Genomic DNA, 112,866 nt, shown 5'->3' with positions numbered 1-112,866 from the left:
AATCAGTCCTAAATATTCACTGGAAGGACTGAAGCTGAAACGCCAATACTTTGGTCACCGGATGTGAAGAGCTGACTCCTTGGAAAAGACCCTGATTCTGGGAGAGATTGAAGGTGGGAGGAGAAGGGGGCAACAGAGGATGAGATGGTTAGATGGCATCACTGACTCCACGGACTTGAGTTTGAGCAAGCTCCTGGAATTGGTGATGGACAGGGAAGCCTGGCATGCTATAGTCCATGGGGTCTCAGAAGTTGGACACGACTGAGTGACTGTACTGAACTGAAGGCACTGCCCAGTTTGGCTGAATCTGTAGACCTGGAATCCCACACACAGATGGATGAAGGTGAGGTTATATACAAGGTTTTGATGACGGTGTTGTGGATGTCTCAGACCCTAAAGCATACATGAGCTAAAGGTTAACTACAGGGCTTCCCAGGTGGCACAGTGGTAAAGAATCCAGCTGCCATTGAGGAGACGTGGATTTGATCCCTGGGTCAGGAAGATCTCCTGGAGAGGGAAATGGAAACCCACTGCAGAATTTTGCCTGGGGAATCCCATAGACGAGGCGCCCGGCAGGCTACAGTGCATAGGGTCGCAAAGAGTCAGATACAACTGAGCACACACATATAATTCACACTTTAAAATATCTGAGGAGGCATATATATTGCACACTCTTGTTAATTTCATGTGACGACTCATCAGGCATAAATACTTTTTTCCTGTCACTTCTGATACCCTCAACTACAGGATTTCAAGGTAACATATGTCCATTTCTACCTTTGCACCTAGAAAATGGTAAAAGAGGCTGTCAGAGTTTAGCAAAGGGAATCAAGAAGTCCAGAGTGTTGTTATGTGCCAGGAACTTCCTGCTTATTAAGTACTTATACAACAGTGGAACATGGTGTGATGCTATTATAATGTATCACCTTGACTATGCCACAGATATTTAATTAAACATTATTCTGGGTGTTATATGAGGGTGTTGTTGGAAGAGATTAACATGGAAACAGGTAGACTTTAATATGAAGTTAGATTAACATTGTAACATTGTAAACAGATGACCTTTCATAGTGTTGGTGGGCATCATTTAACCAGTGAAGACAGGAATAGAACAGAGAGACTGATCCTCCCCAAGTAAGAGATAATTGTCCAGGTGATGGCCTTCAAACTGGACCATTAGTTATTCAGCTTTAGAACTAAAACTCAGCTTTCCCTGGGTCTCTACCACCAGCCCAGTATCCAGTTTTGGGACTTACCAGGGATGGGGGAGCCTGGTGGGCTGCCGTCTATGGGGTCGCACAGAGTCGGACACAACTGAAGTGACTTAGCAGCAGCAGCAGCAGCCTTAACAACTATGTGAACCTACCCCTTTAAAACATGTGTACATATTTGTTCTATGGGGGACAGTTCTAAGGGGGGCAAGGACCACAGGTGTTGAGGACAGACATGAGTCTGATTCCTTGGCTGACAGTGATGAAGTATGAGACCTGGGCAAGTCAGTTCCCCTCGGGTGTATAAACAATTAAAATAATACTTACCTTGCATGATCTTTGTGAGCATTAAAACACAGCAAAGAAAGAATGGGAAAATCTGTCCATTCTACCAGAGCCTGGGTCTGGCTGGCTGGCAGCCAACACCCTCAAGGCCACTTCCTGAGCTGGGGTAGGAGTGTTTTTGTCCCAGAGGCACCTGATCATGCAGGGCTGTGTCTTGGCTGCTGGCACAGAGATACACGGCTGAGTCTGTCAGCTCCAAGGAGCTCAAATTCAGCTCAGAGCGAAAGTCACTAAATTGTTTTGCTGAGAATCGATCTGGCATGTTTTTTCCTCCACTAACTTGTCCACGGTAATACTGAATGAGGAACTGGGGGCCCTGGCCCAGGGCTTGTTGGTACCAGTACACAGAGCGGTGTCCAGAGTCAGGGGAACATCTCAGAGTCGCTTGCTGCTTTCTTGATTTGATCAGGTATTTGGGGGTCTGGGTGACTTCAGAATCCACCAGGCCTGTTAGGGAGGAGACAAGGAAGCTGAGGGCAGAGCACAGGGGAAGCCTCCTGCTGCAGCCCTCATTGCCAGGCTTCTATCTCAGGGAGGCAAAGACATCTCAGAAGCTCCCACACTGTGTCCAGGACTCACCTGCTCCCAGGAGGCAGAGAGTCACACAGCAGAGGAGCCTGGAGCCCATGGCAGCATCAGGAACCCAAGACTGCTGCTGGCTGGGGGCGGGGCTCCTGGGGTGAGTGGTGTAAAGTGCTGACCCTCCTGCTTCCCTGATTGGAGTATTTGCCTATGACATCACTGCTGTCTGTCTCTGCAGGCTGCCCTTGTCCACTAGATCCCTTGGCAGGACCCAGGGCTGGCTCCTCTATGCCCTTCCCTGTCCTGCACAGCCCCTCAGCAAAGGGTGGGTGTAAAGTGTGCATTCTCCCCGTGTCTCCATATGTCCACAATATGACTTCTTCTCCTCTCTCTGCTCCTTCTTAACAATCGTCACCGAGCCCTCACCAGCCACCCGAACCCCTCACCCTCCACTTCCTTTGCAGGGTCCCCCTGAGTACATCCTGAGGTTTCAGGGACGTCCCCACTCCCCTGGGCAGTGAGAAGTCTGCACCGGTTCCTTGTGTCCTGGAAGCACTGCTGCTGCTGCTGCTGCTAAGTCACTTCAGTCGTGTCTGACTCTGGGCGACCCCATAGACAGCAGCCCACCAGGCTCCCCCGTCCCTGGGATTCACCAGGCAAGAACACTGGAGTGGGTTGCCATTTCCTTCTCCAGTGCATGAAACTGAAAAGTGAAAGTGAAGTCGCTCAGTCATGTCTGACTCTTCGTGACCCCATGGACTGCAGCCTACCAGGCTCCTTCATCCATGGGATTCTCCAGGCAAGAGTGCTGGAGTGGGGTGCCATTGCCTTCTCCGGCTGGAAGCACTAGGGGAACTCAAACCTGCTCCCTGATGCAGGCATGTAGTCAAGGTTCCCTTAAGCTCCGCTCTCTTGGGTGCCTCTTCAACCCCTCCCAGGCAGCCTGCTTACCATGGGCCCACAGTGGCTCCTAGTGGCCAGTGGTCCACAGTCTCCTAAAGATTTGTACTTTAGGTCTAAAGCAGGAATAGAAATTCCCAAGAGCCCTCAGGACAACCCCTCCACACACACACACGCGTGTGCATGTGCACACACACACACACACACACACACATACTCACACTCCTGTTCTTATGCCTCCCCAGCCTGGCTGAATTAGGGTTGATCTTGACATCCACTCAGCCTCTGGAGGTAAAAGATTGTATGAAGAGACACTTCGACTAAGAAAAAAAAAATTGCTCCACCATTGCTATCATGGTAGTTTGCTAAGATGAAATAGTACAGGCCATAAAATAAACACTCTGGTGGTCTCAAGTGAAACCATCCTGGAAATATGTATTCCATAGCTTCTTCTGATTAATCAGAAATTGTATATTTCCAGATTTTATGTTTAAATTAAGTATTGCCAAATTCTAAGTAGTGTACTTTATAAAGAGGTTATATATATATATGAACCTATTTATTTCTATACTTATGAAATCTTGAAATAACTATCCAGTCAGTAGAAGATCTAGGAGGACTTTTCTCCAAAGAAGACAGGCAGATGGCCAACAAGCACAAGAAAAGTTTGGCAACAACACTAATTATCAGAGGAATGCAAGTCAAAACTATAGTGAGGCATCACCTCACACTGGTCAGAATAAGCATCATTAAAAAGTCTACAAGTAATAAATGCTGGAGACAGTGTGGAGAAAAAGGAACCCTCCTACACTGTTGGTGGGAATGAAATCTGGCACAGCTATTAGAAGAGTTCAGTTCAGTTCAATCACTCAGTCGTGTCCGACTTCTTGCAACCCCATGAACTGCAGCACGCCAGGCCCCCTGTCTACCACCAACTCCCAGAGTCCACCCAAACCCATGTCCATTGAGTCGGTGATGCCATCCAACCATCTCATCCTCTGTCATCCCCTTCTCCTTCTGCCCTCAATCTCTCCCAGCATCAGGGTCTTTTCAAATGAGTCTTAGAAGAGTATGGAGGCTGTTTAAGAAACTAAAAATGGAGTGACTGTATGATCTTGCAATCCCACTTGTAGGCATAAAATTAGACAAAACTATAATTCTAAAAGATACATGGATCTCCATGTTCTTCATGGCACTATTTACAATACTCAAGGTATGGAAGCATCCTAAATATTCATCAACAGATGAATAGTAGAGATAGTATGTGTATACACACACACACACCCACACAGTGGAGTATTACTCAGCCACAAAAAGAATGAAATAATGTTATTTTCAATAAAATGTTTGAACCTGGAGATTATCATACTAATGGAATAAGGCAGAGAAAGACAAATATTATATGATACAGCTTACAAGTGCAATCTAAAAAAAAGTATGTAAAAACGAACTCATTTACAAAACAGAAATAGATGCACAGACATAGAAAAGAAACTCATGGTTACCAACGGGGAAAAGTGAAAGTGGAAATTGCTAGTCACTCAGTCGTGTCTGACTCATAGACTGTAGCCCACCAGGCTTCTCTGTCCATGCGATTTCCCAGGCAAGAACACTGGAGTCTGTCCCCATTTCCTTCTCTGGGGTATCTTCCCAACCCAGGGATGGAACCTGGGTCTCCTGCATTGCAGCAGACTCCTTACCGCCTGAGCCACAGGAGAAAGGTGCCACTGCTGCTGCTAAGTCACGGCAGTCGAGTCTGCCTCTGTGCAACCCCATAGATGGCAGCCCACCAGGCTCCCCCGTCCCTGGGATTCTCCAGGCAAGAACACTGGAGTGGGTTGCCATTGCCTTCTCCAATGCAGGAAAGTGAAAAGTGAAAGTGAAGTCGCTCCATCATGCCCGACTCTTAGTGACCCCATGGACTGCAGCCCACCAGGCTCATGGCAGTTTCCAGGCAAGAGTACTGGAGTGGGGTGCCATTTCCTTCTCCAATGCATGAAAGTGAAAAGTGAAAGTGAGTCGCTCAGTCGTGTCCAACTCTTAAGAGGGAAGGATCAGTTAGGAGTCTGGGATTAACATATATGCATTACAATATATAAAATAGATAATAGATAATCAACAAGGACCTACTACACAGCACAGGGAATTATACTTGGTATTTTCTAACAGCTTATAAGGAAAAAGATCCTGAAAACATATACATACACACATATGTATTTTTTTTTTTGCTTTTCAGTCACTAAATTGTGTCTTACTCTTTGCGACCCCATGGACTGTAGCATCCCAGGTTCCTCTGTCTTCCACTATCTCCCAGAGTTAGCTCAAACTCATGTTCATTTAATCAGTGATGCCATCCAACCATCTCATCCTCCGCCATCCCCTTCTCCTCCTGCCTTCAATCTTTCCCAGCATCCGGGATTTTTCCAGTGAGTCAGCTCTTCCCATCAGGTGGCCAAAGTATTGGAGCTTTAGCTGCAGCATCAGTCCTTCCAGTGAATGTTCAGGGTGATTTCCTTTAGGATGGACTGGTTTGATCTCCTTGCAGTCCAAGGAACTCTCAAGAGTCTTCTCCAACACCACAGTTTGAAAGCATCAGTTCTTCAGTGCTAAGCCTTCTTTATGGTTCAACTCTCACATCCATGCATGACTACTGAAGAAACCATAGCTTTGACTAGACAGACCTCTATTGGCAAAGTGATGTTTCTGCTTTTTAATATGTTGTCTAGGTTGGTCATTCAGAGAAGGAAATGGCACCCCACTCCAGTACTCTTGCCTGGAAACTGCCATGAGCCTGGTGGGCTGCAGTCCATGGGGTCGCTAAGAGTCGGGCACGATGGAGCGACTTCACTTTCACTTTTCACTTTCATGCATTGGAGAAGGAAATGGCAACCCACTCCAGTGTTCTTGCCTGGAGAATCCCAGGGACAGAGGAGCCTAGTGGGCTGCTGTCTATGGGATTGCACAGAGTCAGACATGACTGAAGCGACTTAGCAGCAGCAGGTTGGTCATTGCTTTTCTTCCAAGGAGCAAGTGTCTTTTAATTTTGTGATTGCAGTCACCATCTGCAGTGATTTTGGAGCCCAAGAATATGAAATCTGTTATTGCTTCCACGTTTTCCGCTTCTATATGTGTATGTGTATATGTGCATCACCAAATCACTGAGCTGTATACCTGAAACTAAGACAACAGTATAAACCAACTATACACATGATACAAAGAAGAAATAGAAAGAATCCCAACTCCAGCTTCTGAGATTGTCAGACTCAGGAGACTTAGAGAAACTGCAAGAGAGTGGCAACTTGGATTCACACCCACATTTAATTATAAGCCATAGTTTTTTAAAAAAACCATTCTATATTACTCTAATCACTTTAAAGCATACTCACCGGGAGCTGTACTAACGAGTATACTTTGATTAGAAGAGTGCTCAGTGTGGAATATTCTGGTAAGACTTAACACTGACATAGACATAGCCAGAAAAGAAAATGTTGAAATGTTCACAGAAACTGGAAGTCTGGACTTAAATCCAGTTGTTCACACACTAGGATAAATGTCTAAATTGTGCTGGGAAAAAAACAAAACAAACAAAACTCCATGCAGCTCTGTATACAATATATCCATGCATGCTCAGTCATGTCCAACTCTTTGCAACCCCATGGACTGTAGCCCACCAGGCCCCTCTATCTATGGAATTTTCCAGGTAAAAATACTGGACTGAGTTGCCATTTTCTACTCCTGGGGATCTTCCCCACCCAGGGATGGAACCCACGCCTTCCACACCTCTCCTGCATCTCCTGCTTTGAAAGCTGACCTTTTACCACTGAGCCACTCTATGTAAACGGGCATTAATTAACCCCTTTCACAAGTATCAGAGTATCAATTATATATTTACATACTTGGCTTTTTCTGTGAAAGTAAAAGTTGTAAGACAGTTTTTATAGAAGGACTTATGTCTCCCCTAAATTCAATTGTTGAAGTCCTAACCCCCGTGAGACTGTATCTGAACTTAGGACCTTGAGGGAGGTGGTTAAAGACGAATAACATTATGCAGGTGGGACTCTGACACAGCGTAACTAGCGTCCTCATGTGAGAGGAAGAGACACCAGAGCCCTTTCTCTGTGAAAACCCAGAGGAGAGGCCCTGTGAGGCCACAGGGAGAAGGCAGCTGCCTCCCAGCCAGGAGCAGAGTTCTCACCGGAAACCAACCCTAGCTCCTGCATCTTGGGTTTCAGGCCCCAGAACTGTGAGAAAATCAGCGTGTGTGGTCTAAGCCACACAGCCTGGTGTTTATTACGGCAGCCTGAGAAGATTCCCGGGAGGAGGGCATGGCCACCCACTCCAGTATCCTTGCCTGGAGAATCCCATGGACAGAGGAGCCTGTCAGGCTACAGTCCACGGAGTTGTAAGGGTCGGACACGACTGAGCAACTAAGCACAGCACAGCAGGAGCAAACTAGTCAATAGTATAGCCCCGCAGAAAGTCAGGATAAGAAGCAAACAGGAAGGCAGGTCTGAGCCTGAAAAATGAGCAGTACCTGGTCGTGTGTGGGGAGGAGAGAGGGCCTGTGGGGCCGTGGGAAGAGAGAGAGTGGATGCAGAGGATTTAAGATGCATCTGCGTTTCAGGGAATTTAGCAAAGTTTGGTCACAAAGTGCGTCACCTCCTGAGATGGCCCCAAAGCAGTGATCTGAAGCAAATAGAATCTGGGTGTTGAAAGGATTCCAGGGAAGCAGAATTGATCTGGAGAACCTCTGCCTGTTTATAACCAGGGGAGCCATGCCCTCTTCTCTGTGTGGGAGACACTGAACAGTGCCCAGAGGATGCAGGCAAGGGAGAGAGGCCTAGAAGGAATAAGTGAGGTCAACTCTGGGTTTCACACACCATCATCACATCATCTACGTGGTGAGGACCTCACCCGGACTAGCCCCAGAGGGTGCAGGTTGTTAGAAACACTGGTGACTCAAGACTGTGGGAGGAGGAGGAAAGAGATGTTTTGAATAACACAGTTGTTTTCTTCTACTTTTTTTACTCATTTTGCAGCTCTAGATCTATTCTCAACCACTTCATGCATAGTTTCTGCCCTGGACCTTCCCCATATGTCAATTTCTTCTCCCTAAATTATACAAATCAAACGCTTGTAATGTTATTAGAATCCCACACTTATCATGTCATTTTGTTCCCCAGGTGAACTCTCTCTTCCTCAAAAAAGAAAACCTCCAGTTAGTAAATGACAAACCCTTCCTCTCCCCTGTTAGCATCCAGTGTCAGACAGGAAGGTCATTTTGGAGCAAACCTGGTGATGTAACCACATTCTCTGAACACATCTTCTTGACCTCTCTTGTCCTTCCCTGCATGGCTTGAGAGCCCAGGACTGCTTTCCAGGGCACCCAGTCATTTTTCTCTCCCACTGAAGTCCCCAGGCTTTCATGGATCTGGCAGCTCTGAGGTTGCTCCACACTGGGGCAGAAAGTTTTGTACACACAAAGCAGGTGACTCAGCAGGGCTGTGCCAAGCTGCTGGCACCAAGGTACAGGGCCAAGTCAGTCAGCTCCAAGGAGCTCATGTTCAGCTCAGAGCGGGAGTCACTAAACCGTTTTGCTGAGAATTGATCTGGGAAGTTGCCCTTAGTTCTTTGCAGTTTCATAAAACTCAAAAAAGAATGGAGGGCCCCTGACTCAGGGCCTGTTGGTACCAAGATACCCTGGGTGGTGGGGGGTTGGCAAGAGACAGGGGAGCATCCCAGGGTTCCTCGCAGTCCTCTTGCTTTAATCAGGTATTTCAGGGTTTGGGTGACTCCAGAATCCACAAAGCCTGTGGGGTAGAAGATTGAGGCTGAGAAAGAACGTGGGAGACAGCCCAATGCTGTCTTGCATTCAGGCAAAGGCAGGTTTAGAGAAGCCTATCCTGTGCCAAGGACCCACCTGCTACCAGGAGACAAAGAGCCACACAGCAGACGGGGCTGCAGCCCATGGCAGGAGGGGCAGAGCTGGGCAGGCATCTCCTTGCTCAGAGCTCTGATTCTCTGAGAGCTGGGGTTTTGGGCCTCCTTCCTCTGATTGGAGGAGAGGCAGTGACGTCACTGCTCTGATGTCATTGCCTCTGCAGGTTCTCATGAGCCTGCCCCCCACCCCAACCTTTCCAGGTCAGTTGATCCAGGAACCCTGCTCTGTCCTGCAAAGTCTCTTAGATGACATGTGAGCTGAATGTGCTGGTTAAGGCGAGGCTGGATTTAGGCCACATGCCCTTCCCCATGGCTCCTTTGCTTTCCCTTTGAGGCAGGTGTTTCTCTACCTGTGCCTGCCCCCTCCCAACTCCATACCCTTCACTTTTCCTGCAACCTCAGAGGCTCCCTCAGCACTGCATAGTTGAAGCTCATGGCTCCCAGCTGGGACAGCAGGCCTGCAAATTAGTGTCTGTGCTATTAAGTCTTCTAGAGGAAAACAGCACCACATAATGCTGTTTTTTAACCCTCCTGGTCCCAGGCACTAGCTCTATCTGCTTGCTCTGCCCCAGAAACTTCTGGAGTTTGGCAATCCACAGTGCCCCCATGAGACCTATGGGTGACTTTGCCCTGAGATAATCATCATGGGATGTGTTTAAATGAGAAACTATTTCACTGTTTGCCTATTGCAGTATGGTCTTTGTTTGGGGGGGGGGTGCTTTTGCTTTGTTTCTCCTAAAGTCACACACACACACACATACAAATCATATACAAGCCAGCCCTAGATGATTTGTGATTTTGTGTTTTAAGCAAAAAAGAAATGTGGCGATGAAAGAACTGTTCTGACTTTAAGCAGTTTTTGATGAGGCGATGGTACAAACCTGGCTTAGGTCAGATTAGACACTAAACTTGGTTTTCTTTTCATGACTGCAGACAACTGACTCAAAGCACACCACATAGGCCTTTTTGCAATGTTCCCACTAATCAGCTTAGCCCAGAATAAGAAAATAATGCCCCTTGTTTCTGGAAAATCTCTTCTATCCTGTTTCTTTTAGAAATCCTCTTTTTGCCTCTGTTCGTTGATAATAATATTCATACAATGCCCATTTGCCCATATATGAGTAAATGTGTATAGATAAATGGTCATATTTCTCTAGACTTTTCTTTGATGCTAAAGTAGGAAATCAAATATCCTAACCTTCTGTAACTATTATGCCAGAAAGGATACTAATGGATTAATGCAGAATAACAAAATTAATAGAGGGGTTTGGGAAAATAGAATCTAAGAAGGACTCATTTCCAGAGCCAGTATCTCCCACTGGAGATAATTTACTTCCAATCCATGTTTCTTTATATGTTTACATTGAATTACCTGTTACTTGGTCTTACACTGGAGTGGGTTGCCATTTCCTTCTCCAAGGCATGAAAGTGAAAAGTGAAAGTGAAGTCGCTCAGTCTTGTCCGACTCTTAGCGACCCCATGGACTGCAACCTACCAGGCTCCTCCGCCCATGGGATTTTCCAGGCAAGAGTACTGGAGTGGGTTGCCATTGCCTTCTCCTAGATTGAATATAGATATTCTAATGGAATCTATTTCTTGACTTTCCAAGTCTGAAGGCAACAAGCCCTCCAAGAACCATTGAGAAGAGATCCCTGATTCAGCTGCATGTGACACTGTTGGGCAGTACATCAATGTCATCGATGACCAGCTGACGTGCCAGCAAGCTAAGAGTGACCAGACCTCTTACAAGATCCACCCAGTGGAGGGAAATTCCACCCTGAGTGAATCTTCATGGATATAAGTCAGAACAAATTAACTCAAGCCCAGATGGCAATGTCCTGTAACTGAATACTTTTTATCAATTTTGTGTACATGTAACTCATTAAAACCTTTCACAATAGCATCATATGTGTCTTATGGAGTTTCTGATAGTAGATAAGGAGAAGGTTCTACACGAAATCATAGAAATATGAGCAATCACTGTAAATTACACTAAGGAAGGTGTATTTCTCTGCTTTATGGAACACTTGGCATCTTTTGGCATCAATTAGAAAAAATTGCAAGATTGCCAGTCAAAACTTAAGTATTTGAAGGAAAAAACCTCAGAAGATTGTTTAAGAGATGCCTGAGGCCCCACAATAAACAGTCATTATATTTCAGACAAGAGAAGCCCGACTGATATTGTAACAATGGACAAAATGTGGAGCCACTGGCTTCTGGATCCTTCTAAAATTGCAACCTAGCATCACCTAGGTTGCATCACCTGGCTCCTTCATTAGGGGAACCTGATGAGGCAAGAGGTAAATGTGAGCACTAGAGATTCATCAAAAATCAAGAGAATATTCTGGAAAGACTGAAGCTCTTTGGGGCTGGAATATGAGTAAGATGGGGGGTGAGTCCAGGTCAGCAGTGAGAAAACAATTGGTGAAAATAACTTTCATTTTGCTCTTGCCTGACCCCTTCTTTACTTTGAGACAATCTTACCTGCATTTTTATCACAGAAATCAATAACTGGGTATGAGATACCACTAAAGGACAAGAAAAAAAAAATTAACTGTACAATATGAAGCCTCAGAAAGCGAGTTATTGAATTCAAAGAATTAACAATTTAAAACAAGCATAACAAATATACTACATGAAGATCTGCGATATAAATAAGAATATAGAAGATGTTACCACATAAGAAAATGTAAGGCCAATTAATAGGAATTCTTAACCTGCAGCCCACCTAGCGTATTTTATATCAGCATTTCAAAATGTTGTATTATGGAGAAGGAGGTTCAAGTTATCAAATTCTCTAAGAGAAGCCAATGTTTCATGTAAACACTAAGTTTTTGTTCCAGTAGGAACTAGTATATATCCATCTTTTCCTGAAATAATGATTCCTATCATCAAGGAACTTTTCCCCTTATTTTCCCCCAAAACAACATGTCAGCTAATAATCCAGATAAGATCTATGAAGCTCTCCTTTGAAAACTAAGTGAAATTTCCCAGAGCTTATAAATTCCAGAAACTATGAAAATTCAAAGCCCTTCCAGGGGTTTCTGACCATGCCCATGGGATCTGCATTCCCCTGCTCTTCTCTAACCCTATCACATTACCTGGCCAAAAATCTAAGACTGCCTTTGATTTCCTCAAGAAAATTAGGAAAACCCAATGAGTTTCATAGATTCTACTGGAGATGTGGGTGGTGCTGTATGGCAGGGGTCCCCCACCTCTGGGATCTAGTGCCTGATGATCTGATGTGGACCTGATGTAATAATAATAGGAATAAAGTGCACAATAAATGAAGTGCACTTGAATCATCCTGAAACCATCCCCTCACCCTCCATCTGTGAAAAATTGTCTTCCGTGAAACTGATTCTTGATGCCAGCAAGGTTGAGGACAGCTGCTTTAAAGGATCAACCGGTGACTCAGAAGTAAACAATCTGCCTGTAATGCAGGAGACGTGGATTTGATCCCCTGGGTTGGGAAGATCCCCTGGAGAAGGAAAGGGCAACCCACTCCAGTATTCTTGCCTGAGAAATCCCATGGACAGAGGAGCCTGGCAGGCTACAGTTTATGGGGTCGCAAGAGTCGGACATGACTTAGTGACTAAACCACCACCACGCTGCTAATTATGTCAAAATTATAGCCACTATAATAACCTTGCTTTTCAGTTTGCTTCCAACAGGTCTGTCTATTCACCTGAAGTGCCCTTGCACCCTGTTCAACCGAAGACCTCTTCCTCCTCCTAACCTGAAAAGAGCAAGGACCTGACCATCGGGTGGCTGTGAAGTGGACGGGACAGGGCCACGTGAGGTGTTGCTAAGCACACAGTTATCAGTGAACACAGCTGGGCTTAAGCCATGGATTTAGCACAACAACAATGTCAAATGACCGAGGAGAGCCTCCACAGTGCCTGCTCCTAGTAAACTGGAAGTGTTTACATTGTCATCTGGGGCAGGAAGCTTTCCAGTAATTTCCTGGATTTTTTTTTTTTTTCACCTCCATCTTCTCTGGAGCCCTCCAGGTTTCCTGTGTGGTACTTCCCAGCTGGTTGTAGTGCTGGTCACAACTCCTTTAAATCACCATATTTACTTCACTTCCCCACCATTCTACTTTTTTTTCCAGCACAAACTGAAGCAACTAGAACTCATCTTCCTGGTGAGAAGCTAAATGGTATCACCACTTGGGAAAATAGTGTACTCACTTTTATAAAGTGAAATAAGTACTTATCATACCACCCAGCATGCCCACTCCTAGGTATTTACCCAAGAAAAATGAAAGTGTATGTCCACACAAAAGCATTATAATCAGAACACTGCTTATTGCACCTTTATACACAACAGACAAATCTAGAACAATATAAGTGTTTTCAGCATGTAAATGAATATAGAAATTGTGGTGAAAGTGAAGTCACTCAGTCATGTCCTACTCTTTGCTATCCCACCAGATTCTTCCATCCATGGAATTTTCCAGGCAAGAGTACTGGAGTGGGTTGCCATTTCCTTCTCCAGAGGATCTTCCCGACCCGGGGATCAAACCTGGGTCTCCCACATTTCAGGCAGACGCTTTACCATCTAAGCCAAATATACACAATATTAAAGAATAAACTACCAGTAACAGAACAGTAAGGATGAATAACACAAGAACTATGTTACATGAGTGATGCTAGTCACAAAAAAGCGTGGTGGATGTCAGAACAGCAGTTACCAGTGCGGAGTGAGGGAAGTCGCTCAGTCCTGTCTGACTCTTTGCGACCCCATGGACTGTAGTCCACCAGGATCCTCCCTCCATGGGATTCTCCAGGCAAGAATACTGGGGTGGGTTGCCATTTCCTTCTCCAGGAGATCTTCCTGACCCAGGGATTGAACCTGGGTATCCCGCATTGTAGGCAGATGTTTTACCATCAGAGCCACCAGTGGGCAAGGGGGTATTAATTGGATGGAGACAAAACACACAAGAGGTGATAACACATCTGTATCTTGATTGAAGTGATGCTGCTCGAGTATATCTATTTCACAAAATGCATACAATTAGCATTTAATATTACTCATTTATCACTGCCTGTAATAAAAGTGTGTCCCACTACCCAGAGTCAACAACCATTAATATTTTTGTATTATCCTTTTGAACAGTGTTCTTTCTAAAGTTACTTATAGACACTTTGTCAGATATTCAGAGCTCCCTACACTGTAGCTACTGTTGACTTGAAATAAATAGACTGCTAGATATTTCTCCAGCAAAGACGGGCATGGCTGGCTAAAGAATATCACTGTCCATCTGCCTCTATATGGATTAAGTTTTGAGCCACCACAGCTGTTGACCTTCAACACACCCTGAAAGGAGTTCAAGGAAGAGATCAGAAGTGAGGCACTCTGTGCTCTGGGAAATCTGACAGACAGGCTTCAGATAGATAAATTCATAAGAAATGTTTAAGAACATGGGTCCTGTGTATTCCCATACTTTGAAAAGCACTGTGACCAGCAGCAGCCTTCTACAGAGATGCACATAATGGTTGCACATAACCCCTTTGCCCAAATCACAGATACGGTTACCTCCCCCCAGCCCCCACCACCCCCATACCTTTCAGAGCAGTTTCTCAGAGCTGTCTCAGATGCTGTCTCCCTGGCTATAGTCCTGAGTAAGACATTGAGTAAACTTGACTCACAGCTTTCTGTAGCTATGGTAAGTCATGTGCAAGTTCCTGCACCATGCTTTTGTAGAGAGGAAAAGGAAGGTGGGAGAGCTAGAAAGGAAGGTCTGGTTTTTCAGTGACTGAGTCCTTGACAAGAAAGAAGAGGAACCTTTCTTCCTCCTATTGGGATCTGCCACCATCACAGGGGACAAGAGCTCCCCCTTCTGGTCTCCCAGATCTATTTAATTGAGTGAAAAGTGAAAGTGCTCATTGCTCAGTCACGTCCGGCTCTTTGTAACTCCACAGACTGTTGTCCACCAGGCTCCTCTGTCCATGGAATTCTACAGGCAAGAATTCTTCAGTGGGTGGCCATTCCCTTCTCGAGGAGATCTTCCTGACTCAGGGATTGAACCCGAGTCTCCTGCGGCTCCTGCATTGCCAGCAGATTCTTTACCACCAAGCCACCAAGCTTGCTGCTGCTGCTGCTGAGTCGCTTCAGTCGTGTCCGACTCTTTGCGACCCCATGGACTATACAGTCCATGAAATTCTCCAGGCCAGAACACTGGAGTGGGTAGCCTTTCCCTTCTTTAGGGGATCTTCCCAACCTAGGGATCGAACCCAGGACTCTTGCATTGCAGACAGATTCTTTACCAGCTGAGCCACAAGGGAAGCCCTGGCAGATATATAACTCCTTGCTAAAAACTAGCAAGGGGGGCACTCTTTCTGCCCCCTTTTAATGTCTACGTCAGAAGCTTTCTCTATCCCTTTTATACTTTAATAAAACTTTATTACACAAAAGCCTTGAGTGATCAAGCTCGTCTCTGGCCCTGGATCAAAATCTTCTCCTCCAGAGGTCATGAATCCCAACGTAGCTCATGGGGCAGAGCCGCAAACTTTCAGTCTCTCCAGGCCATTGTTCAGGAACCCTCAGGTCTTAGCCTCTGAGATGTCAGTCCTGTCTTCACCCATCAGGTTCAGATCAAGCAGCTCTGGGCATAGGATACCCTGTGCATGTTTGCTCTTGCCGAGTCTGTCCTCTGTGGTGAAATTCTTGTTGGACCAGATCCCTGCAAGCCCAAGAGCATGAGGTCACATACACAGGGCCAAAGAAACTCCCTGTGCTGGCCAGCAGGGTCCCACGGTGCTTCTGCCTTATCTACCTTCTGTCCCAGAACATCCTTCTCCCACCAGTACTCAGCTCTCCTGTTGAGATCCTTTGTCTTCTGGAAAGTTCCCAGTTGGAGGTTCCTGGATATTCCCTTGCAATTCTCCCCTCTCCTCTCCAGTAAGCCAGTCTCCACTCAAAGACAGAAGGAAGGCATGTTTTGCAAAATAGGAAATAACACAAATAGAGAGCAGAAGAGAATACAGAGGTTACCCTGTAGGCTTTCCAGGTCATTCATTGGCCAGGTATGTCCCATTGCTGGGGCCATGGTCATATTCTGTGGTGCCTGGAAGCCTTTCCTGAATACCACAGCCCCAGATGTCCTGTGCAACATTTCTTCTTCTGCAAATTAAAGCTGATTTTGACCTGTACAAATGGAAAGCAGCTTCAGCCTCCCAAACCCCTAACCCCACCCACCACAGCCTTGAGCAGGGCATAGAGACACTGTGGAGTTTGTGAAAGGGCAGGAAGCATCTCTGCGAGGCTGTGGGCGAGCTGCTGGAACAGAGGAACACGGCCAAGTCCCCTAGCTTTGTGGGCTGCATCTTCAGAATGAGGTACGCACCATGGGGCATATCAGCTAAGAAGCAATCCTCCATAAAGTGTGCATTTTCTGAAGGCTCTTTGTTGTAGATGGACATCAGAAATGCCATGCCCTTTCCTGGGGTCTGTCGGTACCAGTAGAGGTACAAATGAGCAGGCATAGGGTCACACCCCATGCCACATCCCATCCCATCTCTGTGATGCAGTGGCTAGGGCTCTGGCTGAAACCAGGTACCAAGTGTCCTGTGGGAGGGCACAGAGGCCAGGAAGAGAATGAGGCAAAGGTGTGGAACTGCCTTTAGGTCAAGGGAATGGGATGGGAGTTTCTCACACACCTCCAGGATGCACTTACTCCCAGGAGACCAAGGATCACCCAGCAGAAGAGCCTGCTGTCCATGAGGGTGTCTGGCAGGGCTGAGGCCTCTCCCAGTCGGGCATCTGGTCCTTAGCAGCCCCAGGGAGGAGATCCTGTGATGACGTCACAGTCTTGGGCAGCACCCACAGACTCAGGAGTGCCCCCACAGGAGGGAACCTTAGTGCCCATGGACATGTGATGCTCTTAGGACTGGCCCTTGTGTGTCCTGAGGGGTGCAGACTCCCAGCCCCCAAGCTGCAGAGGGACCCTGGGAGAATACAGGCTTCAGGACACCTAGGCCTGGTGTGAAGATCCCAACAGACGGGTGAGACCCACTCCCCTCCCCAATGGCAAATTCAGAGCCACAATCTGGGGGCATGGACTCTGCGTGTCATAGTTCTGAGCCTAATGATGAAAACATGGGGGATGAAGAGACCAAAGGAAACAAAACAAAAAGAATAACCCTATAAGTGTCACTGTGGAGAGGAAATGCAGTGAGAAGTTGAGACCGGAAACCTGGAAGGACATCTCAGTGCGAGGGAGGGAGAGCAGGCGAGAAAGTAAGCACCCAGCCCAGCATGCCAGCCCTCAGCGAGGGGTGCAGGGGCCTGGTGGCTGCCTGAGGGCTTGAGAGCAAGGGCCTGTGCAGATGTGGGACTTTGATCAGGGTAGGGCTCAGGTTCTAGTCTTGGGTGGGAACAGGACAAATCAAAGAACAGGTGAGTTGGATTATAGGATAAGAGAACAGGTGAAGATAGAGGACACATTTCTCACACCTGCTTCCCAAAGCTGGGTCTCTCGCTGTCCTTTGTGGGGACTCTAGCCCTGGGACCCTTGCTTGGGAGTCCTTCTCTGATTCCTAAAGCTCCGTGCTGCTCGGCCATGGGCGACCACAACCTAGGCTGCTGGGGTTCCTGAAAAGGAGAGGCACAGAAGCCAGGCACCTGCTGAGCTCCCAGCAATACACACCCCCCACAGGGCAGTGCCATCCTTCTTATCCTCTGGGCCCGTGCAGGGCGTGATCCCTGGGGTGCTGGCATTTGTTTAGAGGATCCCGGGGGTGCTGGTGTTTGTTTGGAGGATCCCTGTGAAACCTTAAGCCAAAGCATCCACTTTACAGCGGGCTTGTTTCTTTCACAATAAGCAAGGCATTAAAATACTAGATCGGGATGTGTTTATCTTTTAACTATTTGCCTGGGCATTGTCACACTCAGCTTTAAAAAAATATATATCCCCACACTCCAAAGACATAGAATAGAGTCACCGTGTGGATTGACTTGGCCAGAGGTGTTATGGGGGCTCTATCAGGGGCCCCCATCCGTGGAGGGCCCTCTGAAGGAAAGAGAAGGGAGCCTTTGTGTAGATGGCAGACAGCTCACCCTCCAGAACACAGGGCTCTCTGCCAGCCCTCGGCTGTGGGTATGTGCAACCCTGAGGCTGGAAGATACGGGGTTCAGCAAAGACAACCCTGAACACAAAGTCCTGCTCTGAAACGTCAGGAGGCTGCTGCCTGTTATCACTGCCTGTTGTGAGCAATGATCCAGGGACATCGGACTCTATGGCTGATATGGCAGGGTGTGAAGACCTGAAGAGACAGAAGAAGAAAGGAATCAAGCCTGAAGGGTTAAGGCTGGAGTAGAAGAGAGGCCAGTGAGGAGCTGAGCCCTTGAACAAGCAGCCAGGAGGGTGAACTGGAGAACAGCGATCCCAACAGGATTGGGGGTCCATGGTCCTCGAGGGCAGGAACGGACAGAGACCCTGGAGAGAGAACGAGGTGCTTTGAAGAAGGTCTGAGCATATCTGGAGCTGGGATCTGGGCTGACATCCGGGGTCTAGCTTGGATGGAAGGCGAAGTCGGAGAAAAAGCACCTTTTAGAAGGAGGGTAGGTAGGACTGCTGTGGCCAGAGGGTCAAGGGTCTCACGAAAGGGTTCCCAGAGGATCAAAGTGATTGGGAAAGGCAGATGAAGAAACTGCTCAAACTTGAATGGCTTGGCACAGTCTTTCTCAGGACGAGCCCGGCATACACTGCTGATGTCTGGGAAGAAACTCTCCACTGCCATGCCAGGTGACCCCACAGGCAGGGCTATGGTCTGATGGGAAATGCCGAACCAAGACTCAGATGGCCCCCACGGCTTCCTGTCTGGACCCTGGAGGTTTGTGCACGGGAAGGAATTGCCTCTGCAGGGCTGTGTCTCTACTGCTGGCGCAGAGATAGACGGCGGAGTCCTGTGGTTTCAGGGCGTTCAGGTCCAGGCGGCACTGAGAGCTGTCTGGGCATTCAGACCAGAAGCGGCTTGGAACACTCTCATTTCCAGCGAGTTCCTGGTAGTTGTGGATGAACATGAGCTCTGGCGGCTTCTGGGCGCTCTGTTTATACCAGTACATAGCATCATGTCCCAGATGTTGTTCACATGTCAAAGATTTCTTGTCCGTCATTCCCATGACTAGGTATTTTGGTATCTGAGTGATCCCAGGGTCCGCGCAGACGGCTGGGAGAAAAGGACAGAATTCAGACAAAGGCCAGAGGGGAAGGTGTTGCTGCAGCCACAGGGAAATGGTATGGGGTCCAGGGACAGCCTGAGTGAACTCCAGACTCACCTATGCCCAGGAGACAGAGGACCACACAGCAGAGCTGCCTGAAGCCCATGGCGGATCAGGGTCAAGGTGGGTGCCCTGGGTGCGTGTGTGGGGTGGGGGTGGAGGGTGGGTGGGCTCTGGCCTCCTCGGCCTTGGTTGGCGGTTTTGTCTGTGACGTCAGTATCCTGTCAGTCTCCCCAGTGCCGAGGGACGTTTCTTCTTCCCCTTTTCATGCCTTATGTAGATTCTGATAGAAGGTAGATTTGAATCCATTGGGCTGGGATAGTCCTCTGACAGTCAGCTCTTTGGCTAGTAGCTGCTCTCCTCATTATATAGATTCTCCCCCTGTCCCGCTCCCTTCCATGAGCTGCTCTCAGACAAACTATATCCCCTTCAAGACATCTCCTTCTTCCCTGCTCAGTCAGGCAGGACAACATTCAAAACACCATTTCTCTCAGTGTCTAAGCTCCAATACTTTGGCCACCTGATGCGAAGAGCTGGCTCATTGGAAAAGACCCTGATGCTGGGAGAGATTGAAGGTGGGAGGAGAAGGGGACAACAGAGGATGAGATGCAAGGATGGCATCACCGACTCGGAACATGAGTTGGAACTCCGAGAGATAGTGAAGGACAGGGAAGTCTGGCGTGCTGCAGTCCATGGGTTGCAAAGAGTCCCATACGACTGAGCGACTGAACAACAACTAACTCCCTGGAGCGCCTTTGCCCAGCTGTGTGGAGGGAGGAGAACCGAAAGGCCATAGTCCTGTTCTGGACCCGTGTCCATCATTAAAAGGCAGGATACCATGATGCCAGCCAGAAGCCAGACCCTGGGAAGAGTGCTGAGAGGGCCATACAAGAGAGAAGCCAGTCTTTGTTCCTGTTAAGGGGCTGAGCTGATGAAGAATCTGCCTGCAATGCGGGAGACCTGGGTTCAATCCCTGGCTGGGAAGATCCCCTGGAGAAGGGAAAGGCTCCCCACTCCAGTATTCTGGCCTGGAGAATTCCACGGACTGTATAGTCCATGGGGTCGCAAGGAGTCGGACACGACTGAGCGACCTTCACTTCACTTGTGCCTGTATTCAGGGTACAGGGCTTGGCTGGGCTTAAAGCAAACAGGTTGCCACAGGACAACAGCACAAGGCAAACGGATCTCAGTTTGAAAATGACTTCGATGTCTTTGAGAAGTCTACAAATGAGGCACCCTACTGATAACAAGGATGGAAGGCAAACTCCCTGCTCCCTTCCTCACCCCCTCCTCACCACCCCCTCGGCCCCTCCCCCACCAGCCTGGGCGTTTCAGCGGAGCCAGAGCGCCTCCCTGTGGCCAAAGCAGCACATTCTCCAGATCGCAGGCCTCTGACCCCCACAGCGCCTGCAGCCCAGATCTATCATCTGTTTCACAGACCAGGAGCTTCCGTGATAGAACAAGGCTCCAGGGAATCACGAAGAAGAAAGAAGCACCTGAAACAACCAAACAGTCGGCAACAGTTCCATCCATCCACGTAACTAGGGCATTCTAGTTTTTACCCAACAGAGATCGGTTATGTCTGGATCCCTAGGTGTGAACAAAACGCAGACCTGCAGCTACTACCCAGGTCCCTGTAGAGCTTACAGGCCATCTTGATTTGTCAATGAATACTCACTGAGCAACCGCTAGGAGCAAGCACAGAACATCAACACGTTCACCCCTGGAATTCTATTGTGATGGGGTAATTACGCCGGTGGCTCAGACGGTAAAGAATCTGCCTTCAATGCAGGAGACCCGGGCTCGATCTCTGCATCGGGAAGATCCCCCGGAGAAGAGCATGGTAACCACTCCAGTATTCTGGCCTGGAGAATTCGTGGACAGAGGAGCCTGGTGGGCTTTAGTCTGTGCGGTCACAAAGAGTGGGACAGGACTGAGTGACTATCGCACACGCACACTTCCGCTTAGTCACGGACAACCACTAGGGACTCAAATGTATCTCATATGAAGTTTGAGAAATGCGCCAGTGTTTCAGTATTTAATCACTTCATGCATGTGACAGCATATTTACAGTTGCTACAGCTGCTACAACACAGGAACTGAGCCAAAATGATCTCCAAAGCCCTGTGCGTGGCTAGCATGTTAGACACCAAACCAGGCCCATACGCTGTCCAGACAGCTTTCCAAGCCGGGACTAGCTTAGATGACCCAAGGTGAGTCACTCTATGTTGTTGCTGTTTGAAGACACTCGGCTGGAAGACAGTGGCCTGTCCCAGTTAGAAAGAGAGAGAGAGACATTGGTGAACAAGCTGTGAGTCCCACAAAGACCCCAGGACAAAGCACTGGTAATAATGAGCCCGCACGCTAGGGCTCCCTAAGAGGATTGTGTGTGTGTGCTAAGTCACTTCAGTCGTGTTTGACTCTCTGCCACTGTAGCCCACCAGGCTCCTCCTCCATGGCATTCTCCAGGCAAGAATACTGGAGTGAGTTGCCGTGCCCTCCTCCAGGAGATCTTCCTGATCCAGCGATCGAACCCACGACTCTGATGTCTCCTGCATTGGCAGGTGGATTCTTTACCACTAACACCACCTGGGAAGCCCCTAAGAGTATTTGCTCCTAGCAAATGCCACAGTCAGATCTGCCAGGATAAAACCAGAGCCTCTCCTCTACATCACCCACAAGATCCCTCAGCATCCCCTTCATAATCTTTAAAGCAGAATATTTTAGTAGTCTTCTAATGGTACATCCCACCCGGACTCTATCTCCCTTCTGATGCATACTGCTACCAGCGTTCCTATACCAAAATATGTTGATCGTGTTATCTCGCTTAAGGTAGGACCACTGTCTAGCTCCTGCCAAGAGATTAGTGGTGAAAGTCCTTTCCACATCCTTAATACCCTGCATCATCTGGGTACTGCCTGATCTCCAGGAAGCTTCAAATATGACACTCAATCAGAATTGGGATGAATGGCCCTGTGTTCCTTCTTGGAAGAAGGAAGTCTGCAGTGGACAAGTCTGCCTCGGCCGGTGCTTCTGGCTCACCCTTTCTAGGTCACCTGTTGTTGGGCTGCACCCTGCAAGCCTGCAAGCCCTGTGGTTGTCCAGGACAGTAAAGAATGAGTCCAGAGACAGTGACAGAGACGTCAGTGGTTTACTGGACAGGAGATCATACACAAAGGGCGCTGGAGCAACACCCCATCGTGCACAGGCAGGACGTGGCAGCAGTCTTAGCTACTCAGGGAGGATGCTACCGTTTATAGGGGAATTGATGTCAGGTGGGCGCATCAGTTGCAGGGACTAAGCACTATAATTAGGAGGATTGGAGAGTCATGTGAGTGGAGCATGGCCTGGACAAGCAGAGGCTGTTCAGAGAACAAGAGAACAGCCATCTTAAGTGGCCTGACCATACACCTGTCACCGTGGACGTTCCTGCTTCTCCAAATCTTTTTTCCATTAAACAGTGAACTCATTGATAATCTGAATTTCCTTTTGGTCTTAGAAACTTTTATCTTCACCTCCTCCTCCTTTTGACTTTTGCTCATCAAGCATTCTTTGTGAATAGTGTGTTTTCAGTCAGAACAATGTGCTCTGCAGTATGTACAGCAGAGGAGGGCAAGGAATGGCTTCTCCCTTCAGTTAAGATCTTCAGGGCATGGGACAGGGTCCTTTCTTGTTTGTGGAGTCCTGAGTGTTCTCGAGAATTTTAATTCCGCTTCTCTGCTCCGGCTGAGAAGTACAATTCTGTAAGGCTTTTGTGGGTCTAACTGTAGAACAACAACATGCGGTGTGCTCCAGGCTGCCCTGCAGATGGAAACTCTTGGGGAGCCTTGAGCTGGGTGAACGCATAATCCCACAGGTTTCCTGCCTAGGCCAGGGGCTTTGTGCACGAGCAGGCAGTGACTCTGCAGGGCTGTGTCTTAGCTGCTGGCACAGAAATACATGGCAGAGTCGCCTGGCTCCAAGGAGTCGATGTGAAGGTTTAAATGAGCTTTGTCAGGAGACTCCGGTGAGAAACGACTTGGCACCGTTTCATTTCCAATGAGTAGCTTATTATTGTAGCTAAACATAGCCTTCAGCAATTTCTTGGAGTCCTGCTTATACCAATACATACTATCATGGTTCAGCTTTTGCTCACATTCTAGGGATGTCTTAGTTCCCATCTGTGTGAGGAGATATTTTGGAGTCTGGAAAACCCCTGTGCCCCAGGTACCTGAGAAGGAAAGAAACAGAACTCAGATAAGTCCCAGGAAATAGCCAGGCTTTGGAGGCTTGATGGGTGGACTTAGAGACTCAAAGAGGGATCCAGCCGCCTGGACCCGGGACTCACCTACTCCTAGGAGCCCGAGGGCCACACAGCAGAGGAGCCTGGAGTCCATGGGGGAGCCCTGGCCCAGGACGCTGGTCCTCAGTGGTAAGAAGACCAGGCTGCCATGCTCACTGCCCTCCCAGGGGCTGGGCCTGTGACATCACAGCCCAGAATGACTTCCTCATCCTCAGGCCTCCTCTAACCTGCTCCCCTCCTTCTCCGTGGTTACACTCGCTGTGTGCAAAGCGAGGTTCATTTCTATTCCTTTCAAAGGAGTTTGGGATTCCTAGGGATACTATGAGTACGGCGAGCAAGTGGCCTCAAGGATGCTTCTCTGATGGTCATTCTGTGCCAGCAGCTGCCTCCTTCCTCTCTCCCTGCCCCAGGACCTGGCCACCTCCTTCTTGGTACCCCATGCCATGTCCCTCCCTGAGTCAGGCTGGTTTCCTTCCTCTGGATCTTCTGCTTCTCCATCACAATAATGCAGGGCAACCCCACTCACATCTTGGCTCCCTTGAATGTGTGGTTTATGCTAATTATTTCGGTTATCATCAAGAGACTGACTCTGAGGTCTCCCCGAGAACCAGCTGCAGACCACACACAATCATGCATTGCTCTTAGTTAGGAGCACACTCTGCTGATGAGCCTTTGAGAGGAATAAACCGAAGCCCTATTCCCAGTGATGTTCTCTGTTAGAGAGGTGGAGCCACGAATGGAATAGAGGGAAATAAGAATTCGGCAGGTGACCAGAACTTGAGATTAGAGAGGAGAATAATAACACGAAGTTGGGAAAATCTAAACAGGATGATATTACTGCCCTTGCTTTGTCTATAGGTCACGTTCCCTTTCGGTACAAAGTTTACAGCTCAATAGGGATTCCCAGGTGGCTCAGAGGTAAAGAATCTGCCTGCCAGTGCAGGAGTTGCCAGAGACACAGTTTCGATCCCTGGGTTGGAAAGATCCCCACCTCCCCCAGGGGGCAATGGCAACCCACTCCAATGTTCTTGCCTGGGAAATCCCATGGATGGAGGAGCCTGGTGGGGTAGAGTCCCTGGAATTGCAACACGACTGGGCACACAAAGCATGCATTAAAGCTCAAAACCCAGCCTGGTGGTTCTCAGCCTCCATGCTACTGAAACACTGCAAGGATAATGTTTGGTTGCGGGGCTGTAGGGTGTTTAGCAGCACCGCTGGTCTCTCTGCCTTGCCTGCCTGTAGCACTCCCCACCCCTGTTGTGACAGCGAAAACTGTTCCCAGACTGTGGCATCACCCCCATTGAGAACCTGTACTGTGTGCTCAGCCGTGTCTGATTCTTTGCCACTCCAAGGACTGTAGCCCGCCAGGCTCTTCTGTTCATGGAATTTTCCAGGCAAGAATACAGAAGCAGGTTGCCACTTCCTGCTCCAATAAGAACCTCCCTCCCTTTTTTCTTTCTCAGGGTCCTTGCCCTCCTCCAACAGCCTCTGGGTTTCCATGGGGCTGCAGCGCCTCCTAGCGGTCAGAAATGTGCAGTTCTCAGATCTCGGTGGTCCTGGGACTCCCTCTCCCACAGCCCTGAGTAGTATCTGTCAGCAAGGACCCTGAGTAAAACCAGGGCACCAAGCGCCATGGACGTTTCACACACACAGACACACAAGTGCACAACGTATAGCAACACTGTCAGCTAGTAGTGAAAGACCTCCAGAGACAGACCCAGTGGTTCATTTGATTTTCACTGAGCGCAGAACAAGCACTAGAGTCGTAACAGTGAACAAAACAGAAATTACCTCTGTCCCGGAAAGCAAGCTTTCTGTGCTGGCATCGTTGAATTGTTGCTTAGTGCAAAGCCGGAGTAAGACAATATTCTCCTCTCATGATGTTTATCTTCTGATGACAAAAAGAAATTTACAGATTACCCTAGACCAGAAACATAAAATATATTTTATAGTTGTTAGAAATGTAATCAGTATTAATACAGTTAAATACTGTCCTGAACATGGTTTCCCATTTTTTCATCTATGAAACAATGAGCTGTAATAAATAATGTCTAAGTCTCTGTCTGGTTTTAAAATTGTATGATCCTAACCAGGGTCAATGGCACCCCACTCCAGTACTCTTGCCTGGAAAATCCCATGGACGGAGGAGCCTGGTAGGCCACAGTCCATGGGGTCGCTAGGAGTCGGACACGACTGAGCGACTTCACTTTCACTTTTCACTTTCATGCATTGGAGAAGGAAATGGCAACCCACTCCAGTGTTCTTGCTTGGAGAATCCCAGGGACAGGGGAGCCTGGTGGGCTGCAGTCTCTGGAGTCGCACAGAGTCGGACACAACTGAAGCGACTTAGCAGCCGCAGCAGCAACCAGGGGCAGCCCTAGAGGTTTGTTGCTGATGGCTCTTATACATCCGCTTCCCTGGGGTGGTTCAGATGGTAAAGAATCTACCTGCAATGTGGGAGACCTAGGTTCAGTCTCTGGGTTGGGAAAATCCCCTGGAGAAAGGAACTGCTGCCCACTCCCGTATTCTTGGCTTGAGAATTCCGTGGACAGAGGAGCCTGGTGGGTCACGGTCCACGGGGTCACGAAGAGTTGGACAGGGCTGAGCGACTAACACACTACCAACCAGGGTCAGCTCGAGATGTTTATTGGCTGGTGGTTCTCACGCATCCGATATCCCGGGTACCTACCTGATTATATCACACGACTCACATGTGAAGCTACTCAAAGAAAAGAGGGAAGGGAAGAAGGCAGGGAGAAGAAAGGATAGATGGAAAGAAGAGTCAAAAATGAAACTGACAGGAAGCTACATATGTTAGTGATTCTGACCATAGAAGTGACGGTCATTTAAAAAATGATGAATGAAAGTCGCTCAGTCGTGTCCGATTCTTTGCGACCCCATGGACTATACAGTCCATGGAATTCTCCAGGCCAGAATACTGGAGTGGGGAGCCTCTCCCTTCCCCAGGGGATCTTCCCAATCCAGGGATTGAACCCAGATCTCCCGCTCTGCAGGCAGATTCTTTACCAGCTGAACCACAAGGGAAGCCCTCTTCTTAAAAAGTAGATTTCAAATGAATTACTTACATTGCATTTCATGCACATACTCTTGAAAAATCAGGTGCAAATCATCCAAAGAGATACCAGAAGAAAACTTATGGAAAGAAACATGCCTCGCATGAGCTATGTCAGTTCTGTTTATTGTTTTCTGTTTTTTACGGGAGAGTTTGAAAGCACTGTTTTTCCCATTGCCTTTCAATAATTGCCCAAAGGAATGAGGGGAACAAAGAAATAGCTTCTTTGTGCTTCTTTTCTGATAGGTTCAGTTAAATCAGAGGAGAAGCCTCTGCAGGGAGAATGGGGGGCTAATGCTGGGATGTCTGGGAAGTACAGGGTTTAATTACAGCGAGAATGTAAACAGGAGAAGAAAATACAGTGATTTTAGCTTGGAGATCATTTTATCCACAAAAAGGTGAAGAGTCATAGGACTCTAGTGCTGAGGCAGAAGACTGGAGAAAAGTAGAGCAAAAAAGAAACAGGCTGAAACAATATCAGGATGTGTGTTTTGGACATTGGCCGTATTTTTGGCTGTCTGATATTTGAACTCCTTCTCATATTTGGACAGTTTTGTTAGTGGGAAGAGGCATGTATTAGCATGTTTTGAAAGTTCAACCCTCCTCCCATTCTAGAACCAAAACTTCCACCCCAGCCTCCGCTTTCTATGACTTTCACAGTAGCAGGGTTTCTCCTGACAGAGCTGTCCCTTTTCACCACTTCTCTAAAAAGGTGGCGGGGTAGGTGGGACTGAGCTGTGTGCTATGGCAGAGTGGGATGGAAGGAAAAATCTCGTGATCCCAATTCTGTTGAATTTAGTTACCTGAGCACAGAGTCCCATGAAGATTTCAGTGTCATCAAATTTCATCTCTTTCTTTACTGGTGCTCAAAATTAGCTTCTTAGGTTTGTGAGGTTGACAAAGACTGGTTTACCTTCCATTCTACTCACCTGGCTGCTAGTTGTTGGTGGCTCTGACCTTGAAAAGAAATCTCCTTTCTTATTGACAAAAATACAAAAGTCAATGTACATGTTAATTCCTGGAGGTGGACCAAAGGCCATTGTTTTTCTAAATGAAAATCCAGATTACAACCAGATGGGACAGTCTGTACCTTTCACCTAATAAGCTAATGCCACTTACCTATTTAGCCTTTGAAATCTCATCTAACTTAAAATGTTTACATTTACTATTTCTATTATTATATGGATCACAAATGTTTAAGTATTAGGTCTTTGAAAGTAATACAGACAACAAATGACAAATGTTTAACACAATACCATGATGTGAAGGTGTTACTTATTACATTTCAAAAATGAGTAGATGTCACCTTATTTTTGCTTTAAAGGAAGACGGTGTAGATGTTTTGCTGGGGTGGGAGTGAGGAAGGTCCAGAGGACCCTGAGTTCTCAACCCCTAAGTCAAAGGTAGTCACTCTGAATATTCAATATTGAGCTTAGAGGTATGTGCTCTTGTATTTTCTAATGTTTATAACTTTCAACAGATTTTAAAAGTAGCTCATAATAAGTTAAAAAATTAGATTTGAGCATGGACAAATTAGTTGGCTCAAATCTAAATTCCTTAACTTATTATGAAACAGAAGCCTTCAGTTAAAACAAAGTGAAAAGTCATATTTAGATCTATCTCTTGGATGTCTGTCTCTTCTATCTCTAGGCTTTTGGCATCAACTGTTTTCATGTGTGGGCAGTTCTAGGTTCCAGGCATCACTGTTGACAGAGATGGAAGTCCAGAAGAAAGGTTGTTGCTGATATTTTAATGAAACCATTTTATCAGACCCTGAAGTGTGATTTCCTGTCATTGCTCCCAGCTCTCTTATTCCAGGAAGGAGGAGGAACACCCAATAGAGGGGTATGAATAAAGCCCTTTTAACTGTAACCCCCTGATACTCTGGAGTGTCAGATGGGGCTCCAGGTCCCCTTCTGCCTCATCAGTAGGGCTAGAACAAATAATTTTAAAATTTGCATGGAAATGTGAATTCTGACAGAGATATGATTTATTTATGTTGGCACTTCAACAAAACTCTATTATGTGAATCAAAGATCATGTCAACCTCTGCATCTCACCAAATTTTTTCTGTGGCTATTAATTTTACCCATGAGGATATTAAAGTTCAGGGACCAAAAAAAAAAAAAAAAGCAAAAAGCTACTGACTGAATGAAGGCTAGAACTCTGGTCCCGGATCTAAACATTCCTTTCCAATATGTTGTCACTGCTCCTTCTTTGGTAAAACGATCTATTTCTGTCAGAATTTCCTTTTTCCTGCCCTGTTCTCTGTCATTCCAACATTCTGGCTCTAAATCCTCAACCCCTCTCTTCTTTTCTACCTAAAATATTGCTTGAAGAAAAGGCAACAAATTAGATGGTACTATTTCAAGTCATACTTGATCACTGAAAATGAACACCATTTAATTTCAAGTCTGAATGTTTGTTGCTGTTCAGTCACTCAGTTGTGTCAGACTCTGCGAGCCCATGGACTGCAGCATGCCAGGCTTCCCTGTATTTCACTGTCTCCCAGAGTTTGCACAAACTCATGTCAATAGTGTGTGTTTAACCCCTCATCTTTCAGCACTGACTCACAGCCTCTGCAAACCACCGTCTCCTGTGTGGTGAACAAACCCAGACTCTCTCTTAACCCTCTCCCATCCAGGGATTTCTCTCAACCTTCTTTCTTCTCCCTGAATTTCAGGATGGTCTCCCTTGTGACCAAAGGGAAAACTCAGTTCTTCTCTCCCGGACCAAAACCGGAAGGCAGTAAGAGGTCCTAGGTGCCTGCAATCAGAAGATTCAGATTAACCCCAGGCCCTTCCATCTCAGACTGACTTCTCAATATAGATGAGGCTTATGGTTAGAAAAACAGGCGCTCTGGTGATTCTGCAGCATTTTGTAGGTACCGATATATAGAGTCATGTCTCAGACGTTGTTCAAACTTTAGATTCCTTTACTCCCCGTCACTGTCACCAGGCGTTTAGGGATCTGGGCCATTCCATTGTCCAAAGGGCCTGTGAGAGTGATAAACCACGTTCAGAGACTCTCCTAAGGCGACTTCATGAACAAAGCCAGAAGTCCAAAGACAAAAACGTCCCACCTGTTCCCAGGCCTCACCTGCTCCAGGAGACAAAGGACCACACAGCAGAGGAGCCCAGAGACCTCATCAGCTCAGACAGGATGGGACCTGGTGTCTCCCTGCCAGGGTTCCTGTCCTCTGAGTGCGTTTCTCTGGTCCTAGGAGGATTTTCTTGGGGAGACACTGGCCTTGATAGTTTCTACAGCTCATGTTTCCTCTTTCCCTCTCAGGCTTTGTGCCTCAAGAGGTGGGTCGGGACTACTTTGGCAGGACTGAGTATACCCAGGCAAGGTCAGAGGAATAGATTCATCTCCCAAACCCCCAAGAAGAGGAGTGCCAGCCTCAGAGGGGTGAGAAGAAGGCAGTAAGTTGGGCTCGGGGGTGAAAATTTGGCTTCAGAATGGGAAAACTGAACACTTTCCTAAGGAGTTAGGATACTAAGTGGGTAATGACACAAAAACAAGAGAAACCCATTTACTGGAGATGATGTATCAAATGAGGACTTGGTCACAAGGAAACGGTGACAGCCAAGGTCCTCAAGCAGAGAGGAAATAAGAGCCCAGGGGGGTGACAGGCCAATGTTACTTGATGCTCTGTCATTAGCTTTGATCTCCTTGAAGTCCGTTTGTCTAGGAATAATAGTATTATATCAAACTGTGGGTCAAAGTCGAGTCTGGTAGTGGCACTTAAGAGAGTAAAATGATTGGAGAACTACTTGGATAAACTAGGGAGATTTTTACATTGGATGTGACATCTTTGGTACCTTGACTTGGTCATCTGTGCTGTTGATTCTTCTCAGCTCTGGTTCATTAGCAAATCAGCTACTTAGCTTTCAGGATGTCAAATCAGAGCTCAGCAACTTCGTGAACATTTTGTATGGGCACTGAGACAACTCTTTGTAGAAAAGCTGTTAATCAGCTGGAAATATACCTTGGAGTACAGCAGCAAGAGTGTGTATCAACTTGTAAAAAGTACCATGGAAAGTGCAAAAATACCATAGAAATACTGTCAAGTACTTTGCTGAAAACAAGACATGCAAGGTTCCAATTTTTCTCTAAAGTCCTCAACCTAGTGAGCTCACCCAAAGAAAATGGGGTTAGCTTGAGATGACTTGTCCTGTGTGAGCCTGTCTTCTCTTCTCAGATTGCTAAATGGTTTGCCTGATGACTGCCACTCCCCAAGGATGAAGTAGGAAAGTGACAGCTGACTGAGAGTCCTGAAAGTTACAACACTCGTGAATGATTGCTCACTCTCACGTCCGAGGACCTATGTCTTCCTCCTGGAGTGGACTTCAAGGTGCCCACTACTTTCCTTTTCCTAATCCCCCAAAGTGTAGTTTCTAAAACCAGAGTCAAAAAATATTTCTGAATTAAGTAGTGGATCTCCTTGGGTATCAATTTACTTTTATAGTAACTACATCCCATAAAGCAAGGTATGTATATTAAAGGGATTTGGGATGATGGAGATTAAGACAAATCACCAAAACACAAGTTTTCCTGACTTCCTACCTATGGGCTCAGCATTCTTGAGGATATGAACATATTTGGCAGAAAACTGCCTTAATCAAAAAACTGACTTGGGTTGGGGACTGTGTTTTCCTTGTTTCTCATCATTTCCTATTTTTATTGCTCTATTTTGACCTTCAGCTTCACTTTTACCTCCATCCATCTCTGTTTCTCTTCCTGATCTCCTTTCCTTCTAATCCAATAGGATGTTCTCTCTCCATAAATGCCTCCCCAAATCATAATTCTCACAAGCGGTAAGTTTGCAAATCATTTCATAATGGCACTTGCACATGCTCTACTGATGCTGTGGGTCTCAGGTTACATACCTGAACATTTCTGTGATAGATGGAATTGGCCTTTTATTAGGTCTGCTTTACCAGCTAATCTTGTAGGGTGGAGGGTAGATGCGGCTGCAAATGGAAGACAGAGTAACAAAAATACAATGATCCAAAACCTATGGTATGTAGCAAAAGCAGTTCTAAAAAAGATGTTTCTAGCTGTAAAAGCTTACCTCAGGAACAAGAAAAACCTCAACCTAACTTTACACCCAAAAGAATGAGGGAAAGAAGAACAAAACCCAAAGTTAGTAGAAGGAAAGAAATCATATAGAGCAGAAATAAATGAAATACAGACTAAAAAGGAAACAGCAGAAGAGATCAGATCAATGAAAGTAAAAGCTGTTCTTTGGAAAGGTAAAAAAATTGATAAGCATTTACCCAGAAAAAGAAGGGAGAGGGCCCGAATCAATAAAATCAGAAATGAAAACAAGTTACAGCAACATCGCAGAAACACAAAGGACCTTCAGAGAGTACTGTGAACAACTACGGGGAACCTAGAAGAAATCAACAAATTCTTAGAAAGAGACAATCTCCAGGAAGAAATAGGAAATAAGAACAGACCATTCCAGTAAAAAAAAAATTGAATCAGTAATTATAACACTCCCAAAAAGAAAAGGCCAGGACCAGGTGGCTTCACAGGTGAATTCTACCAAAGGTTTAGAGAAGAGTTAACACCTTTCCTTCTCAAACTATTCCCAAAAATTGCAGAGGAAGGAACACTTCTGAATGCATTCTGTGAGGCTCAAACTAGACAAAGTTATCATAAAAAAAGAAAATTACAGGCCTGATACCAAAACCAGACAAATCTATAACAAAAAAGAAAATTATAGGTAAAAATATCACTTATGAACATAGATGCAAAAACATGCCAACTAACAATCCAACAATACATTAAAAGGATAATACACCATGATCAAGTGGCACTTATCCCAGGGACTAAGGATTTGCAGTATCCTCAAATCAAATAAATTAATGTGATACACCACATTAACAAATTGAATATAAGCCACGTGATCTTCTTTTTTTTTTTACCTCCACGTAATAAATAATTTAATAAATAGAGCAGATCCATGGAATAGACCTTAAAATCACAGACACTTCTAGGTCCAAACAGGTAGGGGAGAAGCTGCTGCTGCTGCTAGAAGGGATGAGGCCCACATGCACTTGAGGACTGAGTCTACCACCCCACCGCCTCTAGGCTAGACGGTGGAGCCCAGGACAGCAGGCGGTGCGGGACACGCACGCACCCACACCTGGCCCTGCAACTGCGCGCTGCAGAATGGCTGGAAATTGTGCTACTTTGAGACAAGCTAGAGGAAGGTTTCCTATGATACTGCGACTCCCATCATTACCCATCAGTCGGAGAACGTTAGCTACCAAAGAGCATCCACTGACAAATAAGGGCAGGGGACAGCAAAGAGGAAGCTATACAGGCCATCTCATTTCTTCCAATGTCGGGAGTGTCCACGTCACGCACCTCCTGCTGGCTTAGTCCAAAAGCTTCCTGTTGGCATTCACACCAAACAAGGCTCCCTGCGCTTTGGGCATCATCTGCTGGGCTATGAGGTCCAGCTGACTTTCTAGTGTGTTGGACACTAGATCTTGCGGTCCCCGTTATAGATCTCAACACCACCGGCTATTTCCTCGGGCAGGTAGGCCTCCTGATCAATCTGGACATTGATACCACCAGAAAACGACTAGAGCTCATCAATGAAGTTGCAAGATACAAAATTTATATGCAGAGATCTGTCGCATCTCTTTGCACTAACAATGAACTATCATAAAGAGAAATTAAAGGAACAATCCTATTTACCATCACATCAAAAAAAAAAAAAAAACCCTAGGAATAAACTTATCTGAAGGGGTAAAAGACCTATATTCAGAAAACTATGACACTAATGAAAGAAAGATGATATAAACAGATGGAAAGATATTCCATGTTCTTGGACTGGGAGCATCAGTAGTGTTAAAATGATCAAATTACCTAAGGCAATCTACAGGTTCAGTGTAATCTATCAAAATATCAGTGACATTTTTTTCACAGAGCTAGAACAAATAATTTTAAAATTTGCATGGAAATGTGAATTCTGACAGAGATATGATTTATTTATGTTGGCACTTCAACAAAACTCTATTATGTGAATCAAAGATCATGTCAACCTCTGCATCTCACCAAATTTTTTCTGTGGCTATTAATTTTACCCATGAGGATATTAAAGTTCAGGGACCAAAAAAAAAAAAAAAAAAAGGCAAAAAGCTACTGACTGAATGAAGGCTAGAACTCTGGTCCCGGATCTAAACATTCCTTTCCAATATGTTGTCACTGCTCCTTCTTTGGTAAAACGATCTATTTCTGTCAGAATTTCCTTTTTCCTGCCCTGTTCTCTGTCATTCCAACATTCTGGCTCTAAATCCTCAACCCCTCTCTTCTTTTCTACCTAAAATATTGCTTGAAGAAAAGGCAACAAATTAGATGGTACTATTTCAAGTCATACTTGATCACTGAAAATGAACACCATTTAATTTCAAGTCTGAATGTTTGTTGCTGTTCAGTCACTCAGTTGTGTCAGACTCTGCGAGCCCATGGACTGCAGCATGCCAGGCTTCCCTGTATTTCACTGTCTCCCAGAGTTTGCACAAACTCATGTCCACTGAGTCAGTGATGCTATCCAACCATCTCATCCTCTGTTGTCCCCTTCTCCTCCTGCCCTCCAGCTATCCCAGCATCAAGGTCCTTTCTAATGAGTTGGCTCTTCGCATCAGGAGGCCAAAGTATTGGAGCTTCAGCTTCAGCATCCATCCTTCCCATGAATATTCAGCATTGATTTCCTTTAGGAATGACTGCATTGATCTCTTGCAGTCCAAGGAGTCTTCCCCAGCACCACAGTTTGAAAGCATCAATTCTTCAGCACTAAGCCTTCAAGTGTGGATGTGGGGCATTTAATGGTTTCATCCCTATCTTCTGAAGCAGGGTTGACAGACTGTGACCCAGAAATAAGTTGGCCTGTAGCCTGTTTTAGTAAATAAGCTTGTCCTACAACACAGCGGTGCTCACTCCTTTACATACTGTTTAGAGTGGCTTATGGTCAAGGGCAGAGTAGCTGTGACAGACAGCATACTACCTGCAAATCCTAAAGCATGTACGAGCTATCCTTTTACAGAAAAAAGTTGCCGATGCTACAACCAAAATGTGGGGGCAAACACACGAAGCTAGAATAGAAATGTCCCTAAACGAATGCCACCCTTGAGCAGGACTCTCAAGGAAAACCCAGCCGGTTTCCAGGGTTCCTTTCACATCCTGTTTACTAACCGTGATTTCCTTTATGGCAGCGTTAGAAATTCGGCTTAGTGCAGACTCTCAGGTCAGCACCGAGGGTGTTACAGACGCATATGCTATGAAACTTGATCCTTTTGTATTTTGCTGCCTTATTGTTTGCTTCCGTTTTTAGTACACTACTTAGTACATCTTTTCTCAAGAAGAGGAATCCTTAATAAAATTTCCCTTCACATTGTAGTGGTAAAGAGTCAGCCCAGTTTAGCCTTGATGACTGGTGATGTATTAACCAGGAAAATGGCAGAAGAAGCCAAGGAAAAGGAAAAACAGACTCATTGAGGGAAAGGGCATAAATTACCTTTAGAGACCAGTGACTGTTGTTCCTGCCAATACAAATTTTAACATGTTTGCTGGAGGATTATTTAAACTAGTGCCTCCAAGGTCACTAAGACACATGCATGGGAAAGAGAGGTGAGAAAAATACAGATTAGTTAATATGGACACATGCCTCTGGGCCATCGTATGTGTGAGGTTAGGAAAAGTAGTATAGACACCAACCCACATTTGGGGGTAAAAAAAATATGTATATTCCCCATACATAGCTTATGGTTCTTTTATGGGAAGAGTTTGAAGAAGGAGATCACCACACATTATGGCATGTTCTGTGTTGATCCTAAATGAGAAATCATTGAAGTTATTGAGATAAGGAGGTTTGCACACAGAAGGAGCAGACAAGAATATTTATTGAGTTTGGGAATTTTATTCCTATCTCCAGGATCGAACCTCATAGAAAGTTTTCAGCATCTCAGAAGTATGAGACCTTGAGGTTCAAAAAAGCTCCCTCACAATCATGCAAGGATGTCTTTCTCAGACTTGCTCACCAACTTTGCATAAATGACAAATATGCATACGTGGATAGAGACACCTGCCTTGGATCCAGTATTCCACTAGCCTGTTCCACAGAGAGATTTCTCTAGTGACTTTCATTAGAATACAAAGCTCTTTCAGGTCTACTCTGCCCCCTTCTCCTCCCACTCACAGGCACCACCACCATCAGTTGTCCTTGGCTTTTCCCACATTAATGCTGTCCAATACTTTGGCCACCTGATGCGAAGAACTGACTCATCTAAAAAGACCCTGATGCTGGGAAAGATTGAAGGCGGGAGGAGAACGGGACAACAGAGGATGAGATGGTTGGATGGCATCACTGACTCAATGGATATGAGTTTGAGTAAACCCTGGGAATTGGTGATGCACAGGGAAGCCTGGCGTGCTGTAGTCCATGGGGGTCACAAAGAGTCGGACACGACAGAGTGACTGAAATGAACTGAACTGATCTGGGGGAAGAACTAGCGCTACTTGTAACTACAGGCCAAGGATGATGATAAACATCCTACAGTGTGCATGCCAACATCCCATAACAATTCTCAGGCGCATATTATCAATAGTGCCAGAATCGAGAAACTCTGCCTTCTACTAAGTCATCTTCATATCAGAAAAATTTCAGCTATGAAAGACACAGAAACTACTCCAGGAGTGACAACTTGCTAAAGAAGAACTGACATACTAGTATGGCATTCAGATGTGTTATTTGGTGTAGAATGGCTGTATCTAGGTAGAAGTTAGTTCTCATGTAGATTCACTTATTCTGGAAACATCTGCCATATCCCAGCAATTTTGATAATTCCTCCTCCAGGAACCCATTTCTTGCATTTTCTAGAATTTCTAGAATTCCATTGTCACTCTGCTTATTTAACTTATATGCAGAGTACATCATGTCAAATGCTGGGCTAGATGAAGCACAAGCTGGAATCAAGATTGCCGGGAGAAATATCAATAACCTCAGATATGCAGATAACACCACCCTTAGAGCAGAAAACAAAGAGGAACTAAAGATACTCTTGATGAAGGTGAAAGAGAAGAGCAAAAAGGCTGGCTTAAAATTCAATATTCAAAAAACTAAGATATGACATCCAGTCCCATCACTTCATGGCAAATAGAGGATGAGATGGCTGGATGGCATCACCAACTCGATGGATGTGAGTTTGAGTGAACTCTGGGAGTTGGTGATGGACAGGGAGGCTGGTGTGCTGCAATTCATGGGGTCGCAAAGAGTCGGACACAACTGAGCAACTGAACTGAACTGTTAGAAAAGACTCTTGAGAGTCCCTTGGACAGCAAGGAGATCAAACCAGTCAGTCCTAAAGAAAATCAATCCTGAATATTCATTGGAAAGACTGATGCTGAAGCTGAAGCTCCAATACTTTGGCCACCTGATGCGAAGAGCCAACTCATTAGAAAAGACCCTGATGCTGGGAAACATTGAAGGCAGGAGGAGAAGGGGACAACAGAGGATGAGATGGTTGGATGGCATCACTGACTCAAAGGATATGAGTTTGAGCAAGCTCTGGGAGATGGAAAAGGACAGGGAAGCCTGGTGTGCTATAGTCCATGAGGTCACAAACAGTGAGACACAACTGATTGACTGAAAACCACTACCAAGAATTCCATATACCCCTTTGAGTCATGCCTTATTTTGATAGAGTTCAGATTGTTCTCCTTGATTATGTGTATGGCATCACAGTGGAAGCCATGGACCCTGAAGTGAAAGGGCTGTGTTTGTGTCAAAACCCTGTATTGACTACTTTATACTATTGAAAATTTGAGAAAAACACCTTATCTAAACTTCAACCATCCCATCTAGAAAATGGCAAAAATTACAGCACAACACTTAAAAATGTGTTTTTAGGGACAGAATGATTTGCTCTGTGGAAAATCCCAACTGTAGTGTCTGATACACAGTAAGCACTCAATAAGTCCATTGTCTTTTCACTGGCCAAGAATTCTGTATTTTTGTGATCTCTAGATATGGGTGAACTGACTAGGGAAGTGTTACCCAGTTGTTAAGAGCACAAATGCTGACACCAGATTTCCTGGGATGGAATCCTGACCTTACCGTGTTCTTGCTTTGTGATTTTGGCAAAGTCCTTTATACTTGTGTGTACGTGTTTTCCCATTGATTAAGAAGGAATAATAATGGGTATCTTAAAGTGTTGTCATGAGGATTACTAAATAACATAGGTTAAGTATTTAAAATATGCCTATTAAATAGCAATTCCAGATAAATATAAATTGTGCTCATTCTTTCTCCTAGCTGGCTTTCTGGGTGGCTCAGACACTAAAGCGTCTGCCTGCAATGTGGGAGACTCGGGTTCAATCCCTGGGTTGGGAAGATCCCCTGGAGAAGGAAATGGCAACCCACTCCAGTACACTTGCCTGGAAAATTCCATGGATGGAGGAGCTTAGTAGGCTACACAGAGAGTCGGACATGACTGAACGACTTCACTTTGTACTTTTTTGTACTTTTCTTCTAGCTGTCTTGGTCTATTTTGATTTCAAATGAGAATGATTTTATTCTTCTCATTGGAACAAGTGTCCCTATTAATAATGAAATATTGACATGGATATATAAAACCAGAGCTATTACAAGACAAATTATATATTGTGAAGTCAGCAATGTTAGTTAAACTTCAAGGGTGTAGATTTTAGGATAGTCCTCAGGATAAATGTTCACACTCGAGACAACCAAGGACCTAAATTTTTTGTCTGGGAATCAGGCCACCTGTAGCCCTGTTCTGTGACCTTACTGTAACTTACTTTCTATTTTGAGGAACCATGTCACCATGTGGGCTCATTTCTTTCATTCCCATAACCTTCTGGCAAAGTGGACATGGGCAGATGTTTAAATTGGTTGCTGACTTATCTTCAGTGTGGCATGGAATTCTAAATTTGGATTTGTGATTTCCCTGGGAAATCACATTCCTGGCCTCTGTGGCCATGGGTGTCAATGACAAACCTGGACATATAAATAGCTGTGGATGGAAACCCTGCAACCTAGTCCCTAGTCCAGAACCGGTGAGCAACCATGAAGACCTTCATCTTTCTAGCTCTCCTGGGAGCTGCTGGTAAGTTTTGATAGTAGGTTCTATGATGTATTTAAGGTTGTGCTTTCTACTCTGGAAGACAGTAATGAATGTTGAATATAATCTCTATACTCAAGAGGCTTAAGATGTTGAAATAACATTGTAATAATACATATGTCTGTAAATAACTAAATCTCATTTGTGAGAGATTATGGTTAGCAGGGGTGATCAATGCAGAAAACATTAAGAGGAAGAATTTGCCTTGAACATCAAGGTACTATCTATGAAGCAACAGTGAAAAAGAAATGATAGTCAATGTTAAGGAAATGTTTTGTCCTTTCTAAGGATCTGCATTTAAGAACTGGGACTAGTCTTGTGAGCATTACATCTCTTCTATACTAAACAGCACCTTAGGTAGGATCTCAACAGGCAAAGACACTCTATTTCTCATGAATAAAAGCTTTGGTCTGGATTTTACCGCATCTTCACTAATGATATCCCTCTGATATAATATGATATGTCATGCAATCATGAAAAGAAATATAAAATTACTATTTCTATTTTTATACTGCTAATTTTTACACAATTCATACTTACTACCATATTTTCCCAAATTGAATAGTTGTAAATTCATTTCATCTATCTATATACCAAGAAATTTCTTTCCTAAAATTACTTTAAAATACACAAATAATAGGGTACATGTAACACTCTCTGATATTGGAGTCCTTAGAAAACATAACAACTCAGTGGTCATGACTTTACAATGTTGAATAAATTTAAATTGTTAGATAGACAAGTGGGATGAGGGGAAACATTGGAGACACACACCTTATAATGTTCTATGAAATCATTTGATGAACATCTAGGCAAGAACCAAGGAGACACTTGGGGAACAAAAGAATAAAACTCTCCATTACTTTCAGGTCAGAACATTCTTGGATGGCATTTAAAAGTTTCCTTTCTGTTACTTCATATGGTGTTTATCCTATATTGAACTCTACAAATAAACATAATGACGGTGACCCCAAAGTTTTATTGAACACATACTTAAATGTCTGCTCATCAGGGTTCTGTGTAAAAAGTATTCATTATAACCTCAAGTAATGGGCTTCAGGACATTTATTACGTAAGGAATCTCTTATTTGTCTGTGTATGTATGTTACAAATGTAAAAATCATTATATTGATAAAATTTAAAGCATTAAAACCTAAAAGTTACATACTTATAATAGTGTAAGAAGCATATGTGATGGAATAAGATTATGAAAACAATTATACTTAAATCACAGTTTCCTGATTATGCATCATAAGAGAACATGACTTATCTTCTCCTGGTTCATCTGCAAAACCTTGCTACTGAGTAGAAATTCCACAATGAATCAGTTCTATAAAGAGTTTCCAACTTTCCTCTGTCAGTTGCTTTCCCCGTGGACGATGATGACAAGATCGTGGGCGGCTACACCTGTGGGGCAAATACTGTCCCCTACCAAGTGTCCCTGAACTCTGGCTACCACTTCTGTGGGGGCTCCCTCATCAACAGCCAGTGGGTGGTGTCTGCGGCTCACTGCTACAAGTCGTAAGTAACCAATAGCCCTGTTCTCTGAGGTCAGGGCATCCTCAACCATGCCGAAGACAATCAGGGTGAACTATAGAGTCATGCTTGAGGGGGAGCGTTCAGATTCGAAAACCTCATTATACACCCCCACCAGACATTGTATGCATTGAGGCCTTCCAAATGAAGGCAGTAAAGACACAGGAAGAAAAACGGTGAGTGGTTAAATATGTCTAGAGTATTCTAACATAGCTCTTTCCCAGGTGGCTCAGTGGTAAAGAATCACCCTACCAGTGCAGGGGACGCAGGAGATAAGTGTGTGTGTGTGTGTGTGTGTGTGTGCACGTGCACTGCAAGGGTCCTCTGTCTGTGCTTATGCTCAAGACTGGGCTCCATGGGGAGGGGGAGGCCCTCACACTGGAGACTTAGAGAACTTGTCATCTTTTGATCCAGCGGAATCCAAGTGCGTCTGGGAGAAGACAACATTAATGTCGTTGAGGGCAATGAGCAATTCATCAGCGCATCCAAGAGCATCGTCCATCCCAGCTACAACTCAAACACCTTAAACAACGACATCATGCTGATTAAACTGAAATCAGCTGCCAGTCTCAACAGCCGAGTAGCCTCTATCTCTCTGCCAACATCCTGTGCCTCTGCTGGCACCCAGTGTCTCATCTCTGGCTGGGGCAACACCAAAAGCAGTGGCAGTAAGTCTCACGGGAACACGGTCCCCAGGTCTGAGAATCCTAGAGGTGAAAACCAGGTTCAGGGTCAGGTAGCCCTATGTCACTCAAGGCAGCGTTCCCAGAGGAGAGTGGGGTTCTGTGGAATCTTAGGATATTTAACTGAAATGTGTAGGCTCCGTCTGCTTGACAACACAGAAAGAAAGCACTATGCTAACATTGCCAGACATGCAGCTAAAATATGAATCGTGATTTGCAGAGAAGCAAGGAATGAGGAGGTATGTAGAACAGAGGCTGAGGTTGGAACTGCTCAAAGTACAGCCCTGCTTCAGAAATAAAGTCTCTAGGTTGAAGATATGTGGTCCTGACTCTAGTATTAGTTGTTGTGAAGTCACTCAGTCGTGTCCGACTCTTTGTGACCCCATGGACTGTAGCCCACCAGGCTCCTCCATCCATGGAATTTTCTAGGCAAGAGTACTGGAGGGGGTTGCCATTTCCTTCTCCAGATACTAGTATTAGGGAGAGGACAATTTGCTGACTAAAACCACTTGGAAGACCCTCCAGATAATGGTTGTTCTTCCAAAATAGAAGCTACTAGCAATTAGAGGGAAGGAATGGGAATATTGGGAAGATGGGGAGAGGTATTGAGAAAGACATTTCCCAGAATGTATGGGTAATCCTCTTCTCTTTTCAATCTCGTCCCCAACAGCCAGCTACCCTGATGTCCTGCAGTGTCTGAAGGCTCCCATCCTATCAGACAGCTCTTGCAAAAGTGCCTACCCAGGCCAGATCACCAGCAACATGTTCTGTGCGGGCTACCTGGAGGGCGGAAAGGACTCCTGCCAGGTGAGCTGCTTCGTGCTCCTTGTCCTTCAGCTCAGCCTCACGTATCTCCACCCCAGTTCCTGAAACTCAGAACATTGAAACGCTGTCTCTGGGACTGATCATGTGGGCTCAGGATAGGCTGGGGAAAAATAACAAGTTTTCTTTTTGCCGTGTTAATGGTTACGGTTCAGGGGAAAAGATATACAGATCTTGTGCAAACAGTATATCCTGGTGCCCTTCTGAGGAAGGATATAGGAGCAGAGAACTTTGAAAGGAGCCTGGCTGGATGGGCAGCATCGAACTTCCCGTTCCTCATCTCTTCTTGGCCTCACAGACCTGCAGTTGAGGAAAAAGGGGAGAGAGAAGGAGGGAGGAGAAGAATAGGGGTACAGTGTGGAGAATGAGAGTTGATTTCCCTGGGAAAGAGTTGGGCTCATAGAGGATCAGCATTTAGAAACATGGTCCCTGGGGAAAGGAGGAACACCTTTGAGCCTTTCTCCCCTCTGGGCAGAGCTGTGGGTTGTAACTGGCTCTTCCTTCTCACCCAGGGTGACTCCGGTGGCCCTGTGGTCTGCAGTGGAAAGCTCCAGGGCATTGTCTCCTGGGGCTATGGCTGCGCTCAGAAAAACAAGCCTGGTGTCTACACCAAGGTCTGCAACTACGTGAGCTGGATTAAGCAGACCATCGCCTCCAACTAAACAGCTTCATCTCTTCATGACCCTCTCTGCTAGCCAGCTTCACCTTCCTCCCATCCTGAACGCACTACTTAAATAAAATCATTTATAAAACCAAATATGTTCAAGTGAAATTAGTTGATTTTTACATACTTTCTCTTCAATCTGGCTGTTGAGAAGATGGTGGACTTAGAGTTGAACTATTATATGAAGATGGAATTTGAAAGGTGATTTAGTCATTCATTCAGCCGCATCAAAATAAATTGATATTCATCTACTCTATGCCAAATTCTGTGTGGATGTTGAGGCTATTAAGATGAATAAGGGTATGGGTCTATGTTACCAGCACATTTTTACAGAGATAATGACACTAAGATGTAGAATGTTAAGACTGACTTCCCAGAGTTACTGGCCTTGTCGTAGTAAAGTTGAGATGAAGTCTCTGCTGTTCTTAGTCTCATCACTTTGCTATGCTCTGACCCTGGAGAGTGTTTAAAAAAATCACAGATCCTAAAAAAAAAAAAAAAAAAAAATCACAGATCTTTTATTTTCCATGGTTTCACCTACCTATTTCTTTCATTCTCCAAGATATTCTTGTTTCTGTCTGGAATTTTATTGCTACAGCAGGCATGATTTGTGCCAGAAATCTGTACCACTGTCCCAAAGTAGACCTCCCAAACCCCAGCCCAAACCATGTACTATTTTGAATAGCAACCAAAAAAAGTACAAATGCAGATACATTTGACAAAATTAGATCTGTTACTCTGAGGACATAAAAGTCTTGGCCACAGGTGTGTTCTCTGTCCTTCAGCGCTCCTTGAACTCTCCACTGTTGCCTGGGTCATCCAGAGAATATTTGGAGCACAGTGTTCCTGTGCAAATGTGGTATGGATCAAGGGAAAAGTATAATGGGGTTTGAGCATGAAATCATTGGACCAGGTGGAAGAAGTTTGAAAGCGGGAAATGTTTGCCATTCCAGAGATAAGGTGAAGGATGTGTATTATGTAAGTTGGTTTGAGCTGCTATAACAAAGAAAGATAGACTAGGTGGCTTACACCACAAATATTAATTTTTCATAGCTCAGGAGGCTGGGAAGCTTTGATATTAGACAAAATTCTGTATTATAAGAAATAACCTTTTACAAATCTGAAGAGAGGGAATATGCACATTGAGAACAGAATTTATGCATTAATCTGTTAGAAGCATTTCATTGTGCAAGTGATGCAGAGTCTGTTCAACTGTTGAGTTCTGTTCAATATTTCTTTGTGTCATTACCATTACCCAATAAACCAAGAAAGCCAAAAGTAGTTCTTAACCATATGGGGTCTACTTCTGTACATTTCAACTCCCTTTAGAGACAAAGAGCATGCAACAGATAACAGCAAACTCTAACCCTACCTCTCCCTTACTCATCCAATTCTGAGGATTATCTGAGACCATGCTATGTAACCAGTGCAACCATGTAATTCAGTGATCAAACTGGGACAATTTTGAGAAGGAAAGATGGCACAGTTGACAGTTGCTCCAAGGCAGCATGCATAAACCAGAACTGTCCCTAGAAAAACAAGACCTGGGGTCAACTTACATGTACCAACAGGTCAATGTCACTGGCTCTTGTCCCTCTCAGCTTCCTCTCCACTGTATTCCTGGTTTCAGTTTTTGATAAGCAACCAGAGATGTGTCTGCTTTGGGCCTTCTTCATATAAAATTAAAGTAAAAAGTTACAAGATTTTGCCAGAGTTTGAAAATATCTGCCTATTGGCTAGAAACAGACAGCCTCTCATGTGAACTGGCTGGAGTCTCCCTAAGTCACATCCTTCCTGATGCTGTTAGCTTCTGGACAGAGCTAAAATGCTCCTCCTCCTTGATCAAGACAAAGAGCCTAAGGATACATCTTTGTACCAAAAACCCTGTTTTCACCCCCAGACCATTTCCAAGTTTAAGCATATCCCTCAGATCTATAGTATCTTGTTTTTCCTTTTTCCTTTCTTCCTCCATCCCTTCATAAAGAAAAGCTCCTAAAATTATTTCACTCCAGGAATTATGTCTTCTCCAACAGAAAGATAGGGAAGTAAAGAAAATGTTTTCTTGGTCTTTCTCTTGTCACAAAAGGTGTCTCATTTCCTTCTCTCTCAATGAGGACTGCACACACAGTCAATATGATACAACGTGAACATTCTAGTATGGACTTTTAGACAATGCCCCCCAGAAAATGGCTGTTTTCAGGTGCAAATAACCTCAACGTATTGGACAGGAGGAAATGGAGTATGAAGAGAATGCACTGTATTCAGAGTTAAGAAAACGAGGTTTAGCCTTGGCTCCAATTCTTAAGACCTCTATGGGATGATGCAAAGCTCAGTTTCTATTATGTAACTTCTAAAAATATAGAGCTTGCTTACTTCTCTCATTCTATATACTGACTGTCCAGTGTCATCACCTATCTTGGTTTGACTTGTTTGCTGTGGTTTCCTTCACTGTAAAATGGGGATAAAAAAAAAACCTAGCTCACTACTTGAGTTTAGGGATATAATGAGCTTTAGACAGTAAAGGGCACATAGTAAGTGCTCAAGATATGTTAGAACTGTTGTTATCATCACCATCATGAAAGGCTTATTGCTGCCCTTTGTGGGGACCTGCCTCTCTGGAGAGTTTGGAGAACCAGGCTGGAGAAGTCCATATCTGTGGATGGTGAGTGTTCTTCAGTGTCTATAGATAGCAATCATTGCCATGCACTTTGTGCAGAAATGAGATATCCCATCAGTTCAGTCACTCAGTTGTGTCCGACTCTTTGCAGCCCCATGAACCACAGCACGCCAGGCCTCCCTGTCCATCACCAACTCCTGGAGTTCACCCAAACCCATGTCCATTGAGTCAGTGATGCTATCCAACCATCTCATCCTCTGTCGTCCCCTTCTCCTCCTGCCCCCAATCCCTCCCCAGCATCAGGGTCTTTTCCTACGAGTCAACTCTTTGCATGAGGTGGCCAAAGTATTGGAGTTTCAGCTTCAACGTCAGTCCTACCAATGAACACCCAGGACTGATCTCCTTTAGAATGGACTGGTTGGATCTCCTTGCAGTCCAAGGGACTCTCAAGAGTCTTCTCCAACACCACAGTTCAAAAGCATCAATTCTTCGGCACTCAGCTTTCTTTACAGTTCAACTCTGACATCCATACATGACCACTGGAAAAACCATAGCCTTGACTAGGTGGACAAAGTAATGTCTCTGCTTTTTAATATGCTGCCTAGATTGGTCATAACTTTCCTTCCAAGGAGTAAGCATCTTTTAATTTCATGGCTGCAATCACCATCTGCAGTGATTTTGGAGCCCAGAAAAATAAAGTCAGCCACTGTTTCCCCATCTATTTGCCATGAAGTGATGGGACCGGATGCCATGATCTTAGTTTTCTTAATGTTGAGCTTTAAGCCAACTTTTATCCAATAGTAAAAGACAAAAAATGGAGAAAGGGCTGGGTCCAGGCTTTATAACTCTCTGAAAGCATGAAGGGTCCCATGCTCTCCAACAGCATGTGCCACCCAGCCCTCTGAGACTTGATTAACAGCAGCATGATCTGCTGGGACTTTCCTAAGGGTTAAAACATGCCTGGCATGTGGATTTGTCCTCATCCCTGCTTGGAGCCCTGCATCAGTAAGGAGATGGGCATCCTTCTGACATTCTCTTCCTCTCACTTGAGGGTGATTTGAGTGACCCTGTAACCCGCAGTGGGACACTTCAGGGCATTGTTTCCTGGGGTGCAGGCTATGCTTGCCAACACAAGCCTGATGACTATGTAAAGAGAATCAATTCTGGAGCATGGACCCCACTCTCAACTTGTTTTACCTCGGGAGACCTCGGATCTCTCACATGAGGTGAAAGAAAGTTAAGGTGTTAGTTGCTCAGTCTTGTCCAGCTTTTTGCAACCCCATGAACTGTAGCCCACAAGGCTCCACTATCCATGGAATTTTCCAGGCAAGAATACTGGAGTGGGTTGCCATTTCCTTCTCCAGGGGATCTTCCTGACCCAGGGATCAAACTCATGTCTCTAGCATCTCATGCATTGGCAGGTGGGTTCTTTACCACTGAACCACCTGGGAAGCCCCAGGAATACTGGAGCAGGCAGCCATTCCCTTATTCAGGGATCTTCTTGACCCAGGGATCAACCCCCAGTCTCCCACACTGCAAGTGGATTCTTTACTGTCTGAGCCACCAGGAAGCCTGATCTCTCACATACAGGTGTCAATAAAATACCTTTGCTCACATGGTGCCATCCCTCCAAATTGGACAGTTTCAGGAGAAAGGTGTATAGAAGAGCTTCACAAAATAAGGTCCCTAAACCAAATACACTAGAAGAATTCCGAGGAGCTTTTTAAAACTATAAATTCCTGGTCCCTACCAAGAATCAAAACTTCTCTGTGTTTGTAACCACCACCTGCATACGATGCTTACGAACTCCCAGTGTTGGGGACGCTTGGCCCAGAGACTCTTTTCTTCCTCTGGGAACCCTTCTTCAGCTCAGCTTGCTGTTACTCTGCAATCAACAAAGCCTAATCAGGGCAACACAATCACAAACTCAGACTTTCTTTCAGGCTGTACCACTGGTAACTGCAGAGATAATACTGTTTCAAACACCAAAATATGCTAATTTATATTCAAGTGATAAAGACTAAGATAAAACAAAGCTTACCAAAGAACATTAACTTTCTTTTAATGAAAGTACTGCTAGATTTATTCTCCATTAATCACACAGAGGGAGCCTCTTGCTGCGCCCGGATGGTTTCCATCTGTTGTTAAGAAGGTCTTTGCTCCATTAAGTCATGGTATGCTCTTTCATGTGGGTTTCCCTGATGGTTCAGCTGGTAAAGAACCTGCCTACCAATGCAGGAGAATCAAGAGACATGAGTTCATTTCCTGGGTCAGGAAGATACCCTGGAGAAGGAAACGGCAACCCATTCCAGTATTCTTGCCTGGAAAATCCATGGACACAGGAGACTGGTGGGCCACAGTCCATGGAGTCACAAAGAGTTGGACATGACTGAGCATGCACATGCACGCGTGCACACACACACGCACACACTCTTTCATAATATCCACTTCCTGGTCCCAATCCTGTCATCTGGATCCTCATGGCACAATTTTCACCATGAAACAATACTGACTCACTTAACCAAAGTGACAATCAAAGATTTCAAAGGCAAATATAGAACAGGTCACTTAGAAAGTAAACTTAAAATCTGTTATCAAAGGCAACTCAATATTTTAAGAAAACTTGTCCTCTTTATAGAGCGGAAAACCAAATTCAAATTCTGTGCTGCTGCTGCTGCTGCTGCTAAGTCGCTTCAGTCGTGTCCAACTCTGTGTGACCCCATAGACGGCAGCCCACCAGGCTCCCCTGTCCCTGGGATTCTCCAGGCAAGAACACTGGAGTGGGTTGCCATTTCCTTCTCCAATGCATGTGCTAGTTTACTTTTAAAATCTACTTACTCGATGAAATTTTTTCTAAATTGAGCCAATCAGGAAGCAGAGAAGCAGTAAGTTGGGTTTGGTGTTGACAGTCTGGCTTCAGACTGGTGCCAGCAAGACTGAACCCTTTCTCTAAGAACCTGGGGTACCAAGTGGGTATTGACACAAATATATTAGGGACAGGAGAAACCCATGTACTGGCGATGGTGTATCAAAGGAGGACTTTGCCACAAGATAATGGTGACAAGTAAGATTCTTGAGCAGAGAGGAGACAAAAGCCCAGAAAGATGATTGGCTAATGTGACTTGAAGCTCTGACATTGGGCTTGGCCTCCTTATATCCTGTTTGTCCAGGACTGCAATTATATGAAAATGTGAGTCTAAGCTGATTCTGATAGTAGCACTTAAGTGATTTAGATAATTGGAGAGCTACTTGGACAAGTCAGGGAGATTTTTACATTGGATATTATCTCTTTGGTGCCTTGATCTGGTCATCTGTTGTGCTGATTCTTCTCAGCTCTGTGCTGTGTGCTATGCTATGCTAAGTTGCTTCAGTCGTGTCCAACTCTGGGCAACCCTAGGGACTGTAGCCCTCCAGGCTCCTCTGTCCATGGGATTCTCCAGGCAAGAATACTGGAGTGGGTTGCTATTTCCTTCTCCAAGGGATCTTCCTGACCTAGGGATCGACCCAGTGTCTCTTAAGTCTCCCTGTGTTGGCAGGCAGGTTCTTTACCACTAGCGCCAGCTGGGCTGAGCGTTTTCTCAGCTCTGGGTCATTAGCAAATAGCTACTTGGCTTTCTGTCATCTCAAGTCAGAGGCCTCAGGGACTTCCTGCCACATTTCACATGGACTCTGAGATAGCATTTAGGAGAAATTTGTTAATTACTTTTCTAGATTCATATGGGAATCTACCTTGGAGTGCAGCTGCAAGAGCATGTATCAGCTGCATACCTGCATAAATACCATGGAAACTGCAAAAATACCATGGAAACATTGTCAAGTACTTTGCTGAACAAGACAGGCAAGATTCCAATTTTTCTCTAAATTCTTTAATCTAATGAGCTCATGCCAAAGAAAATGGGGTCAGCTTGACATGACTTGTACTGTGTGAACCTGTCTTCTCTGCTACATTTGCTAAATGTAAACCTGTCTAATGGCTGTAACTCACAAGGATAAAGTAGGAAAGTGATAGTGACTAAAAGTTCTGAAAGTTACAGCACTTGTGAAAAGTTGCTCATCATTGTATGTCCCAGGACTATGTCTTCCTCCTAGAGTGGAATTCAAGATGCCTACTGGTTTTTTGGATATCCATTACTTTGATTTAGGAAATGTATCACATAAAAGCAAGGTGGATGCATTGAAACAGGTTGGGATGATGGAGCTCCGAGACAAATCATGAAAATGTTTTCATGGTGGGGATATAAATATAGTTGAAATAAAATTGTCTTTTTCAAAAAATTGCTATGTGGTATGTACCATAATGGGCTTCCCTGGTGGCTCAGCAGTTAAAAGTCCACCTGCAATATAGAGGACATAGGAGATATGGGTTCAATTCCTGGGTTGGGAAGATCCCTGGAGGAGGAAGTGGCAACCCACTCCAGTATTCTTGCCTGGAACATCCCATGGACAGAGGAACCTGACAAGCTAACAGTCCATGGGGTCACAAAGAGTCAGACATGACTGAGCGTGCGTGCACACACATGTGTACTATAATTCTCCTTCTTTCTTGTCATCTTCCATTTATGATGCTCTGTTTTGATATTCACCATCACATTTACCTCCAACTTTCTCTGGTTCTCTTCCTTGTCTCAATTCCTTCCAATCCAGCAGAATGTTTTCTCTTAAGAAATGCCTCACCAGTCCATCATATTCAGAAGAGGAAAGTTTCCAAATTATTTCATGATGGCATTTGCACGTGCTCTTCTGGCAATTGTGGTCTCAGGTTACATACCTGGGAACCTCTATGATAAAAATTAATTGTCCTTCCATTAAGTCTGCTTTACCAACCTAACCTTGAGGAGTGGAGGTAGGATGTTGCTGCAAGTGGGACAAGACAGCAATGTGAATTCTGACAGAAACATAATTGAATTCAGTTGGCACTTCAACAAAATTCTGATATGTAGGTCAATGATTGTTAACTTCTCCCATTTCCCCTTTTTTCCTCTGGATATTCATGTTATTCATGAGAATATTAATGTCCAGACCACCTCCCCCAACAAAAAAACATGGCTGCATTCACTCATTCACCTATTCGTTAGGGCTGCTCATGTTCAAGAGCAGAGTAGTTATGATATATGATATGTGATATGATATATCTATCTATATCTACATATTGCTTGCAAAGCCTAAAACAATTACAATTTGGCCCTTTACAGGAAAAGGAAAAGGTTTCTGACCTTGCACATAAAATATGGAGAAAAACACATGCAGCTATAAAAATAGAAAGGTCCCCAAACTAATGGGACCTGTGAATGAGATTCTCAAGGAAAATGCAGCCTGGTTCTAGAATTCACGTAAGTAAAAAAGAACATGCTATGCACTAACCTTGAGTTGTTCTGATTGCTTCCTTCAGTTTTTTAGTAAGTTTCTTAGTATATCATTTTTTCAAGGGAGACATTCTTATTTAAAATTTCCCTATACATTGGAGTGTTAAAGAGCCAGAACAACTCAGCCTCAGTGACTGGTGATGTATTAGCCGGGAAAAGTGACTAGGGAAGCCAAAGAAAAGGAAATGCAGATTCACTGAAGCAAAGGGCATAAGATTACCTTTAGAGGCCAATGACTCCTGTTATTGCCAATATAAATATCAATATGTTTGCTTGAGCCCAATCAGCACCCAACCTAGTCACAGGTTTAAGTAATCCTCCAAGGCCACAAAGCCATGTGCATGGAAAATACAGGTGACAAATACAGATTAATGAACACAGATGCATACTTCTGGGCCACTCTATGTTTGAAGTTAGGAAAAGAAGTATAAGTACCAAGCCATATAAAATGCGGATAAGAATATTTATTTAGTCTGGGACCCAACTCAGTTCCCTAGGTTCAAACTTCACAGAAATAGTTCAATATCTCAGAAGAATAAAATATCTTGAGGGTCCAAGCTCTTGCACAACCATGCAAAGATGTTTTCTTCAGATTTGTTAACCTGCTTCACAGAAATGACAAGCACACATACATAGATGTGTGCTATGTCATACTAACCCTCATCCCTGGCCTCTTCAACAGGGACCATTCTCCTCATGACTTTCACTTAGAATGCAAAGCTCTTTCACTTAATAACAGGTCTACTCTGCTCCCTACCCCTTCCACCTACCTCCCCACCCCCACCATCTGCTACCCTTGGTTTCCCCCACCTTCATGCTGTCCAAACATCTGACTAGTCCCATGCTGTTATGTGCATCATTCGATTCTTCAGCATGATTTTAGGTAATTCATGGGTGACCACTTTTACTTAAAAATAGCCTTTTAAAATGGCATGTGCTCATTTAGATGTGCATTAGATTAAAATTCACGAAGACACACTGTATCAACATCTTTGCTTAAGAAAAGAAGCAGAAAAGAAAAGAAGTGTAATTTGAAAATGAGAAGGTAGAGGTGGCTGTTTGAGGTTTAGATGGAGCATGAGGAAGCCTGTTTCCAGGCCAGGGGAGCCAGCTTGGGATGGCCCAAACCTGCTGCCTCTTGAAGCAGGTGGGTCAGCCTCGCTCTGTCAGTGACACTGGCCACATGGTGGCTGCTGCAGTTCCACACATGAGAGCATTCCATGTCCACATTAAAGGTGGGAAGAGTGAAGGAGTTGTACCAGAGAGTACTCTGCACATCTGTCCCACTGTAAGGAAAAAAGATCCTTTCCAGAAGTTCCCAGCAGACGTCCTCTTCCATCCAGCTGACTGGAATAGTGTCAAGTGGACAGCTGAAGCTGTAGTAGAGACAAAGACTAGATCATGCCCTGAGCCCTTGGAGTGGGAGCACTGACACCAAGACCCTAGACTACCAGAGAACTAACCCTAGGAAGTATCAAATAATGAGAACTCACACAAAGAAAACCACCTGAATACAAGACCTGGCACCACCCAACCACCAGTAGCACCTTGTCCAGGACACTTCATTTAAATAACAAACAAAATGAAAATACAAACCCAATCATCAGCAGACAGGATTACCACCTCACTCAACCTTGTCCATCAGAGGAAAAACAAACAAACAAACAAAAACTCAGCACAAACCTCACCCTATATGAAGCTCACACAAACCCCTGTACCATCATTAGTGAAGTGAAAGTGAAGTCGCTCAGTCGTGTCTGACTCTTTGCGACCCCATGAACTGTAAGCTTCCACTCCATGGGATTTTCCAGGCAAGAGTACTGAAGTGGGTTGCAATTTCCTTCATTAGGAGGGCAGAAACCAAAAGGAAGAAAGAATTAAACTGTGAAGCCTGGGAAAAGGAGACCTCAAGCACAATAATGAAAAAAATAATGAATAGGCAGAGAAATACTACACAAATGAAGGAATAAACTAGAAACACAGAAGTTGAAATAAATGAAAAGGAAATAGGCAAACTCCCTGAAAAAGAATTCAGAATAGTGATAGGAAAGATGATCAAGAACCTTGAAAACAAAATGGAGAAAATGCAATCAATCAACAAAAACCTAGAATTAAAGAATAAACATACAAAGACAAACAACACAATTACTGGAATTAAAAATACTCTAGAAGGAATCAATAACAGAATATCTGAAGCAGAAGAATGAATCAGTGAACTGGAAGATAAAATGGCGGAAATAACTTCTAAAGAGCAGAATAAAGTAAAAAGAATGAAAAGAAGTGAGGGTAGTCTCAGAGACCTCTGGGACAATATCAAACACACCAACATTCTAATTATAGGGGTTCCAGGTTTCCCTGGTGGCTCAGAGGTTAAAGCGTCTGCTGAAATGCGGGAGACCTGGGTTTGATCCCTGAGTCAGGAAGATTCCCCTGGAGAAGAAAATGGCAACCCACTCCAGTATTCTTGCCTGGAGAATCCCATGGACAGAGGCACCTGTCCCATGGACAGTCCACGGGATCACAAAGAGTCGGACACGACTGAGCAACTTCACTTTCACTTTCAAAAGAAGAAGAAAAACAGAAAGGGTATGAGAAAATGTTTGAAAAGGATATAGTTGAAAATTTCTCCAACATGAAAAAGAAAATAGTCAGTCAAGTCCAAGATGCACAAAGAGTCCCATACAGGATAAACCCAAGGAGAAACACACCAAGACACATGCTAATCAAACTAACAGTGACTAAACTCAAAGAAAGAATATTAAAAGCAGCAACGGAAAAGCAACAGGTTTACAAGGGAAATCCCATGTGCTTAACAGCTGATCTTTCAGCAGAAATTCTGCAGGCCAGAAGGGAATGGCAGGATATAGTTAAAGTACTGAAAGGGGACGATCTACAATTAAGATTGCTCTAGCCAGCAAGTATCTCATTCAAAATTGATGGAGAAATAAAAAGCTTTTCAGACAAGCAAAGTTAAGAGAATTCAGTACCACCAAACCAGCTTTACAACATATGTTAAAGGGATGTATATAGTCAAGAAATACAAGAGAAGAAAAAGGATCTACAAAACCAACCACAAACAATTAAGAAAATTACAATAGGAACATACATATCAACAATTACTTTAAATGTTCCTACTTGGTGTTTGCTCAGTTGTGTCTGACTCTTTGCAACCCCATGGACATACTGTCCATGGAATTCTCTAGTCCAGGATACTGGAGTGGGTAGTCTTTCCCTTCTCCAGGGGATCTTCCCAACCCAGGGATTGAACCCAGGTTTTCCACACTGCAGGCGGGTTCTTTACTGGCTGAGCCACAAGGGAAGCCCAACCTTTATCTTTTGTGTACCAGGACCCAGAAGAAAGGAGCAGTGACCCAACAAGAGACTGACCCAGACTTGCCTGGGAGTGTCCAAGAGTCTCCAGGAGAGGCATGGGTTGGTGGTGGCCTGCTGCAGGGTTGGGGGCAGTGAGTGTAGCAGTGCATGCATGGGATCTTTGGAAGGAGGTCTCCATTATCTTCATTACCTCCACAATAGTTTGCTGCTAAGCCATGTCAGTCGTGTCCGACTCTGTGCGACCCCATAGACGGAAGCCCACCAGGCTCCTCTGTCCCTGGGATTTTCCAGGCAAGAACACTGGAGTGGGTTGCCATTTCCTTCTCCAATGCATGAAAGTGAAAAATGAAAGTGAAGTCACTCAGTCGTGTCCAACTCTTAGCGGCCCCATGGACTGTAGCCTACCAGGCTCCTCCGTCCATGGGATTTCCCAGGCAAGAATACTGGAGTGGGGTGCCATTGCCTTCTCAATAGTGCAATAGTTTGGCCCCAGGTAAATAGCAGGGAGGGAACATAGCTCCACCCATAAACAGAAAATTGGATTAAAGATTTACTGAGCATGGCCCCACCCATCAGAACAAGACCCAGTTTCTCCCTTAGTCAGTCTCTCCCATCAAGAAGCTTCCATAAGCCTCTTATCCTTCTCCATCACAGGGCAGACAGACTGAAAACCACAATCACAGAAAACTAATCAATCTGATCACATGTACCACAGCCTTATCTAACTCAATGAAACTACGGGTCTTGCCATGCAGGGCCACCCAAGACAGACGGGTCATGGTGGAGAGTTCTGACAAAATGTGGTCCACTGGAGAAGGAAATGGCAAACCACTTCAGAATTCTTGCCTTAAGAACCCCGTGAATGGTATGAAAAGGAAAAAAGATAGGACACTGAAAGATGAACTCCCCAGGTTGGTAGGTGCCCAATATGCTACTGGAGATCAGTGGAGAAATAACTCCAGAAAAAATGAAGAGACAGAGCCAAAGGGAGAACAACATCCAGTTGTGGATGTGACTGGTGATGGAAGCAAAGTCTGATGCTGTAAAGAGCAATGTTGCATAGGAACCTGGAATGTTAGGTCCATTCAGTTCAGTTCAGTCACTCAGTCATGTCCGACTCTTTGTGATCCCATGAACCACAGCACATCAGGCCTCCCTGTCCATCACCAACTCCTGGAGTTTACCCAAACTCATGTCCATTGAGTCAGTGATGTCATCCAACCATCTCATCCTCTGTCATCCCCTTCTTCTCCTGCCCTCAATCTTTCCCAGCATCAGGGTCTTTTCAAATGAGTCAGCTCTTCACATCAGGTCCATAAATCAAGGCAAATTGGAAGTGGTCAAACAGGAGATGGCAAGAGTGAATGTCAGCATTTTAGGAATCAGAGAACTAAAATGGACTGGAATGGATGAATTTAACACCGATGACCATTATATCTACTACTGTGGGCAAGAATCTCTTAGAAGAAATGGAGTAGCCATCATAGTCAACAAAAGAGTTTGAAATGCAGTACTTGGATGCAATTCAAAAATGACGGAATGATCTCTGTTCATTTCCAAAGCAAACCATTCAATATCACAGTAATCCAAGTCTATGGCCCAACCAGTAATGCTAAAGAAGCTGAAGTTGAACGGTTCTATGAAGACCCCAAGACCTTCTAGAACTAACACCCCCAAAAGATGTCCTTTTCATTATAGGGGACTGGAATGCAAAAGTAGGAAGTCAAGAAATACCTACAGTAACAGCCAAATTTGGCCTTGAAGTACAGGATGAAGCAGGGCAAAGGCTAAAGAGTTTTGCCAAGAAAATGCACTGGTCATGGCAAACACCCTCTTCTAACAACACAGGAGAAGACTCTACACATGGACATCACCAGATGGTCAATACTGAAGTCAGAATGATTATATTCTTTGCAGCCAAAGATAGAGAAGTTCTAAACAGTCAGCAAAAACAAGACTGGGAGCTGTCTATGGCTCAGATCATTAACTCCTTATTGCCAAATTCAGACTGAAATTGAAGAAAGTAGGGAAAACCACTAGACCATTCAGGTATGACCTAAATCAAATCCCTTATGATACAGTGGAAATGAGAAATAGAATTAAGGGACTAGATCTGATAGACAGAGTCCCTGATGAACTATGGATGGAGGTTTGTGACATTGTACAGGAGACAGGGATCAAGACCATCCCCAAGAAAAAGAAATGCAAAAAAGCAAAATGGCTGTCTGAGGAGGCCTTACAAATAGCTTTGAAAAGAAGAGAAACGAAAAGCAAAGGAGAAAAGGAAAGATATACCCATTTGAATGCAGAGTTCCAAAGAATAGCAAGGAGAGATAAGAAAGCCTTCCTCAGTGATCAGTGCTAAGAAATAGGGGAAAACAGTAGAATGGGAAAGACTAGAAATCTCTTCAAGAAATTAGAGATACCAAGGGAATATTTCATGCAAAGGTGGACTCCATAAAAGACGGAAATGGTACGGACCTAACAGAAGCAGAAGATATTAAGAAGAGGTGGCAAGAAAACACAGAAGAACTATATTAAAAAGATCTTCAGAACCCAGATAATCACGATGGTATGATTATTCACCTAGAGCCAGACATCCTGGAATGTGAAGTCAAGTGGGCCTTAGGAAGCATCACTACAAACAAATCTAGTGGAAGTGATGGAATTCCAGTGGAACTACTTCAAATCCTAAAAGATGACGCTATGAAAATGCTTCATTCAATATGCCAGCAAATTTGGAAAACTCAGCAGTGGCCACAGGACTAGAAAAGGTCAGTTTTCATTCTAATCCCAAAGAAAGGCAATGCCAAAGAATGCTACTACTACCACACAATTGCACTCATCTCACACGCTAGTAGAGTAAGGCTCAAAATTCTCCAAGCCAGGCTTCAACAGTACCTGAACCGTGAACTTCCAGATGTTCAAGCTGGATTTTAGAAAAGGCAGAGGAAACAGTGATCAAATTTCCAACATCCGTTGGATTATCAAAAAAGCAAGAGAGTACAAAAAATATATATATTTCTGCTTTATTGACTATGTCAAAGCCTTTGACTGTGTGGATTACCACAAACTGTAGAAAACTCTTCAAGAGATGGGAATACCAGACCACCTGACCTGCCTCCTGAGAAATCTGTATGCAGGTCTGGAAGCAACAGTTAGACCTGTACATGGAACAGTAGACTGGTTCCAAATAGGGAACGGAGTATATCAAGGCTGTAAATTGCCACTCCGTTTATTTAGCTTGTATGCAGAGTACAGCATGAGAAACGCTGGGCTGGATGAAGCACAAGCTGGAATCAAGATTGCTGGGAGAAATATCAATAACCTCAGATATGCAAATGACATCACACGTATGGCAGAAAGCAAAGAACTAAAGAGCCTCTAGATTTAAGTGAAAGAGGAGAGTAAAAAAGTTGGCTTAAAGCTCAAAATTCAGAAAACTAAGATCATGGCATCTGGTCCCATCACTTCATGCCAAATAGATGGGGAAACAGTGGAAACAGTGATAGAATTTATTTTGGGGGTCTCCAAAATCTCTGCAGATGGTGACTGCAGCCATGAAATGGAAAGACGCTTGCTCCTTGGAAGAAAAGTTATGACCAACCTAGACAGCATATTAAAAAGCAGAGACATTAGTTTGCCAAAAAAGTCCATCTAGTCAAGGCTATGGTTTTTTCAGTAGTCGTGTATGGATTTGAGAGTTGGACTGTAAGGAAAGTTGAGCGCTGAAGATTTGATGCTTTTGAACTGTGATGTTGGAGAAGACTCTTGAGACTCTCTTGGACTGCAAGGAGATACAACCAGTCCATCCTAAAGGAAATTAGTCCTGAATATTCACTGGAAGGACTGATGTTGAAGCTGAAACTCCAATACTTTGGCCACCTGATGCAAAGAACTGATTCCTTTGAAAAGACCCTGATGCTGGGAATGATTGAAAGCAGGAGGAGAAGGGGACGACAGAGGATGAGATGGTTGGATGACATCATCGACTTAATGGACATGAGTTTGAGTAAACTCCAGGAATTGGTGATGGACAGGGTGGCTTGGCGTGTCTATGGGGTCACAAAGAGTCAGAGACGACTAAGCAACTGAACTGAACTTTAAATGTAAATGGATTAAATACTCCAACCAAAAGACACAAACTGGCTGAATGAATACAAAAACAAGACCCATATATATGCTGTCTACAAGTAATCCACTTCAGACCTAAAGACACATATAGACTGAAAGTGAGAGGATGCAAAAATATCTTCCTTGCAAATGAGAAGCAAATGAAAGCTGGAGTAGCAATCCTCATATCAGACACAATAGACTTTAAAATAAAGAAGATTACAAGAGATATGGAAAGACACTATATAATGATCAAGGGATCAATCCAAGAGGGAGACATAACAATTGTAAATATCTATGCACCCAACATAGGAGCACCTTAATACATAAGACAAACACTCGCAGATATAAAAGGAGAAAATGATAGTAACACAATAATAATAGGAAACACCACACTCATACCAATGGACAGGTCATCAAAACAGAAAATTAATAAGGAAACACAAGTCTTAAATGATACATTAGATGAGATGGTTCTCATTTATATCTTCAGGACATTCTGTCCAACAGAAGAATACACCTTCTTCTAAAGTGCAAATGGAACATTCTCCAGGATAGACCACATTTTGGGTCACAAATCAAACCTCAGTAAATTTAAGAAAATTGAAATTGTATCAAGCACCTTCTTCAACCACAATGCTATGAGACTCGATATCAATTACAAGAGAAAAAAAAAAGCTGTAGAAACACAAACATATGGAGGTTAAACAACACGTTTCTAAATAGCCAACAGGTTACTGAAGAAATCAAAAGGGAAATCAAAAAATTTCTAGAAACAAATGACAATGAAAACACAATAACTCAAAACCTGTGGGATGCAGCAAAAGCAGTTCTAAGAGGGAAGTTTATAGAACACAATCCTACCACAAGAAACAAGAAAAACACCTAATAGACAACCTAACTTTACACCTAAAACAACTGGAAAAACCAGAACAAAACCCCCCCAAAATTAGTAGAAGGAAAGAAATCATAAAGATCCAAGCAGAAAGAAATGAAAAAGAAATGAAAGAAGCAATAGTAAAGATTAATAAAACTAAAAGCTGGTTCTTTAAGAAGATAAACAAAGTTGACAAACCTTTAGCCAGACCCATCAAGACAAAAAGAGAGAAGAATCAAATCAACAAAACTAGAAATGAAAAAGAGGTTACAACAGACAATGTAGAAATACAAAGGATTATAAGAGACTATTATGAATGACTATATGGCAATAAAATGGATAACCTGGAAGAAATGGACAGATTCTTAGAAAATCTCAATCTCCAAGACTGAACCAGGAAGAAATAGAAATTATGAACAACCCAGTTATAAGCCCTTAAATTGAAGCTGTGATCAAAAGTCTTCCAAAAAACAAAAGCCCAGGACCAGACGGCTTCACAGGAGAATTCTATCAAACATTTACAGAAGAGCTAATGCCTATCCTTCTAAAACTCTTTCAAAAAATTACAGAGGAAGAAACACTTCCAAACTCATTCTATGAGGCCACCATCACCTTGATACCAAAACCAAAGACAACACAGAAAAAGAAAACTACAGGCCAATATCACTGATGAAGTGAAGTGAAGTGAAGTCTTGCATCACTGATGAATATAGATGCAAAAATTCTCAACAAAATTTTAGCAGACAGAATTCAAGAACACAAAAAGCTCATACACTATGATCAACTTGGGTTTATTCCAAGAATGCAAGGATTCTTCAATATATGCAAATCAGTCAATGCGATATACCACATTAACAAATTGAAATATAAAAACCATATGATAATAGGTGCAGAAAAAGCCTTTGACAAAATTCAGCACCCATTTATGATTAAAACTCTTCAAAAAATGGGCATAGAAGAAACCTACCTCAACACAGTAACACAAGGCCATATATAAGTCTACAGCAAACATTATTCTCAATGGTGAAAAATTGAAAGCATTCCCCCTAAGATAAGGAACAAGACAAGGGTGTGCACTTTCACCACTATTATTCAACATAGTCCTGGAAGTCCTCGCTTCAGCAATCAGAGAAGAAAAAGAAATAAAAGGAATCCAGATTGGAAAAGAAGAAGTAAAGTTCTCACTGTTTGCAGATGACATGATACTGTACATAGAAAACCCTGAAGATAGTATCAGAAAATTACTAAAGCTATTCAGTGAATTTAGCAAAGTTGTAGGATACAAAATCAATACACAGAAATCACTTGTATCTCTCTATACTAACAATGAAAAATCAGAAAGAGAAATTAAGGAATCAATCCCATTCACCATTGCAACAAAAAGAATTAAATATCTAGGAATAAACTTACCTAAGGAGACAAAAGAACTGTACACACAAAATTATAAGACACTGATGAAAGAAATCAAAGATGACATAAACAGATGGAGAGATATTCCACGTTCCTGGGTTCATTTCAGTTCAGTTCAGTCACTCAGTCGTGTCCGACTCTTTGCGACCCCATGAATCGCAGCACACCAGGCCTCCCTGTCCATCACCAACTCCCGGAGTTCACTCAGACTCACGTCCATCGAGTCAGTGATGCCATCTAGCCATCTCATCCTCTGTCATCCCCTTCTCCTCCTGCCCCCAATCCCTCCCAGCATCAGAGTCTTTTCCAGTGAGTCAACTCTTCGCATGAGGTGGCCAAAGTACTGGAGTTTCAGCTTTAGCATCATTCCTTCCAAAGAAAACCCAGGGCTGATCTCCTTCAGAATGGACTGGTTGGATCTCCTTGCAGTCCAAGGGACTCTCAAGAGTCTTCTCCAACACCACAGTTCAAAAGCATCAATTCTTCGGTGCTCAGCTTTCTTTACAGTCCAACTCTCACATCCATACATGACCACAGGGAAAACCATAGCCTTGACTAGAAGGACCTTTGTTGGCAAAGTAATGTCTCTGCTTTTGAATATGCTATCTAGGTTGGTCATAACTTTTCTTCCAAGGAGTAAGTGTCTTTTAATTTCATGGCTGCAGTCACCATCTGCAGTGATTTTGGAGCCCAGAAAAATAAAGTCTGACACTGTTTTCACTGTTTTCCCATCTACTTCCCATGAAATGATGGGGCCAGATGCCACGATCTTCGTTTTCTGAATGTTGAGCTTTAAGCCAACTTGTTCACTCTCCACTTTCACTTTCCTCAATCAATATTGTGAAAATGACTATACAGCCTAATGCAATCTACATTCAGTGCAATCCCTATCAAATTACCAATGGCATTTTTCACAGAACTAGAACAAAAATTTTCACAATTCATATGGAAACACAAAAGACCCTGAATAGTCAAAACAGCCTTGAGAAAGAAGAATGTAGCTGGAGGAATCAACCTTTCTGACTTCAGATTATACTACAAAGCTACAGTCATCAAGAGAGTATGGTACTGGCACAAAAATAGAAATATAGACCAATGGAACAAGATAGAAAGCCCAGAAATAAACCCATGCACCTATGGGTACCTTATTTTTGACAAAGGAGGCAAGAAGATACAATGGGGCAAAGACATCCTCTTCAATAAATGGTGCTGGGGAAAATGGACAGCTATGTGTAAAAGAATAAAATTAGAACACTTCCTAACACCATACACAAAGACAAATTCAAAATGGATTAAAGACCTAAATGTTAAGACCAGAAACTATAAAACCCTTAGAGGAAAACATAGGCAGAACACTCAATGACATAAATGAAAGCAAGATCCTCTAGGACCCACCTCCTAGCGTAACGGAAATAAAATCAAAAGTAAACAAGTGGGATCTGATTAAACTTAAAAGCTTTTGCACAGCAAAGGAAACTAAGCAAGGTGGAAAGACAACCTTCAGAATGGGAGAAAAGAATAGCCAATTAAACAACTGACCAAGGATTATTTCCAAAATATACAAGCAGCTCATACAACTCAATGCCAGAAAAACAAACAACCCAATCAAAAAGTGGGAAAAATATCTAAACAGACATTTCTCCAAGGAAGACATACAGATGGCTAACAAACACATGAAAAGATGCTTAACATCACTCATTATTAGAGAAATGCAAATCAAAACCACAATGAGATATCACCTCACACTGTTCAGAATGGCCGTCATCAAAAAGTCTACAAACAACAAATGCTGGAAAGGGTGTGGAGAAAAGGGAACACTCTTGCATTGTTGGTGGGAATGTAAATTGATACAGTCACTATGGAAGATGGTATGGAGATTCCTTAAAAAACTAGGAATAAAACCACCATATGACCCAGCAATCCCACTCCTAGGCATATACCCTAAGGAAGCCAAACATTGTTCACTGCAGCACTATTTACAACAGCTAGAACATGGAAGCAACCTAGATGTCCATCGACAGATGAATGGATAAAGGAATTGTGGTACATATACAGAATGGAATATTACTCAGCCATATAAAGGAACACATTTGAGTCAGTCCTGAAGAGGTGCATGAACATAGAACCTATTATACAGAGTGAAGTAAGTCAGAAAGAGAAAGATAAATATCGTATTCTAACGCACATATACAGAATCTAGAAAATTTCTAGATTTTTAGAATAAAAATTCCTTCAGTAAAAAAGAAGAAATTATTTACAAGGCAGCGATGGAGAAACAGACAGAGAATCGACTTATGGACATGGGGAGAGGGGAGGAGAGGGTGAGATGTATGGACAGAGTAACATGGAAACTTACATCACCATACATAAAATAGATAGCCAACAGGAATTTGCTATATGGCTCAGGAAACTCAAACAGGGGTTCTGTATCAAACCTAGAGGGGTGGGATGGGGAGGGAGATGGGAGGGAGGTTCAAAAGGGAGGGAATATATATATACCTATGGCTGATCCAGGCTAAGGTTTGACAGAGAACAAAAAAATTCTGTAAAGCAATTATCCTTAAATTAAAACATAAATTAAAAAGAAAAAAAAAAAGAAAGTGAGAAGGTAACTACAGTACAAGCACTATGTAAGCAGTTTACATGCAACATGTTTGAAAAGTTGTATGGGAACTACTGAAGTCTGGAAATCATCACTTGGCATTTTTCTTATATTCCTGCTACTGCTTTAGATGAGTGAAGAACCATCACACTGCAGCCAGAGAGGTCTCAGGGGGTTTTGTTGGGAATTTGCCTTTCTTCCTAGATAACTGTCCTTAACTTGCAACCCTCATTCTTTCCCATCCCGATAGAAGGAATTCAAGTCAAAAAGCCCAGGGTACCACCATACAGAGACCTCTAGGACACAGCAGCACACAAGCCAATTATTGGGCAAACTCTTCTCTAGAATGTGTTTTTCGTATGGGTTAAGAGCCTTGATGAAGTTTGGGGGGAATTTTCAGGGATGATATAGAATAATATAACACACAACACCTCGTTGTAGAGGTAACAAAATGGAAGATAATTAAATACAATGAGAAGATACCCCATTTTTCATTCTGGACCTGGCTCTCCTCTTACTCCTTAGCATTTCTTGATTTTTAGAAATTAGTGAATGGTAGCTTCCTGCCTCGTGTACAATGTACTCAGTGGGTATGAGTTCAATTAAGGATAATAAGGCACTTTCCATGGCTGCATCCTTAGAAGCTGCTCTGCTGTATTTTACCTCCATTGAGTCATCCTCAACTGGGGATGAAATAGACCCCTGAGAGAACATTCAGCGACATTTGGACACACTTTTGGTCATAACTAGAGGAAGATTAGTGCTACTTGTAACTTGAGGCCAGGGATGTTGATGAATATCCTGCAGTGTGCAGGCCAACACCCGACAGCCATTATCTGGCTCATACTATCAACAGTGCCAGAGTGGAGAAACTCTGCCTTCTACTAAGTTATCTTCATATCAGAAAACTTTCAAACGAAAAAGACATAGAACCTACTTTAGGAGTGACAATTTGCTAAAGAAGAAACAGCATTCTAGGATGCCATTCAGATGCATTGTATAGGTAAAGAATCTTGCGATAATCCAGCTAGAGGTTCATTCTCACTTAGATTCACCTCTCCTGGATACTCTGCTGTGCCATATTTATTATGACAATTCTTGCTCCAAGAATCCATTTCTTGGGTATTTCAGGATTTCATATGCTCCTTGTAATCATCCCTTAATTTGGTAGAATTCAGAGTTCTCTCCTATGGAGAAAAATTCAGTGAGCAATCAAATTAAGAGGGGAAAAGGGGAATTTTACACAACCCAAGCTGAGGATTACAACCAGTGAGACAGACTCTAAGAAGTTCTGAAGACTGTTCCGCCTGTTAGACATCAAAGGCACAGTTATACGCATTTTCGAGTTCCAGGATCATACACTGCAATGACATGGTGATAGTTTACATGAAGTTCACCAAGGATACACAGTCCAGGTAAGCACGTACAAAGCGAGCAGCAAGACATCATGACCCCTACAGAGCTGGGAAAAAACATAAAACTTTTAAGAAGTTATGTTGCTGCTGTTGCTGCTAAGTCGCTTCAGTTGTGTCCGACTCTGTGTGACCCTGTAGACGGCAGTCCACCAGGCTCCTCTGTCCCTGGGATTCTCCAGGCAAGAAGACTGGAGTGGGTTGTATTGCTAGCTTCAGAATAAAGGAGAAAAAAAAAACAACTTTACTGTCTTGCAACCACTCCATTTTTGAGGAGCTATGAAAAGCAGAAGCACACTGCACATTAGGAGGAAAGGAAGAAGTCCAAAGTGACACAAAGAGAATGTAAAACTGTTTACTTTTTGCTGTCCTGCCTTAAAATACATTATTTCATCATTCCTGTGTTATATGTATGGCATCATGTGGAAGGCATCATGAAGTGAGGCTTGCTGTGTTTGAATCCTGTATGGATCACCTCACAGAACTGAAAATTTGTGGAAAAAATCTTAGCTTCTCTAAGTACAACTTCTCCATCTATTAAAATGGCAAAACTTAGAGCACAGCACTCACAAAGCTGTTTGTAAGGACTGAATGCAATGGCACCCCACTCCAGTACTCTTGCCTGGAAAATCCCATGGACAGAGGAGCCTGGTAGGCTGCAGTCCATGGGGTCACTGAGGGTCGGACATGACTGAGTGATTTCACTTTCTCTTTTCACTTTCATGCATTGGAGAAGGAAATGGCAACCCACTCCAGTGTTCTTGCCTGGAAAATCCCAGGGATGGGGGAGCCTGGTGGGCTGCCATCTGTGGGGTCGTACAGAGTCGGACACTACTGAAGCGACTTAGCGGCAGCAGCAGCAGTAGCAGCAGCAAGGACTGAATGAGCTGATGTATGGAAGGCCCGTCCACAGTGTTTGATACATTATAAGCACTCAATAAATTCCCATTGTCTTTTCACTGGCCAAGAATTCTGTAGCATTTCAGCCTCCAGATTTTGGTGAACGGAATAGGGGAGTGTTACATAGTGGTTGAGAGCATAGACACTGAAGCCAGATTTCCAAGGCTGGAATCCTGACCCTACCATGGACTTGCCTTGTAATGTTAGCAAAGTCCCTTGTATTTTTGTGAGCCTTCAGTTTTCCCATCTGTAATATGGGAATCATAAGAGGGATCTTGTAGGTTTGTCTAGAGATTTACTAATTTAACATAGGCTAAGTATTTAGAATATGCCTATTAAACAGTAAGCTCAGATAAGTATAAATTGGGCTCACTTTCTCTTTTCTATTTTGAACTATTGTGGTTTTGAATAAAATTTTGTTCTTTTCTCAGGACAACAAGTGTTCCTATTAATAACAAAACATTAACATGGGTATACAAGGCCAGAGCTACCACAAGACAGATGATATAATTGTGAAACAGGCAATATTAATTAAACATCAAGGGTGTAGCTCTCAAGATAGTCCTCAGAGTAAAAGTTCACATTTGAGACAACCGAGGACCTAAATTTTTTGTCTGGGAATCAAGCCACCTGTAGCCCTGTTCTGTGATCTTTCTCCAACTTACTTTTTTATTTAGGGGAGCAGTGTCCACCAGGTGGACTCATTTCTTCCATTCCCATAACCTTCTGGAAAAGTGGACACAGGCGGATGTTTAAATTGGATGCTGAATTATCTTCAGTGTGGCATGGAATTGAATTCTAAATTTGGATTTGTGATTTTCCAGGGAAATCACATTCCTGGCACCTGTGGCCATGGATGTCAATGACAAACCTGGACATATAAATAGCTGTGGATGGAAACCCTGCAACCTAGTCCCTTGTCCAGAACTGGTGAGCAACCATGAAGACCTTCATCTTTCTGGCTCTCTTGGGAGCTGCTGGTGAGTCTTAACAAATAAGTGATCAGTAGGGGTCTATGACTTTTTTAAGGTTGTACTTTGTACTCTGGAAGCCAACAGTGAATGCCATATATAATCTCTGTACTCAAGAGGCTTAAGATGTTGAAATAACAGTGTATAGTACACATGTCTGTAGACAACTAAATCTCATTTGTTGGAGATTATGGAAAGTTGGGGTGATCAGTGTAGAAAGCATCAAGAGGAAGAATCTGCCCTGAATTTCAGGTATGGTCTATGAAGTGTGAAAAAGAAAAGATAGTCAACATTAAGGAAATGTTGTTTTGATCTTTAAAAGAATTTGTAGCTAACAATTGGAACAAATGATTACTCTTGAGCTCCTTGAGGCTGTGAATATCTCATCTGAGTCTCCTCTATACTAAAAAGCTTCTTATGAGGGAGCTTAACAGGCAAAGACACTCTATTTCTTATGAATAAAATCTTTGGGCTGGGTTTTACCACATCTTCACTAATGAAATTTTGGAGTAACACAAAGACTATTCAGTTTTTATACTATTCAATGTAATTGTATTCTTCAAACTTATTACAAAATTTCCTCAAATTTGATTATTATAAATGAATTCAGTAGGCCTACTTATATATCAAAAGTGTCTATCTCAAAGTTAGTTTAGAAAATATGAACAATGGGGCATATAGCATACAATCCCAGATATTTAGAGTTTTTAGGAACCATAGTAAGTCAGTGGTCCAAAATTTACAGTGCTGAATAAATTTAAAATGTTGGAAACATGACTGGGATGAGGAGAAAGATTGGAGAGAGAAACTTCATAATGTTCTATGAGATTATTTAGTGAATATTTTAGGTGAGAACCAAGAAGAAATTGGGGGAACAAAAGTACAAAACTCCTTATTCTTTTATAGGTCACAGCAACTCAGGTGGCATTTAAGAGTTTGCTTTCTGTTACCTCTTGTGGTGTTTATGCTACACTGAACTCTACAAATAAACACAACCATGGTGACTGCAAAGCTTTATTGAACATATACTTAAATGTCTCCTTAGCAAGGCTTTGTGTCAAAAATATTCTTTATATTCTCAGGTAGTGGGCTTCAAGGCGTTTATTGTGTAAGGAGTCTCTGATATGTGTGTGTGTATCACATATGTAAAAAAAAGAAATCAGTATATTGATCAAATGTAAAGCATGCATTAAACATTAATAGTTATAATAACATAAATATTTAGCATATGTGTCAAGTGTATGGAGCAATAAGATTTTGAAAATAGTAATGCTAAAATCACAGATTCTTGATTATGCCTGATAAGAAAATAGGACTTATTTTTTTTTTCTGGTTCATCTGCAAAACCTTGCTACTGAGTAGAAATTCCACAATGAATCAGTTCTATAAAGAGTTTCCAACTTTCCTCTGTCAGTTGCTTTCCCCGTGGACGATGATGACAAGATCGTGGGTGGCTACACCTGTGGGGCAAATACTGTCCCCTACCAAGTGTCCCTGAACTCTGGCTACCACTTCTGCGGGGGCTCCCTCATCAACAGCCAGTGGGTGGTGTCTGCGGCTCACTGCTACAAGTCGTAAGTAACCAATACTTACAGCACTCTTCTCCGAGGTCAGGGCATCCTCAACCATGCCAAAGACAATCATGGTGAACTACAGAGTCATGCTTAAGGGGGAGCATTCAGATACCAAGACCTCACTATCCCCCTACTCCAAGGCACTGTACGCTTTGAGGCACTTACCCACAAAAACATACCCTGAGAGTTCACTGATGTCTTTCCAAATGAGGGCCATAAAGACATAGGAAGAGAAATACTGAGTGATTAAATATACCTAGAGTACCGTAGGAGCTCTAATCATTATGACCCAACCAGGAGAAAAGTGGCATATGGAAGAAACAAAACAAAGGAGATTTCCAGTACAACCTGAAGATAATCACAGCTCATTATGTTCACTTAATACTGTCATATTTCTGAGGCCAGCCACATCTCTGTACAGTAATTGACAATTGCAACTAGATTAATCAACACCATGTCCCTTTTCATCTCCTCTATTGTTGGCATCATTTGGTTCCCATTCCCATACCTAATGAATACAGTACCTGCAATTCAGGGTGGATTCTTCCTCTTAACAGTTTGTACACTGATCACCCCTGCTCCCTGTAATCTTCTCCAACAAATCAGATTTAGTTATCTGCAGACATATGCAGTGCACACTGCTGTTTCAACATCTTAAGCCTCTTGGGTTGTGAGTCTGGCCTTGGACTGACACCTACCTAAGGAATCCTCTACCCTGAACCATACGTGGTAGCACTACCTTGAATGAACAATGACTTGTGGTGTGTGTGTGTGTGTGTGTGTGTGCGCGTGCGTGCATGCACACTGTAAGGGCCTTCCCTCTGTGCTTGTGCTCAAGACTGGGCTCCACGGGGAGGGGGAAGCCCTCACACTGCAGACTTAGAGAACTTGTCATCTTTTGATCCAGCGGAATCCAAGTGCGTCTGGGAGAAGACAACATTAATGTCGTTGAGGGCAATGAGCAATTCATCAGCGCATCCAAGAGCATCGTCCATCCCAGCTACAACTCAAACACCTTAAACAACGACATCATGCTGATTAAACTGAAATCAGCTGCCAGTCTCAACAGCCGAGTAGCCTCTATCTCTCTGCCAACATCCTGTGCCTCTGCTGGCACCCAGTGTCTCATCTCTGGCTGGGGCAACACCAAAAGCAGTGGCAGTAAGTCTCACGGGGAACACGGTCCCCAGGTCTGAGAATCCTAGAGGTGAAAACCACGTTCAGGGTCAGGTAGCCCTATGTCACTCAAGGCAGCGTTCCCAGAGGAGAGTGGGGTTCTGTGGAATCTTAGGATATTTAACTGAAATGTGTAGGCTCCGTCTGCTTGACAACACAGAAAGAAAGCACTATGCTAACATTGCCAGACATGCAGCTAAAATATGAATCGTGATTTGCAGAGAAGCAAAGAATGAGGAGGTACGTAGAACAGAGGCTGAGGTTGGAACTGCTCAAAGTACAGCCCTGCTTCAGAAATAAAGTCTCTAGGTTGAAGATATGTGGTCCTGACTCTAGTATTAGTTGTTGTGAAGTCACTCAGTCGTGTCCGACTCTTTGTGACCCCATGGACTGTAGCCCACCAGGCTCCTCCATCCATGGAATTTTCTAGGCAAGAGTACTGGAGGGGGTTGCCATTTCCTTCTCCAGATACTAGTATTAGGGAGAGGACAATTTGCTGACTAAAACCACTTGGAAGACCCTCCAGATAATGGTTGTTCTTCCAAAATAGAAGCTACTAGCAATTAGAGGGAAGGAATGGGAATATTGGGAAGATGGGGAGAGGTATTGAGAAAGACATTTCCCAGAATGTATGGGTAATCCTCTTCTCTTTTCAATCTCGTCCCCAACAGCCAGCTACCCTGATGTCCTGAAGTGTCTGAAGGCTCCCATCCTATCAGACAGCTCTTGCAAAAGTGCCTACCCAGGCCAGATCACCAGCAACATGTTCTGTGCGGGCTACCTGGAGGGCGGAAAGGACTCCTGCCAGGTGAGCTGCTTCGCACCCCTTGTCCATCAGCTCAGCCTCACATATCTCCACCGCATTTCCCAGTTCCTGAAACTCAGAACATTGAAACGCTGTCTCTGGGACTGATCATGAGGGCTCAGGATAGGCTGGGGAAAAATAACAAGTTTTCTTTTTGCTGTGTTAATGGTTAAGGTTCAGGGGAAAAGGTATACAGATCTTGTGCAAACAGTATATCCTGGTGCCCTTCTGAGGAAGGATATAGGAGCAGAGAACTTTGAAAGGAGCCTGGCTGGATGGGCAGCATCGAACTTCCCGTTCCTCATCTCCTCTTGGCCTCACAGACCTGCAGTTGAGGAAAAAGGGGAGAGAGAAGGAGGGAGGAGAAGAATAGGAGTACAGTGTGGAGAATGAGAGTTGATTTCCCTGGGAAAGAGTTGGGCTCATAGAGAATCAGCATTTGGAAACGTGGTCCCCGGGGAAAGGAGGAACGCCTTTGAGCCTTTCTCCCCTCTGGGCAGAGCTGTGGGTTGTAACTGGCTCTTCCTTCTCACCCAGGGTGACTCCGGTGGCCCTGTGGTCTGCAGTGGAAAGCTCCAGGGCATTGTCTCCTGGGGCTCTGGCTGCGCTCAGAAAAACAAGCCTGGTGTCTACACCAAGGTCTGCAACTACGTGAGCTGGATTAAGCAGACCATCGCCTCCAACTAAACAGCTTCATCTCTTCATGACCCTCTCTGCTAGCCAGCTTCACCTTCCTCCCATCCTGAACGCACTACTTAAATAAAATCATTTATAAAACCAAATATGTTCAAGTGAAATTGGTTGATTTTTACATACTTTCCCTTCAATCTGGCTGTTGAGAAGATGGTGGACATAGAGTTGAACTATTATATGAAGATGGAATTTGAAAGGTGATTTAGTCATTCATTCAGCCGCATCAAAATAAATTACTGCTCACTTACCATATGCAAGCCTCTGTGTGAATATTGAGGCTATAAAGATGGATAAGGTTATCAGTCTCTGCTACATCACATTGTTGCACAGATAATGACACTTAAATGCAAAACATTAAAACCAACTGCCCAGAATCACTGGACTAGCTATGAGGCTGAGATGAAGCCCCAGCTGTCTTTATTTGTTTTTGTATATTTATTTATTTTTAATTTGAGGATAATTGCTTTAAACATTGTGTTGTTTTCTTCCATATATCAACATGAATCAGCCATAGATATACATATGTCCCCTCCCTCTTGAACCTTCCTTCCCAGCTGTCTTTTTTCCCAAGGCTTTGCTATTGTCATGACTTCTTCTCTTCCTTCATTTCTTATCTACCTGAAACTCTGTGAGACTAGGTTAAGGGAAAGGCTAGATGGAGAATGTTTTAAAAAATAACAGATCCTATATTTTCCAAGGGTTCACCTACCTATTTCTTGTATTCTCCAAGATGTTCTTCTTTTCCATAAGCAATTTTATTGCTCCAGCAGGCATGATTCCTGCCAGCAATCTGTACCCTTCTCCCACACTAGACCACCCCCCAAAACTCCAGCCCAAAATATGTACCATTTTGAACTATAATGTTTTTAAAAGGTGAAAATGTAGATAAGTTTGTGGAAAATTGATCTATTACTCTGCAGTCATAAAAGTCTAGGCTTACAAGGGTGTTGTTCTCTGTTATTTTCAGGCTTATCCCAAGATGAAGCACAGGCAACTCCTTTAGCCCTTCAACACTGCTCCCTGGATCATTTAGAGAATGACTAGGAGTACAGGTCTCAACACATGATTCCTATGTGTATTTGATATGAATCAAGAAAAAAGGTGCATCCCACGTGGCGCTAGTGGTAAAGAATCTGCCTGCCAATGCAGGAGACATAAGAAATGTGTGTTGGATCCCTGGGTCAGGAAGATCCCCTGGAGGAGGGCATGGCAACCCACTCCAGTGCTCTTGCCTTGAGCATCTCATGGACAGAGGAGCTTGGGGGGCTATGGTCCCTAGGATTGCGAAGAGTTGGGCCAGCCAGAAGCAACTTGGCACACACACACAGGAAAAAAGATACAATATGGTGTAAACATAAAAGCATTGGAATAGGAAGAGGAGGTCTGAAAGGTAAAAATGTTTGTAATCCCCAGTAGGATCACATGATACGATGATGGATGGGTGTTATCTTAGTTGGTGCTCTATAATCAGAAAACCACAGATTGGGTGGCTTAAATAACAGACATTAATTACAGTGTTTGAGGCTGGAAAGTCCAAGATCAAGGTGACACAGGAGGGGGCCCAATTTCGGGCTTGTAGATAGCTGCCTTTTTGTATCCTCACATATATGACAGAGCTGACTCTGGTACTTTAATAGGGGTGAGTGGAATGCAGCCAATAGCACACAGCTGTTACCCTGTTACCAAGCAACCATTACTACCAGATCATTAGAAGGAGACCTTTCACCTGGTGGGTGGAAGTTGCCCTTGGCCAATGGTTGTCTGTGCTGTGGTCCTTCCAGAGGAGAGTGTGGTAAGGGGTAAGTGGAGACCTTCTCCTCGAGCCCCTCCAGGCCTTCCCACCTTGAGTGGGCAGGTAAGCTGGGTGGACTGGGGGGGGACAGACTGGGGGCTGTGTCCTGCAGAGTGCGGAACCCTCACTGCGGCCACCCCCTGGCTGGAAGAGTCTCTCTCCCATCACTTCCTCTGCAACCTAAAGGCTGGGGCTGTCTGCATGGGTCCATGGTACACACCCCACCCTGCAACTTTGGGTGGCCTGAGGAGCCCGAGGGCCAGCTGGGTCCTGGGCACCTGGCACACTCAGTAATGACAGCTGGGCAGGGTCTGGGGACCTGATCCCAAGGGAGCCAGGTGGGCTCTGTCTCATCAGCTGAGCCTGGGCACTAGTGGGGAGATGCAGATTGGATGCTGGTTGAACACTCCAGGTAACCGACCTGGACAGACACCCCTTTTTCTTAGCCAGGGCCTGGACCTTGGCAGGCAAAAGTAGAGCCTTGAGACCTTGCCCTTTCTTGTCAGAACAGAGAATAACATTTGTTTTGGTGGAGATTTACAGCAATGTGGTGACTGACCATGATCCTACCTTAAGAACAAAGGCTCTGACACAAGATGTTTATACTAACCACACCCCATCCCTCACCTTTCTTATAAAAGGGCTTTGCTGACAGCTTTCAGGGAGCTTGGGGTTTAAGCCAAACTCCCTGTTTAAGCCACCTGTTTCCTTGCATGGCCCTGCAATAAACTTTTCTCTTCTCCATACTCCAATGTCTTGATATTGTTCGGCTTCATTGTGTGTTGGGCATAGGGACTTGTGTCCGGTGACAGTATCGCCTTCTTGTAAGACCACTAATTCCATCATGGGGGCTCCACCTTTATGACCTCATCTAAGCCTTCCTTCCCTCTTAGAGAGATGGGAATACCAATCCACCTTTTCTGTCTCCTGAGAAATCTGTATGCAGGTCAAGAAGCAACAATTATAACCAGACATGGAATATGGACTGGTGCAAAATTGGGAAAAAAGCACATCAAGTCTGTATATTGTCACCCTGCTTATTTAACTTATATGCAGAGTACATCATGCAAAATGCCCGGCTGCATGAAGCACAAGCTGAAATCAAGATTTCCGGGAGAAATATCAACAACCTCAGATATGCAGATGGCACCACCCTAATGGCAGAAAGTGAAGAGGAACTGAAGAGTCTCTTGATGAAGGTGAAAGAGGAGAGTGAAATAGCTGGCCTAAACCAAAACATTCAAAACCTAAGATCATGGCATCTGGTCCCATCACTTCATGGCAAATAAATGGGGAAACAATGGAAACAGTGATAGACTTTATTTTCCCAGGCTTCAAAATCACCGTGGACAGTGACTGGAGCCATGAAATTAAAGGATGCTTGCTCCTTAGAAGAAAAGCAGTGACAAACCTAGACAGCATATTAAAAAGCAGAGACATTACTTTGCCTACAAAGGTCCCTATGGTCAAAGCTATGGTTTTTCCAGTAGTCAGGCACAGATGTGAGAGCTAGATGATAAAATAGGCTGAGTGCCAAAGAATTAATGCTTTTGAGCTGTGGTGCTGGAGAAGACACTTGAGAGTCCCTTGGACAGCAAGGACATCAAACCAGTCAGTCCTATAGGAAATCAACCCTGAAAATTCATTGGAAGGACGGATGTTAAAGCTGAAACTCCAATACTTTGGCCACCTGATGTGAAGAGCCAACTCATTGGAAAAGACCCCGATGCTGGGAAAGATCGAAGGCAGGGAGAGAAGGGGGCGACAGAGGATGAGATGGTTGGATGGCATCACTGACTCAATGCACATGAGTCTGAGCAAACTCCAGGAGATGCTGATGGACAGGGAAGCTTGGCGTGCTGCAGTCCGTGGGGTTGCAAAGAGTCAGACAGGACTGAGCGACTGAACAGCAACAAAGCCAAAGGCTCTACCTTCTCATAACATCTCCTTTGGTGTTAGACTTTGAATATTTGCATTTTAGTGGTGAGGAATACAAATATGCAGTCCATAACAGGTATCTTAGAAGAGGAAGCTATGGCAAGATGTATATTACTTCTACCAATTTTCTACGCCTTTGTATACCTCTGGACGGCACATTTGTAACAAGCAGTCCTGAGGTCTTAATATTGCTTTATCATGCCACTAGGATGGAGCCCAAATTCCTTAGCCTTGAGTTCAAGGCTCTTAAATGTTCAGTTATAATTAATCTGCCCTGTGTGTTTCCTTAGTTTTATTGAATTGACTTTATGTTTACTTATGGCCTAAAATAATTTCACACGTAACTTTTTTTTTAATGCTACCTTATGTCTATCTTATCTAAAGATCTCAGGCTTCCCTACAGAAACAAATGAATTTCAAGATTTTCTTGTTCCCTGTGAAATGTCTTTTTATCCTACCCATAACCACCACCAGTATACACCTGTTCACCTAATCACCTCAGCCCCCTTGCCTGTATCTAGGGAGAAAGCAGCTTTTTCCCCAGGAGTCCCTGTCAAATGTCGTAGGTGTCTCCTTAACTGAATTTGGTCACTTGCACATAATTGAGCCAATCACTGAAGGAGATTATGCTGTTGAAACTTATAATCAAGTTACATGGCACACCATCCAAGCAAGGAGTAGACTTTTCATTTTTCAATAAACATGGTCTACTTGGTATATGTTTGGTTAGGGCCTCCTGATGAAAGAGAAAGAGGAGAGTGGAAAAGTTGGCTTAAAGCTCAACATTCAGAAAACTAAGATCATGGCATCTGGTCCCATCACTTCATGGCAAATCGATGGGGAAACAGTGTCAGACTTTATTTTTTGGGCTCCAAAATCACTGCAGATGGTCACAGCAGCTATTAAATTGAAAGATGCTTGCTCCTTAGAAGAAAAGTTATGACCAACCTAGACAGCATATTTAAAAGCAGAGACATTACTTTGCCAACAAAGATCTGTCTAGTCAAAGCTATGGTTTTTCCGGTAGTCGTGTATGGATGTGAGAGTAGGACTATAAACTCAATGGACATGAGTGTGAGTAAACTCCAGAAACTGGCAACGGACAGAGAAGCCTGATGTCCTGCAGTCCATGGGGTCGCAAAGTGTCAGACATGACTGAGCAACTGAACTGAACTGAGTAATTCTAAGGTTAGCTATCAAAAAAGTGGCGGAGTGAATGTTGAGGCAGCCACAATCCCCGCCAGAGTAACCACGGATGCTTATTGATGTACTTTTCTACATAACCCTGAAAATCTGGAAATAACTTAAACACTCATTAATAGAAGATTGATTAAATAAACCTGGCATGTTGTACAGTGGAGACAATATATCTATTCATTTATCCAACCACTTACTAAACTTATTGAGGGTCTATGACATGCCTAACAATGTATTATCCACTAAAGATACATACAGCAGGGAACAAAACAGTTAAAACCCTGCCTTCACGGGTATTCATTCTCACTGGGGAAACAATAAATAGAGACTACAGAATATAATGCTAATCAATGCAAATGCCACAGGGAAGGAAAACGGGATCAAAGAATGGACAGATGGAAAACAAAAGTCTGCTTTCAAAGTGTAATTAAAAAAAAAAAAACCATCAAAAGGCCTATGAAAGCATACTACAATTTAAAATAAAAATCCATATTGTAGGGTCAGAAAAGGTATCTCTCACCTGACTATGTTTACAACACACAGATACCTAATTCACGATTCAATAAAATCCAGAAAGACATGATATTTCATAGCAAAAATAAGGCAATGCACAACAACAAAGAGGTAACCGTCTGAGATTAGGAAAAGTTTTTTTGCTTGCTGTGTCTCATTACAGTAACAGATACATTTATTCTACTTATCACTTGCTCTGAAAACTAAGTTGGCTCTCAACTGCCAGCTTCATGGTTAGGACCTTCAATAGCGCTGTAAAAGTAATCTTTGCTCTTGAAAGTTTAGCTTCTTAATGTAAATGTATTTCATATGGGATAAAAGCAGGGTAAAAGTAAATTCACTCCAAATTGGCACATTCCATAATCTACTGGTTTTCCCATTAACAAGCAAAGAATTTCAAGGGATACTCAAGATGAATTTATCTAAGAATATTTGTTTTAATAAAGTAAATAGAAGCCTCTTTTCCCCTAGAAGTTTAATTCTTTATTTAAATGAAAATGATTGTAATTATTTTATTTTATGGCAAGTAACTTTAGTTTCAAAATCAAATTTTAAAAGACTTTAAAAATACATAAGATATTTACTATCTTGGTTATGATTTTAGTCTTCTCTTTAAAAGTCAAGAAAGAATGTCTACCTTGTTGAAAAAAATGCAAATACAAAAGTATTTAGTCTCAAAAATACTCATTTAGTCTTAAAAATACTCATTTATTAAAAGTCTAATCACTTTTTAAAATTTATACTCCATCTAAGCTGTGGAAACTTTCTAAACATATTTTTATCATATGATCCAGTGATCACACTCCTTGCTATTCACTCAAAGGAGTTGAAAATGTGTCCCCACACAAAAACCTGCCCATGGATGTATATAGCAGCTTAATTTATAACCACTAAAGCTTGGGAGCAACCAAGATGCCCATCCTATGATGTACGTACTAATATTCCTCCATTTTATAGATTAGAATACTGAGGCTTAAAGAGGCTGGATGCTTTTATCATGACAAGATAGCTAAAAAGTCCTAAAGCCAGGAATTGAAGCCTGAACTAACTCCTGAGTCTATGCTCTTCACTACTATTAATACATATGGAAATTTTACAAAGCTTTAAGGACTTAACAGCAATATTTGGACATAAAGAGCAAAAGGTGTCCCCAGAAAAATATGGGGATCCTAAGGTTATTATTATTTAACAAGTGTTTATATAGCCTTACTATTTACCATTAGAACTCACTGTTCTAAGCACTTTATAAATAGAAAATCTGAACAGGCCAATAACGAGTAAAGACATCAAGTCAGTAATCAAAACCTCTCAACACAGAAAACAAGACAGGACCAGAGAGCTTCACTGGAGAATTCTACCAAACATTCAGATAATGAACACCAACCCTTTTCAAACTCCTCCAAAAACTGAAGAAGAGAGAACACTTCCAAACTCATTCTAACAAGGCCAGCACTATCCTGACACCCAAGCCAAAACAACACAAGAAAACTATAGACCAATATCCATGATTGAACCCGTTATTAGTTATATATTTCTGGATGGGCAGTCAGAAAGTTAAGGCTAACTTATAAAAAGGAATGGGATAACATGAAAAAGAGTAGCAAGTGTCCAACACAAAAACTGAACAGGTAAGGACATTTATTTTATTCAGATTATTGTAATAAGAGGTATTTGAAGATCAGATTGTCTCGGCAGAATGATTTTACCTTAAGACTTTTGTAGGGAGATATATACAAGTCACAGCTGGAGAGGTGAACAGTTGAGGTTGTATTACAATCAGGGAATTCTCAGTCAGCTGAACAGGAAGTGTTTATCTCTAGTCGTAGTTAGATTTGTTGTGGGGTGGGGGTAACAGTTGCAAGCTCAGCTAATCATTGATGAGAGACAGACTGGGGAATTGGAGGGTCCATGTCTGGCTATGTCAGTGGGTTCAGGTGAAAAAGGGGAAAGGCCTGTGATTGACGTTGTCACAGGTCAACAAAGAAGTCATCCAAAGTCCTATGGGAGCCCTGAGAAAGAGTGGGCAGAGTCTCTTCAAACTAACGTGGGGAAGGGTCATTCTTTGTGGTAAGCCAAAACTTTTTCACCTACCACTGTTTTCTGGGAGCACAGGACTCAGATACAATTCAACACATCAGAGGAAATCTGGAGACTCAGTTTCAAGTCCCAACTTTGCTGCTAACTTCCATGGGGACCACAGCATCCTCGTCACTGAAACGGGAAGGGGAGGATGCCTTGTTAACTTTATTTCATACCCCAATGTTTGAGGAGTCTCTGAGAAGAGAAGAGGGACTCTTGGGGAAACGGAGATGACAAGTGAGGGCAGGGAATAAGGTTCACAGTCACAAAGGGAGGAGGGGACAACAGAGAATGACTATGTCACAGAAAGGGGAGGGGAATGTCAGCAGGTACATCATGACTCCTGAGACCTTTAGGGTCAGAGAAGAGGCACCAGGGGCTGCACTTGTCTGCCCCTTCCTCTTTCACCCACATCAGAGCCAGCTCCCAGCTGTGCCTTTTCTAACTGGATTTTGATAAGGGCTAGTTTGAAGATTGTTCTAGCATCCTTGCTCCTTCCATACCCCCACAAAGTAATATTTCTCCCTCAGTTGTTCTTGCCGAGGCTATTTGGACTAAAGATTGAGACAGCCGAGAGCCTGATCTGACTTGTCTGCTGCTGGCGAGATCCCAGACTGTCATGAAGTGCTGTGTCTTCTTCATGCTCATGAGCATGGCTGGTGAGTCTAGGTCTTGTTGCTGCTTAGGGAGTGATGTGGTGATGTGCAGGAGGATGGGGCTTCCCAGGAGGTGTTAGTGGTAAAGAACTCACCTGCTAATGCAGGAGACATAACAGACGTGGGTTCGAACCCTGGGTTGGGAAGATCCTCTGGAGGAGGGCACTGCAACCCACTCCAGTATTCTTGCCTGGAGAATCCCATGGACAGAGGAGCCTGGTGGGCTATGGTTCATAGGGTCTCAAAGAGTCGGACACGACTGAAGCAACTGAGCATGCATGCATGCACATGGATCAGAGAGGGAAGTAGCTGGCCAAAACTGAAGAGAGAGGAGGTGGTGGGCATTTCCTTCAATTAACTGTTAATGGAAGTGAAAGGTACCACTCTTGATGCATGGCTCACCCCATCAACGGTCTCTCTAAGCTTCTTCTGCACCTGTGAGCAAGTTAACATGTGTCTTTATAAGTGCCCTGCACTGTCCCAGGACTCCTGGACAGGGAGCAGAAAAGTACATCTTCCCTTTCTCTGGGCAGATGGACTCTGGAGAAGTAAGTGCAGGTTGGGAAGAGGGGTGAGTCAGGGGCTGTGAGAGCCTCAGGTCCCTCCCCCAAGCTCTTCCACTCCTTTCAGCACCAAAGTCAGGTAGGATTTAACTTTTTACTTTCATTCCTGGCAAAAGTGAATTTAGAATACTATTTTTTAAGTAGTAATTCTTTTTTACATTTTTATTACACACAGCACTGCCAATCAGGGTTTATGATCAGCCTCAGATACGCCTTTGCGTTAGTTTCACAGAACTTCAGTATACCTCCAACTCAAGCAAAGACACGTGTCAGTTTTCTTAGTGTGTAGAGCTTGGGTCGGAGAAGGCAATGGCGACCCACTCCAGTGCTCTTGCCTGGAAAATCCCATGGACAGAGGAGCCTGGTAGGCTTCAGTCGGTGGGGTTGCTGAGTCGGACACGATTGAGCGACTTCACTTTCCCTTTTCACTTTCATGCACTGGAGAAGGAAATGGCAACCCACTCCAGTGTTCTTGCCTGGAGAATCCCAGGAACGGGGGAGCCTGGTGGGCTGCCGTCTATGGGGTCACGCAGAGTCGGACAGGACTGAAGCGACTTAGCAGTAGCAGCAGCAGTAGAGCTTGGGTGACATGCATGATTTCCCTTAGAAAAATGGGACAGATGAACCTATTTGCAGGGCAGGCATAGAAAGGCAAACACAGAAAAAGGAACTGTGGACACTACAGGAAGGAGAGGGTGGGACGAATTGAGAGTGCAGCATTGGCATACACGCACTGCCATGTGTGAATATTAATAGACGGCTGGTGGGAAGCCGCTGTATAGCATAGGGAGCTCAGCTCAGGGCTCTGCGATGACCTGGAGGGGCAGGATGGAGGTGGGGGGGAGGGAAGATCGAAAGGGAAGGGACGTATGTACTCCTATAGCTGCTTCGAGTTGTTGTACAGCAGAAACTAACACAACACTGTAAGGCAATTATCCTTCAATTAAAATAAAACAGGAAAAAATGGCAACCCACTCCAGTACTCTTGCCTGGAAAATCCCGTGCATGGAGGAGCCTGGTAGGCTGCAGTCCATGAGACGCTACTGAGTGACTTAGCAACAGAAGACTATTTTAGTTTGAAAACCTTAGGGTGGGAAAAACTATCCTGGCCAACTCTCACCTCTTGCCCTATCTCTCTACCTGTGACCCACTGATTCTTTAGGAGTCATTCTGGCAGCAGATTCTAACACTGAGAAGAGGAATGAAGTAGATTTTACTATTCCTTATATGGTCTACCTGCAGTCCTTCCCAGAACCCTGTGTGGGGACACTCATTCACCCACAGTGGGTACTGACCGCTGCTCACTGCCCCTCTCCGTAAGTATTTCTCTGCTCTTGGGAGCCAGGGGGGATCTATTTAAACAAAAGCAGGTCTCATGACAGTATGGAGATTCCTTAAAAAACTAGGAATAAAACTACAATATGACTCAGCAATCCCACTGCTAAAACATACCCCGAGGAAACCAAAATTAAAAACACACATGTACCCAAATGTTCCTTGCAGCATTATTTATAATAGCTAGGACATAGAAGCAACCTAGATGTCCATCAACAGATGAATGAAGAAGCTGTGGTACATATATACAATGGAATATGACTTAGCCTTAAAAAGGAACATGTTTGAGTCAATTCTAATGAGGTGGATGAACCTAGAGCCTATTACACAGAGTAAAGGAAGTCAGAAAGAGAAAAGCAAATACCATATATAAATGGATGTTTATTGGATCTAGAAAGACAGTACTGATGAAACTATTTGCAGGGCAGCTATGGAGAGGCAGACATAGAGAACAGATTTATGGACACAGGGGTGAGGGGAGGAAGGAGAGTGTGAGACAAATACAGAGAGTAACATCGAAGCATATACACTACCATATGTAAGATAGATAACAGATGGGAATTTGTTATATGGCTCAGGGACCTCAACCCAGTTGAGTTTGGATGAGACATGGGAAATGGGAGGAAGGTTCAAGAAGGAGGGGACATAGGTATACCTATGGTTGATTCATGTTGATGTATGGCAGAAACCAACACAGTATTAGTAAAACAATTATCCTTCACTTAAAAATAAATAAATAAATTTTAAAAGCAGGTCTTGTGAGGCATCCTAGCAAGTTCTAACAGCATCCCAGGGAATCAGAAGACCCAGGAGGAGAGAGAGTCATCTTCCCAGTGGGGAAAAAGATACACATTTGGGCAGGTTAGGAGGAGATGAAGAGGAAGATGTCAGAAGTCTCTTTCTCATGGAAAATAAATAATAGACATCCATCCAACCTACTTGAGGGCTTCCCTGGTGGCTCAGATGGTAAAGAATCTGCCTGCAATGCAGGAGACCTGGGTTCGATCCCTGGGTTGGGAAGATCTCCTGGAGAAGGGAATGGCTACCCACTCCAGTATTCTGGCCTGAAGAATTCCATGGACAGAGGAGCCTGGCAGGCTACAGTCCATGGGGTCGCAAAGAGTTGGACACAACTGAATGACTAACACTTTCAACTTTCATCCAACATACTTCTGGAACTTTTACCATATTCCAGGGACTGCTTAATGAACTGAAAAAGCAGCAAGGGAGCAAGATGGTAATTAGTCTTCCCTCATGGAGCTCACATTCTGGTAGAGGAAATATGTCAAAGCAAATAAAAGTTCCAAAATAAAACATTGAAAGGAGTACCAAGCTGCAAAATACAGGAATAAAACAAGATACCTACTTTAGTTAGGGTGATCATATCAGGTCTGTTTGAAGAGATGAGACCTACATGAAGAGGAGGATGCAACCAGGTTGAATTAATTCTGGGGGAAATTCCAGACAGAGGGAAGAGCGTACAGAGAATCTCATGAGTAGGAGTGGGTGTTCACAGGCTGAGGTTGAAGTGTTAGGCAGAAGCCATGTGATACAGGTAAGAGAAGAAGAATGAAGAAGCTCTGCATGAGATGATGCTGTCCTTTACAAACCTGTATCTCTGTTGTGTGTGACAAAGTGTTAGATAATTGGAACCTAGTCACAGTTTCAGGAATGTACAAGGGTCACTTCTAACTCAGAGTTTTCAGCCATCTGGTTGTTCAAGACAGTTCATTCAAACACAGATCTAACCCCTGCTTTGTGTCAGTGAGAAATACAAAGGAAATATAGGCAGGAAATATAGTCCATCCACTCCAAGAACTGGCATTGGAAAATTGGATTTTCTTCTCTCAGCCAGACCTAATGCACAAACTGTCTTTTGGCAGGCAGTGGCTCCTGTGTCTGTTACATGACCAGACTCCTGGCAATAGAAGGGGGTGGGTTTGAATTTGTCCAGGAAATATCATAAAAAGTGGTCAGTGGGAGTCCTGTTAGACTGCTAAGAGTCTTTTGAATCTATAATCAATGTAGGCAGATTGCAATAAATACAAAGATATGGGCCCAAAAGGAGCTGGAAAGGGCCTAGAACTGTCCAGAAACAGCAGGTACAATATACTTGCTCCAGAGTTGTTTCAGACAGTGGAGGGCAGGCAAAGACCTCTGGAATAATGGATTCTGGTGCCATATCTGTTACCTATTCATTCAGATTATCCAGGTTGTCATTGTGATCATTAATATCATCAACGACAACAACTAGATTCCACTGAGTACGTTCTAGGTGACAGATACCATGCCAGATTTTATGTATCTACATTGACTCTAATACAACAATCCTATCAACTATTGTTACTACTATTTTACAGGCCAAGGCAGGTCACTTGGGTTCTCAGGTCTAAGAAATAAAATGAAGATGATTAGATGATTAAAGAAAGTCACCTATGACACTTCTTGTGGTTCTGACATTCTGTAAACCCCTGTTTTTTGTTTTTTTTTTTAATCTCCCTGCCTTCTTTCCTTCCATAGTGTTAAAATCCGATTGGGAATTTATCAACCCAACATCAAAAATAAGCACGAGCAGACCCAGAGTTACTCAATGACTGTGCCCTACCCTGACTTCAACTCAGAATATCTGAGCAATGACCTGATGATGATAAAACTGTCTGAGGCTGCTAAAGTCACCACCCAAGTGGGAACCATAGCCATAGCTATGGAACCCTTATCACTTAATGAATCCTGCTTTATCCCAACCTGGACCTGGAGTAAATACAAAAACCGTAAGTGTTTGACTCTGTGTTCTTCATCCTGAGAAGGTTTTGGTGCTGGGGAAAATGAGGAGGGATATACCTGAAGCGCTTCTCAGGTGCGGCTCAGTGGTAAAGAATCTGCCTGCAGTGCAGGAGATGCAAGAGACGAGGGTTCAATCCGTGGGTTGGGAAGATCCCTTGGAGGAGAGCATGACAATCCATTCCAGTATTCTTACCTGGAGAATCCCATGAACAGAGGAGCCTGGCAGGTTCATGGGGGTCACAGAGCCGCACATGACTGAGCATACAGCACACACATACATGAAGGATGCAGCTTATACTACCTTATACCACCATTATCCTCCCTTTCATTAACAGAGGATACTGGAACCACCACTTGATATCTGAAATGATAAAGCTGAACTTATTGCTTATTATAGAAGAGCAATGCTGAGCAGACACCATCTCAGTGAGCAGTACAGAGCACTAAGCAGTGCTTATACGGGGTTTGTGGGAAGCTTTCCGTTGAGAGTTTGGAGGACTTTCAGAGGCTGAAGAGAGTTGATGTCATCTGTGGAGGCTTGATTACCTGGGTGAGAGTGTTGTTGATTGGTTGGCACTCTGCTATCTATTGGAGGAGTCTAACATGCTGACGTTAAAGACTGACACTGATTGGCTTGTTAAAGCCTACTCACTAAGGCAAGCTGTGGCTAGTAATCAGGTTTAAACCTTTCTCCTGTGGTTACAGAACAATTCATATGTTCTATAAAAACAAATAAAAAGCAGGATGCTGTTTTGGTCTCTCAGTCTGTTTTGGGAAGGTAACTTTTGTATTCTCAGTGCCAATGAAATTTGGCAACTTCACTTCAATTTAGAAGCAACATTCTAGAGAATCTAAGTGAATATATTTTCTGAACAAATTGAAGCTTTTAAATCTTATTCAAAGTAACTACTTCACATTTTACAAAGTAATTTATGACACACCACTTGAAAACAAAATAAAACTACAAAAAGTTTCATCACATAGGCTCTGCATGTCATGTCAGAATCACAGTGACAAATCAATTCCATAAGCTCTCTAGGGCCAGCCTCCCAATATCTATTAAGAATTCACTATTTCAAGTAAGTAGGTTACTTTCACCTAACTTGTTCTAAGTATTTCAATTAGATTTCCAAAAAAGTTAAAACTGAACATAACTCTTCTCATCATTTTCTGACCTGACACTTCCTGGTCTGATTTGATTTAAAACATTAGATTGGAAATGTATCTAAAATATTCTGCTTTATAAGTAATGCTAGGTTTAACTTGAGAGATCTCTAGTTGATTTTTTGCTTCCTTTCTCCTTATTACTCTCCACCAGATATTAAAATTATATAATGTGTTGGTTAGACTCCTTACATCCTGAGGTTAACAGTATAGTAACAACTGCAATAAGTAAGATGAGCAATGTTACTTCTTAGGGGAAATTATATATGTATATTTATACATATACATACATACTTATAAATAATCCACTTATAAATGATCTCACTATAAAAAATGCAGTTTAAAACACATTAAAAATCATTTTCTCCCTTTATGATTAAATGTAAAGATGATGAAATAGATCCCCAAAAGGAAGGTTTCTTATGGACAACAGCTTTCTGTCTCTCTCTCCTCACAAGCATTCATAATTTTCCTGTGGGTTTTTTAAGCTTTCCAAGTTATGTGCAGTACAGATAGAATTGTAGATCTGATGATATCTGATGTAAGGCTCATGTAACGCTTTGAATCCACTGCTCAGACACAGAGATACTGAACAAGGGGCTCTAAGAAGGATGGAATGTCTGATACCTACTATAAATACATACAATGTATTCACAGAGCAGAGGCTGATCACAAGAGTATATGTGATAAGGAGAGTCACCCTGGACTTCTCTCTTTCCCGCAGTTAGTGACCCTGACATACTGACTTGGATAAACCAATATACTCGTCCCTACGATGAGTGCCAGAACATGCAAGACGAAAGAATGGCAGCAAACGTTCTGTGTGTGGGGCAGCCTCTAAAGACCCTGTCTGATGCTAAGGTATCTCTGCTACCGCCAGACAAGCGCAGAGCAAGGGGCCCTCGGGGAAAGGTGCCCGTAGGAGACCAAACGGGATCCAAGCAGAAGGCCTGCGGTCTGCCTCTGCCTCCTCAGTCTGTGGATTGCTCATCCAGTCCCCTGCCTTCCTTTAGAGTGGGAGAGAGGCCGGGGAGAGTCACTTGTCCTTTCTCCTCCTACTTGTACTCAGGTTGGTCAAATTCAAGCCTAGAGAGGTGAGACCTGCATGGATGTGAAGAGAGGGTTCTCCCCTCTCAAGAAAATGATTCCAGTCTGGTAGAAGCTTCTGCTATCACAATGTGCCACTTCTTAGAATAAATCCTTGTTAGATGAGGAACAAAGCAACGCTGACCCCCTGTTCCCTCTCTCTGGCAGGAAGTCTCAGCAGCTCCGGCCATCTGCGGTGGGAGGGTGCATGGAATCTTGAGTTGGGCAAAAGGAAGTGTCACCCTTGGAAATGAAGGATTCTTCACAGAAATCAGTTCTTATTCAAGATGGATCATGAGCATCATTGAAAGCTACTGAGGCGTCTCTGGTCCTCCATCCCCTCAGTGCAGTATCTTCATGATTTCCACCCTGGATCTACAACCCTTTTTATTATGTTTCTTGTTCTTGACCAGAATTTATTAAAAAGAAATGACGCTAAAACGCTGTGGCACTAAAAACTTATTTCTTTATCATATAAACTGTAAACATGATGAGAAATCTAACAACTTTCCCAACCATTTGTTCATTCAAAAATTGTTGAAATGTCTGCTGTTTGGTAGGTACTGCATATGCCTGGGGCTTTCAGGTGGCTTAGTGGCGAAGAATCCACCTGCAATGGAGGAGGCACAGGAGATGCGGGTTCAGTCCCTGAGTGGGGAAGATCCCTTGGAGGAGGAAATGGCTACCCATTCCAGTATTCTTGCTGGGATAATCCTATGGACAGAGGAGCTTGGAGGACTACAGTCCATGGGATCATAAAGAGTTGGACATCATTGAGCAACTGAGCATGCCTGCATGCACATATGCTAGGGGTACAAGACTAGATATAATGCAGACTTTGCCATCAATTAGCCAGTTCTATTACCTGGTGATAATTACTACAGTGGAGATGAGCAATAAGTTCCATGAGAATATAGGAAAAAATCAGGGTGTCAGAGGCACAGGAGGTACCATCAAGGGGCCAACAAATTAGAGGAGAGTATTATAGAACTGAGGTGTAGTTAGGTAAAAGAAAAGCATACAAACCATTATGTTTTGGAAAATACATGTAAATAAGTAACACTGAAAGGTGGAAAATAAATTGTTCATAGAAGGGAAGAGAGAATGTGATAGAAAAGTATTATTTATGCAGGTAAGGGTTAGATAGCAAAAGGCCTGACCTGTTTGGTAAAGGAATTTAGATTTTTTTTTATCTTGTAGGCATCAGAGGCTTAGTCATTAAAGTCACCATGGTCAATAGAACATCAAATGTCTGAGTTGGGAGATGTAAGAACACAGAGTCTGTAAGCTTTAAACACAGTGATGAGTAGAAACAGAAGGGGCAGAGTCAGGGATCACCCCTGTTTCTAACTTGAACAACAAGGTAGATGGTGGTTCTGCTGCTGCTGCTGCTAAGTCACATCAGTCGTGTCTGACTCTGTGCGACCCCATAGACGGCAACCCACCAGGCTCCCCTGTTCCTGGGATTCTCCAGGCAAGAACACTAGATGGTAATATAAAGAGAAGTAATGTTTCCATCTGTAATGGATCAGGAGCAAGGTGGGGCATGCTATATTTGAGATCCTTGAAGGAAATAGAGGTGGCCATTTCTAGCAAAGATCTGGATCTCTGATGGTAATGAAACAATGAGGCGGTTTCTGTGTTTATAGGCAGTAAGTGCAGACTTAAGTAAATTTCTATGCTATTGGGAGGATCTTTGATCCATGTTAAGTGCATCTCTCACACTGGCATAAAGTGGCAATGTACAGCATCCCCAACCCATAGACCAAGACACCTAAAATTACAGAATTGACAAGATGTCAAATGACCTAAAAATAGGGGATCGAGTGATATATGAGAGACTATGGAGTTACATATGAGAGGCTATGGAGTTACACGGAGAAGGCAATGGCACCCCACTCCAGTACTCTTGCCTGGAAAATCCCATGGATGGAGGAGCCTGGTGGGCTGCAGTCCATGGGGTCGCTAAGAGTCGGACACGACTGAGCGACTTCACTTTCACTTTTTACTTTCATGCACTGGAGAAGGAAATGGCAACCCACTCCAGTGTTCTTGCCTGGAGAATCCCAGGGACAGGGGAACCTGGTGGGCTGCCATCTCTGGGGGTCGCACAGAGTCGGACACGACTGTAGTGACTTAGCAGCAGCAGCATGGAGTTACATGTAGGAGAGGGACAGCGTGACATGGGATTATCTGTTAAAAAGGGAAAAAGGAACAGAGAGATGAGCAGAGAGACTCACCCCAGAGGAGAAAAAGACTGCAAAGAGTAAAGAGATTTGGAGTTCATCTCATGAGGGACATGGTGAATCTGTATCTGCAGATTGCTGAGACGGTTTGGTTTTTTTATATTGATACCCTCTGAGTGTGGATGCATTTCTCCTATCAAAGCAAAGCAAAACAAAATAAAACAATAACAAAACAGAAAAAAAATGGCTGGGTTATGATGAACACCACAGCTTATCCTGGCACATACAGGAAAACCAAATTCTCAAATTTGGACACTGCTGCTGCTGCTAAGTCGCTTCAGTCGTGTCCGACTCTGGACACTTTGGACACTAACCCCATTTAATTCAACATCGCTTCTTTTTCTTGTAATCTTTGGTCCATCTAAACCACAAGCCCCTCTGTTTGCTTGTCTTCTCCAGTGGGCTTGTCTCTAGTTACACCCTGCTTCCTGTCTCTGACTCCAGTGCTCCCAGCACTCTTTATTGAATCACATCTCTATTTGTTCCAGAGTTTTTAATAAAATGCTCATCTGATCACTTCTTTTACTTTTTTCTTTTTAAATTGATCTATACTTGATTTGGAAATGGCAACCCACTCCAGTGTTCTTGCCTGGAGAATCCCAGGGACGGGGGAGCCTGGTGGGCTGCCGTCTATGGGATCGCACAGAGTAGGACACGACTGAAGTGACTTAGCAGCATCAGCATACTTGATTTACTACATTATGTTAGTTTCAGGCCTACAGCAAAGTGATTCAGTTAACTTCATGTAACTTTCAGTCGGGGCGTTTGCAGGTGGCTCAGTAGTAAAGAATCAACCTGCCAATGCAGGAGACACGGGTTTGGTCCCTTGGTTGGGAAGATCCCCTGGAGGAGGAAATGGCAACCCACTCTAGTAGTCTTGCCTGGGAAATCCCAGGAACAGTGGAGCCTAGAGGCCTATAGTCCATGAGGTTGCAAAAAGTCAGACATGACCCCATGAGCAGCTCACTCTTTGAGCAACTGAGCACTATTACTACTACTCTGCTTATAGACAGAAAAGATCATATGATAATAAAGTGAGAGGCTGCTGGCCACAAACTGGAATGACAGCTCTCACCAGGAACTGAATGTGTTAGTACCTTGATCATGCGTGTTGAATTACTACAACTGATTCCATCATTTTCTTCATGTTTTACGTAACAGATCATAAAAGTCTGTTGTTGAAGCCACCTGGTCTGTGGTATTTCATTATAGCAGCTTGGGCAGGCTAATGTATTTGGTAAACTGTTCAGATCTTTGGCCCACTTTTTAACCTGGCTGTTTGTTTTTCCTGTTGTTGAATTTTCAGATTCCATAGTATGTTTTGGATGCAAATCATTTAACAGATACATGTTTGGCAAATATTTCTCCCTAGAGAGGGGTATATCTAGATTTTTAGTTCTGAATATTTTGTTTCGCAATTGCCTGTTTATAGACCTGTTGTTCCCACTAGTCTATAACTCTTTGCAGTTGGGGCAGTGTCTTCACATCTGGGTACCTCTTACATCAGCATACAGCCTGCACACATCAGACACATAGTGTAAATCACCGGCTGGCTGAGAAAATAAATGGACAAGTAGTGACATGGAAGAAAGGACTCACGTATCTCAATGAGGAGTTTAGTGTCAGGGAAATGGGTCAAGATCAGCCCCCGAGGGTGGGGTGATTGTCACTGGAAATAAACGTCAGTGTCACACAGGTGAGGGTTAGCATCACAAAGGTAGGAGGAACCAGTCTGTAGTTCAGAGAGAGACATGGTGTCAGAGACTTACACAGCAGGGAGCACTGTGAATTTCAGCATCTCTCAAATTAGGTGCATCTTTCCCTGAAAAGGGGGAGAGAAATGCTGGATTCCAGATCTGTTCTCCACTGTGTTGAAGACCAAGTCATCTGGTCTTTGTTGAGGGACCTCTAATATCTGGCACCACATCCTACTCTTTTGGAACTCAATCCTGCAATTGAAAGAATTCAGATGACAGTTGTTCCAAGTCTAGAACCGCTTCCAGCTTCATCTTAGTGTTCTTCTCTCCTTCCTTGGCATCCTTTTCAAGGCACTGAACCTCATCTTTTGAAAAGGCTTTCAACATGATTATGAATTTAATCCTTCTGTGGGCTCTCTTGAACCTGCCTGGTGAGTAACTGCATATCTTTCTCCTTAATTGCCCAAGAGAAATCCTGAGGGAATCACGAAAGATGGGTGAAGACAGGAGCAAGGTTCCAGACTGCAAGCACAGGACTGACTCTTCTTCAGCATTCCCCACCAGGTTTCTTCCTGTGTCTTTGCCTTAGGGTGATTGCCTGAGTACTTTTGGGGGAGGCATGGACCCTAAAACCTGACCCTAGACTCTCTAAGGAAGACAGGGGCCTGACTCTGGGCCTGTGGCGAACAGGACTGATGCTTGGTATGGGCAAATGAAAAGTGGAGTCCAGGGTGGAAAACAGGGGTCCAGCTAATGGACAAAGCAGAACATTCAGGGGTTTAGGTCTTGTCCAGACATGGTTCCAGTCATTCAAACAAAAACCCTGGAAGTATTCATGAACCCCCTCTTATATCCCATATCAACCTGATCGGAACCTGTTGCTGTCTCTGTCTTCTAAACATTTCCTAAATCAAATCACATGTCACCACCTCCATGGATCGCTATGGCTCAAGACACCCTCTTCTGTCTTTATTACCAAATCATTCTCCTAACAGGGTTCTTTGCTTTATAAACCTACATGCCACACTTCTCTGTAAGGAAATTATCATCCTTTACACAACACCCTGAAGCGATTCCATGTGTCACTTAGGAGACAAGTTCATGTCCTTACAACACTCTACAAAATCTTGTATCACCTCATGGCCTCTTTTCCTTCCTGCCTCTCTCCCTGGCCTCTCTGATGTGCCTTAAACAGGCCTGAGGACTCTTGCTCCAGACATATTCTCTCACTGGAATTCCTTTCCCTAGACACCCGATTAACTCCCACGTCTTCATTACATCGCTGACCTCTCACATTGGCCCTGAGGTCTTCCCAACTGCTGATGCAATACTGCACAATGGCTCCCACATACCCACATGCATACACACCTCTGATACTTCCCCTCCCTTGCTCCCTGCACTAATTGCCACTCAACATACTATACCATTGATGTATTCCTGTATTTACTATTACTGAATGTCTCCACTCATCAGAATGTAGGACTGCAGGGGCATATCTCTGTTTTGTTCACTATGTAGCCCAAGCCCTTAGAGCCTGCCACATACTAGATGCTCAATATTTATTCGTTGAATGAATGGTTACCTCCCTTGTCAGACTCTGTTAGCATTTGCTCTGTTCTTCAAATGAAACGTTATCATTCAGCCTTGCATTTTCAGGAGAAAGGGATAATATTGGCCAAAGCATTCTAAACATGGCAAAGATAGGAAGTTCTCCATGACCTGATGTGTCATATGCCTACTGAATCTTGGAAGGTATTTAAGGAAGGTTGTATTTGATCAATACTTTGAAGAGCACATAATGACAACTAAAAGGGAAAACACCTTTCATCTTATGAAATAAATATGTTTTTATCATTTTCTTCATGTTTTAGAACAAACTGATCCAGTTTACATATTCAACTTACAGATAAAATTCCTGGAGAGAAGGGTGGGGCAATGTGTCTATTGAGTTCTCTTCCTTTGTTTTTTTCAAATAATACCTGAAAAACAATCTCAGAATTTGTGCTCTATGTGTCTCTGTCCAGTTGCTTTGACCTTTGATCCAAACTACAAAGACGACATCACTCCCCCCTACCTGATCTACTTGAAGTCTGATTACTTGCCTTGTGTTGGAGTCCTGATCCACCCTCTTTGGGTGATCACAGCTGCAAACTGTAACTTACCGTGAGTAAGAAGCCTCCAACATCACCCTATGCTTTGAGTTCTCAGGTTGGGCACAGACCAGAATCCTCCCTGGGGTCCACTCAGTTAAATGGGATTTGAGAGATGTCCTGGGGATGTTCAGTAGTAGAGAAAAGGCTTTGTGGAAAAGCTCATCAAGGCCTATAGTGTGTTAATTGCTCGGTCATATATCCAATTCTTTGTGACCTCATGGAGCTTGGACCACCAAGCTCCTCTGTCCATGGAATTCTCCAGGCAAGAAAACTGGAGTTGGTTGCCATTTCCTTCTCTAGGGGATCTTTGCAACCCAGAGATTGAACTCAAGTCTCCTGCATTGCAGGCAGATTCTCTACCATCTGAGCCACGAGGAAAGCCCCATAAAAGTCCAGAAGGATGGATAATCCATGTCTGTTCAGTCTTCTCACAAACATCTCTATTGTTCTAGGAGGCTTCAGTTAATACTGGGAGTTACAAAACCATCCAATATAGATGAAGAAAAATATGTACAAGTGGTTGGTTATGAGAAGATGATTCATCACCCACAATTTTCCATCACTTCTATTGAGCACAACCTCATGTTAATCAAGCTGCAAACCCATATTGAACTCAACAACTACGTGAAAATAGTCAGCCTGCCCAAAGAGCCTGCCGCTGAAGATGACACGTGCATCGTCTCCACCTGGGCCTACAACCTGTGTGACCACTGTGGGTGGCTCTCAGAACCAGACACGCGCCCCTCCGACTTCCACTCTTCCTTAGCTCCTGCCATTTTTCCCACTGAGCTTTCTTCTAACCTTTCCATTCATCCTTTCATCTCCTTTCCCTTCTCCAGAGTCTCACTGTAGGAGTCCTGACCTCTTTTCTGTATCTTTCTACATCTTTGCTTCCATATCTGATAGATGTGTTTGTGGGAAGAAGACATTTGTATTCTGGGCTTCATTTGCTGTATGACAGCTCATTGGTCACTTTACCTTTGAAGCCTTAATTTTCTTAATTCAGAAATGAGGCATAAACTACATTAGATGGTTTCAAACCATTGCAGGCATTAAAGAAACTTAAAGCCCTGAAATAGAGCAAAATTATGTTTATGTAGTAAACACAAGATAAATACACAATATTGTGCTAAATCATGCAGAACTTCTTTATGCAAAATTGTGATACAGATCAACAAAAGTTTAAGATTTTTAACTGGTAACATTTTAAAAATGAATATTCACTCACTTCATCAGAAAATTGGAAGGGATAAATTGGGAGATTGGAATTGACATATACACTACTATACATGAAATAGATAACTAATAAGGATCTATATATATAGCGCAGGTAAGTCTACTCAGTACTCTGTAATTATCTATATGGGAAAAGAATCTTAAAAAGAAAGGATATATGTATAATTGATTCACTTTGCTGTATGCCTGAAACTAACACAACATTATAAATAACTGTATTCCAGTAAAAGAAAAAAAAAAGTAGAAATTCTTTGTCCTTTGAGAGACAACTTGAGTTTTGGAAATAGGCAAACGCTTTTCTGTTAAGCAGTATGTTTTATTTATCTGTGTTATGTCATTTTAATTAAAAAGAGACATAACTTACCAAAAAATGCAGTTTATTTTGATCTGGCTCATGAAGTAGTTAAGTGAGCATTTTTTAAAAAGGCCTTTCCAAAAGAAAAGTTGAGCTATACAGTTATTGCTAGACTAGAAAATAAGGCAAAGAATCTCATTTTCTTTTAAAAAATTAATATATTATTTTCAAATAAAGATACTCAAATAAACACACCCCTAAAAAGCAAAATCTCAAAATAATATACTTCCTCCCAAAGAAGAATCCTTGGCAAGAACACACAACATGTGCATAGAAACTTCTTTGTTCTTATTTCTCTCATTTTGTTGCAGGTTGGAAAAATTTTGTTATGGATCTTCAGAGTTCACAATATGTGTGAACCATTGATATAAAGGAAATAATTTGAATTAGAAATGAGGAGACCTAGTTTAAAATCAAAGTTTTATGGATTTAAGAGAAACCACTTTTTGCATGATTTTTTTTAAGCAGATACTGGATACTTTTGATCTGATGAATGAAAAACTAGGCTTAGATCTTTCTAAATTCCTTCAGACTCTCAAAATATTAATAAGAGAGACATTGTCTAATGGTACAAACTTGCAACTAGTAGATAAATAAGTTCTGGAAATCTAATACACAGTATAGGATGATCCCCTGAAGGAGGGCATGACAACCCACTCCACTATTCTTGCCTGGAGAATTCCCATGGAAGGAGGAGCCTGGCAGACTACAGTCCATGAGATTGCAAAGAGCTGGACAAGACTGAGCAGCTAAGCACACAAAGTGAATATAGATAGAGACATTGTATTATAATCAAACTTGCCGAGGGATTAGATCTTAATTTTTCCCACCAAAACAAAAGAAAAAAAGAAATTATAATTTTGTGAGGTGATAGAGGGGGACTATGGCCAATCATATTGATCTCTAGTGGTCTTGACCTCCAGTGGCTTGAAGTGGGGCTTGAGTTCCCAGCCAGGTTGAACAGTGAGGCCAGGTTGCAGCAGTGAGAACACCAAATTCTAGCCACTAGACCAGTGGTCAGTGACAAGGACCGTGGCTCTTCAGTTTTCCAGAAGGGAATTCCCACAAAGACAGAAAGTAGTGAAACAAGTAAAGTGTTAGGAGGAAAGAGTACAGTACGTGTTCATAGCCACATGGGCAGACTTAGACGGGGAAAGAGAGAGTTGAGACCTCATGGCAAGTTAAGTCACTTGTATGGGGCGTTTTTTCCAGGTTCCCTGAGGCCAATCATTTTGATTTGCCAGGCTCACAGTCCATATTTGGTATATCTCAGGATTCTCCTACGTGTGGACATGCATCACTTAACCAAGATGGATTCTACCACAAAGGCCTATGGGTAGAGCATCCCTTGATATCACTCCACTTTGACCTCTAAGGAAACTTTCTATGCATATGTGGCCCAGCCTCCTCCCTTAATCGCCCTACTATTCTCCTCTTGGAGTTTTTGGTCCACAGAGAATGAATCTCCTATCATTTTACCATTGTGGGGGTGGGGGGGGGCATCTACCTCTGACTCAATACTACAATATTCAAATGTGTCAAATCAATATACTGTATACCTAATTTATGCAGTGTTTCATGTCAATGTGTTTCAACTGAAAAATTAGAACGGAATAGGTGATGAGTGTAAACTGTGGGACAAATCATAAACCTGAAAGCTCAAAAAGTAAAATAAAATCAAACTGAATAAATAAAAATTCCAACGTAAAGGATGCTTTTAAAATGTCTGAATTGCCAGAAAAAATTGTAAGTAATTTATTTCACTTCATTGCAGAAATGTCTTGTATTCCCATCTAACTTCCAAGAATTTAACCTCTTTTATAAATAGACGCTTTGTATCATGAGAAATTGTTAATCTGATCACTTCCTACTGTCTTAGTGGCCACGGTTTTGATTTCTCTGTGTTTGAACTCTTTTTTGTTTCTACCAGGAAAGGAACTATGTTGAAAACGAAGGAAAGGAAAGAAGGAAGATTGGTATCTCATAACTCTTAAGGAAGTTCTATTTCTTTCTTTCTTCCAGACAAGGACCCTGACTCACTGCAGAATGTGAATATATCTGTAATCTCCAAAGTTGAGTGCCTCAAAGCCTATAAATACATGCACATCAGAGACAGTATGATGTGCGTGGGCATTGTGCCAGGACGGAGGCAGCCCTGCAAGGTAGTGTGCTCTCTGTGCCTTAATGTCCCCATCTTATTGCGTCCTTTGCCCGAAAAATAACTCGGTCTCCTTTTCCCTGGCAGGAAGTCACAGCTGCCCCAGCGGTGTGCAATGGCGTACTTCAAGGAATCCTGACGTTTGCGGATGGGTGTGTTTTGAGAGCCGATGTGGGCATCTATACCAGGATCATTAACTACATACCCTGGATTGAAAATACCATCCAGAACAACTGAGTTCTCATGGCAGGAATTCTAGACCCTGTGACAACACCCGTTCCTAAATCTAGCCTCAGAATTAACCAGGTGTCCTGAATTGCATCCCACACGTCTGTCTCACTCCTGCCCCACAGGGTGGGTGGCTGGTACCTCCCTGTATGTGACTATGCATGGCAGCACTTCCTCCTCCCCTACTGACGATGATGGTAAACTCCACACCTCTTGGAATTTATGAAGTGGCGACTGTGTTCTCGCTAATGAACTGATCATTGCCTTACTGGGGAAAAAAATTTAAAAAGGTTACTTGATTGCCGTTTTGGGTAACAAAACACCTACTACTTGCACTGATTCAATCACATGTGCTTTGGGCAAGTTATACATGCCAGCTGGAAGTCTGAGAAGGATTAAACTAAATAGAATTCCCAGGAAGGAAAGAGGGTTTAAGGGGGGACATGTGTTACCCACACAACTCTCAGCACCAGACATGGATTCTGGACATTCATTTTGCAGCATTCTCAGTAGGGACTTAGCTCTGAGAGGTTAATACCAAAGGTAACTGGGGTTTAGGACACAGCAGATGAACAGAGAACACAGGATGGATTTTCCCAATGTACTCTTTCTATGATGCCAGCTGCCCCAGGAGCTTCATTCTCCCCCGGTTAAACACTCTTGCCTTTTTCTTCCTTCCTTCTTCTCTTTTCATCTCACTTCTGCAGCTCCAGTTACCACCTGAGAGCTTTACTTGATAGATTTCCATGGGGAGTGGCCTTTGACCCGGATTATATTAAGAGTGAGATGGGTCAGTGACCTTTTTGCAAATTAGGTCTTTGCCAGAAGTCTCTGCACATGCTCCATTTGGTTCCATCGCTCACTTTGCTTGTGGAGCCATTTAAAAACAATGAGAACAATGAAGAAGGACTTTAGAACAGGTCAGCTTGTCTATCTGCTCATTCAAGTCTTCTGCAGTGAGAGTATTTTGGTGAGAATTCTCAGGGATACCATATTTTCCTCCTCCAAACTGACCTTAAAAAACTGTAGTACATTAATTCTTCCTCAAATAGTTTATCCCCATGTCCCCATTCTGCTCCTTCCAAGTGTCTACCAGGGCAGAGCATCAGCCACTCTCAAGAAATTCACATTAATCTTGATCTCAGGAATGAGAACTAGATAATGTTGATTGATCTTCTGGCTCCTGAGAAGAATTCAATCCTACTTCTTCCGTCATGGCATCTCTCCGAGGAGTTTTAATATCACAAGAGGAGGAGGGCATGGCAACCCACTCCAGTATTCTTGCCTGGAGAATCCCATGGACAGAGGAGCCTGATGGGCTGCAGTCCATGGGGTCACAAAGAGTCAGACATGACTGAAGCAACCTAGCCTGCCTAAGTCACCAAGTAAATAGGGGATCTTCTTTTATAGGCTTAAAAGAAGACTCAGTCTTAGCACAGGATCCATTCTCTAGGGCAGTGGTTCCCAACCTTTTTGGCACCAGGGACTGGTTTCACGAAAGACAATTTTTCCACAGACCAGGGCCCAGGGATGGTTGGGGGATGATTCAAGGGCATTACATTCACTGTGCACTTTGTTTCTGTTATTATTACATCAGTTCCACCTCAGATCATCGGCTGGAGATCTGGAGATTGGGGACCCCTGCTCTAGGGCACCCAGGCTCTCTTTGGCTCAAAGGGAATTAAATCAGTTAATATAACTAACAAGTTTGCAAGTGAAGAAGGAGGCTGGAATACTTCAGCTTTATTGACTCACATCACTCCACTGCTATCAAATCTGTTGGGTTTGTTTTGGCTTACTTTTGGTTCTATCAGTCAAATAACTTGACCTATCTGTCAGCTTCACTCCTGGGATCCCATTTTAATGGAGAGTCCTTGAAAGAATCCTCTTAAAGGCTCAAAACATTTACCGTGTTGTGTCATTCATTTCCATTTTAGGAGTTGGAGAAGCAGGTGAAATGAGTAACTTGACATTGTCTATTTTCCTTTAGCAAGCTGCTGCTGCTGCTGCTAAGTCACTTCAGTCATTTAGCAAGCTATTACACTTTAAAATGCAAAAAAGTTCTTTAGTAGGAGCTAAATGATACTGAAAGAGGAGAAAATGTGACCCCTGCAAAGTTCTTCTTCAAGCCTTCTCTGTTCATTTGCATGTTGGATTTTTAAGAGAAAATAGGATGGCATCTATGACTCAGTATCCCGAAGGGTGGGATAAGTCTTTCTAATTGTAAGTCACAGCCTTAGGAAGCCTGCTGTTGTCACGTGTCTGAGCCATATTCTCTATCAGCTCTGTAAGTCACGTTGCTAGAAATTTCCCTCTTCATCTGCCTCCTCCTTTATCTCTCTCACTTTGTTCAGAATTTCTGTAAAGAAAATAGGGGTGTCACTTATTAGCCTCCTCAGATCCTAATAAGACATTAGGATCTGAAGATCATGCTGATTAGTAAGGGGATACTTCCTATAAACACCATTGTCCAGGCTGAAAAGCTATGATCCCCAAAGCTGTGACTGGATGGGCCAGGATCATACAAAAACCAGGTGAAGATCAGGCTAGAGCTTGCGCCTGTGCACAGAAATAAACAGCAATTACTGCAATGATGAGGCTTTCAAAGACTTCATAGAATTTAGAGTTTCTTTCCTCTGTGTATTTCCTTCAAGGATGGGAGGGTTTGAGAAACCGTAAAATGAGTTCTGCTCAGTAGGAAACCAGGGTGGGAAAAAAGCCCTGGTTTAAAGTCATCAGCTATGACAACTGGAATAGAATAAAATTGCCTACTGGGGGCTTCCCTGGAGATCCAGTGGTTAAGATTCCATGCTTCCAATGCAAGGGGTATGGGTTTGATCCCTTATCAGGGAAGTGTCTACATGCCATCACAGTGTGACCAAAAGAAAACAAAGCTGTGGTTCTTGATGAAACTGAACAAGACAATAATAAAAATTTTAAATAAAAAAAAAAAACCATCCACTGGAAGCTAAAGATGGGGAGCCAGGGATTGAGGAATCCCAAGGCCATCACTCCAGACCCTTTGAAAACTCACTGCAGTACTAGGCACCTTGATTATCTCACTTTGGGATTTCTGGCAACTGCTCTGACCAAAATTCAACCAAAATGCCAAAGAGAGAGGACTCGGGTATCCAAATGCCAGGCTGTCGGTCTCCTCCTCCTCGTCGTCCTTGTCTTCTGGAGCCAGACAGGTGTTCACCACCACACCTGAGAGGGGCTGAGAGAAGACCAATACTACGGCTGCCATCATGACCTCTGTGCGGGTCATGGAGATCCGCGGGCAGATGGCGCCCCCTGGTGGAGAAAGTTTCTCACTCCCCATAAGCGCAGAGGAAAGAGCAGGTAGGTGCTGGTAGTTCTGCCTGGCAAACCACCCACCCACTGTGCCATCAGAGATGGGGCTGCCTTTGAAATGCCTCCGCATTCACTCACGCCCACCCTGCACCCCAGTCACCTGCTGTGTGGACCACACTGTCTGGGATGGAGAAGCTCTGAGCTGGAAGCGGGGTGGGTCAACGGCAGTCCAGTCTCCCTTCTCTGCAGGGGTCTCAGGACCGGCGTCTTTCTCATAACACCCCTCCCTGTGGTTCCCGGCCATTCATCTGGGGCTGAGCCTGCTGTTCTGCCCTCAGTCCACAAGTACCCTTCCTCAGGCTGCAGATCCATTTCTGAGCCATGGCTTTAGGTCAATATTTGGTGAGCCCTCCACTCTGGAACCCAGACCCTGGTTCTTTCTAGGTCAGGCCCTCTCTGTGGATCTTGCTTTTAAAAAGGTCAACTGGAGATTGAGGCGTGAGAAGTTCAGGAGGTGCTGAGTGCAGAGAATGTAGATCTAATTGGGAAAACGTGTGCATGCTTGTTTACGCAAGCAGTGTTTGTGGTGGAGGGGTGTGTGTGTGTGTGTGTGTCATACATTGAGATATTCACTCTACCTCTTTTCTGAGCTCCCAGGATCTCTTTGGGTGTCCTTCTTTCCTCTGGGCATTGATACTGGTCTTAAAATGCAATATGCTTCTTATACATGTGGAGAAAGTAGTTCACAGCGATTAAGTCTTCCCAGGTGGGACTAGAGGTAGAGAACCCACCTGCCAATGCAGGAGACGTTGAGACCCAGGTTCGATCCCTGGGTCAGGAAGATCCCTGGAGAGGGGCACAGCAACCCGGTCCAGTAGTCTTGCCTGGAGAATCCCATGGACAGAGGAGCCTGGCGGGCTATGGTCCTTGGGGTCACAAAGAGCTGGACATGAGTGAAGCAACTTAGCACAATACCACCACTGTGGAGAGAATAGCCAACAGTGATCAAGTCCTTCCTACATGACTCTGTATTTTCCTAAAGGCTTCGCTTGAACTGGGTTGTTTAATCCAAGAAGCAACCTTCTGAGTCGGGAGTTAGCATCAGTACTTTGCAGACACAGAACCTAAGCTTCAAGGAGAAGAAGTCTTCCCCAGAGTCACAAGTGGCTGCTGGGGCCATGGATCGAGCTTGAATTCACTGGGCTGAGTGTTCTCTGAAGCACAGGGAGAGTCTGTTTGTAGTAAAGAGGCCAGAAGGGAAGATCCAGGTGGGGGAGGGCCATCAGGGCAGAGGGGGAAGAGGAGGAGGAGGCTGGGTCTGGGGTTGGCGCCCAGAGGGTGGTTTTTATTCATTTTCCCAGTTAGGGTGTCTCACTGTGTCTTTACTGCAGGTGCAGAAGAGCGTTCTGCCCTGGGTCACATTGGCCACGTGTAGGCTCAGCTCGCTCTCACTGACCCGCGTGGCCCGGTAATTCGCTCCAGGGAGGTTTATGACTTCCTTATCCCCGGTACGCCGCAGACTGGCCAGCACCTGTACTTGCCCCCGGAGATCCTGCTGGTACCAGCTCATCCAGGGGTACTGGGAATCCTTCAGGATGCACCGCAGGGTTTCAGCCTGTCCGCGAGGTACCAGGACCCACCTGGGCTTTTGCTCCACCAAGCTCGTGGCTGCATCTGAAACACACAGGCCAGCCAGGCTGAAGCTCCTGGGGGCAGTGGTCACCACCAGATCTCTAGCTGCAGCCAAAACCTGAAGAGGGATCCCATGAGTAGTGCCAGGAGGAGGCTCTTGCAGAAGGGGTCCTTTCACAGGGTGAGGGGACTGCAGGGCGCTCTTGGCAAGGCTGGGGTCAGGGAGCAGAACTTTCTGCACCTACAGGCACCCCCGTGACCCAGCCCCCTTTTCCTCCCTAAGTCCACCAAGTGGTTGTCTCTGCCAGGCCCCTGACCTGTACTCACGGCAGCCAGGAGCACCCAGCCCCACAGGATGGGAAACGGGGCCATTCCCTCGCCTCTCCAGCAGGGCAGGGGGATGGGGCCACCAGGCAGGAGAGCAGACGCTGACCTGGGAAGCCTGATTAGAGGCTGAGACTCTCCGGGCCTGACACTCAAAAGGGAGTGGCTTTTCCAGGAAACTCAGTATCTTGTCTCATTTTCTCACTGAAGCTCAAACCTCAAACTGGAGTTTCCTGTTTCAGCACACCAGAGCGCACTCACACACACGTACACACTCCCCACACTCACCGCGGGGGCCTCGGTGAGTGTACCTGGACCTGCACCCTCTCAGCTGCTTTGCAGAGAGATTCCTAGAAACATGACACTGAATCTGTGTCTCAAATCTTCACAAGGAATTAAAATAACTCGATAAAACCAAGTCACAGGGCTTCCATGGTGGCTCAGTGGTAAATAATCCTCCTGCCAATGCAGGAGACACAGGTTCGGTCCCTGGGTCAGGAAGATCCCCTGGAGGAGGGCATGGCAACCCACTCCAATATTCTGGCCTGGGAAATCCATGGACAGAAGAGCCTGCAGGGCTATAGGCCATAGGGTTTTCAAAAGAGTCGGACAACGACTGAGCAACTAAACAACAACCAAGTCAAACTTGCAGATTGAACAGACATTTTCCCATATGCATAGAGGCTCCTGCAGGGCAACTTTGGTGGTAGGTAAGGAACACTCATCTCTGATGACCTGTGTTTTCCTCTGTAAAAGCAAATACAAACAAAACAGAAGAAAATAAGGGAACAGACTTCCTTCCCCTCCATTTTCTTAGAGCATTTATTTAGAAAACTTCTAAGTTCTTTCTCTGTCTCTTTGAAATGTACATACCATACACTCCTTAAAAGCTAAATGACCTCTTTCCAGTATTAAGACCCAGGCATGTCTTTCTCAAGGACCTGCAACCATTTCTTTGGAATAAAATCATCAAAGAAGATAAGCCTAACTTGGTCTACAGCAGATGCCTGGCACCACATTGCAAAATGATTTCCTCATAAAGATATGATATAGGGACTTCCCTGGCTGTCCAGGGGTTAAGACGCTGCACTTTCACTGCAGGGGACCCAGGTTTGATCCCTGGTCAGGGAATTAAGATACCACATGCCACAGGGGGTGGCGAAAAAAATAGAAAAATACCATGACATTTATTTTTCCTTGGTAAAGCCGATTAGCAAACACAGATAGACACCCCAATTCCCAAGGGACTTCAGCATGGACTTCGGATTACCAAAACAGACTGCCAAGTCCTCTCATTTGAGGACTAGTTATTGCTTCTCTTAGGGCTTCCCTTGTGGCTCAGCTGGTAAAGAATCTGCCTGCAATGCGGGAGACCTGCATTCGATCCCTGGGTTAGGAAGATCCCCTGGAGAAGGGAAAGGCTACCCACTCCAGTATTCTGGCCTGGAGAATTCCATGGACTGTATATTCCACAGGGTCACAAAGAGCCGGACACGACTGCACGACTTTAACTGTCAGTCTTATTTTTTATTGTATTGTCCCAGCAAATCACAGTGCTGCCACCTCCTGGCAGCGTGGCCTTGGATCTCAGTTCATTTCTCTGTAAGATGGAAATAATCCTGGAAGCTAGTTCATAGGAGTAAGTGGGTTAATACATGAACATTTCTTAGAATAGAGCTCCTACTAAGACTCACTTAGTAGGAGTTGACCTCTAATGTTGCAATTGTACACTTCCAATTCAATAAAAATATGACAATTATAGTCACTTTTACTGGTCTTTGTGGGCTTCCCTGGTGGCTCAGACAGTAAAGAATCTGCCTGTAATGTGGGAAACCTGGGTTCAGTCCCTAGGTTGGGAAGATCCCCTGGAGAAGGCGTGGCAACCCACTCCAGTATTTTTGCCTGGAGAATCCCCATGAACAGAGGAGCCTGGTGAGCTACAGTCCATGAGGTCCCAAAGAGTTGGACATGACTGAGCAACTAAGCACACACCCATACTGGTCTTTAATCTCCTGGCATGCTGCAGTCCATGTGGTTGCAAAGAGTCAGATAGATACAACTTACTTACTCAACACCAACAACATGTATAAAGTAACTTCATTAATATTTTCTATATCACACTTTCAAGTTTGCATAATCTAAATGTGCACAAAATGTGAATTGCACTACATTCTAAGTAACATGTGCTGATTCCCCCCTTTTTTTGTTGTTGGGGAAGGATCTACCTTTTTTATATTTAACTGTTGACTACAAAATTATTCACAACCTAAAAGTTGAGAGTTATGGTTCATTTGATGGGAATTTTTATGACTTCAAGCCAAGGAGGGTACATCTCAAGTAACCCTGAGAACTGCTGCGGGGGAAGCAAGGGAGGGAGCCAAGGTATTTGGAGTTTTGCAACAAAGTTCAGGTAGTCTGAGCATCAATGCTGCTGCTGCTGCTAAGTCGCTTCAGTCGTGTCCGACTCTGTGTGACCCCATAGACGGCAGCCCACTAGGCTTCCCCATCCCTGGGATTCTCCAGGCAAGGACACTGGAGTGGGTTGCCATTTCCTTCTCCAATACATGAAAGTGAAAAATGAAAGTGAAGTCACTCAGTCGTGTCTGACTCTTAGTGACCCCATGGGCTGCAGCCTACCGGGCTCCTCTGCCTATGGGATTTTCCAGGCAAGAGTACCGGAGTGGGGTGCCATTGCCTTCTCCACTGAGCATCAATAGGTAATTGTTAATTAAAGAAAACCAGCTATCTAGAGTTAAGGAATTGAGACTTTTCTTTGTATTGGAAATCATTCTTTTGAAATCCACCTCAGCTATCTGGGGCCAGTATCCTGTGTTTTCACTTCCTGAGTTTCTTCAGGGCTCACGGTAGAAAGTAGCTATAGTCTGAAGGCTGCTAGATAGAAGGTATTCTTCCTGAGTAGCCTGGAGCTCACCAGCTCACCATATGGTGGTGGCTGAAATTTCTGATGACTGTGACATCCTTTGTTTACCAACATGGCAGGAAATATTCCATTTCTCAGAAGTTTCAGGCCTGAAAGTGTCAGCCACTCAGTCGTTTCCAACACTTTGAGACTCCATGGACTGTAGCCCACCAGGCTCCTCTGACCATGGAGTTCTCCAGGCAAGAATACTGAAGTGGGCTGCCATCCCTTCTCAAGGGGATTTTCCTGACCCAGGGATTGAACCTGGGTCTCCTGCGTTGCAGGCAAATTCTTTACCATCTGAGCCACCTGGGAAGACCTGTTTCAGATGTACAGCATTATAATGCAACACCTGAACACTCTGCAAAGTGATCACAAGTCTGGTAAGCATCCATCACCGTGCTGTTGATGTCCTTTCTCTCAGGTAACCACTCCTCTGATCTCCTGTGCTGAGTCACTCTTGCCTTCAGCCCCCTTACCTATTCCCAGCATCAGGACTCCAGAGAAGGAGAGAAATGAGCTTAGGGAAGCATTCCCAAAATCACACCTCTTGAATACCAGGCTAACAGGCATGCCAAGATATGTGCTCACCCTCACAAGACTCAAGCACTTAATCCTGATGTTTGCTCCCATAAGAGTCACTCTGGGGTTTAGACGATGAGAGGAAAGTGGGCTGGGAGAGGGGAGAAAATGGTAATTCAGGGAAAAGGGGAGAAAGAGTAGAGAAAAGCCTCATGAAAAGCCACACAGAGGGGACCCAGGAGCAGGGATCCCCTCCATTGCAGTGGTTACTGGCTCTCCCCAGGCCAGTGCTCTGGCCAGTGAGCAGATTGCAGGGAAAGGGATCCTGGGTCCATCTCGGTTTACAGGCCTGGCTGTCCTGTCTCCCAGCCCCTTCTCCCTTTTCCCTTCGCCTTAATCCCCAAATACGATTGGGATCAGCATGTCTCTGACACCCCTGTTATCTCCTCCCCAGGCTCCTGCTCTTCAAGCTCGGTGCCTCCCCAAGCTCCTGCTCTGCTCTTGGCCCAGTTCCTATCCAGGGCCAAGGTAAGCCTCTTCCTTCCAGATGGCTGCCTAGCTCCTTACCTTCCCTGCCCTGCTCAGGGTGGGTGATACGGTTGTCCTCTTGAGAAAGGTGCTTTCTCCCAGCTGCACCCCAGCTGCTACTCAGGTGCTCCCAGCAGCTGCAAACAACCTCAGCTAGGTTCTTACCAGCTTTGATGAGCTCAGCAGGTGATGAGAAGAATCATCTGCCCTATCTGGAGGCTCAGACAGAGGCTCCAGTGTCTATCCACCCTCATTTAAGCTGAATTCCTGTAGAAATGTGTGGCCTGGACTCTGTGATGGAGGAGGCCTTCCAGGCTAGCCTTGTTTTGTTTTTTCAGATCCTCTCCATTGTCTGATGGAAGAACACTGAGGGTCAGGTGAGGACGGGGTCTATCAGACAATGGAAGAAAGAATTCTAGGGTGAGAGACTTTTGTCCCTTTCCTAAGGAGCAGCCAGTGAATGACACCAGCTCCTCCACCAGGACAAGCTATGGTGGAAATGCCTGCAGGGAGAGGAGTTCTTGGTGCCTGTCAGTGACCTAAGGGTGTATTCACTCTCCCGGGCGCCTGGAGTCTCATGTTTGCTCTGCCACTGACTGGATGGGAGCTCAGACACTGATCAAGTCACTCCTTGATGATTCCATTTCCTCATCCAAAAATTAAATGGGCTGGGGTGCTTGGGAAATCAAGTGGATCTGAAGTTCTTTTTCATCCCAGTGTTCCGATGCTATAATATTCCTTCTGGGCTTCTGTGGTTTGCATCGCACTGAACAGCTTGCCAGCTGCCAGCGGGGAAGCTGGCCAAGCCTCTGGTGGAGGGTCCCTGAATATGATTTCTCTGAAAGGCAATTCATGGGAAGAAGGGGAAAGTGCAGAGCATCCCAAAGGCAAATTCAGGTTTATTCCCCATTTTCTCCATCTCATCCTCCTTGTTCTTCCCCAGTGATGTGCAGAAACTTGAAGCTGCCCCAGACTTGCCCATCTGGAAAGCTGATTATGTCTCCCTCACCTCTACATGTCCTTCCAGGGATTAGTAGTCAAGACTCCTCCGGGAGATGGAAATCGAAGCCTTCCCCTCGCCCCCTGCCAGCACCTCTTCTCCTTCCTGCGCTGTAGGGAGGCTGGAGTCCCACCCCCACTCCCGGTCTGTGCATCACTTCTGGGCAAAGACAAAATAGAAACGCTCATGAAAACTGGGGTGGGGAACATGTGCCAGAGGGCAGAGGGAGGGCTCAGTAAGAACATCCAGGAATACAGGGATGGGGGGCAGGAAAGGAAAGAATGGAGGGAGGCAGAGAGAGAAATAAAGGGAGAGAAGCATTGCAAAAAATAAAAAAAGGAGGGAGAGAAAGTGAGGAAGGGAGAAGCAAAACCTCCTTGATCCCACGGAGTCCCCATGGGCAGGATACTTGCCTCGGGTTGGCAGGGGAGAGCCAGAGTGATTCATTCCTGAGCATTCCACGCCAGGTGCCTACTCCAGGGCAAGAGCACCTTCTCTCTGAACACCTCACACCTCCTGAGTTATGTAAGTGGCTCCACTCTGAACCCAGAGATAATCAGATCAGAGGGGCCCCAGTCTGCCCCTCCCCCGTGGCATGGTGCCTGGCGCAGATGCAGGAGCATATAAGTCCGTACTTCTTGAGTGTCCATCTAAGGAGAGGTGCTCCAGACCCCAGAAGCCATGGCCTGTGCCCTTCTCTCCTGGCTTCTCCTATTTACGGCCCTTGCAACTCCCTCCCAATGCAATCGCCTTGGCCCCATGCCGCGTCTGCGTTATTCCAGGTTTCTAGACCCTTCTAACGCTGTTTTCCTGCGCTGGGACTTTGACTTTGAGGCTGAGATCATCACTTTCGAGCTCCAGGTCCGGACAGCTGGCTGGGTGGGTTTGGGTGTCACAGATCGCTACAGCAGAGCGGGAAGTGACTTGGTTGTCGGAGGTGTCTTGCCTGACGGCAATGTCTATTTCTCGGTGAGTCTGAGGGTGGCTCTCTCCCAAGCATGTTGGGTCTCTTGCTGGGTGGAAGATGACTCTGAATCCAGGAAGGATCCATATTTTCCAAACATATTCGAGCATAGGCCCAGAACACCAGCTGATGGCTGACCTCTCCTACAGAAATGGTCCGTTGGAGAGGTTGAATCTAGGTCTTCCAGACTGAATGTCCCTAAAGTGCCCAGGGAATGGAGGCATTGGACTGAAAGAGAGAGCATCCTGGGCCACAGTCCCAGTGCAGGTCACTGGGGGAGAATCCAAGCTGTTTAGGGTACAGTCGTCATCTTCTGTTACCTTTAGGCTGAGAGACCACAACATAAAATAGTCTAGTAATGACATCAGTGCCCACAATAATAATAGCTTAAATTATTATGCACTTTTGGTTAAGCAGGGGTTGGTCCAAATCTTTGCATATTAAACCTCCCAGCATCACCAGGAAGTAGATGATTATTCTTCCACTTTATGGATGAAGCAGCAGCTCACCTGTCTCCCAGTCTCATTCTGAACTGCATTTATATGGGGAAGGGTCAATGTTAAGAGCCCCCTGAAAAGATGAAGAGCATAGAGCTTTCCGAGAATAAGTGGGTTTTTAAGACTTGGGGATATAGGAACATTAGGATTCGTGGAGATGAGACTTGAAATGGGAGAAGTAAAGCGGGATCAGATACCAGCCTTCCCTCTTCCTCATGAATCCCCCCTTGACGCCATGCTCTGTCCCAGGGGTGAACTATATTGTATATTCTGCTGATTTGGTACCTTAGCGGGGCTAAAGGGACTCAGGCTACTCCAAAGCCGTGAGCACTTAGGGCTCCTGGTTTTCACCCCGTGACCCTCCCTGGGCCCCAGGACCAGCACCTGGTGGATGAAGACACGCTGGAGGAGGATGGGAGCCAGGATGCAGAGCTGCAGGGGCTCACAGAAGATGCCGTCTACACCACCATGCGCTTCTCCAGGCCCTTCCGCTCCTGCGACCCTCACGACCAAGACATCACGGTAAAAGAGAGAGGGGAGACGAGCATTTGGTCGCAAGCAGCCTTTCCTCCTGGGTGGTGACATCACCCCAACCTGGAGTGGCCGTGCCCGTCGGGCAGCCAGTCTCGGTTCCCAGGGCCGCCATCTCTCTCAGCATTCCCCAGCATGGCCACCCCCCAATCCTGCCGCCTGTGACTCCACCAGCCCTCTACGGGCCTCCCCCTGACAGCCCATGCCTCCTTCCCTGGCATCGCCTCTTAAAGAACCTTGCCTGATCTCCTTGAACTGCAGGGTGTCTTGAACCACCTGTGGACAGGTGACCACCTGTGACAGCCCACACCTGTGGGCTCAGAGATGGGCTGGGAGAGGGGGTGTGGCTTGCCCAGAATCTCCAACAGGTCAGCCTCTAGGCAGAACCAGAACCCAACTAGTTCTGATCCCTAATCTCGAGCCCTCTCCATTCTGAAACTACAACGTGGCGTTCTGGGGAGAGCTCCAAGGAACTCTGGTTCTTTATGTCTCAGCACAGAACAAAATTCAGCAAAAGGCAAAGTGATAGATGAGAAGGGATATCCTAGAAGAGGACACCCGCTTACATCGGGTGGGTGATAGGGTGCTGCCCCTGAGAACCTAGTGCACTACAGATTTATAATCAAAGGAAAAGTGGGAAGGCGGGGGGAAGACCACCTTCTGCCTCATTCTTGAGTAGACATCACACTTCCATCCTCAGTTCCTCCTCCGCATCAGGTGGGGGAGTTTGCTTGTCTCTACGTGGTCAAGGCAGGACTGTCATGGTGCTATGGAAAAATTGTTCTGGGTCTCAGTACAATGAGGGCCTTTCACTTTCGCATGTCACCTTTCCACAAATTACTGTTTTTTGTGTGTGTAGAGAGTATGTCCTAGGTGGTCATTAACTGAGCTCACCGGCAGGATGTGTGTTTCACACCACCATTGTTTTATTGTTTGGGTGCGTGTCTCCTGCTTCTGCTGCAGTTTTGTTGCTAAATAAGCCTCTTTGGTTTTGTGACTAAGTAAACTTGCTTTGGTCAGAGTTCCCTGGTGGCCTATAGGAGCTTCCCTGGTGGCTTAGATGGTAAAGAATCTGCCTGCGATGCAAGAGGCCCAGGTTCCATCCCTGGGTCCAGAAGATCCCCTAGAGAGAGCACTGGCAACCCACTCCAGTGTTCCTGCCTGGAGAATCCCATGGACAGAGAAGCCTGGCAGGCTCTGGTCCATACGGTTGCAAAGGGTCGAACATGAATGAAGTGACTTAGCATACGCAAACCTGTTTTCTTGAGTAATCTTTAATTCACAGGGGTCTCTCATACTTTTAATCCCTTGGTGGGATTAACTATTTAATCACCCACTTTGTCCCTTCACTCTGTCCCTATCAGTTGCACTGTGAGCCAGTGACTTGTGTCAGTGGTTGGGTGTGGGTGTGTGCAAAGTGCTGCTTGTGGGTGGCAGCACCTGGATGCCCTTGACACCCACAGAGCGACACTGTGAGGGTACTGGCCGCCTACGGCCTGGATGACACCCCAAAGATGGATCGGGAACGTACTTTTGTGAAGTCCATCTTCCTGCTCCAAATCGTCCACCCTGATGATCTCGATGCCCCTGAGGACACCATCATCCATGACTTGGAGATCACTGATGTAAGACCCCCTCCTTCCTGCCCAGTCACCTCCAGCCCCCTCCGTGCCTTCCGCTCAATCCAGACCTTCCTCTTGCACCCAATATTCAGTACATTCCTGGAACCCAGGTTCCTCTGACTCCCCTTGGTCCCCCAAGGATGGTCAAACTGGCCCTCAAGTGGTCGCCCTTCCCTGACCTGTTCCTTCCCCTGTTTCTCTGGGAGCCTCCCTCCCACCCATTCAGCCTCTGCGTGTCCCCCTCTAGTTCCTCATCCCAGAGGATGACACCACGTACGCCTGCACCTTCCTCCCTCTCCCCATCGTTAGCAAGAAGCACCACATCTACAAGGTACCGTGAACCAGACGACGGGACGTTGTCTAGGTGGTTGAGACAGGCAGTGGGCACGGTTGACTCTGAAGAGGTGTAGGATGAACGTGTCCAGGAGGACCTGGGGGCCAGGCCAGGTCTGGTGGAGGTGGCAGTTCCAGGATTTCCTGAGCCCAGAGCTACAGCTCCCAGCACTGTTTTACCCATGTCCCATGGTGCAACAGTGATTTTGATGATTGTCATTAGTTACTAAGTTCCTGCAAAGACCAAAGGATGAGCCCTACCCTGGGCCAAGAAATGTGTTCTTTTAGCCCTGGAGGAAGTGCAGGTTGGTGGGCGGGCGGGGGGGGTGGGGGTGAGGACACGTGGCCAAAGGCTGTCAGGTCGGCAAAGTCTGGCTAGAGGAGACTCGGGTCGGTCACCTGATTTCACATTTGAGTGATTACAGTTTTGATTGAATAAATGAAAGTGTGGCCTTATCGTGAATGGCCAAAGTGTGCGAGCCATGGTTTTCTTTAGAGCATGACTCCAGTAAGCTGTGGCCACATGCTCAGATATAGGGAACTGATGAGGTTATTAAAGGAAAAATCGGAAGTCTTGGGATATTCCTGGCTAGACCTGTGCTGTGTTCTCAGGAAAGGGTTTTAAAAAGAATGAGGGCTGAGAGAGGAGTCAGGTGGAGTGCCAGGGAAATCACAGGTTGGGGAAGGAGGAAACAGAGGAAATGGAAGAGGGGTAGAGACGTGGGCATAGTTTTATTAATATTTGGGGAAAAGAAAGCAAGGTGGGGGTGGGGGCTCGAGGGATAAGGACTTGACCCGGAAGATCTTGACTGTGCTGTGTCTTGCATCCGGTGCCCAGTTCGAGCCCAAGTTGGTCCAACACAATGAGACGATTGTGCACCACATCCTGGTGTACGCCTGTGGCAATGCCAGCGCTCTCCCCACGGGCATCAGCGACTGCTATGGGGCTGACCCTGCCTTCTCCCTCTGCACACAGGTCATCGTGGGCTGGGCTGTCGGGGGCACAGTGAGTCTGTGTGATGAGGGAAATCGGTGGCTAAGGGGACATGTGTGGTCAGGCAATGGGGATTGGTGGATGGGTGGAAGATGGAGACAAGGGAGGTCTGGGATGGAGGTGAGAAAACACGGGTGAGCCCCTTGGAGTCCCCAGCATCTACTTCCCAGCCATTCTTGCTGCCAAACCTCCCTCCTTCCACCAGAGTTACCAGTTTCCAGATGACGTGGGCATCTCTATTGGGACGCCCTTGGACCCCCAGTGGATCCGCCTGGAGATTCATTACAGCAATTTTCACAATCTGCCTGGTGAGCCTCTAGAGCGTTTATGGAAGCGCCCGTGGATGGGGCTGGCTGAGTCCTCTAGGCATTGATGCAGGAGGCCTGCTGACTCCTGCTCGCAGCCCCTCCCTTGCCTTCCCAGGCCTCTTTCTCCACAGCCTGTGACCCATTCCCCGCCTCCTCTGATCGGTCCCGCCTGCCCCAGGTCTGTACGACTCCTCGGGGATCCGAGTATACTACACCGCACACCTGCGCAAGTTTGACATGGGTGTCCTGCAGCTGGGCGTCTTCACTTTCCCCATCCACTTCATCCCCCCCGGCGCTGAGTCCTTCATGTCCTACGGACTGTGTAAGACGGAGAAGTTTGAAGAGGTGAAGCCAGAAGGTGTTCCCCCCACCGCCCACTTCCCCTGAGATTCCCCGTTCCCAATCATAGATCTAGTGTGATCCACCAGTGTGCAGCCCGAGTCCCCAAGCTGGAGAAGGGCCACCACCTGGTGCTTTGGGCAATTGACCCAACCTGGCTGGTGCAGGGGAGGCGGGAGTCATGGCTGGGCCAGGAGGCCCAGCAGAGACTAAAGGGGTATGTTCCAATCTTCAGAGGAAGGTGTCAGATAGTAAAGGAGGAAACCGAAGAGCAGAGGAGAGTTCCTAACGGACCAGGTGGTCTCCTCCCTGCCACAGATGAACGGGGCTCCAGTGCCCGATATCCAGGTCTTTGGCTACCTGCTCCACACCCACTTGGCTGGCCGTGCTATACAGGCAGTGCAGTACAGGTAAGAAAGACACAGATTGGAAGCACTCCCTTCTGTGTTTGGAAATAAATTTTAGGAACAGTTGTTTATTCTGCAGTGTGAGGTTGGAGCAGGAGAAGCAAGAACTGTTCCTGGAGTAGAGATGATGGAGGATGGAGGTTTTTGTTTTACAGGCCATCTGTGCCCACAGAATGAGCCCACATGCTGCTGCTTTGTTGACAGACCCCCCCCCTCCCCGCACCGGCCTCACCTTACTCCTCTCCCCACATTGTCTCCCTCCAGAAACGGAACTCAACTCCGCGTAATCTGTAAAGATGATGCCTACGACTTCAACCTACAGGAGACTCGAGATTTACCTTATCGAGTGGTGATCAAGCCGGTGCGAGCCGGGCTGGGGGAGGCATGGCTGACATCCGGAGAAGGCAGGATCAGCACTTGTTATTGTTAGCCAAGAGGTCTAAGGCTGGACCGGTCCTTCTGCCTCTTACTTTCAGCGTTTGTTTCTCTCTGCACAGGGGGATGAATTGCTGGTAGAGTGTCGCTACCAGACGCTGGACCGTGACTCCTTGACGTTTGTAAGTACCCATCTCCCCACCGTGGTTAATGACAATAAGCCTCAGAATAGCTTTACCCCTGGTCTTGGCTATCCCATGACTCAGATGATTCCAGTTGAAGCCCGTTTCTTTCTCCAATGGTTAGGGTTGCTCTCACATCCCGTGACTATAAGATGGGTACCAGGATTCGCATTTTCTCAGTCAGTGACTCACTAAGATTGTCGCTAGCTCTCTCTTCTTCTCCAGGGGGGTCCCAGCACCATCAATGAGATGTGCCTCATCTTTTTCTTCTACTATCCCCGAAACAACGTCTCCAGCTGCCAGGGGCACCCTGACATCATCTACGTGGCCCACGAGCTGGGGGAGGAGGTATCAGAGTGAGTCATCCTGGAAGATAAGATCAAGACTGACTTCTAGAAGTTAGATCACTTGTGTGCAAAGTATTTGCCTTTTTCTCATGTATTTACCTGCTTCGAACACTGTTTGCTTTCAAGGAATGACTTTTAATTGGGGCTTTCCAGGTGGTGCAGTGGTAAAGATTCTGTCTGCAAATGCAGGAAACACAAGAGATGTGATTTCAGCTCCTGGATTGGGAAGATCCACTGGAGTAGGAAATGGCAACCCATTCTAATATTCTTGCCTGGACAATCCCATGGACAGAGGAACCTGGCAGGCTACAGTTCACAGGGTCGCAAACAGTCAGACATGACTGAGCAACTTTCACTT

At 44.6% G+C, this 112,866-nt stretch overlaps 4 protein-coding genes and 2 gene segments (V, D, J or C); 4 read left to right on the top strand and 2 right to left on the bottom strand.

Annotated features, from left to right (window-relative positions):
* Window positions 1-18,719: 18,719 nt before the first annotated feature.
* Window positions 18,720-19,590, bottom strand: LOC133246913 (T cell receptor beta variable 4-1-like). The segment is given in 2 exon segments: window positions 18,720-19,093; window positions 19,203-19,590. Coding segments are annotated over 2 exon segments (423 nt in total).
* An 18,958-nt stretch (window positions 19,591-38,548) lies between these two features.
* On the top strand, window positions 38,549-42,456 carry LOC133246522 (serine protease 1-like). The gene is made up of 5 exons (XM_061414961.1): window positions 38,549-38,643; window positions 40,020-40,179; window positions 40,609-40,862; window positions 41,548-41,684; window positions 42,212-42,456. Exons 1-5 carry the CDS (start codon window positions 38,604-38,606, stop codon window positions 42,359-42,361), a joined length of 741 nt encoding a protein of 246 aa, XP_061270945.1. The 5' UTR covers window positions 38,549-38,603; the 3' UTR covers window positions 42,362-42,456.
* A 23,410-nt stretch (window positions 42,457-65,866) lies between these two features.
* On the top strand, window positions 65,867-70,298 carry LOC133246521 (serine protease 1). Its single transcript, XM_061414960.1, has 5 exons — window positions 65,867-65,970; window positions 67,376-67,535; window positions 68,443-68,696; window positions 69,383-69,519; window positions 70,054-70,298. The coding sequence occupies exons 1-5, from the start codon at window positions 65,931-65,933 to the stop codon at window positions 70,201-70,203; spliced, it is 741 nt and encodes a 246-aa protein (XP_061270944.1). The 5' UTR covers window positions 65,867-65,930; the 3' UTR covers window positions 70,204-70,298.
* Window positions 70,299-71,912: 1,614 nt separating this feature from the next.
* On the top strand, window positions 71,913-85,757 carry LOC133246520 (serine protease 58-like). 2 transcript variants are annotated; one of them, XM_061414959.1, is made up of 6 exons: window positions 71,913-72,064; window positions 78,259-78,387; window positions 80,110-80,263; window positions 82,803-83,053; window positions 84,955-85,091; window positions 85,485-85,757. In XM_061414959.1, exons 2-6 carry the CDS (start codon window positions 78,348-78,350, stop codon window positions 85,632-85,634), a joined length of 732 nt encoding a protein of 243 aa, XP_061270943.1. In that variant the 5' UTR covers window positions 71,913-72,064; window positions 78,259-78,347; the 3' UTR covers window positions 85,635-85,757. The 2 variants fall into 2 exon arrangements, with proteins under 2 accessions (XP_061270943.1, XP_061270942.1); XM_061414958.1 differs by lacking the exon at window positions 71,913-72,064 and having other exon boundaries at window positions 78,038-78,387.
* Window positions 85,758-89,155: 3,398 nt separating this feature from the next.
* LOC133246519 (probable inactive serine protease 58) lies at window positions 89,156-95,463 on the top strand. Its single transcript, XM_061414957.1, has 5 exons — window positions 89,156-89,690; window positions 91,284-91,422; window positions 91,865-92,124; window positions 95,026-95,165; window positions 95,249-95,463. Exons 1-5 carry the CDS (start codon window positions 89,645-89,647, stop codon window positions 95,396-95,398), a joined length of 735 nt encoding a protein of 244 aa, XP_061270941.1. The 5' UTR covers window positions 89,156-89,644; the 3' UTR covers window positions 95,399-95,463.
* Window positions 95,464-99,546: 4,083 nt separating this feature from the next.
* On the bottom strand, window positions 99,547-100,914 carry LOC133246833 (T-cell receptor beta chain V region E1-like). The segment is given in 2 exon segments: window positions 99,547-100,357; window positions 100,633-100,914. Coding segments are annotated over 2 exon segments (384 nt in total).
* Between the last annotated feature and the right edge of the window lie 11,952 nt (window positions 100,915-112,866).

The sequence above is a fragment of the Bos javanicus genome, chromosome 4 (assembly GCF_032452875.1).
Source record: "Bos javanicus breed banteng chromosome 4, ARS-OSU_banteng_1.0, whole genome shotgun sequence".
Taxonomy (NCBI): domain Eukaryota; kingdom Metazoa; phylum Chordata; class Mammalia; order Artiodactyla; family Bovidae; genus Bos; species Bos javanicus.
This window is presented reverse-complemented; position numbering and strand designations above follow the sequence as displayed.

Bases quoted from the DNA above. Each gene is read 5' to 3' on its own strand.
- LOC133246521 (XM_061414960.1), top strand. From the start codon at position 65,931: ATGAAGACCTTCATCTTTCTGGCTCTCTTGGGAGCTGCTG. The intron at 65,971-67,375 runs GTGAGTCTTAAC...TTCCTCTGTCAG, and splicing joins GGCTCTCTTGGGAGCTGCTG to TTGCTTTCCCCGTGGACGAT. The intron at 67,536-68,442 runs GTAAGTAACCAA...CTTTTGATCCAG, and splicing joins GCGGCTCACTGCTACAAGTC to CGGAATCCAAGTGCGTCTGG.
- LOC133246519 (XM_061414957.1), top strand. From the start codon at position 89,645: ATGATTATGAATTTAATCCTTCTGTGGGCTCTCTTGAACCTGCCTG. The intron at 92,125-95,025 runs GTGGGTGGCTCT...TCTTTCTTCCAG, and splicing joins CTACAACCTGTGTGACCACT to ACAAGGACCCTGACTCACTG. The intron at 95,166-95,248 runs GTAGTGTGCTCT...TTTCCCTGGCAG, and splicing joins GACGGAGGCAGCCCTGCAAG to GAAGTCACAGCTGCCCCAGC.
- LOC133246522 (XM_061414961.1), top strand. From the start codon at position 38,604: ATGAAGACCTTCATCTTTCTAGCTCTCCTGGGAGCTGCTG. The intron at 40,863-41,547 runs GTAAGTCTCACG...CGTCCCCAACAG, and splicing joins CAACACCAAAAGCAGTGGCA to CCAGCTACCCTGATGTCCTG. The intron at 41,685-42,211 runs GTGAGCTGCTTC...CTTCTCACCCAG, and splicing joins GCGGAAAGGACTCCTGCCAG to GGTGACTCCGGTGGCCCTGT.
- LOC133246520 (XM_061414959.1), top strand. From the start codon at position 78,348: ATGAAGTGCTGTGTCTTCTTCATGCTCATGAGCATGGCTG. The intron at 80,264-82,802 runs GTAAGTATTTCT...TTCCTTCCATAG, and splicing joins GCTGCTCACTGCCCCTCTCC to TGTTAAAATCCGATTGGGAA. The intron at 85,092-85,484 runs GTATCTCTGCTA...TCTCTCTGGCAG, and splicing joins AGACCCTGTCTGATGCTAAG to GAAGTCTCAGCAGCTCCGGC.